At 44.3% G+C, this 142,890-nt stretch overlaps 2 protein-coding genes and 29 non-coding genes across 31 annotated transcripts; 15 read left to right on the forward strand and 16 right to left on the reverse strand.

Moving 5' to 3' along the window:
- Positions 1–6,680: 6,680 nt before the first annotated feature.
- Positions 6,681–6,771, forward strand: trnap-ugg (transfer RNA proline (anticodon UGG)). Its single transcript is given in 2 exon segments — positions 6,681–6,716; positions 6,736–6,771. It is a non-coding gene; the product is annotated as a tRNA-Pro (tRNA).
- A 524-nt stretch (positions 6,772–7,295) lies between these two features.
- On the reverse strand, positions 7,296–7,369 carry trnai-aau (transfer RNA isoleucine (anticodon AAU)). Its single transcript has one exon. It is a non-coding gene; the product is annotated as a tRNA-Ile (tRNA).
- A 1,891-nt stretch (positions 7,370–9,260) lies between these two features.
- Positions 9,261–9,350, forward strand: trnap-ugg (transfer RNA proline (anticodon UGG)). The gene is given in 2 exon segments: positions 9,261–9,296; positions 9,315–9,350. It is a non-coding gene; the product is annotated as a tRNA-Pro (tRNA).
- A 526-nt stretch (positions 9,351–9,876) lies between these two features.
- trnai-aau (transfer RNA isoleucine (anticodon AAU)) lies at positions 9,877–9,950 on the reverse strand. The gene has a single exon. It is a non-coding gene; the product is annotated as a tRNA-Ile (tRNA).
- A 1,875-nt stretch (positions 9,951–11,825) lies between these two features.
- Positions 11,826–11,916, forward strand: trnap-ugg (transfer RNA proline (anticodon UGG)). Its single transcript is given in 2 exon segments — positions 11,826–11,861; positions 11,881–11,916. It is a non-coding gene; the product is annotated as a tRNA-Pro (tRNA).
- A 524-nt stretch (positions 11,917–12,440) lies between these two features.
- On the reverse strand, positions 12,441–12,514 carry trnai-aau (transfer RNA isoleucine (anticodon AAU)). Its single transcript has one exon. It is a non-coding gene; the product is annotated as a tRNA-Ile (tRNA).
- A 1,891-nt stretch (positions 12,515–14,405) lies between these two features.
- Positions 14,406–14,495, forward strand: trnap-ugg (transfer RNA proline (anticodon UGG)). The gene is given in 2 exon segments: positions 14,406–14,441; positions 14,460–14,495. It is a non-coding gene; the product is annotated as a tRNA-Pro (tRNA).
- Positions 14,496–15,021: 526 nt separating this feature from the next.
- Positions 15,022–15,095, reverse strand: trnai-aau (transfer RNA isoleucine (anticodon AAU)). The gene has a single exon. It is a non-coding gene; the product is annotated as a tRNA-Ile (tRNA).
- Positions 15,096–16,970: 1,875 nt separating this feature from the next.
- Positions 16,971–17,060, forward strand: trnap-ugg (transfer RNA proline (anticodon UGG)). Its single transcript is given in 2 exon segments — positions 16,971–17,006; positions 17,025–17,060. It is a non-coding gene; the product is annotated as a tRNA-Pro (tRNA).
- Positions 17,061–17,586: 526 nt separating this feature from the next.
- trnai-aau (transfer RNA isoleucine (anticodon AAU)) lies at positions 17,587–17,660 on the reverse strand. Its single transcript has one exon. It is a non-coding gene; the product is annotated as a tRNA-Ile (tRNA).
- Positions 17,661–19,535: 1,875 nt separating this feature from the next.
- On the forward strand, positions 19,536–19,625 carry trnap-ugg (transfer RNA proline (anticodon UGG)). Its single transcript is given in 2 exon segments — positions 19,536–19,571; positions 19,590–19,625. It is a non-coding gene; the product is annotated as a tRNA-Pro (tRNA).
- A 527-nt stretch (positions 19,626–20,152) lies between these two features.
- trnai-aau (transfer RNA isoleucine (anticodon AAU)) lies at positions 20,153–20,226 on the reverse strand. Its single transcript has one exon. It is a non-coding gene; the product is annotated as a tRNA-Ile (tRNA).
- A 5,215-nt stretch (positions 20,227–25,441) lies between these two features.
- trnap-ugg (transfer RNA proline (anticodon UGG)) lies at positions 25,442–25,531 on the forward strand. Its single transcript is given in 2 exon segments — positions 25,442–25,477; positions 25,496–25,531. It is a non-coding gene; the product is annotated as a tRNA-Pro (tRNA).
- A 526-nt stretch (positions 25,532–26,057) lies between these two features.
- trnai-aau (transfer RNA isoleucine (anticodon AAU)) lies at positions 26,058–26,131 on the reverse strand. The gene has a single exon. It is a non-coding gene; the product is annotated as a tRNA-Ile (tRNA).
- A 4,390-nt stretch (positions 26,132–30,521) lies between these two features.
- Positions 30,522–30,611, forward strand: trnap-ugg (transfer RNA proline (anticodon UGG)). Its single transcript is given in 2 exon segments — positions 30,522–30,557; positions 30,576–30,611. It is a non-coding gene; the product is annotated as a tRNA-Pro (tRNA).
- Positions 30,612–33,084: 2,473 nt separating this feature from the next.
- Positions 33,085–33,174, forward strand: trnap-ugg (transfer RNA proline (anticodon UGG)). Its single transcript is given in 2 exon segments — positions 33,085–33,120; positions 33,139–33,174. It is a non-coding gene; the product is annotated as a tRNA-Pro (tRNA).
- A 526-nt stretch (positions 33,175–33,700) lies between these two features.
- trnai-aau (transfer RNA isoleucine (anticodon AAU)) lies at positions 33,701–33,773 on the reverse strand. Its single transcript has one exon. It is a non-coding gene; the product is annotated as a tRNA-Ile (tRNA).
- Positions 33,774–36,217: 2,444 nt separating this feature from the next.
- On the reverse strand, positions 36,218–36,291 carry trnai-aau (transfer RNA isoleucine (anticodon AAU)). The gene has a single exon. It is a non-coding gene; the product is annotated as a tRNA-Ile (tRNA).
- A 1,874-nt stretch (positions 36,292–38,165) lies between these two features.
- On the forward strand, positions 38,166–38,255 carry trnap-agg (transfer RNA proline (anticodon AGG)). The gene is given in 2 exon segments: positions 38,166–38,201; positions 38,220–38,255. It is a non-coding gene; the product is annotated as a tRNA-Pro (tRNA).
- Positions 38,256–38,782: 527 nt separating this feature from the next.
- On the reverse strand, positions 38,783–38,856 carry trnai-aau (transfer RNA isoleucine (anticodon AAU)). Its single transcript has one exon. It is a non-coding gene; the product is annotated as a tRNA-Ile (tRNA).
- A 2,489-nt stretch (positions 38,857–41,345) lies between these two features.
- trnai-aau (transfer RNA isoleucine (anticodon AAU)) lies at positions 41,346–41,419 on the reverse strand. Its single transcript has one exon. It is a non-coding gene; the product is annotated as a tRNA-Ile (tRNA).
- Positions 41,420–51,492: 10,073 nt separating this feature from the next.
- On the reverse strand, positions 51,493–73,358 carry LOC137335594 (deleted in malignant brain tumors 1 protein-like). Its single transcript, XM_068000903.1, has 4 exons — positions 73,334–73,358; positions 64,283–64,597; positions 59,199–59,513; positions 51,493–51,869 (listed from the first exon to the last, which is right to left on the reverse strand). The coding sequence occupies exons 1-4, from the start codon at positions 73,356–73,358 to the stop codon at positions 51,493–51,495; spliced, it is 1,032 nt and encodes a 343-aa protein (XP_067857004.1).
- Positions 73,359–73,493: 135 nt separating this feature from the next.
- Positions 73,494–94,343, forward strand: LOC137335595 (zinc finger protein 850-like). The gene is made up of 2 exons (XM_068000904.1): positions 73,494–73,524; positions 91,465–94,343. Exons 1-2 carry the CDS (start codon positions 73,494–73,496, stop codon positions 93,549–93,551), a joined length of 2,118 nt encoding a protein of 705 aa, XP_067857005.1. The 3' UTR covers positions 93,552–94,343.
- On the reverse strand, positions 81,455–81,548 carry trnay-gua (transfer RNA tyrosine (anticodon GUA)). Its single transcript has 2 exons — positions 81,512–81,548; positions 81,455–81,490 (listed from the first exon to the last, which is right to left on the reverse strand). It is a non-coding gene; the product is annotated as a tRNA-Tyr (tRNA).
- A 3,739-nt stretch (positions 94,344–98,082) lies between the features above and the next one.
- On the reverse strand, positions 98,083–98,177 carry trnay-gua (transfer RNA tyrosine (anticodon GUA)). Its single transcript has 2 exons — positions 98,141–98,177; positions 98,083–98,118 (listed from the first exon to the last, which is right to left on the reverse strand). It is a non-coding gene; the product is annotated as a tRNA-Tyr (tRNA).
- An 8,108-nt stretch (positions 98,178–106,285) lies between these two features.
- Positions 106,286–106,375, forward strand: trnap-ugg (transfer RNA proline (anticodon UGG)). The gene is given in 2 exon segments: positions 106,286–106,321; positions 106,340–106,375. It is a non-coding gene; the product is annotated as a tRNA-Pro (tRNA).
- A 526-nt stretch (positions 106,376–106,901) lies between these two features.
- trnai-aau (transfer RNA isoleucine (anticodon AAU)) lies at positions 106,902–106,975 on the reverse strand. The gene has a single exon. It is a non-coding gene; the product is annotated as a tRNA-Ile (tRNA).
- A 1,824-nt stretch (positions 106,976–108,799) lies between these two features.
- On the forward strand, positions 108,800–108,889 carry trnap-ugg (transfer RNA proline (anticodon UGG)). The gene is given in 2 exon segments: positions 108,800–108,835; positions 108,854–108,889. It is a non-coding gene; the product is annotated as a tRNA-Pro (tRNA).
- Positions 108,890–111,379: 2,490 nt separating this feature from the next.
- Positions 111,380–111,469, forward strand: trnap-ugg (transfer RNA proline (anticodon UGG)). Its single transcript is given in 2 exon segments — positions 111,380–111,415; positions 111,434–111,469. It is a non-coding gene; the product is annotated as a tRNA-Pro (tRNA).
- A 526-nt stretch (positions 111,470–111,995) lies between these two features.
- Positions 111,996–112,069, reverse strand: trnai-aau (transfer RNA isoleucine (anticodon AAU)). Its single transcript has one exon. It is a non-coding gene; the product is annotated as a tRNA-Ile (tRNA).
- A 1,889-nt stretch (positions 112,070–113,958) lies between these two features.
- Positions 113,959–114,048, forward strand: trnap-agg (transfer RNA proline (anticodon AGG)). The gene is given in 2 exon segments: positions 113,959–113,994; positions 114,013–114,048. It is a non-coding gene; the product is annotated as a tRNA-Pro (tRNA).
- Positions 114,049–142,890: the final 28,842 nt, after the last annotated feature.

Here is a 142,890-nt window from a genome sequence, read left to right on the forward strand (position 1 = left end):
ACATTTTAGAAATTAACACATAACAGACTTATTCGAAAACTAGAAGCACGTGGGATTAAATGACCGGTGTTAACGTGAGCACGTAATAAGCTAAAGGACAGGAGGCAGAGAGTCGTGGTGAACGAATGTTTTTCTGACTGGAGAGAAATATGCAGTGGAATCCCCCAGGGGTCGGTATTAGGACTATTGCTTTTCTTGTTATGTGCACATGACTTGGATGTAGGAATAGGGAGTACCGTTTCGAAGTTTGCGGATGATACAAAACTTGGCAACGGAGAAAATATTGAGGACGATAGCAGCAGACTTCAGGAGGACATGGACAGAATGGTGAAATGGGCAGTCACGTGACAGATTTAACGCCGATCAGTGTGAAGTCATGCACTTTTGGAAGAAGAACATGGAGAGGCAGTATAATCTAAATGGAACAATTTATGGGGGGTTCCAAGAGCAGAGGGACCTGGGGGAGCATATTCACAAAACAGGGCAAGTTGATAAGGTAGTTAAAAAAGCGTATGGGATATTTGGCTTTGTAAATGGGGGCATTCAATTTAAATATAAGGAAGTCACACTAAACCTTTACAAATCACTGGTGAGGCCTCAGCTGGAATGTCTTGTACACTTCTGGGCACCATACTATACGAAGGATGAAAAGGGATTGAAGAGGATTCAGAGCAGGTTGACCTGGATGATACCAGTGATGAGGGACTTCAGTTATGTGGAGAGATTGGAGAAGCTGGGATTATTCTCCTTACAGCAGAGATGGTTAACGGGAGACATAATAGAGATATTCAAAATAATGAGGGGTTTTGAAATAGCAAGTAGGGAGAAACTGTTTCCTCTGGCAAGTGGGTCGGTAACCAGAGGTCATAGATTTAAAATAATTGGCAAAATAACTAGAGAGGAATCTAAGAGATTTTTTTTCACACAGAGGGTTTGTTGAGATCAGGAACGCACTTCCTGAAAGGGTGGTGGAAGCAGATTCCACAGGATCATTCAAAAGGCAATTGGACATGTACTTGAGGAGGACTAATGTGCAGGGTTATGGGGAAAATCTGGGGTGTGGGTCTAATTTGGACAGGCCTTCGAAAAATAACCGGCACAGGTACGATGGCCGAATGGCCTCCTTCCATGCTGTAAGATTGTATGATTCTATGATGACCTTCTGAATCGTTGGAATTGACAATATTCAGTGTTGTGGAGCCAAGAAAATTATAACCATGATATTCTGCTTCTCCATTCCCTTATGAATATCGCAGATTATAATGTCCAGGCGGGGGTGGGACTGAATGGGGGATAGAGTGCGGAGATTTGAATGGAAGCCCAGCAGAATGAATTTGAACTCAACAGCAGGCGGTGAACCTTCTTCTCCAGAGAGGATCGTCATTTCAGTTCAGAAGGAAAAAGGTATCAAGAAAATCGGGTGAAACAGATACGGAATGATCCGGGACTGACAGCACATTCCTTATAAACTGACGCAGACACGGAATGATCCAGGACTGACAGCAAATCCCTTTTAAACAGACACAGACACGGAATGATCCAGGACTTTTTGCACATCCGTTTTTAACAGACACAGACACGGAATGATCCGGGACTTAAAGCACATCCCTTTTAAACTGACACAGACACGGAATGATCCGGGACTTAAAGCACATCCCTTTTAAACTGACACAGACACGGAATGATCCGGGACTTAGAAAACATCCCATTTAAACAGACACAGACACGGAATGATCCGGGACTTACAGCACATCCCTTTTAAACATACACAGACACGGAAAGATTCGGGACTGACAGCACATCCCTTTTAAAACAGACACATTCAGGGAATGATCCGGGACTTACAGCATATCCCTTTCAAACAGACGCAGGCACGGAAAGATCCGGGACTGACAGCACATCCCTTTTAAACGGAAACAGACACGGAATGATCCGGGAATTACAGCACATAGCTTTTAAACAGACAGAGACACGGAATGATCCGGGAATTACAGCACATCCCTTTTAAACAGATGTAAACAATCTTACAACACCAAGTTATAGTCCAACAATTTTATTTGAAAATCACAAGCTTTCGGAGGCTTCCTCCTTCATCAGGTGAATGTCAGGAAATCCTTGAACGTTTCGCATTTATATTCAGAGAACAATACCTGATGATTACAGATAATCTTTCCAACTGCCCGTTGTCAAGGCAAGCAAGGTGTTCAGACAGAGAGGTGTTACATACAGGACCACCGAATATACAAACGGCCAGAACACAAAACAGAGAGAGAGAGGGAGAAACATCCGAAAGGAAGAGAAAGACAGAAAATGACTTGTTGAATTAAAAACAGATAACTTTTTTTTCCGCTGGTGGGGTTACGTGTAGCGTGACATGAACCCAAGATCCCGGTTGAGGCCGTCCTCATGGGTGCGGAACTTGGCTATCAATTTCTGCTCGACGATTTTGCGTTGTCGTGTGTCTCGAAGGCCGCCTGGGAATACGCTTACCCTAAGATCGGTGGCTGAATGCCCTTGACTGCTGAAGTGTTCCCCGACTGGGAGAGATCTCTCCTGTCTGGCAATTGTTGCGCGGTGTCCGTTCATCCGTTGTCGCAGTGCCTGCATGGTCTCGCCAATGTACCATGCTCCGGGGCATCCTTTCCTGCAACGTATGAGGTAGACAACGTTGGCTGAGTCACAGGAGTATGAACCATGTACCTGATGGGTGGTGTCCTCTTGTGTGATGGTGGTATCTGTGTCGATGATCTGGCATGTCTTGCAGAGGTTACCGTGGCAGGGTTGTGTGGTGCCGTGGACGCTGTTCTCCTGAAAGCTGGGTAATTTGCTGCGAACGATGGTCTGTTTGAGGTTGGGTGGCTGTTTAAAGGCGAGTAGTGGAGGTGTGGGGATGGCCATAGCGAGGTGTTCGCCGTCATCGATGACATGTTGAAGGCTGCGGAGAACATGGCGTAGTATCTCTGCTCCGGGGAAGAACTGGACGACGAAGGGTACTCTGTTGGTTGCGTCCCGTGTTAGTCTTTTGAGGAGGTGCATGCGATTTTTCGCTGTGGCCCGTCGGAACTGTCGATCGACGAGTGGAGCGTCATATCCCGTCCTTACGAGGGCGTCTTTCAGCGTCTGTAGGTGTCCATCGCGTTCCTCCTCGTCTGAGCAGACCCTGTGTATTCGCAGGGCCTGTCCATACGGGATGGCCTCTTTGACGTGGTTAGGGTGGAAGCTGGAAAAGTGGAGCATCGTGAAGTTGTGCATGGGCTTGCGGTAGAGTGAGGTGCTGAGGTGCCCGTCTTTGATGGAGATTCGTGTGTCCAAGAAAGAAACTGATTCTGAGGAGTAGTCCATGGTGAGCTTGATGGTGGGATGGAACTTGTTGATGTTATCGTGTAGTCTCTTTAGTGATTCTTCGCCGTGGGTCCACAGTCAGAAAATGTCGTCGATGTATCTAGTGTATAGTGTTGGTTGGAGGTCTTGTGCAGTGAAGAAGTCCTGCTCGAACTTGTGCATGAAAATGTTGGCGTATTGGGGTGCGAATTTGGTCCCCATGGCTGTTCCGTGTGTTTGGGTAAAGAACTGGTTATCGAAGGTGAAGACATTGTGATCCAGGATGAAGCGGATGAGTTGTAGGATGGCGTCTGGAGATTGGCTGTTGTTGGTGTTGAGTATTGATGCTGTCGCAGCGATGCCGTCATCGTGGGGGATACTGGTGTAGAGTGCCGAGACGTCCATCGTGGTGAGAAGTGTTCCTGGTTCAACTGGTCCGTGGGTACTGAGTTTTTGTAGGAAGTCTGTAGTGTCGCGACAGAACTGTGGGTTCCCTGTACGATGGGTTTCAGGATGCCCTCGATGTATCCAGAGAAGTTCTCACACAGGGTTCCGATAGGACGTCTGGGTGTGTTGGCTTTGTGTATCTTTGGGAGGCAGTAGAAGTCTCCCACTCGGGGAGTACGTGGGATGAGAGCGTGTAGGATGCTTTGAAGGTCAGGACCTCTCTGGATACATCGAGGGCATCCTGAAACCCATCGTACAGGGAACCCCCAGCTTCTGTCGCGAAACTACAGACTTCCTACAAAAACTCAGTACCCACAGACCAGTTGAACCAGGAACACTTCTCACCACGATGGACGTCTCGGCACTCTACACCAGTATCCCCCACGATGACGGCATCGCTGCGACAGCATCAATACTCAACACCAACAACAGCCAATCCCCAGACGCCATCCTACAACTCATCCGCTTCATCCTGGATCACAATGTCTTCACCTTCGATAACCAGTTCTTTACCCAAACACACGGAACAGCCATGGGGACCAAATTCGCACCCCAATACGCCAACATTTTCATGCACAAGTTCGAGCAGGACTTCTTCACTGCACAGGACCTCCAACCAACGCAAAACACCAGATACATCGACGACATTTTCTTTCTATGGACCCACGGTGAGGAATCACTGAAGAGACAACACGATAACATCAACAAATTCCATCCCACCATCAAGCTCACCATGGACTACTCCTCAGAATCAGCTTCTTTCTTGGACACACGAATCTCCATTAAAGACGGGCACCTCAGCACCTCACTCTACCGCAAGCCCACGGACAACCTCACGATGCTCCACTTTTCCAGCTTCCACCCTAACCACGTCAAAGAGGCCATCCCCTATGGACAGGCCCTGTGAATACACAGGATCTGCTCAGACGAGGAGCAACGCGATGGACACCGACAGACGCTGAAAGACGCCCTAGTAAGAACGGGATATGACGCTCGACTCATCGATCGACAGTTCCGACGGGCCACAGCGAAAAATCGCATAGACCTCCTCAGAAGACTAACACGGGACGCAACCAACAGAGTATCCTTCGTCGTCCAGTACTTCCCCAGAGCGGAGAAACTACACCATGTTCTCCGCAGCCTTCAACATGTCATCAATGACGACGAACACCTCGCTATGGCCATCCCCACACCTTCACTACTCAGCTTTGAACAGCCGCCCAACCTCAAACAGACCATCGTTCGCAGCAAATTACCCAGCTTTCAGGAGAACAGCGTCCGCGACACTACACAACCCTGCCACGGTAACCTCTGCAAGACATGCCAGATCATTGACACAGATACCACCATCACACGAGAGGACACCACCCACCAGGTGCACGGTTCATACAACATGTGACTCGGCCAACGTTGTCTACCTCATACGTTGCAGGAAAGGATGCCCCAGAGCATGGTACATTGGCGAGACCATGCAGACGCTGCGACAATGGATGAACGGACACCGCGCAACAATCGCCAGACAGGAGGGTTCCCTCCCAGTCGGGGAACACTTTAGCAGTCAAGGACATTCAGCCACCGACCTTCGGGTAAGCGTACTCCAAGGCGGCCTTCGAGACACACGTCAACGCAAAATCGTCGAGCAGAAATTGATAGCCAAGTTCCGCACCCATGGGGACGGCCTCAACCGGGATCTTGGGTTCATGTCACACTACACGTAACCCCACCAGCGAACAAATGTTATCTGTTTTTAATATAATGGGTCATTTGCTGTCTTTCTCTTCCTTCCGGATGTTTCTATGTTTCTGCCTCTCTCTCTCTGTTTTTTTTTCTTTTTTGTTGTTTGTACATTTGGTGGCCCTGTAGGTAACACCTCTCTGTCTGAACACTTCGATTGCCTTGGCAACGGGACCTCCTCAGAAGACTAACACGGGAAGCAACCAACAGAGTACCCTTCGTCGTCCAGTACTTCCCCGGTGCCGAGAAACTACGCCATGTTCTCCGCAGCCTTCAACATGTCATCAATGATGACGAATACCTCGCTATGGCCATCCCCACACCTGCACTAATCGCCTTTAAACAGCCACCCAACCTCAAACAAACCATCGTTCGCAGAAAATTATCCAGCTTTCAGGAGAACAGCGTCCACGACACCACACAACCCTGCCACGGTAACCTCTGCAAGACATGCCAGATCATCGACACAGATACCACCATCACACGAGAGGACACCACCCACCAGGTACATGGTTCTTACTCCTGTGACTCGGCCAACGTTGTCTAATCTCATACGTTGCAGGAAAGGATGCCCCAGAGCATGGTACATTGGCGAGACCATGCAGACACTGCGACAACGGATGAACGGACACCGCGCAACAATCGCCAAACAGGAGGGTTCCCTCCCAGTCGGGGAACACTTCAGCAGTCATGGACATTCATCCACCGACCTTCGGGTAAGCGTACTCCAAGGCGGCCTTCGAGACACACGACAACGCAAAATCGTCCAGCAGAAATTAATAGCCAAGTTCCGCACCCATGAGGACGGCCTCAACCGGGATCTTGGGTTCATGTCACACTACACGTAACCCCACCAGCGAACAAATGTTATCTGTTTTTAATATAACGGGTCATTGACTGTCTTCGTTCTGTCTCTCTCTCTTTTTTTGGGGGGGGGTTGTACATTCAGTGGCCTTTTAGATGACACCTTTCTGTCTGCTCACTGTGATTGCCTTGGCAACGGGCAGGAATCACCAGGCATTGTTCTGTGATTTTCAAATGCGAAGGATTCGAAATTGTCACTTCCACAAATACGAAAAGAAAACGAGATTGGGTGGACAGAAGCGGTTGGAAAGGATAGCCGATCGGCTGAAGACTATGGTGAAATTTTAGACCAGCTGCAGGGCTTTCTAGCAAGCGGCTCGTTGGTCTAGCGGTATGATTCTCGCTTTGGACGTTTTTCTAATTGAATGATGCGAGAGGTCCCGGGTTCAAATCCCGGACGAGCCCTGTTATCTCACTGCTTTTTAGTGAAAAGTCACCAATTGGATTCTGACATCTTTGCAGTTGTTCGAATTGAATTATATTTGAGCTCCAGAGGACAAAGTGCAGAAGTTTCCAAGGCGCAACACACACGGAGCAAATAAAATGTCTCAAGATGATGTGGAGATTGAAGCTGAATGTGAATTTACCCCAATTTAGGCGGTCTCATTGATATTAGATGACGGGATCGAGAACCACATATCCAAGTTTGCCGATGACACAAAGATAGACAGAATTATAAGCAGTTTGGATGGAAGAATGAGATTACAGAGAGATATCACTAGATTAAGTGAATGGGCAAAACTGCGGCAAATGGATTTCAACGTAAGCAAGTTTGAGGCCCTCCACTTTGGACCTCAAAAAGATAGATCAGAAAACATATTAATGGATGTTACTCCAAAAAATTGACCACATGACATTTTGTGTGGATTCGCTTGTTTCTCAAGTCTGCCAAACTTAAAAGTTACCAAAATATTGCAATAGGAACCTTATGGCCCGTACGGGGATCGAACCCGCGACCTTGGCGTTATTAGCACCACGCTCTAACCAACTGAGCTAACCGGCCATGTATACATGTTAGCTTTATGGGCTTACCCGCGTGTTGGGTAGTTTGTGTTTATTTTTACACCATCTGACAGGGTTTTACAACGAATATTGAATAAATCACATCCCTTAAACATTGTTACTTGTTTCTGTATATACTGTCGAGGATGTAGATCAAAATTAACAAACAAAGAGCACTTTAATGTAACAAATTAAATTCCGATCAATATTATTTTACCAACAATGAACAGCCCATCCATAAAACACTGCCCCGTGATAAAACCTGTGGGCAGGACCCTGAGCGACTGTGAAAATGATATCACCGCAACGTGATTCGATCACGCTGCGTTTTGACGTTGTGTCAGATGTCTGTCTGTCTATCTGTCTGTCTGTTTATCCGTCTGATTGGGTCTCTGCCTTATTCTCAGGCCAGTCTTTTTGTTTGCTGGCTGCAGGCCTCGCTCCGCGACTGACTGAACAACGACCTAGCAGTGTGTCCGAATCAATGACTGTGACTGACTGTCTGCCCATTTATGGCCACATTTCTGAGTTCCTGCCATCGCTCTGTGTCGCAGGCCTGTCTCTGTCCCTTAGGATCACAACACACCCACAAGCTTCACGACTGAACGCAGGTTTGGTCAGTCTGTCCTCGCACGTCCTTCGGAAGCTAATGATTTTGAACTGAATTATTTTTCCTGAGTGACTTGTGAAGTTTGGTTCAGTGATATGTTTGCGAAAGAGAACGGAGGAAATAGTTAGTGTGCAACTCGACATTTCTCTACATCGGAATAGAAAACGTGATTGGATGGATAGAAGAGGTCTGAAAGGATGGCCGATCGGCTGTGGGTGGCACCGAATTCTGCAGTGGCTGCAGTGGTTCATTACCGGTAATGAAAATGAGGTAATGTACTACCACAAGCTGCCAGTGAAAATCATTCAATTTCCCAAACTTGACCCACCGAATCAAATGAAGCTGCTGGGAAAGCTACAAGAAAACGCCGGTCAATCGGGCATCGTTTGAAGCAACTGGCAGTTTAAAGTGGCATCGACAGCCATGCAAGTACTGCCATGTGCCGCTGCGATCGCCGAGTGGTTGAAGCGTTAAATTCAAGATCAAATGGAGTTTTCCTTCGCAGGTTTGATTTCTGCTCGCTGAATTATTGTTTAAAGATCCGTTCAATGCTCAAATGAATGAACTGGATCTCATTCACTTCATTTATCTGTCTCAGAGCATGAGAGATACTCGAGCGTGGCCGGCGCTTTTAATTGGGTGCCCAATGTACTCTTGCAAAATGCAAATACACAAGAAAGAATCTTGCCCAATCTGCAACTAAAATTCTGCTACTTTGCAGAACCACCCATTTATAAGCGACTTTATTGACATGAATCTCTCCATCTCTCCTTGTCTCTTGTCCACATGTTGCCCCCTGATGGACTTCTCAGGCTTCCTGGAACGGTAAAGGCTGATCGAACCTGCAACACCAGCAGGGAAAGGTAATGGAAAAAAAAGATTGAGACGGTCGGAAAAGTAAAGGTGCAACCCAGCTGATAAATTCGTAACTCATGTCTCCACATTTTTGCCTCTTCGCCCTCACAGTGAAAGAAAACAGCAATGTGAGTAAAATATACTTATGGTAGCTTGTATACTCTGACGATGCCGAGACAGATGCCAATGCAGCTTCAGATGAACTAATTCTGAAAAGTATTATTTGAAAAAACAAGTCGTACATTGTAAACGAATTTAGTAAAGAAAGGCTAATATTGGTGACTGGAAGTAGGTAGTGTACAACTTGATATTGCTGTATATAGGAATAGAAAACGAGATTGGGTGGACAGAAGCGGTTGGAAAGAACAGCCGATCGGCTGAAGACTATGGTGAAATTTTAGACCGGATGCAGGGCTTTCGAGCAAGCGGCTTGTTGGTCTAGGGGTATGATTCTCGCTTTGGGCGTTTTTCTAATGAAATGTGCGAGAGGTCCCGGGTTCAAATCCCGGACGAGCCCTGTTGTCTCACTGCTTTTTAGTGAAAAGTCACCAATTGGATTCTGACATCTTTGCAGTTGTTCGAATTGAATTATATTTGAGCTCCAGAGGACAAAGTGCAGAAGTTTCCAAGGCGCAACACACACGGAGTAAATAAAATGTCTCAAGATGATGTGGAGATTGAAGCTGAATGTGAATTTACCCCAATTTAGGCGGTCTCATTGATATTAGATGACGGGATCGAGAACCACATATCGAAGTTTGCCGATGACACAAAGATAGACAGAATTATAAGCAGTTTGGATGGAAGAATGAGATTACAGAGAGATATCACTAGATTAAGTGAATGGGCAAAACTGCGGCAAATGGATTTCAACGTAAGCAAGTTTGAGGCCCTCCACTTTGGACCTCAAAAAGATAGATCAGAAAACATATTAATGGATGTTACTCCAAAAAATTGACCACATGACATTTTGTGTGGATTCGCTTGTTTCTCAAGTCTGCCAAACTTTTAAAAGTTACCAAAATATTGCAATAGGAACCTTATGGCCCGTACGGGGATCGAACCCGCGACCTTGGCGTTATTAGCACCACGCTCTAACCAACTGAGCTAACCGGCCATGTATACATGTTAGCTTTATGGGCTTACCCGCGTGTTGGGTAGTTTGTGTTTATTTTTACACCATCTGACAGGGTTTTACAACGAATATTGAATAAATCACATCCCTTAAACATTGTTACTTGTTTCTGTATATACTGTCGAGGATGTAGATCAAAATTAACAAACAAAGAGCACTTTAATGTAACAAATTAAATTCCGATCAATATTATTTTACCAACAATGAACAGCCCATCCATAAAACACTGCCCCGTGATAAAACCTGTGGGCAGGACCCTGAGCTGCTGTGAAAATGATATCACCGCAACGTGATTCGATCACGCTGCGTTTTGACGTTGAGTCAGATGTCTGTCTGTCTATCCGTCTGATTGGGTCTCGGCCTTATTCTCAGGCCAGGCTTTTTGTTTGCTGGCTGCAGGCCTCGCTCCCCGACTGACTGAACAAATACCGGGCCGTGTGTCAGAATCAATGACTGTGACTGACTGTCTGCCCATTTATGGCCACATTTCTGAGTTCCTGCCTTCGCTCTGTGTCGCAGGCCTGTCTCTGTCCCTTAGGATCACAACACACCCACAAGCTTCACGACTGAACGCAGGTTTGGTCAGTCTGTCCTCGCAGGTCCTTCGGAAGCTAATGATTTTGAACTGAACTATTTTTCCTGAGTGACTTGTGAAGCTTTGTTCAGTGATATGTTTGCGAAAGCGAACGGAGGAAATAGTTCGTGTGCAACTCGACATTTCTCTGCATCGGAATAGAAAACGTGATTGGATGGATAGAAGAGGTCTGAAAGGATGGCCGATCGGCTGTGGGTGGCACCGAATTCTGCAGTGGCTGCAGTGGTTCATTACCGGTAATGAAAATGAGGTAATATACCACCACAAGCTGCCGGTGAAAATCATTCAATTTCCCAAACTTGACCCACCGAATCAAATGAAGCTCCTGGGAAAGCTACAAGACAACGCCGGTCTATCGGGCATCGTTTGAAGCAACTGGCAGTTTAAAGTGGCATCTACAGCCATGCAAGTACTGCCATGTGCCGCTGCGATCGCCGAGTGGTTGAAGCGTTAAATTCAAGATCAAATGGAGTTTTCCTTCGCAGGTTTGATTTCTGCTCGCTGAATTATTGTTTAAAGATCCGTTCAATGCTCAAATTAATGAACTGGATCTAACTCACTTCATTTATCTCTCTCAGAGCATGAGAGACACTCGAGCGTGGCCGGCGCTTTTAATTGGGTGCCCAATGTACTCTTGCAAAATTCAAATACACAAGAAAGAATCTTGCCCAATCTGCAACTAAAATTCTGCGACTTTGCAGAACCACCCATTTATAAGCGACTTTATTGACATGAATCTCTCCATCTCTCCTTGTCTCTTGTCCACATGTTACCCCCTGATGGACTTCTCAGGCTTCCTGGAACGGTAAAGGCTGATCGAACCTGCAACACCAGCAGGGAAAGGTAATGGAAAAAAAAGATTGAGACGGTCGGAAAAGTAAAGGTGCAACCCAGCTGATAAATTCGTAACTCATGTCTCCACATTTTTGCCTCTTCGCCCTCACAGTGAAAGAAAACAGCAATGTGAGTAAAATATACTTATGGTAGCTTGTATACTCTGACGATGCCGAGACAGATGCCAATGCAGCTTCAGATGAACTAATTCTGAAAAGTATTATTTGAAAAAACAAGTCGTACATTGTAAACGAATTTAGTAAAGAAAGGCTAATATTGGTGACTGGAAGTAGGTAGTGTACAACTTGATATTGCTGTATATAGGAATAGAAAACGAGATTGGGTGGACAGAAGCGGTTGGAAAGGATAGCCGATCGGCTGAAGACTATGGTGAAATTTTAGACCAGCTGCAGGGCTTTCTAGCAAGCGGCTCGTTGGTCTAGCGGTATGATTCTCGCTTTGGGCGTTTTTCTAATTGAATGATGCGAGAGGTCCCGGGTTCAAATCCCGGACGAGCCCTGTTATCTCACTGCTTTTTAGTGAAAAGTCACCAATTGGATTCTGACATCTTTGCAGTTGTTCGAATTGAATTATATTTGAGCTCCAGAGGACAAAGTGCAGAAGTTTCCAAGGCGCAACACACACGGAGCAAATAAAATGTCTCAAGATGATGTGGAGATTGAAGCTGAATGTGAATTTACCCCAATTTAGGCGGTCTCATTGATATTAGATGACGGGATCGAGAACCACATATCCAAGTTTGCCGATGACACAAAGATAGACAGAATTATAAGCAGTTTGGATGGAAGAATGAGATTACAGAGAGATATCACTAGATTAAGTGAATGGGCAAAACTGCGGCAAATGGATTTCAACGTAAGCAAGTTTGAGGCCCTCCACTTTGGACCTCAAAAAGATAGATCAGAAAACATATTAATGGATGTTACTCCAAAAAATTGACCACATGACATTTTGTGTGGATTCGCTTGTTTCTCAAGTCTGCCAAACTTAAAAGTTACCAAAATATTGCAATAGGAACCTTATGGCCCGTACGGGGATCGAACCCGCGACCTTGGCGTTATTAGCACCACGCTCTAACCAACTGAGCTAACCGGCCATGTATACATGTTAGCTTTATGGGCTTACCCGCGTGTTGGGTAGTTTGTGTTTATTTTTACACCATCTGACAGGGTTTTACAACGAATATTGAATAAATCACATCCCTTAAACATTGTTACTTGTTTCTGTATATACTGTCGAGGATGTAGATCAAAATTAACAAACAAAGAGCACTTTAATGTAACAAATTAAATTCCGATCAATATTATTTTACCAACAATGAACAGCCCATCCATAAAACACTGCCCCGTGATAAAACCTGTGGGCAGGACCCTGAGCGACTGTGAAAATGATATCACCGCAACGTGATTCGATCACGCTGCGTTTTGACGTTGTGTCAGATGTCTGTCTGTCTATCTGTCTGTCTGTTTATCCGTCTGATTGGGTCTCTGCCTTATTCTCAGGCCAGTCTTTTTGTTTGCTGGCTGCAGGCCTCGCTCCGCGACTGACTGAACAACGACCTAGCAGTGTGTCCGAATCAATGACTGTGACTGACTGTCTGCCCATTTATGGCCACATTTCTGAGTTCCTGCCATCGCTCTGTGTCGCAGGCCTGTCTCTGTCCCTTAGGATCACAACACACCCACAAGCTTCACGACTGAACGCAGGTTTGGTCAGTCTGTCCTCGCAGGTCCTTCGGAAGCTAATGATTTTGAACTGAATTATTTTTCCTGAGTGACTTGTGAAGTTTGGTTCAGTGATATGTTTGCGAAAGAGAACGGAGGAAATAGTTAGTGTGCAACTCGACATTTCTCTACATCGGAATAGAAAACGTGATTGGATGGATAGAAGAGGTCTGAAAGGATGGCCGATCGGCTGTGGGTGGCACCGAATTCTGCAGTGGCTGCAGTGGTTCATTACCGGTAATGAAAATGAGGTAATGTACTACCACAAGCTGCCAGTGAAAATCATTCAATTTCCCAAACTTGACCCACCGAATCAAATGAAGCTGCTGGGAAAGCTACAAGAAAACGCCGGTCAATCGGGCATCGTTTGAAGCAACTGGCAGTTTAAAGTGGCATCGACAGCCATGCAAGTACTGCCATGTGCCGCTGCGATCGCCGAGTGGTTGAAGCGTTAAATTCAAGATCAAATGGAGTTTTCCTTCGCAGGTTTGATTTCTGCTCGCTGAATTATTGTTTAAAGATCCGTTCAATGCTCAAATGAATGAACTGGATCTCATTCACTTCATTTATCTCTCTCAGAGCATGAGAGATACTCGAGCGTGGCCGGCGCTTTTAATTGGGTGCCCAATGTACTCTTGCAAAATGCAAATACACAAGAAAGAATCTTGCCCAATCTGCAACTAAAATTCTGCTACTTTGCAGAACCACCCATTTATAAGCGACTTTATTGACATGAATCTCTCCATCTCTCCTTGTCTCTTGTCCACATGTTGCCCCCTGATGGACTTCTCAGGCTTCCTGGAACGGTAAAGGCTGATCGAACCTGCAACACCAGCAGGGAAAGGTAATGGAAAAAAAAGATTGAGACGGTCGGAAAAGTAAAGGTGCAACCCAGCTGATAAATTCGTAACTCATGTCTCCACATTTTTGCCTCTTCGCCCTCACAGTGAAAGAAAACAGCAATGTGAGTAAAATATACTTATGGTAGCTTGTATACTCTGACGATGCCGAGACAGATGCCAATGCAGCTTCAGATGAACTAATTCTGAAAAGTATTATTTGAAAAAACAAGTCGTACATTGTAAACGAATTTAGTAAAGAAAGGCTAATATTGGTGACTGGAAGTAGGTAGTGTACAACTTGATATTGCTGTATATAGGAATAGAAAACGAGATTGGGTGGACAGAAGCGGTTGGAAAGAACAGCCGATCGGCTGAAGACTATGGTGAAATTTTAGACCGGATGCAGGGCTTTCGAGCAAGCGGCTTGTTGGTCTAGGGGTATGATTCTCGCTTTGGGCGTTTTTCTAATGAAATGTGCGAGAGGTCCCGGGTTCAAATCCCGGACGAGCCCTGTTGTCTCACTGCTTTTTAGTGAAAAGTCACCAATTGGATTCTGACATCTTTGCAGTTGTTCGAATTGAATTATATTTGAGCTCCAGAGGACAAAGTGCAGAAGTTTCCAAGGCGCAACACACACGGAGTAAATAAAATGTCTCAAGATGATGTGGAGATTGAAGCTGAATGTGAATTTACCCCAATTTAGGCGGTCTCATTGATATTAGATGACGGGATCGAGAACCACATATCGAAGTTTGCCGATGACACAAAGATAGACAGAATTATAAGCAGTTTGGATGGAAGAATGAGATTACAGAGAGATATCACTAGATTAAGTGAATGGGCAAAACTGCGGCAAATGGATTTCAACGTAAGCAAGTTTGAGGCCCTCCACTTTGGACCTCAAAAAGATAGATCAGAAAACATATTAATGGATGTTACTCCAAAAAATTGACCACATGACATTTTGTGTGGATTCGCTTGTTTCTCAAGTCTGCCAAACTTTTAAAAGTTACCAAAATATTGCAATAGGAACCTTATGGCCCGTACGGGGATCGAACCCGCGACCTTGGCGTTATTAGCACCACGCTCTAACCAACTGAGCTAACCGGCCATGTATACATGTTAGCTTTATGGGCTTACCCGCGTGTTGGGTAGTTTGTGTTTATTTTTACACCATCTGACAGGGTTTTACAACGAATATTGAATAAATCACATCCCTTAAACATTGTTACTTGTTTCTGTATATACTGTCGAGGATGTAGATCAAAATTAACAAACAAAGAGCACTTTAATGTAACAAATTAAATTCCGATCAATATTATTTTACCAACAATGAACAGCCCATCCATAAAACACTGCCCCGTGATAAAACCTGTGGGCAGGACCCTGAGCTGCTGTGAAAATGATATCACCGCAACGTGATTCGATCACGCTGCGTTTTGACGTTGAGTCAGATGTCTGTCTGTCTATCCGTCTGATTGGGTCTCGGCCTTATTCTCAGGCCAGGCTTTTTGTTTGCTGGCTGCAGGCCTCGCTCCCCGACTGACTGAACAAATACCGGGCCGTGTGTCAGAATCAATGACTGTGACTGACTGTCTGCCCATTTATGGCCACATTTCTGAGTTCCTGCCTTCGCTCTGTGTCGCAGGCCTGTCTCTGTCCCTTAGGATCACAACACACCCACAAGCTTCACGACTGAACGCAGGTTTGGTCAGTCTGTCCTCGCAGGTCCTTCGGAAGCTAATGATTTTGAACTGAACTATTTTTCCTGAGTGACTTGTGAAGCTTTGTTCAGTGATATGTTTGCGAAAGCGAACGGAGGAAATAGTTCGTGTGCAACTCGACATTTCTCTGCATCGGAATAGAAAACGTGATTGGATGGATAGAAGAGGTCTGAAAGGATGGCCGATCGGCTGTGGGTGGCACCGAATTCTGCAGTGGCTGCAGTGGTTCATTACCGGTAATGAAAATGAGGTAATATACCACCACAAGCTGCCGGTGAAAATCATTCAATTTCCCAAACTTGACCCACCGAATCAAATGAAGCTCCTGGGAAAGCTACAAGACAACGCCGGTCTATCGGGCATCGTTTGAAGCAACTGGCAGTTTAAAGTGGCATCTACAGCCATGCAAGTACTGCCATGTGCCGCTGCGATCGCCGAGTGGTTGAAGCGTTAAATTCAAGATCAAATGGAGTTTTCCTTCGCAGGTTTGATTTCTGCTCGCTGAATTATTGTTTAAAGATCCGTTCAATGCTCAAATTAATGAACTGGATCTAACTCACTTCATTTATCTCTCTCAGAGCATGAGAGACACTCGAGCGTGGCCGGCGCTTTTAATTGGGTGCCCAATGTACTCTTGCAAAATTCAAATACACAAGAAAGAATCTTGCCCAATCTGCAACTAAAATTCTGCGACTTTGCAGAACCACCCATTTATAAGCGACTTTATTTTGATTAATCTCACTATCTCTCCTTGTCTCTTGTCTCGATGTTGTCCCCTGATGGACTTCTCAGGCTTCCTGGAACGGTAAAGGCTGATCTAACCTGCAACACCAGCAGGGAAAGGTAAAGGAAAAAAAGACTGAGACGGTCGGAAAAGTAAAGGTGCAACCCAGCTGATAAATTCGTAGCTAATGTTTCCACATTTTTGTCTCTTCGCCCTCACAGTGAAAGAAAACAGCAATGTGAGTAAAATATACTTATGACAGCTTGTATACTCTGACGATGCCGAGACAGATGCCAATGTAGCTTCAGATTAACTAATTCTGAAAAGTATTATTTGAAAAAAACAAGTCGTACATTGTAAACGAATTTAGTAAAGAGAGGCTAATATTGGTGACTGGAAATAGGTCGTGTACAACTTGATATTGCTGTATTTTGGAACAGAAAACGAGATTGGGTGGACAGAAGCGGTTGGAAAGGATAGCCGATCGGCTGAAGACAATGGTGAAATTTTAGACCGGCTGCAGGGCTTTCTGGCAAGTGGCTCGTTGGTCTAGTGGTCTGATTTTCGCTTTGGGCGTTTTTCTAATGGAATATGCGAGAGGTCCCGGGTTCAAATCCCGGACGAGCCCTGTTATCTCACTGCTTTTAAGTGAAAAGTCACCAATTGAATTCTGACATCTTTGCAGTTGTTCGAATTGAATTATATTTGAGCTCCAGAGGACAAAGTGCAGAAGTTTCCAAGGCGCAACACACACGGAGTAAATAAAATGTCTCAAGATGATGTGGAGATTGAAGCTGAATGTGAATTTACCCCAATTTCGGCGGTCTCATTGATATTAGATGACGGGATCGAGAACCACATATCCAAGTTTGCCGATGACACAAAGATAGACAGAATTATAAGCAGTGTGGATGGAAGAATGAGATTACAGAGAGATATTACTAGATTAAGTGAATGGGCAAAACTGCGGCAAATGGATTTCAACGTAAGCAAGTTTGAGGCCGTCCACTTTGGACCTCAAAAAGATAGATCAGAAAACATATTAATGGATGTTACTCCAAAAAATTGACCTCATGACATTTTGTGTGGATTCGCTTGTTTCTCAAGTCTGCCAAACTTTTAAAAGTTACCAAAATATTGCAATAGGAACCTTATGGCCCGTACGGGGATCGAACCCGCGACCTTGGCGTTATTAGCACCACGCTCTAACCAACTGAGCTAACCGGCCATGTATACATCTTAGCTTTATGGGCTTACCCGCGTGTTGGGTACTTTGTGTTTATTTTTACACCATCTGACAGGGTTTCACAACGAATATTGAATAAATCACATCCCTTAAACATTGTTACTTGTTTCTGTATATACTGTCGAGGATGTAGATAAAAATTAACAAACAAAGAGCACTTTAATGTAACAAATTAAATTCCGATCAATATTATTTTACCAACAATCAACAGCCCATCCATAAAACACTGCCCCGCTATAAAACCTGTGGGCAGGACCCTGAGCGACTGTGAAAATGATATCACCGCAACGTGATTCGATCACGCTGCGTTTTGACGTTGTGTCAGATGTCTGTCTGTTTATCCGTCTGATTGGGTCTCTCCCTTATTCTCAGGCCAGTCTTTTTGTTTGCTGGCTGCAGGCCTCGCTCCGCGACTGACTGAGCAACGACCTGGCCGTGTATCAGAATCAATGACTGTGACTGACTGTCTGCCCATTTATGGCCACATTTCTGAGTTCCTGCCTTCGCTCTGTGTCGCAGGCCTGTCTCTGTCCCTTAGGATCACAACACACCCACAAGCTTCACGACTGAACGCAGGTTTGGTCAGTCTGTCCTCTCAGGTCCTTCGGAAGCTAATGATTTTGAACTGAATTATTTTTCCTGAGTGACTTGTGAAGTTTGGTTCAGTGATATGTTTGCGAAAGACAACGGAGGAAATAGTTAGTGTGCAACTCGACATTTCTCTACATCGGAATAGAAAACGTGATTGGATGGATAGAAGAGGTCTGAAAGGATGGCCGATCGGCTGTGGGTGGCACCGAATTCTGCAGTGGCTGCAGTGGTTCATTACCGGTAATGAAAATGAGGTAATATACTACCACAAGCTGCCAGTGAAAATCATTCAATTTCCCAAACTTGACCCACCGAATCAAATGAAGCTGCTGGGAAAGCTACAAGACAACGCCGGTCAATCGGGCATCGTTTGAAGCAACTGGCAGTTTAAAGTGGCATCGACAGCCATGCAAGTACTGCCATGTGCCGCTGCGATCGCCGAGTGGTTGAAGCGTTAAATTCAAGATCAAATGGAGTTTTCCTTCGCAGGTTTGATGTCTGCTCGCTGAATTATTGTTTAAAGATCCGTTCAATGCTCAAATGAATGAACTGGATCTCATTCACTTCATTTATCTCTCTCAGAGCATGAGAGATACTCGAGCGTGGCCGGCGCTTTTAATTGGGTGCCCAATGTACTCTTGCAAAATTCAAATACACAAGAAAGAATCTTGCCCAATCTGCAACTAAAATTCTGCTACTTTGCAGAACCACCCATTGATAAGCGACTTTATTTACAAGAATCTCTCTATCTCTCCTTGTCTCTTGTCTCCATGTTGTCCCTTGATGGACTTCTCAGGCTTCCTGGAACGGTAAAGGCTGATCGAACCTGCAACACCAGCAGGGAAAGGTAATGGAAAAAAAAGATTGAGACGGTCGGAAAAGTAAAGGTGCAACCCAGCTGATAAATTCGTAGCTAATGTCTCCACATTTTTGCCTCTTCGCCCTCACAGTGAAAGAAAACAGCAATGTGAGTAAAATATACTTATGGTAGCTTGTATACTCTGACGATGCCGAGACAGATGCCAATGCAGCTTCAGATGAACTAATTCTGAAAAGTATTATTTGAAAAAACAAGTCGTACATTGTAAACGAATTTAGTAAAGAAAGGCTAATATTGGTGACTGGAAATAGGTAGTGTACAACTTGATATTGCTGTATACAGGAATAGAAAACGAGATTGGGTGGACAGAAGCGGTTGGAAAGGACAGCCGATCGGCTGAAGACTATGGTGAAATTTTAGATCGGATGCAGGGCTTTTTAGCAAGCGGCTCGTTGGTCTAGGGGTATGATTCTCGCTTTGGGCGTTTTTCTAATGAAATGTGCGAGAGGTCCCGGGTTCAAATCCCGGACGAGCCCTGTTGTCTCACTGCTTTTTAGTGAAAAGTCACCAATTGGATTCTGACATCTTTGCAGTTGTTCGAATTGAATTATATTTGAGCTCCAGAGGACAAAGTGCAGAAGTTTCCAAGGCGCAACACACACGGAGTAAATAAAATGTCTCAAGATGATGTGGAGATTGAAGCTGAATGCGAATTTACCCCAATTTTGGGCGGTCTCATTGATATTAGATGACGGGATCGAGAACCACATATCCAAGTTTGCCGATGACACAAAGATAGACAGAATTATAAGCAGTGTGGATGGAAGAATGAGATTACAGAGAGATATTACTAGATTAAGTGAATGGGCAAAACTGCGGCAAATGGATTTCAACGTAAGCAAGTTTGAGGCCGTCCACTTTGGACCTCAAAAAGATAGATCAGAAAACATATTAATGGATGTTACTCCAAAAAATTGACCTCATGACATTTTGTGTGGATTCGCTTGTTTCTCAAGTCTGCCAAACTTTTAAAAGTTACCAAAATATTGCAATAGGAACCTTATGGCCCGTACGGGGATCGAACCCGCGACCTTGGCGTTATTAGCACCACGCTCGAACCAACTGAGCTAACCGACCATGTATACATGTTAGCTTTATGGGCTTACCCGCGTGTTGGGTAGTTTGTGTTTATTTTTACACCAGCTGACAGGGTTTTACAACGAATATTGAATAAACCACATCCCTTAAACATTGTTATTTGTTTCTGTATATACTGTCGAGGATGTAGATCAAAATTAAAAAACAAAGAGCACTTTAATGTAACAAATTAAATTCCGATCAATATTATTTTACTAACAATGAACAGCCCATCCATAAAACACTGCCCCGCTATAAAACCTGTGGGCAGGACCCTGAGCTACTGTGAAAATGATATCACCGCAACGTGATTCGATCACGCTGCGTTTTGACGTTGAGTCAGATGTCTGTCTGTCTATCTGTCTGTCTGTTTATCCGTCTGATTGGGTCTCGGCCTTATTCTCAGGCCAGGCTTTTTGTTTGCTGGCTGCAGGCCTCGCTCCCCGACTGACTGAACAAATACCGGGCCGTGTGTCAGAATCAATGACTGTGACTGACTGTCTGCCCATTTATGGCCACATTTCTGAGTTCCTGCCTTCGCTCTGTGTCGCAGGCCTGTCTCTGTCCCTTAGGATCACAACACACCCACAAGCTTCACGACTGAACGCAGGTTTGGTCAGTCTGTCCTCGCAGGTCCTTCGGAAGCTAATGATTTTGAACTGAATTATTTTTCCTGAGTGACTTGTGAAGTTTGGTTCAGTGATATGTTTGCGAAAGAGAACGGAGGAAATAGTTAGTGTGCAACTCGACATTTCTCTACATCGGAATAGAAAACGTGATTGGATGGATAGAAGAGGTCTGAAAGGATGGCCGATCGGCTGTGGGTGGCACCGAATTCTGCAATGGCTGCAGTGGTTAAGAACATAAGAACATAAGAAATTGGAGCAGGAGTAGGCCAATCGGCCCCTCGAGCCTGCTCCGCCATTCAATAAGATCATGGCTGATCTGATCCCAACCACAAATCTAAAGAACACAAGAAGTCGGAGCAGGACCCGGCCACATAGCCCCTGGGCCATCTCCGCCACCCACAGGGCATTGACCGATCCGAACTCAGCTTCATGTCCAATTTCCTGCCCGCTCCCCATAACCCCTAATTCCCTTTACTTCTAGGAAACTGTCTATTTCTGTTTTAAATTTATCTAATGATGTAGCTTCCACAGCTTCCTGGGGCAGCAAATTCCACAGACCTACCACCCTCTGAGTGAAGAAGTTTCTCCTCATCTCAGTTTTGAAAGAGCAGCCCCTTATTCTAAGATTATGCCCCCTAGTTCTAGTTTCACCCATCTTTGGGAACATCCTTACTGCATCCACCCGATCAAGACCCTTCACAATCTTATATGTTTCAATAAGATCGCCTCTCATTCTTCTGAACTCCAATGAGTAGAGTCCCAATCTACTCAACCTCTCCTCATATGTCCGCCCCCTCATCCCCGGGATTAACCGAGTGAACCTTCTTTGTACTGCCTCGAGAGCAAGTATGTCTTTTCTTAAGTATGGAGACCAAAACTGTATGCAGTATTCCAGGTGCGGTCTCACCAATACCTTATATAACTGCAGCAATACCTCCTTGTTTTTATATTCTATCCCCCTAGCAATAAAAGCCAACATTCCGTTGGCTTTCTTGATCACCTGCTGCACCTGCATACCAACGTTTTGATTTTCTTGCACTCGGACCCCCAGATCCCTTTGTACTGCAGTACTTTCCAGTCTCTCGCCATTAAGAAAATAACTTGCTCTCTGATTTTTCCTGCCAAAGTGCATAACCTCACATTTTCCAATATTATATTGCATCTGCCAAATCTCCGCCCACTCACCCAGCCTGTCTATATCCCCTTGCAGGTTTTTTATGTCCTCCTCACTCTCTACTTTCCCTCCCATCTTTGTATCATCTGCAAATTTTGATATGTTGCACTCGGTCCCCTCCTCCAAATCGTTAATATAGATTGTAAAGAGTTGGGGACCCAGCACCGACCCCTGTGGAACACCACTGGTTACTGGTTGCCAGTCCGAAAATGAACCATTTATCCCAACTCTCTGCTTCCTGTTCGATAACCAATCCTCCACCCATGCCAGAATATTACCCCCAATCCCGTGATTTTTTATCTTAAGTAATAATCTTTTATGTGGCACCTTGTCGAATGCCTTCTGGAAGTCTAAATACACTACGTCCACTGGTTCCCCTTTATCCACCCTATACGTTATATCCTCGAAGAACTCAAGCAAATTTGTCAGACATGACTTCCCCTTCATAAAGCCATGCTGACTTTGTCCTATTAAATTATGCTTATCTAAATGTTCCGTTACTGTCTCCTTAATAATAGACTCCAAAATTTTACCCACCACAGATGTTAAGCTAACTGGCCTATAATTTCCAGCCTTCTGCCTACTACCCTTTTTAAATAACGGTGTTACATTAGCAGTTTTCCAATCTGCCGGGACCTCTCCTGAGTCCAGGGAATTTTGGAAAACTATCACCAAAGCATCCACAATCCCTACTGCCACTTCCCTCAAGACCCTAGGATGGAAGCCATCAGGTCCAGGGGATTTATCCGCCTTGAGTCCCATTATTTTACTGAGTACCATCTCTTGAGTGATTTTAATCGTATTTAGCTCCTCCCCCCCGAGAGTCCCCTGTTTGTCCAGTGTTGGGATATTCTTAGTGTCCTCTACTGTAAAGACTGAAACAAAATATTTGTTCAGCATTTTTGCCATCTCCATGTTTCCCACCATTAATTTCCCGGTCTCATCCTCTAAGGGACCGATGTTTGCCTTAGCCACCCTTTTTCTTTTTATATAACTATAGAAACTCTTGCCATCTGTTTTTATATTTTTTGCTAATTTCTTTTCATAATCTAACTTCCCTTTCTTAATGAATCCTTTAGTTACTTTTTGCTGTCTTTTGAAGAATTCCCAATCTTCTATCCTCCCACTAAGTTTGGCTACCTTATATGTCCTTGTTTTTAGTCGGATACTATCCTTGATTTCTTTACTTAGCCACGGGTGGCTGTCATTTCTTTTACACCCTTTTTTCCTCATTGGAATATATTTATTTTGAAAGTTGTAAAATAACTCCCTAAATGAACACCACTGCTCATGTACCGTCTTACCCTTTAATCTATTTTCCCAGTCCACTTTAATCAATTCCGCTCTCATACCATCATAGTCTCCTTTATTCAAGCTCAGTACGCTTGTTTGAGAATCAACCTTCTCACCCTCTAATTGGATATGGAATTCAACCATGTTGTGGTGGCTCGTTCCAAGGGGATCCTTAACTAGGACATTATTAATTAATCCTGACTCATTACACAGGACCAGGTCCAAGGTTGCCTGCCCCCTTGTAGGATCAGTTACATACTGCTCAAGAAATCCATCCCTGATGCACTCAATGAACTCGTCCTCAAGGCTGCTCTGCCCAATTTGATTTGTCCAGTTAATATGATAATTAAAATCCCCCATAATTATGGCTGTTCCCTTATTACATGCCCCGACTATCTCCTGATTAATACTTCTTCCAGCAGAGTTGCAACTATTAGGAGGCCTATATACTACGCCCACTAATGTTTTTTCCCCTTATTATTCCTTATCTCCACCCAAACTGTTTCATTATCTTGATGCTTTGTCCCAATATCATTTCTCTGTATTACAGTGATTCCTTCCTTTATTAACATAGCCACCCCACCTCCCCTTCCTTCCTGCCTGTCCTTCCTGATTGTTAAATACCCTGGCATATTTAATTCCCAGTCGTTGTCACCCTGCAGCCATGTTTCTGTAATGGCCACAAGATCATACCCATACGTAGTTATTTGTGCCGTTAACTCGTCCATTTTGTTACGAATGCTACGTGCATTCAGATAAAGAACTTTCAAATCTGTTTTGTGACGCTTAGTTCCTGCTTTTTCCTTTTTTAACACTTTACCTATTACTCCATACCTTCTGTCCCTTCCTGTTACGCTTTCCTCTCTCTCCCTGCTCAGGTTCCCAACCCCCTGCCACTTTAGTTTAAACCCTCCCCAACAGCACTAGCAAACACTCCTCCGAGGACAGCGGTCCCGGCCCTGCCCAGGTGCAGACCGTCCGGTTTGTACTGGTCCCACCTCCCCCAGAACCGTTTCCAGTGTCCCAGGAATTTGAATCCCTCCCCCTTGCACCATTCCTCTAGCCACGTATTCATTTGAAATATCCTCCTATTTCTACTCTGACTTAATGAAAATGAGGTAATATACTACCACAAGCTGCCGGTGAAAATCATTCAATTTCCCAAACTTGACCCACCGAATCAAATGAAGCTGCTGGGAAAGCTGCAAGACAACGCCGGTCTATCGGGCATCGTTTGAAGCAACTGGCAGTTTAAAGTAGCATCTACAGCCATGTAAGTACTGCCATGTGCCGCTGCGATCGCCGAGTGGTTGAAGCGTTAAATTCAAGATCAAATGGAGTTTTCCTTCGCAGGTTTGATTTCTGCTCGCTGAATTATTGTTTAAAGATCCGTTCAATGCTCAAATAAATGAACTGGATCTAACTCACTTCATTTATCTCTCTCAGAGCATGAGAGATACTCGAGCGTGGCCGGCGCTTTTAATTGGGTGCCCAAGGTACTCTTGCAAAATTGAAATACACAAGAAAGAATCTTGCCCAATCTGCAACTAAAATTCTGCTCCTTTGCAGAACTAAGCGACTTTATTTACATGAATCTCTCCATCTCTCCTTGTCTCTTGTCTCGATGTTGTCCCCTGATGGACTTCTCAGGCTTCCTGGAACGGTAAAGGCTGATCTAACCTGCAACACCAGCAGGGAAAGGTAAAGAAAAAAAAGACTGAGACGGTCGGAAAAGTAAAGGTGCAACCCAGCTGATAAATTCGTAGCTAATGTCTCCACATTTTTGTCTCTTCGCCCTCACAGTGAAAGGAAACAGCAATGTGAGTAAAATATACTTATGGTAGCTTGTACACTCTGACGATGCCGAGACAGATGCCAATGTAGCTTCAGATTAACTAATTCTGAAAAGTATTATTTGAAAAAACAAGTCGTACATTGTAAACGAATTTAGTAAAGAGAGGCTAATATTGGTGACTGGAAATAGGTCGTGTACAACTTGATATTGCTGTATTTTGGAATAGAAAACGAGATTGGGTGGACAGAAGCGGTTGGAAAGGATAGCCGATCGGCTGAAGACTGTGGTGAAATTTTAGACCGGCTGCAGGGCTTTCTAGCAAGCGGCTCGTTGGTCAAGGGGTATGATTCTCGCTTTGGGCGTTTTTCTAATGGAATATGCGAGAGGTCCCGGGTTCAAATCCCGGACGAGCCCTGTTATCTCACTGCTTTTAAGTGAAAAGTCACCAATTGGATTCTGACATCTTTGCAGTTGTTCGAATTGAATTATATTTGAGCTCCAGAGGACAAAGTGCAGAAGTTTCCAAGGCGCAACACACACGGAGTAAATAAAATGTCTCAAGATGATGTGGAGATTGAAGCTGAATGTGAATTTACCCCAATTTAGGCGGTCTCATTGATATTAGATGACGGGATCGAGAACCACATATCCAAGTTTGCCGATGACACAAAGATAGACAGAATTATAAGCAGTGTGGATGGAGGAATGAGATTACAGAGAGATATTACTAGATTAAGTGAATGGGCAAAACTGCGGCAAATGGATTTCAACGAAAGCAAGTTTGAGGCCGTCCACTTTGGACCTCAAAAAGATAGATCAGAAAACAGATTAATGGATGTTACTCCAAAAAATTGACCTCATGACATTTTGTGTGGATTCGCTTGTTTCTCAAGTCTGCCAAACTTTTAAAAGTTACCAAAATATTGCAATAGGAATCTTATGGCCCGTACGGGGATCGAACCCGCGACCTTAGCGTTATTAGCACCACGCTCTAACCAACTGAGCTAACCGGCCATGTATACATCTTAGCTTTATGGGCTTACCCGCGTGTTGGGTAGTTTGTGTTTATTTTTACACCAGCTGACAGGCTTTTACAACGAATATTGAATAAACCACATCCCTTAAACATTGTTACTTGTTTCTGTATATACTGTCGAGGATGTAGATCAAAATTAACAAACAAAGAGCACTTTAATGTAACAAATTAAATTCCGATCAATATTATTTTACTAACAATCAACAGCCCATCCATAAAACACTGCCCCGCTATGAAACCTGTGTGCAGGACCCTGAGCTGCCTGTCTGTCTGTCTGTCTGTCTGTTTATCCGTCTGATTGGGTCTCGGTCGTATTCTCAGGCCAGGCTTTTTGTTTGCTGGCTGCAGGCCTCGCTCCCCGACTGACTGAACAACTACCGGGCCGTGTATCAGAATCAATGACTGTGACTGACTGTCTGCCCATTTATGGCCACATTTCTGAGTTCCTGCCTTCGCTCTGTGTCGCAGGCCTGTCTCTGTCCCTTAGGATCACAACACACCCACAAGCTTCACGACTGAACGCAGGTTTGGTCAGTCTGTCCTCGCAGGTCCTTCGGAAGCTAATGATTTTGAACTGAATTATTTTTCCTGAGTGACTTGTGAAGTTTGGTTCAGTGATATGTTTGCGAAAGAGAACGGAGGAAATAGTTAGTGTGCAACTCGACATTTCTCTACATCGGAATAGAAAACGTGATTGGATGGATAGAAGAGGTCTGAAAGGATGGCCGATCGGCTGTGGGTGGCACCGAATTCTGCAGTGGCTGCAGTGGTTCATTACCGGTAATGAAAATGAGGTAATATACTATCACAAGCTGCCGGTGAAAATCATTCAATTTCCCAAACTTGACCCACCGAATCAAATGAAGCTGCTGGGAAAGCTACAAGACAACGCCGGTCTATCGGGCATCGTTTGAAGCAACTGGCAGTTTAAAGTAGCATCTACAGCCATGTAAGTACTGCCATGTGCCGCTGCGATCGCCGAGTGGTTGAAGCGTTAAATTCAAGATCAAATGGAGTTTTCCTTCGCAGGTTTGATTTCTGCTCGCTGAATTATTGTTTAAAGATCCGTTCAATGCTCAAATAAATTAACTGGATCTAACTCACTTCATTTATCTCTCTCAGAGCATGAGAGATACTCGAGCGTGGCCGGCGCTTTTAATTGGGTGCCCAAGGTACTCTTGCAAAATTCAAAAACACAAGAAAGAATCTTGCCCAATCTGCAACTAAAATTCTGCTACTTTGTAGAACCACCCATTTATAAACGACTTTATTTACATGAATCTCTCTATCTCTCCTTGTCTCTTGTCTCTGTGTTGTCCCCTGATGGACTTCTCAGGCTTCCTGGAACGGTAAAGGCTGATCTAACCTGCAACACCAGCAGGGAAAGGTAAAGGAAAAAAAGACTGAGACGGTCGGAAAAGTAAAGGTGCAACCCAGCTGATAAATTCGTAGCTAATGTCTCCACATTTTTGTCTCTTCGCCCTCACAGTGAAAGAAAACAGCAATGTGAGTAAAATATACTTATGACAGCTTGTCTGCTCTGACGATGCCGAGACAGATGCCAATGTAGCTTCAGATGAACTAATTCTGAAAAGTATTATTTGAAAAAACAAGTCGTACATTGTAAACGAATTTAGTAAAGAAAGGCTAATATTGGTGACTGGAAATAGGTCGTGTACAACTTGATATTGCTGTATTTTGGAATAGAAAACGAGATTGGGTGGACAGAAGCGGTTGGAAAGGATAGCCGATCGACTGAAGACTATGGTGAAATTTTAGACCGGCTGCAGGGCTTTCTGGCAAGTGTCTCGTTGGTCTAGGGGTATGATTCTCGCTTTGGGCGTTTTTCTAATGGAATATGCGAGAGGTCCCGGGTTCAAATCCCGGACGAGCCCTGTTATCTCACTGCTTTTTAGTGAAAAGTCACCAATTGGATTCTGACATCTTTGCAGTTGTTCGAATTGAATGATATTTTAGCTCCAGAGGACAAAGTGCAGAAGTTTCCAAGGCGCAACACACACGGAGTAAATAAAATGTCTCAAGATGATGTGGAGATTGAAGCTGAATGTGAATTTACCCCAATTTAGGCGGTCTCATTGATATTAGATGACGGGATCGAGAACCACATATCCAAGTTTGCCGATGACACGAAGACAGACAGAATTATAAGCAGTGTGGATGGAAGAATGAGATTACAGAGAGATATTACAAGATTAAGTGAATGGGCAAAACTGCGGCAAATGGATTTCAACGTAAGCAAGTTTGAGGTCGTCCACTTTGGACCTCAAAAAGATAGATCAGAAAACATATTATTGGATGTTACTTCAAAAGATGAAGCTCATGACATTTTGTGTGGATTCGCTTGTTTCGAAAGTCTGCCAAACTTTTAAATGTTACCAACGCATTGCAATAGGAACGTTATGGCCCGTACGGGGATCGATCCCGCGACCTTGGCGTTATTAGCACCACGCTCGAAACAACTGAGCTAACCGGTCATGCATGCATCTTAACTTTATTGGCTTACCCGCGTGTTGGATAGTTTGTGTTTATTTTTACACCAGCTGACAGGGTTTTGCAACGAATATTGAATAAACCACATCCCTTAAACATTGCTACTTGTTTCTGTATATACTGTCGAGGATGTAGATCAAAATTAACAAACAAAGAGCACTTTAATGTAACAAATTAAATTCCGATCAATATTATTTTACTAACAATGAACAGCCCATCCATAAAACACTGCCCCGCTATAAAACCTGTGGGCAGGACACTGAGCTGCTGTGAAAATGATATCACCGCAAAGTGATTCGATCACGCTGCGTTTTGACGTTGAGTCAGATGTCTGTCTGTCTATCCGTCTGATTGGGTCTCTGCCTTATTCTCAGGCCAGGCTTTTTGTTTGCTGGCGCAGGCCTCGCTCCCCAACTGACTGAACAACTACCGGGCCGTGTGTCAGAATCAATGACTGTGACTGACTGTCTGCCCATTTATGGCCACATTTCTGAGTTCCTGCCTTCGCTCTGTGTCGCAGGCCTGTCTCTGTCCCTTCGGATCACAACACACCCACAAGCTTCACGACTGAACTCAGGTTTGGTCAGTCTGTCCTCGCAGGTCCTTCGGAAGCTGATGATTTTGAACTGAATTATTTTTCCTGAGTGACTTGTGAAGTTTGGTTCAGTGATATGTTTGCGAAAGAGAACGGAGGAAATAGTTAGTGTGCAACTCGACATTTCTCTACATCGGAATAGAAAACGTGATCGGATGGATAGAAGAGGTCTGAAAGGATGGCCGATCGGCTGTGGGTGGCACCGAATTCTGCAGTGGCTGCAGTGGTTCATTACCGGTAATGAAAATGAGGTAATATACTACCACAAGCTGCCGCTGAAAATCATTCAATTTCCCAAACTTGACCCACCGAATCAAATGAAGCTGCTGGGAAAGCTACAAGACAACGCCGGTCTATCGGGCATCGTTTGAAGCAACTGGCAGTTTAAAGTAGCATCTACAGCCATGTAAGTACTGCCATGTGCCGCTGCGATCGCCGAGTGGTTGAAGCGTTAAATTCAATATCAAATGGAGTTTTCCTTCGCAGGTTTGATTTCTGCTCGCTGAATTATTGTTTAAAGATCCGTTCAATGCTCAAATAAATGAACTGGATCTAACTCACTTCATTTATCTCTCTCAGAGCATGAGAGATACTCGAGCGTGGCCGGCGCTTTTAATTGGGTGCCCAATGTATTCTTGCAAAATTCAAATACACAAGAAAGAATCTTGCCCAATCCGCAACTAAAATTCTGCTACTTTGCAGAACCACCCATTTATAAGCGACTTTATTTACATGAATCTCTCTATCTCTCCTTGTCTCTTGTCTCGATGTTGTCCCCTGATGGACTTCTCAGGCTTCCTGGAACGGTAAAGGCTGATCTAACCTGCAACACCAGCAGGGAAAGGTAAAGGAAAAAAAGACTGAGACGGTCGGAAAAGTAAAGGTGCAACCCAGCTGATAAATTCGTAGCTAATGTCTCCACATTTTTGTCTCTTCGCCCTCACAGTGAAAGAAAACAGCAATGTGGGTAAAATATACTTATGATAGCTTGTATACTCTGACGATGCCGAGACAGGTGCCAATGTAGCTTCAGATTAACTAATTCTGAAAAGTATTATTTGAAAAAACAAGTCGTACATTGTAAACGAATTTAGTAAAGAGAGGCTAATATTGGTGACTGGAAATAGGTCGTGTACAACTTGATATTGCTGTATTTTGGAATCGAAAACGAGATTGGGTGGACAGAAGCGGTTGGAAAGGATAGCCGATCGGCTGAAGACTATGGTGAAATTTTAGACCGGCTGCAGGGCTTTCTAGCAAGCGGCTCGTTGGTCTAGGGGTATGATTCTCGCTTTGGGCGTTTTTCTAATGGAATATGCGAGAGGTCCCGGGTTCCAATCCCGGACGGGCCCTGTTATCTCACTGCTTTTTCGTGAAAAGTCACCAATTGGATTCTGACATCTTTGCAGTTGTTCGAATTGAATTATATTTGAGCTCCAGAGGACAAAGTGCAGAATTTTCCAAGGCGCAACACACACGGAGTAAATAAAATGTCTCAAGATGATGTGGAGATTGAAGCTGAATGTGAATTTACCCCAATTTTGGCGGTCTCATTGATATCAGATGACGGGATCGAGAACCACATATCCAAGTTTGCCGATGACACAAAGATAGACAGATTGATAAGCAGTGTGGATGGAAGAATGAGATTACAGAGAGATATTACTGGATTAAGTGAATGGGCAAAACTGCGGCAAATGGATTTCAACGTAAGCAAGTTTGAGGCCTTCCACTTTGGACCTCAAAAAGATAGATCAGAAAACATATTAATGGATGTTACTCCAAAAAATTGACCTCATGACATTTTGTGTGGATTCGCTTGTTTCGAAAGTCTGCCAAACTTTTAAATGTTACCAACGCATTGCAATAGGAACGTTATGGCCCGTACGGGGATCGATCCCGCGACCTTGGCGTTATTAGCACCACGCTCGAAACAACTGAGCTAACCGGTCATGCATGCATCTTAACTTTATTGGCTTACCCGCGTGTTGGATAGTTTGTGTTTATTTTTACACCAGCTGACAGGGTTTTGCAACGAATATTGAATAAACCACATCCCTTAAACATTGCTACTTGTTTCTGTATATACTGTCGAGGATGTAGATCAAAATTAACAAACAAAGAGCACTTTAATGTAACAAATTAAATTCCGATCAATATTATTTTACTAACAATGAACAGCCCATCCATAAAACACTGCCCCGCTATAAAACCTGTGGGCAGGACACTGAGCTGCTGTGAAAATGATATCACCGCAAAGTGATTCGATCACGCTGCGTTTTGACGTTGAGTCAGATGTCTGTCTGTCTATCCGTCTGATTGGGTCTCTGCCTTATTCTCAGGCCAGGCTTTTTGTTTGCTGGCGCAGGCCTCGCTCCCCAACTGACTGAACAACTACCGGGCCGTGTGTCAGAATCAATGACTGTGACTGACTGTCTGCCCATTTATGGCCACATTTCTGAGTTCCTGCCTTCGCTCTGTGTCGCAGGCCTGTCTCTGTCCCTTCGGATCACAACACACCCACAAGCTTCACGACTGAACTCAGGTTTGGTCAGTCTGTCCTCGCAGGTCCTTCGGAAGCTGATGATTTTGAACTGAATTATTTTTCCTGAGTGACTTGTGAAGTTTGGTTCAGTGATATGTTTGCGAAAGAGAACGGAGGAAATAGTTAGTGTGCAACTCGACATTTCTCTACATCGGAATAGAAAACGTGATCGGATGGATAGAAGAGGTCTGAAAGGATGGCCGATCGGCTGTGGGTGGCACCGAATTCTGCAGTGGCTGCAGTGGTTCATTACCGGTAATGAAAATGAGGTAATATACTACCACAAGCTGCCGGTGAAAATCATTCAATTTCCCAAACTTGACCCACCGAATCAAATGAAGCTGCTGGGAAAGCTACAAGACAACGCCGGTCTATCGGGCATCGTTTGAAGCAACTGGCAGTTTAAAGTAGCATCTACAGCCATGTAAGTACTGCCATGTGCCGCTGCGATCGCCGAGTGGTTGAAGCGTTAAATTCAAGATCAAATGGAGTTTTCCTTCGCAGGTTTGATTTCTGCTCGCTGAATTATTGTTTAAAGATCCGTTCAATGCTCAAATAAATGAACTGGATCTAACTCACTTCATTTATCTCTCTCAGAGCATGAGAGATACTCGAGCGTGGCCGGCGCTTTTAATTGGGTGCCCAATGTATTCTTGCAAAATTCAAATACACAAGAAAGAATCTTGCCCAATCCGCAACTAAAATTCTGCTACTTTGCAGAACCACCCATTTATAAGCGACTTTATTTACATGAATCTCTCTATCTCTCCTTGTCTCTTGTCTCGATGTTGTCCCCTGATGGACTTCTCAGGCTTCCTGGAACGGTAAAGGCTGATCTAACCTGCAACACCAGCAGGGAAAGGTAAAGGAAAAAAAGACTGAGACGGTCGGAAAAGTAAAGGTGCAACCCAGCTGATAAATTCGTAGCTAATGTCTCCACATTTTTGTCTCTTCGCCCTCACAGTGAAAGAAAACAGCAATGTGGGTAAAATATACTTATGATAGCTTGTATACTCTGACGATGCCGAGACAGGTGCCAATGTAGCTTCAGATTAACTAATTCTGAAAAGTATTATTTGAAAAAACAAGTCGTACATTGTAAACGAATTTAGTAAAGAGAGGCTAATATTGGTGACTGGAAATAGGTCGTGTACAACTTGATATTGCTGTATTTTGGAATCGAAAACGAGATTGGGTGGACAGAAGCGGTTGGAAAGGATAGCCGATCGGCTGAAGACTATGGTGAAATTTTAGACCGGCTGCAGGGCTTTCTAGCAAGCGGCTCGTTGGTCTAGGGGTATGATTCTCGCTTTGGGCGTTTTTCTAATGGAATATGCGAGAGGTCCCGGGTTCCAATCCCGGACGGGCCCTGTTATCTCACTGCTTTTTCGTGAAAAGTCACCAATTGGATTCTGACATCTTTGCAGTTGTTCGAATTGAATTATATTTGAGCTCCAGAGGACAAAGTGCAGAATTTTCCAAGGCGCAACACACACGGAGTAAATAAAATGTCTCAAGATGATGTGGAGATTGAAGCTGAATGTGAATTTACCCCAATTTTGGCGGTCTCATTGATATCAGATGACGGGATCGAGAACCACATATCCAAGTTTGCCGATGACACAAAGATAGACAGATTGATAAGCAGTGTGGATGGAAGAATGAGATTACAGAGAGATATTACTGGATTAAGTGAATGGGCAAAAGTGCGGCAAATGGATTTCAACGTAAGCAAGTTTGAGGCCTTCCACTTTGGACCTCAAAAAGATAGATCAGAAAACATATTAATGGATGTTACTCCAAAAAATTGACCTCATGACATTTTGTGTGGATTCGCTTGTTTCTCAAGTCTGCCAAACTTTTAAAAGTTACCAAAATATTGCAATAGGAACCTTATGGCCCGTAGGGGATCGAACCCGCGACCTTGGCGTTATTAGCACCACGCTCAAACCAACTGAGCTAACCGGCCATGTAGACATCTTAGCTTTATGGGCTTACCCGCGTGTTGGGTAGTTTGTGTTTATTTTTACACCAGCTGACAGGGTTTTACAACGAATATTGAATAAACCACATCCCTTAAACATTGTTACTTGTTTCTGTATATACTGTCGAGGATGTAGATCAAAATTAACAAACAAAGAGCACTTTAATGTAACAAATTAAATTCCGATCAATATTATTTTACTAACAATCAACAGCCCATCCATAAAACACTGCCCCGCTATAAAACCTGTGGGCAGGACCCTGAGCTGCCTGTCTATCTGTCTGTCTGTCTGTTTATCCGTCTGATTGGGTCTCGGCCGTATTCTCAGGCCAGGCTTTTTGTTTGCTGGCTGCAGGCCTCGCTCCCCGACTGACTGAACAACTACCGGGCCGTGCGTCAGAATCAATGACTGTGACTGACTGTCTGCCCATTTATGGCCACATTTCTGAGTTCCTGCCTTCGCTCTGTGTCGCAGGCCTGTCTCTGTCCCTTAGGATCACAACACACTCACAAGCTTCACGACTGAACGCAGGTTTGGTCAGTCTGTCCTCGCAGGTCCTTCGGAAGCTAATGATTTTGAACTGAATTATTTTTCCTGAGTGACTTGTGAAGTTAGGTTCAGTGATATGTTTGCGAAAGAGAACGGAGGAAATAGTTAGTGTGCAACTCGACATTTCTCTACATCGGAATACAAAACTTGATTGGATGGATAGAAGAGGTCTGAAAGGATGGCCGATCGGCTGTGGGTGGCTCCGAATTCTGCAGTGGCTGCAGTGGTTCATTACCGGTAATGAAAATGAGGTAATATACGACCACAAGCTGCCGGTGCAAATCGTTCAATTTCCCAAACTTGACCCACCGAATCAAATGAAGTTCCTGGGAAAGCTACAAGACAACGCCGGTCTGTCGGGCATCGTTTGAAGCAACTGGCAGTTTAAAGTGGCATCTACAGCCATGCATGTACTGCCATGTGCCGCTGCAATCGCCGAGTGGTTGAAGCGTTAAATTCAAGATCAAATGGAGTTTTCCTTCGCAGGTTTGATTTCTGCTCGCTGAATTATTGTTTAAAGATCCGTTCAATGCTCAAATGAATGAACTGGATCTAATTCACTTCATTTATCTCTCTCAGAGCATGAGAGATACTCGAGCGTGGCCGGCGCTTTTAATTGGGTGCCCAATGTACTCTTGCAAAATTCAAATACACAAGAAAGAATCTTGCCCAATCTGCAACTAAAATTCTGCTACTTTGCAGAACCACCCATTTATAAACGACTTTATTTACATGAATATCTCTATCTCTCCTTGTCTCTTGTCTACATGTTGCCCCCTGATGGACTTCTCAGGCTTCCTGGAACGGTAAAGGCTGATCTCACCTGCAACACCAGCAGGGAAAGGTAAAGGAAAAAAAGACTGAGACGGTCGGAAAAGTAAAGGTGCAACCCAGCTGATAAATTCGTAGCTAATGTCTCCACATTTTTGTCTCTTCGCCCTCACAGTGAAAGAAAACAGCAATGTGAGTAAAATATACTTATGGTAGCTTGTATACTCTGACGATGCCGAGGCAGATGCCAATGTAGCTTCAGATTAACTAATTCTGAAAAGTATTATTTGAAAAAACAAGTCGTACATTGTAAACAAATTTAGTAAAGAGAGGCTAATATTGGTGACTGGAAATAGGTAGTGCACAACTTGATATTGCTATGTGTAGGAATCGAAAACGAGATTGGGTGGACAGAAGCGGTTGGAAAGGATAGCCGATCGGCTGAAGACTGTGGTGAAATTTTAGACCGGCTGCAGGGCTTTCTAGCAAGCGGCTCGTTGGTCTCGGGGTATGATTCTCGCTTAGGGCGTTTTTTTAATAGAATATGCTAGAGGACCCGGGTTCAAATCCCGGACGAGCCCTGTTATCTCACTGCTTTTTAGTGAAAAGTCACCAATTGGATTCTGACATCTTTGCAGTTGTTCGAATTGAATTATATTTGAGCTCCAGAGGACAAAGTGCAGAAGTTTCCAAGGCGCAACACACACGGAGTAAAAAAAAATGTCTCAAGATGATGTGGAGATTGAAGCTGAATGTGAATTTACCCCAATTTCGGCGGTCTCATTGATATTAGATGACGGGATCGAGAACCACATATCCAAGTTTGCCGATGACACGAAGATAGACAGAATTATAAGCAGTGTGGATGGAAGAATGAGATTACAGAGAGATATTACGAGATTAAGTGAATGGGCAAAACTGCGGCAAATGGATTTCAACGTAAGCAAGTTTGAGGTCGCCCACTTTGGACCTCAAAAAGATAGATCAGAAAACATATTATTGGATGTTACTTCAAAAGATTAAGCTCATGACATTTTGTGTGGATTCGCTTGTTTCGAAAGTCTGCCAAACTTTTAAATGTTACCAACGCATTGCAATAGGAACGTTATGGCCCGTACGGGGATCGATCCCGCGACCTTGGCGTTATTAGCACCACGCTCTAAACAACTGAGCTAACCGGTCATGCATGCATCTTAACTTTATTGGCTTACCCGCGTGTTGGATAGTTTGTGTTTATTTTTACACCAGCTGACAGGGTTTTGCAACGAATATTGAATAAACCACATCCCTTAAACATTGCTACTTGTTTCTGTATATACTGTCGAGGATGTAGATCAAAATTAACAAACAAAGAGCACTTTAATGTAACAAATTAAATTCCGATCAATATTATTTTACTAACAATGAACAGCCCATCCATAAAACACTGCCCCGCTATAAAACCTGTGGGCAGGACACTGAGCTGCTGTGAAAATGATATCACCGCAAAGTGATTCGATCACGCTGCGTTTTGACGTTGAGTCAGATGTCTGTCTGTCTATCCGTCTGATTGGGTCTCTGCCTTATTCTCAGGCCAGGCTTTTTGTTTGCTGGCTGCAGGCCTCGCTCCCCGACTGACTGAACAACTACCGGGCCGTGTGTCAGAATCAATGACTGTGACTGACTGTCTGCCCATTTATGGCCACATTTCTGAGTTCCTGCCTTCGCTCTGTGTCGCAGGCCTGTCTCTGTCCCTTCGGATCACAACACAGCCACAAGCTTCACGACTGAACTCAGGTTTGGTCAGTCTGTCCTCGCAGGTCCTTCGGAAGCTGATGATTTTGAACTGAATTATTTTTCCTGAGTGACTTGTGAAGTTTGGTTCAGTGATATGTTTGCGAAAGAGAACGGAGGAAATAGTTAGTGTGCAACTCGACATTTCTCTACATCGGAATAGAAAACGTGATCGGATGGATAGAAGAGGTCTGAAAGGATGGCCGATCGGCTGTGGGTGGCACCGAATTCTGCAGTGGCTGCAGTGGTTCATTACCGGTAATGAAAATGAGGTAATATACTACCACAAGCTGCCGGTGAAAATCATTCAATTTCCCAAACTTGACCCACCGAATCAAATGAAGCTGCTGGGAAAGCTACAAGACAACGCCGGTCTATCGGGCATCGTTTGAAGCAACTGGCAGTTTAAAGTAGCATCTACAGCCATGTAAGTACTGCCATGTGCCGCTGCGATCGCCGAGAGGTTGAAGCGTTAAATTCAAGATCAAATGGAATTTTCCTTCGCAGGTTTGATTTCTGCTCGCTGAATTATTGTTTAAAGATCCGTTCAATGCTCAAATGAATGAACTGGATCTAATTCACTTCATTTATCTCTCTCAGAGCATGAGAGATACTCGAGCGTGGCCGGCGCTTTTAATTGGGTGCCCAATGTACTCTTGCAAAATTCAAATACACAAGAAAGAATCTTGCCCAATCTGTAACTAAAATTCTGCTACTTTGCAGAACCACCCATTGAAAAGCGACTTTATTTCCATGAATCTCTCTATCTCTCCTTGTCTCTTGTCTCGATGTTGTCCCCTGATGGACTTCTCAGGCTTCCTGGAACGGTAAAGGCTGATCTCACCTGCAACACCAGCAGGGAAAGGTAAAGGAAAAAAAGACTGAGACGGTCGGAAAAGTAAAGGTGCAACCCAGCTGATAAATTCGTAGCTAATGTCTCCACATTTTTGTCTCTTCGCCCTCACAGTGAAAGAAAACAGCAATGTGAGTAAAATATACTTATGGTAGCTTGTATACTCTGACGATGCCGAGGCAGATGCCAATGTAGCTTCAGATTAACTAATTCTGAAAAGTATTATTTGAAAAAACAAGTCGTACATTGTAAACAAATTTAGTAAAGAGAGGCTAATATTGGTGACTGGAAATAGGTAGTGCACAACTTGATATTGCTATGTGTAGGAATCGAAAACGAGATTGGGTGGACAGAAGCGGTTGGAAAGGATAGCCGATCGGCTGAAGACTGTGGTGAAATTTTAGACCGGCTGCAGGGCTTTCTAGCAAGCGGCTCGTTGGTCTAGGGGTATGATTCTGGCTTAGGGCGTTTTTTTAATAGAATATGCTAGAGGACCCGGGTTCAAATCCCGGACGAGCCCTGTTATCTCACTGCTTTTTAGTGAAAAGTCACCAATTGGATTCTGACATCTTTGCAGTTGTTCGAATTGAATTATATTTGAGCTCCAGAGGACAAAGTGCAGAAGTTTCCAAGGCGCAACACACACGGAGTAAAAAAAAATGTCTCAAGATGATGTGGAGATTGAAGCTGAATGTGAATTTACCCCAATTTCGGCGGTCTCATTGATATTAGATGACGGGATCGAGAACCACATATCCAAGTTTGCCGATGACACGAAGATAGACAGAATTATAAGCAGTGTGGATGGAAGAATGAGATTACAGAGAGATATTACGAGATTAAGTGAATGGGCAAAACTGCGGCAAATGGATTTCAACGTAAGCAAGTTTGAGGTCGCCCACTTTGGACCTCAAAAAGATAGATCAGAAAACATATTATTGGATGTTACTTCAAAAGATTGAGCTCATGACATTTTGTGTGGATTCGCTTGTTTCGAAAGTCTGCCAAACTTTTAAATGTTACCAACGCATTGCAATAGGAACGTTATGGCCCGTACGGGGATCGATCCCGCGACCTTGGCGTTATTAGCACCACGCTCTAAACAACTGAGCTAACCGGTCATGCATGCATCTTAACTTTATTGGCTTACCCGCGTGTTGGATAGTTTGTGTTTATTTTTACACCAGCTGACAGGGTTTTGCAACGAATATTGAATAAACCACATCCCTTAAACATTGCTACTTGTTTCTGTATATACTGTCGAGGATGTAGATCAAAATTAACAAACAAAGAGCACTTTAATGTAACAAATTAAATTCCGATCAATATTATTTTACTAACAATGAACAGCCCATCCATAAAACACTGCCCCGCTATAAAACCTGTGGGCAGGACACTGAGCTGCTGTGAAAATGATATCACCGCAAAGTGATTCGATCACGCTGCGTTTTGACGTTGAGTCAGATGTCTGTCTGTCTATCCGTCTGATTGGGTCTCTGCCTTATTCTCAGGCCAGGCTTTTTGTTTGCTGGCTGCAGGCCTCGCTCCCCGACTGACTGAACAACTACCGGGCCGTGTGTCAGAATCAATGACTGTGACTGACTGTCTGCCCATTTATGGCCACATTTCTGAGTTCCTGCCTTCGCTCTGTGTCGCAGGCCTGTCTCTGTCCCTTCGGATCACAACACAGCCACAAGCTTCACGACTGAACTCAGGTTTGGTCAGTCTGTCCTCGCAGGTCCTTCGGAAGCTGATGATTTTGAACTGAATTATTTTTCCTGAGTGACTTGTGAAGTTTGGTTCAGTGATATGTTTGCGAAAGAGAACGGAGGAAATAGTTAGTGTGCAACTCGACATTTCTCTACATCGGAATAGAAAACGTGATCGGATGGATAGAAGAGGTCTGAAAGGATGGCCGATCGGCTGTGGGTGGCACCGAATTCTGCAGTGGCTGCAGTGGTTCATTACCGGTAATGAAAATGAGGTAATATACTACCACAAGCTGCCGGTGAAAATCATTCAATTTCCCAAACTTGACCCACCGAATCAAATGAAGCTGCTGGGAAAGCTACAAGACAACGCCGGTCTATCGGGCATCGTTTGAAGCAACTGGCAGTTTAAAGTAGCATCTACAGCCATGTAAGTACTGCCATGTGCCGCTGCGATCGCCGAGAGGTTGAAGCGTTAAATTCAAGATCAAATGGAATTTTCCTTCGCAGGTTTGATTTCTGCTCGCTGAATTATTGTTTAAAGATCCGTTCAATGCTCAAATGAATGAACTGGATCTAATTCACTTCATTTATCTCTCTCAGAGCATGAGAGATACTCGAGCGTGGCCGGCGCTTTTAATTGGGTGCCCAATGTACTCTTGCAAAATTCAAATACACAAGAAAGAATCTTGCCCAATCTGTAACTAAAATTCTGCTACTTTGCAGAACCACCCATTGAAAAGCGACTTTATTTCCATGAATCTCTCTATCTCTCCTTGTCTCTTGTCTCGATGTTGTCCCCTGATGGACTTCTCAGGCTTCCTGGAACGGTAAAGGCTGATCTCACCTGCAACACCAGCAGGGAAAGGTAAAGGAAAAAAAGACTGAGACGGTCGGAAAAGTAAAGGTGCAACCCAGCTGATAAATTCGTAGCTAATGTCTCCACATTTTTGTCTCTTCGCCCTCACAGTGAAAGAAAACAGCAATGTGAGTAAAATATACTTATGGTAGCTTGTACACTCTGACGATGCCGAGACAGATGCCAATGCAGCTTCAGATTAACGAATTCTGAAAAGTATTATTTGAAAAAACAAGTCGTACATTGTAAACGAATTTAGTAAAGAGAGGCTAATATTGGTGACTGGAAATAGGTCGTGTACAACTTGATATTGCTATGTGTAGGAATCGAAAACGAGATTGGGTGGACAGAAGCGGTTGGAAAGGATAGCCGATCGGCTGAAGACCATGGTGAAATTTTAGACCGGTTGCAGGAATTTCTGGCAAGCGGCTCGTTGGTCTAGGGTTATGATTCTCCCTTAGGGCGTTTTGCTAATGGAATATGCTAGAGGACCCGGGTTCAAATCCCGGACGAGCCCTGTTATCTCACTGCTTTTTAGTGAAAAGTCACCAATTGGATTCTGACATCTTTGCAGTTGTTCGAATTGAATTATATTTGAGCTCCAGAGGACAAAGTGCAGAAGTTTCCAAGGCGCAACACACACGGAGTAAAAAAAAATGTCTCAAGATGATGTGGAGATTGAAGCTGAATGTGAATTTACCCCAATTTCGGCGGTCTCATTGATATTAGATGACGGGATCGAGAACCACATATCCAAGTTTGCCGATGACACAAAGAGATAGAATTATAAGCAGTGTGGATGGAAGAATGAGATTACAGAGATACATTACTAGATTAAGTGAATGGGCAAAACTGCGGCAAATGGATTTCAACGTAAGCAAGTTTGAGGCCGTCCACTTTGGACCTCAAAAAGATAGATCAGAAAACATATTAATGGATGTTACTTCAAGAGATTGACCTGATTACAATTTGTGTGGATTCGCTTGTTTCCAAAGTCTGCCAAACTTTTAAAAGTTACCAAAATATTGCAATAGGAACTTTATTGCCTGTACGGAGATCGAACCCGCGACCTTGGCGTTATTAGCACCACGCTCTCACCAACTGAGCTAACCGGCTGTGTATGCATCTTAACTTTATGGGCTTACCCGCGTGTTGGGTAGTTTGTGTTTATTTTTACACCAGCTGACAGGGTTTTGCAACGAATATTGAATAAACCACATCCCTTAAACATTGTTACTTGTTTCTGTATATACTGTCGAGGATGTAGATCAAAATTAACAAACAAAGAGCACTTTAATGTAACAAATTAAATTCCGATCAATATTATTTTACTAACAATGAACAGCCCATCGATAAAACACTGCCCCGCTATAAAACCTGTGGGCAGGACACTGAGTAACTGTGAAAATGATATCACCGCAACGTGATTCGATCACGCTGCGTTTTGACGTTGAGTCAGATGTCTGTCTGTCTGTCGGTCTGATTGGGTCTCTGCCTTATTCTCAGGCCAGGCTTTTTGTTTGCTGGCTGCAGGCCTCGCTCCCCGACTGACTGAACAACTACCGCGCCGTGTGTCAGAATCAATGACTGTGACTGTCTGTCTGCCCATTTATGGCCACATTTCTGAGTTCCTGCCTTCGCTCTGTGTCGCAGGCCTGTCTCTGTCCCTCAGGATCACAACACACCCACAAGCTTCACGACTGAACGCAGTTTTGGTAAGTCTGTCCTCGCACGTCCTTCGGAAGCTAATGATTTTGAACTGAATTATTTTTCCTGAGTGACTTGTGAAGTTTTGTTCAGTGATATGTTTGCGAAAGAGAACGGAGGAAATAGTTAGTGTGCAACTCGACATTTCTCTACATCGGAATAGAAAACGTGATTGGATGGATCGTAGTGGTCTGAAAGGATGGCCGATCGGCTGTGGGTGGCTCCGAATTCTGCAGTGGCTGCAGTGGTTCATTACCGGTAATGAAAATGAGGTAATATACTACCACAAGCTGCCGGTTCAAATCATTCAATTTCCCAAACTTGACCCACCGAATCAAATGAAGCTCCTGGGAAAGCTACAAGACAACGCCGGTCTATCGGGCATCGTTTGAAGCAACAGGCAGTTTAAAGTGGCATCTACAGCCATGCAAGTACTGCCATGTGCCGCTGCGATCGCCGAGTGGTTGAAGCGTTAAATTCAAGATCAAATGGAGTTTTCCTTCGCAGGTTTGATTTCTGCTCGCTGAATTATTGTTTAAAGATCCGTTCAATGCTCAAATGAATGAACTGGATCTAATTCACTTCATTTATCTCTCTCAGAGCATGAGAGATACTCGAGCGTGGCCGGCGCTTTTAATTGGGTGCCCAATGTACTCTTGCAAAATTCAAATACACAAGAAAGAATCTTGCCCAATCTGCAACTAAATATTCTGCTACTTTGCAGAACCACCCATTTGTACTCGACTTTATTTACATGAATCTCTCTATCTCTCCTTGTCTCTTGTCTCTATGTCGTGCCCTGATGGACTTCTCAGGCTTCCTGGACCGGTAAAGGCTGATCCGGTCACGTGAACTCATATCGGGATTTTCGGGGCCCCCCCGCTGGAAACCCGCAGGAAACCCGACCCTAAAATCGAGCCCATGATGTCTGTCCATTGACTTTCTGCCAGTTAGAAATTTAACAGAAATGAAAGGCAGGAACAGATGTTTAATGACCAATGGATTTTGCTGAACACCATTTATTCTTTGAATTATCGGTAACTTTTTTCCTGAAACCCCACACTCGGCCGCAAGAATAACTTGTGTGAGCTGGGCATTTGACTCAGTCTCATTTTTTTTTTCTGTGACGGTACTGGTGGACATTTCCCAAGAAGCAGAATCCAAATTGAGGAATATTTCATTTTGAAACCGATGTCCCTCTTTGGTTCCATGAGGGTTTCAGAGAAACTGGAATATTTGTTTGTTGGTGATTCTGCTGGAACCGCAATAGTCTGATTAAAAATGTAACTAAAACGGATGATGCCGATACTAAAGCAATGGTGAGGACAGCAACTTTCCTTATTAATGGCAAAACACCGCAGTTCTCAGTCTGTTACATCAGATATTTTTAATACTCTTCATTAACAATATTTGAGTAAAAACAACAACATAAAACGATACAAAGTTCATCAGCTGATAAAACTATTCAATTCAAAATATATTTTTTCCGCAGAATTACATCAGTTAAACAAATTCCCCATGTTTGTTTATAGAAGAGAGACATTAAATCTATTTATTTTACAACAATAACTTGCTTTTTAAATGGCGCCTTTAAGGTAGAAAAAAATCCCAAGGCGCTTCAAAGAGAATGTGAAATAAAAGCCAGACAGAGTGAAGGAGAGGAGGAGGAGGCATGAGTCGCTGTTTGATCAAAGAGCCGGGTATAACTCGGGCCGAGGGAAATTGATCCTCGGGGGAGTGGAGCGGGGCGATTCTAGAATGTGGGTGCTCGCCGGCTGAAGGCCGAGGCGCTGATGGCAGATTGAACGGAGGGAGAGTTAGAAGAGATCCGAGCCAGAGGGCGGGGAGAGTTGGGTGTGTGGGGTTGTTAGGCTGGAGGAAGTTACATAGATGGAGACGGGCGAGTCAGAGTGCGGGGAGAGTTGGGTGTCTGGGGTTGTCAGGCTGCAGGAGGTTACAGAGAAGAAGGTGATAAACCTGTTAAAAATAAAAGGGACCCTTCCCTTATTGAACAGAGATATAAAGTAAAAAGCAAAGAAGTTATGGTAAACTTATATAAATCACTGGTGAGGCCTCAGCTGGAGTATTGTGTCTCATTCTGGGCATCACATTTGAGGAAGGATGTGAAGGCCTTGGAGAGGGTGCAGAGGAGATTTCCTGGAATGGTACATGGGATGAGGGAATTCAGATATGTGGAGAGACTGGGGAAGCTGGGATTGTTCTCCTTGGAACGAAGTTAAGGGGAGACTTGATAGAGGTCCTCAGAATAGTTCAGGGTTTGATAGGGAGTAAATCCGGAAAAACCGTTTCCACTGGCAGGAGAGTCGCTCACCAAAGGACACACACTTAAGATAATTATCAACAGAACCAGAGAGGAGATGAGGAGACATGTTTTTTTTTACACAGGGAGTTGTTACTGGTCTGGACTGCTCTGCCTGAAAGGGTGGTGGAAGCGGATTCAATAGTTGCTTTCAAAAGGGAATTGTATGTATTGGAGTGATTCGGTTGGCTGCATTCTCGCCTCTGATTTAGAAGTGTGTGGGTTCATTTCCACTCCAGAGAATTGAGCACAATATCTAGGCTGACATTCCCAGATCAGTACTGAGGGAATGCTGGACTGTCAGAGGTGCGGTCTTTTTTATGAGATGTTAAACCGACACCCCATCTGCCCTCTCGGGTGGACGTGAAAGATCTCATGGCACTATTTCGAAGAAGAGCAGGGGAGTTATCCCTGGTGTCCTGGCCAATATTTATCCCTCAATCCACATCACGAAAAGAGATAATCTCATCAGTATCATATTACTGTTTGTGGGATCTTGCTGTGCACATATTGGCTGCCGCATTTCCTATATTACAACATTGACTCAAATTCAGAAGTATTTCATTGGTTGTAAAGTGCTTTGGGGCGTCCGGAGGTTGAGTAAGACGCTATATAAATGCAAGTCTTTTTTTCTTTTTGTATATTTGAAAAGGAAACAATTGCAGGGCAATGGGGAAAGAGCGGGGGAGTGGGACTAATTGGACAGCTCTTTGAAAGAGTCGGCACAGGCACGATGGGCCGAATGGCCACTTTCTGCGCTATAAGATTCTATAGATTGAGAAGGCAAATTTCATGGAGGGATTTTAGCAGAAAATAAAGCTGTCTTTGCAACGGACATGAGCTAACATCTAAAATACCCACGGCTGTGGAGACAGTCAGTCGAGATTCGTCCATGATCGAGCCGAATACTTCAGGACTTGGGGTGATAAATTATCAAACATCCCGTTGAAATATTTCAACCAAAATTCTGCCACGAGAAGAAAGAAAACATGTTGGTAAATGAAGTCAATTAACTCATTCCCACTCTGCAAAGGGACTAAATACAGCCAGTGTCCATCAGGTTTTATTTTAAATTGATGCGTGTCACAATCTCTGGGACATTTGCAATTTAAGAATTTAAGACCATTTTAGATAGTTGATAACGTTTATGAAATTGAAAATCAAACTGTATGCATAAAGAGGCAATTGGACGAAAGACTGAGGAAAGCTTTCCAATTGTGGATGGCCGGTCAGGAGCTCTCACCTCACCGTTAAAAACTGTCCACTAATAACGTCAATTCAATCTGGGTTACGGCCGGTGCCGACCTTGCCCGGGTTTCTTTCCCGCATTCCTTTTGAAAGGAAATTCTCCTGCTTGTTTACGAATCCCTCGACTATGCGGACCATCTACCTCTGCAACCTGCTCCACCACAGACACCAACTCACGCGCTCCACGTCTCTGACTATGGTCTGCTGTGTATCACCCCACCCCACTCCCGCCACCATCAATGATGACCTTTCACAAATCACCCATCTGCATTCAGTATTTGTTTTATTATTTCTCGGGATGTGGGATGTCACTGGCAAAGCCTGAGTTTATTGCCAATCCCTAGTTGTCCTGAGATGGTGACGGTAGGCCTTTGTATTTCTCCACCCGAATGCACAGACGTGGAAATATCCCTCCTCACTCCTAGGCATCAAGCTCCATGTTGGAGCACATCCTCGGTCTGGACCCCAAGTGTTTCCCAGATTCCGAGCAGCATTTCCAAACCTCACCTTATGAAAACCCCTGAGAGCGCTGTACAAGTGGACACTGACGCTTCTGTTGGCAGGACATGGACTCCTTTCCATTGTGTGTCTCAGTGATGGTATCAGCTGCTCATTCATCAAATATAATACGGTTTACAGTCAGAGCTCTTATTCGGCCACAAAAACCTTACATTAGTACAACCTCAACAGAACCTCCCCATTGCCCCAGCCTGATATTTTCTCATTCCCACACTCATCCTTCAAGAAAGTTACCCGTTTAGTGCCAATTGAAGCTGCATTTTGCTGTGAACCAGTGCTCACTGGGTTGAATCTGGAACTGGGACTGACATTGTCTGAATTCACTTGCAGCTCGCACTCGAGGGGGCTTCCATTCCAACATTCAGGGCTGAACTTTAACCCGGAGGTGAAATGTCCCTGTCGATCCCTCACTACCACCGACCCCCATGTTTAGCGTTTTTTTTCAACCGAAGAACCTTCTCAACATCGCGCTGTTTGTTAAGCGAGTCCGGTGACCTGGCCTCAGCTCATCTTCTGGCAACAATGTGCAGCAGTTGATGTCCCTCTGACCTAACTTTGTCCCATGAACCCCAGGCCCAGTGCCTTTTGCTCCATTGTCTCAGCGTAAGAATTGGGTCTATATTATTCTTTTGATTGGTTTGGAAAATCCTTCTGTCAAATTCGAAAAATAGAGAGATAGAGAAATAGATGTAGAAAGATAGAGAGAGAGATATGGAGGTCGAGAGATGAAGAGCGAGATTGAGAGAGATGATAATAGAGATATAGAGATGATGATAGAGAGACGATAAAAAGCGATAAATATATATATATATATATATATATATAAATAGATAAATAGACAGACAGAGTCAGACAGAGAGAGGGAGGGAGGGAAAACAGAGACTGAGATTGCTGCATGTGGAAAGCCAGAAAGATAATTTGCACTTTCCTCCCCAACTTCTTTAGTAATAGAATGTTTCTGGTCAGTGATCTGTCAATAAACAGACCAATGGACACTCGGTCGATTACTAAGAACTAACTCTCTGGGCCGCTCTGCTGAATTGAACTCACAGTCTGTGGCGGGGTGATCCGCGGTCTTTCTGAGTGTGAGACGAAAGCCTTTGTCCAGCACGGAATCACGATCTGGGCTGCTCGGGGTCACGTCCTCAACATCGTCACAACTTCCCGGAACTGGCGCTGGAAGGAAATGATTGTTGGGAGTCAGAGCAGGAGTTTTAAAAGGTAATTCACAAAAAAAAACAGAAACCCCTCGTTACTCAGTCATCAAACCACAGGGAACAGTTTGGGCCCATCTACAATATGGAATAATCCTCAGTCATTAAACACATCAAACCACAGGGAGCAGTTTGGGGCCATCTACAATATGGAACAATCCTCAGTCCTAGAAAAGAGAAGGCTAACGGGTGATCGATAGAATGGTTACAGCACAGGAGGCCATTCGGCCTATCGAGCCAGTGCAGGTTAAAGCGTTTGGAGCTGCTGGAATAGAATGCGGGACCTCACACACGGTGAGCTCCATCCACACTGATCGAGGTCTTTAAGATTATGAAAGGCTTTGATAGGGTAGAAGTAAAGAAAATATTTCCACTTGTGGGAGAGACCAAAACTAGAGGCCATAAATATAAAATAGTGGCTCGTAAATCCAATAGGGAATTCAGGAGAAACCTCTTCACCAACATGTAACCGTAGGCGTTAATTATTGCCGCAGGTATTGGCGAACACATTGAAATTGCTTTCTCTGCTATTTTAACTCTGAGTTTGATTTATTTCTTTAAACTGGACGTATTTCGTTGTCATGATAGCAGGTAATTGAGTGTGGTGTGACAGGGTTAAGTGTTCGTCGGTTTAATCACCAACAGCAATTTCCGAGCTTTTTCGGGCAATAGGCATGAGTCATCCAATGGGATCTTTCAACGCAAATTGCAAAACAATTGTACGAATGGCGATTAATGATTGGCATTGGGCTGGTGCAATTGTACAGAAATGTGATTACAAATAAAGGAATGAGTCGGCAGCCTCCGAGCCCAGGGGTGAACTTACCAGGACCCTCTGCGCTGGGGGTCTGGTCATTCAATGGGCCAGAATCAATATCATCGTATTCCTGTTTACTGAGGTGCTCTCTGGTCTTATCTATAAAAGGAAATGTTCATTTTAGTGGAGAACAGCGGTGGAGGCGCAAGGCGGTCTTTTCCAGACCATTTAAACAGAGTTTTCCTAAATTAATGACGCACACGTCCTGACAAGTATTCAAGGGAACCCATCGGGTGGAGCTCCTGGATTCCTGATTGACATCACGGCTATTATTACAATCTGATGGCAAAACAATCACCATCACCGGTTTAGGGATCTGGTTGCGTGAGAAACTGTTTTAATTATTCCGGGTTCTTTGTCACCCTGAGTGGATCATTTTGTCGATGTTTCAAGCAGTGGCTGGTGCTTAATTATCATATTCACAAAATATTACACAGAATCTGAGTAATTACACACCGACTGTCACATTTACAAGATAATACACAGATCGAAGTATTTACAAACCGAATGTCACTCCAACAAAATATTACTCAGACCTGAGTATATAATGAGCAGGTTTATAATGTGTATAAGAAAGCGTATGGGATATTTGGCTTTGTGAATAGAGGTATCGTATAAAAACAAGGAAGTCATGTTAAACCTTTAGAAATCACTGGTTAAGCCTCAGCTGGGGTATTGTATACAATTCTGGGCACCACAGATTAGAAAGGATGTAAAGGCCTTGGTGAGGGTACAGAGGAGGTTTATCAGGATGATATCAGGGATGAGGGACTTTAGATATGTGAAGATATTGGAGAAGCTGGGATTGTTTTCCTTAGAGCAGAGAAGGTTAAGGGGAGAACTAATAAAGATATTCAAAATTAAGAGGGGTTTTGATCGAGCAAGTCGGGAGAAACTGTTTCCTTTGGCAAGTGGGTCGGTAAACAGAGGTCACAGATTTAAAATAATTGGCAAAAGAACTAGAGAGGAAATGAGGAGAAATTGTTTCACTCAGATCTGGAACGCACTACCTGAAAGGGCGGTGGAATCAGATTCCATAGGAACTTTTAAAGGTAAATAGGTATGTACTTGAAGGGGACTAATTCACAGGGTTATGGGAAAAAGCTGGGGTGTGGGACTAAATTGGACAGCTCTTTCAAAGAGCCGGTACAGGCACGATGGGCCAAATGGTCTCCTTCTGTGTTGTAAAATTCTATGATCTGAGTAATTACACACCGAAAGGCATATTTACAAAATATTACACAGATCTGAGTAATTAGATGCGGAATGTAACAGTCACAAACTATTACACCGTTCTGGGTATTACATACCTTCAGGATTCTGCGAGTTCTGGTCGGTTTGAGATAAACTTGTACTGGTATAATATTCCAGATCAATCTCTCCGCTATTAGATCGATAAACTGTCAAACCAAATGAGAACGGTGAAGAACATTTAATGTAAATTAAGGCTGTTAAATTCTTTCAAATACACAAACGCTGTCCTAAAGAAATCTTGTCAACTGTTCAGATCGCCAGCAGATACCATCATTAGTTAGCATGATACCAGAATACAAAGACAAACATACATTTACAGGCTTCACGCCTCAGAGCCTTTGCAATAAGTGTGATCATATTTATTGTATGGACTCTTAAACCGCAGTGCTCTCAGTGACCCCACCTGTGGGAGCAACACGGAGCATCATTGCCCTCTGCGGCAAGGAGAGTGTGATAAACTGCACAGTGACTGCTCAGAGTACATCGACACAATCTTCTGAATGAGAGTAGGGAAAAACACTCAGAAAAAGCTTCAGAATTAGAAACTAGGAGGACTGGGAAAAGACAGGAAAGGGAGAAATATAGAAATCCCATCAAACATGAAGCTGACAACAGTTAATAATCTAAACAATCAGACAGCACCATGTTCACCGTGAAAGGAGGTGTCCTGTGAACAGGGCCGAATATCACGGGACTGGTCCCAAATACATTCACTGCAGCGGAGTTTTATTGGGGGGAAGCGACACCTGGACAGACAGAACATGTCATGGGGTGGGACTCACACGATCCTCTTCCAGCTGTAATGTCATCGATTTCTTGATAAATTGGTTCATCCGGTCTGGAAATCGTATAACGGAAGCTGCGCTTTTTCACTGTTTAGGAGTAAAACAGATATATTTAATTTATTAGATTCCGGACTCCTCCCTACTGCTATCTCCGAGGAACAGAACAAAACCAACGAATAAACGACCCCTGTCTTGTTCCATTCAAAATCCCCAAAAGAGAATGAATTTTCAAGTATGAGAAGGTGACTGAGTCACAACTGGGATCGAGCATTATAGCGAGCAATTTACAGCCCCTTAACACACACAGAAAACTGCTGATCACCGAGGGTCAATGATTAAAGTTACCTCTTCTTGACGATTGTCTCTGTTGTTGTACAGTCAGTGCAATCAGCACAAAAACCAACAGGGTTCCCAGCATGATGGAAACGGCAACGGGCGTGGATATTATTACACCAGGGATCAGCACATCTGTAACTAAAACAGACACGAGGAAAATAATCCGACCAAAGCAGCGATTTCTCCATTGACAAGACTCAAATCGAACGAAGGTCGAGAGTTAATGCTGGATTTTTAGTAAAGGAGCAGAAAAATATCGCAGTGAAGAGGAATTTTGAGATTGGGTCACAGCAGGAAGTTCTTATAACAAGAACAAGGATTGAAGAGGAGACAAACTGGCTGTGGGTCAGTTGATTTGTTGCATGTCACGATTGAAGGGGCAGTAACTATGGTCAAAACTTAATGAATTTAAATTGGGATCAAGCATGAATGAAAGATAATAATATATATTTGTATTTATTGTTTGCCCTATCACTTCGAAACGTTTGAATACACTTGACACAATGAATCTCGACTTGAACTGCCGTGACTGTCGGCAGAGAGACAAACGATAGACGGAGTGACAGAGCAGGGCCAATGAGGAGTTTGATTAAGACAAACAGAGCGACTTATTGTGGGAACAGCGACAAGTCTGCTCCAATGAAACAACACTTCCAGAATGGGGGAAATTCGCACACTTTAATTGAGGCTGTTTGTAGGAAGAGAATAAACTGGAGAATTGGTTTGCTACAGGAGACAGGGGTAAGGGGATATGGTTCAATCATAGAATGTTTGAAGCAACAAACAGTCTCATCTTATCAGTAAACAGAGTGACTACTGATCCGGATCAATCAATATTCACAAATTAAAGAACAACATGAACTTCTATTGAAAAGTACATGTCGTTTTTTTGCAGTTTTAGGGGGAGATGGCAAAGCCGAATATTCAATATCAGTTAAAAGGAAATCATCATTTTACATTCTCGCTTTTAAAATACATAACAAGAGATTTCATCTGAAGCACGGAAATGAATAAATGAAGGCGTCCATTGATTGAATAAACATGTTCCTGCTCCTACCAGAACACATCACACTGGCGACTTTGTGAGCACAGACCCGCTGAGCCCATGTTGATGACCGACAGTCCCACAGGAAGAGTTCGCTTCCCTTGCACTGGACTCTGCTCAGCAATACAGGGCCCTCGCCTTTCCCATACACGGGCTCCCCGGAATCCGAAAGGGCGGAGCCGCAATCGAGCTGCCGGCACACCACACGGGCCTCTCGCCTATCCCAGGAATCGTCACACACCGTCCCCCATGTGTTATTGAACATGATCTCAACTCTTCCCGAACAGTTAGTCCTTCCTCCAACTAACCGTAATTGTTGTCCTGAATAAAGTAACAAATCAACAGGAAGTTCAGTTATTTTATGACTCATTAACGAAATCCCAAGTAAAGACCATATTATTTGAAAAGGAAACTACCTGGTAAATGGTCACTTGTGTGGTCAGGTGTCCCAGTAAAAGAATGGAAACTGTCGCTCCTCGTTAACGATTGATTTCTTGCAGTACAAGACACATGCGCCAATGATGCACTGTCATTAAGATATCCATGAATGGTACTTGCACTGAGTAAACACGGACTGTTACCTGAGCAAACCACACCGGCATCCTCTCTGTGCTTACAGTCATGCTGACCCCATGGTGTGGAGAGACATTGCCATAAGAAGGACTCGTCTGAACGGCATTCAACGTTATCCAGCCAAATGGGCCCAGTGCCTTCTCCAAAATGGGCTGTTCTCATGGGCTAAGTATCTGTTCAGCCAACATCAACGCATTGAACGTATGCTTCTATTCATGGTTCTCCTCCCAAATGCCTTCCCCAAATTCATACTAAATTAATTCTGCCACATATTTGACCATTCTGCAAACGTGTTTGTGTCCGCCTGAAACATTTTACTGTTAACCAGATCCCTTACTGTTTTTGTTTTATCGTCAGCCAATCTCAGTATTGTGCTCCCTTTTTCCAAGTCCAAATCATCCATGTAGCAGAAATAAAAGTGGAGCATTAATGAACTCGCGGAGTACGACTTCCAAATCTCACACTTGTCTACATTGTAATCAATTTGGCTCAGTTTTGCCCATCCACTTAACCTATTAATATCTCTCTGTAATTTTAAGCTTCAATCTACACTTCTTACAATGCTGCCTATCTTCGTGTCATCGGCAAACTTGGATCTGTGACTCTCCATCCCGTCATCTAATTCGTTAATAAATACAGTGAATAGTTGAGGCCCCAACACAGATCCCTTTGGGACACCACTAGTCACATCTTGCCAATTTGAGTATCTGTCCATTATCCCTACTCTCTGCCTTCTGCCGCTCAGTCAACTTCCTAACCAGGTCAATAATTTGCCCTCAATTCCATGAGCTTCAACTATGGCTAAAAGTCTTTTATGAGGGATTTTATCGAATGCCTTCTTGAAGTCCATATAGACATCATCAATAGACATTCTCCTGTCTACTACTTTAGTCACATCTTCAAAAAATTCTATCAGTTTCATCAGGCATGACCTACCCTTTACAAATCCATGACGTTTCTCTCTGATCAACTGAAAGTTTTCAAGGAGTTCAGTGAATCTCTCCTTAATTTTAGATTCTAGTAATTTCCCAACAGATGTTAGGCTAACTGTTCGAGAATTCCTTGGTTTCCATCTCTCACTTTTCTTAAAGAGCGGAGTGAGATGTGCAATTGTCCAATCTAAAGGAACGGTTCATAAATTGACAGAACTTTGGAAGATTGTAGTTCGGGCTTCAGCAATGTTCTCACGTACTTCCTTCAAAATCCTGGGATGAAAATCATATGGCCTGGAGATTTGTCACTCTTTAGTGCCATTATTTTCTTCATTACTGTTAATTTGCTTACATTAATTATGGTAGCGCCCGGCCCTGATTCAAAATTAGTTTCCTTGGGGTGTCTGGCATGCTATCCTCTTCCTCTGCTGTAAATACTGATGCAGAATAATTATTTAACATGTCCACTGTTTCCTTATTTTCATTTACAATCACCCTCAATCATCTATGATGAAGACAATACAATCCTAGTATATGCAATCTGTCCTCATAATTTAACCATTTGCCCTGCACAAATCTGAAGGCCAATGTATCCTTCCTGAACTGTGATGTTAAAAACTGAAAACATTGCTCCAGATGTGGTCCAACAAGGCTCGATGCAATTGAAGCATCACTTCCTCCCCTTTGTATTTCATCCTCCTTGAGATAAAGGTCAACATCCCATTAGCCTTTTGACGACCACTTGTCCCTGTGCACTAGCTTTTCGTGATTTGTGACTGGAAATCTAAACCTCTTTGCTTCTCCACAGTTTCTGGTCTCTTTCCATTTAGACAATGTTAAAATTTGTCCTTGAGATTCAAAGCGGATGGTCTCACACTCCCCTTCATTAAACGCCATCTTCCATAGTTTTGCCAACTCCTTCATTCTGCCTATGTCCCTTTGTAACTTCCTCCTCCCATCATAGTAATACATGACCATCGACAAAGCTCACTCTGTGAAACACACCTGGGCTCTCTGCACTGCCATCCTGCCATGTCTGAGTTACTAAATTAAAACATGTGCCTAGAGTTTGACTGAACTTTCTCCAGCACCAAACTCCCAGAGAAGTGAAGTTCGACTCAATCTACATTCTCCTCTCTATTCCTGTCTCGTCTCTCGTGTTCGAGAAATCTACAAAAACAATCCAAGCACAAATACAGAATACATATGTCGAAATGTACGCTTTTGATATTTTTTTACCTGATTACCACTGAGACACCAGTCCATTGAAAATAATGGGTGGTTCTCGAAAGACCCCATCTGCTTCTGTTATTTCATCCAATGGGTGGCGCTGTTACCTCACAAGCAATGTGTCTGGAAAGCTGGTGATCCTTGTTTGGCCGCAGGGTGGCGCTTTAACCTCTTTCAGACTGTCAGTGAAATGGCAGCTAAAAAAACTATTCCACCCACGAACCGAGATCAACGCCGGGGTAGATGTCCTTGCAGCGGATAATACATCACAGGCAAACTGTTTTCTTTGTGTAATCTTTCCATAACCCCAAACGTTCTCATTATCCTTAAAAAGCTCAAACATTTTGCCAAACAAGTGGTACATCGCCCTTGGTGATGCCTGCTGTAGTGGAGAGTCTGCTCCACATTTAGTGGAAAAATCTCTCCTATTCTTGCTTATTGTTTGTTCATTTTCTCCCATATCGGCTTACATTCTGTGCTAAATAACCAGTTTGCATGGAAACGAATGAACACTGGACCTACATTCTCTATTTCTCAGATCACCAATAACGGTGGTTTATGTCTCCTGAAATGTCACCATTCACTCTCCTGAACAGAGCACGCCTACATCCTCGCTGTCAGTCAGACTCTGATTCAATGTGAATGAGCTGCAGTCCCGGAGCTGCGACTCGTTTCAAATACAATGGACATCATTCACCCACACAGGCCCTTCACCCTCTCCGTACTTTGAAGAGTGTTATGCGGATATCGCACAGCCGCAGCCGAGCTGTCTGCAGACCACGTTGGCATCATTTAAATCCCAGAGATTATCCCGCACTCGCCCCCAGCTGCCGTTGTAGTATATCTCCACTCGCCCGTCACAGCGGCTTCACCCATTGATCAGTCTCGGCTGCCAATCTTCATCTGAAGAAGAATAAATTAATAACAGCGGATAACCTGAAACTCCCAGTTAGACAGGCGGGCTGTGCGCACATCCTTTCTGCCGTCGCCTGATCTCGGTGAAGAGATTCTCGAGAAATACCAAGCAGATACCAGCCGCTACTCCGGAGATTGGGACATAAATCAGAGGGCGACCGACCCAGACCGGCTGTGGTTGAAGTGCTGCGATCGATGGCAGGAGCTCGGTCAGAAAATGACTCCTGGCCACTGGCACTTTGCCTCATCCAATATATAGAGGCCGGGTTCAGCGAGTGCTCACATGATCATAACAGATATTTCAACGGTGAGTTCAACAAAGCAGAAAAACAATTTTACTCTCGCATCGAGGGACATTAATCTGTTCAAACAAAGGGACCAGCAAACTAATTATTAATTTCAGCAACGTATGCAAGTCAATTATAGGAAATAGCGGGCTGTGATAAACATAAGGGGCCCGATTTTACCAGGGGTGCGGGTTCTCGGCGGGTAGGCCAGCTGGCGCGTTGAAAACGCGCCCGGTGAAATTAGTGGGTTGCCCGCGCGATCGTAGCAGGAAACACACTAATTGGAGCGAATTACCTGCTCCTCCGGGTTCCCCGATGCCAATCTCCGACTCGGGCGGGCTGCGCATGCGCAGTAAGATCTGTCAGCTGGAGGCGCTCTATTTAAAGGGGCAGTCCTCCAGTGACAGATGCTGCCACAAACAGCAAAAATTACAGCATGGAGCAGCCCAGGGGGAAGGCTGCTCCCAGTTTAATAATGCCTCACCCCAGGTATCATTAGATGGGGTGAGGAGGATGGGGAGGAAAGAGATCTTCCCCCCGGCGGCCGGGAGGAAGCGGCCCACCTCTGCCACCAAGAAAGACTGGCTCGAGGTGGCAGAGGGGGTCACCTGCGCCACCAACATATTGCCCACCTGCATACAGTGCAGGAGGCGCTCCAATGACCTCAGTAGGTCAGCCACAGTGAGAACACGTAGTCTTTCCCCTACACTCCGCCTGCCACAACACTGCCCACACCCCATATCTCCATCGGCACGGCCAACACTACTCTGTCACATGACCCCTCATACCCACTCAAACCTCATCCTCATCTTACCTGCACCTACTCAGCTCGCGAGTACTCACCCCGCCACTACCACGCAACCCAATCCTCATACAATCTCATGGCTCTAATCCATACTCACCCTCTCGTGCATCTCTCTCACGGCCAGCCTCAATCAACCTGCCACCACCTGTGCTGCAGCCACAGGGCATGCATCACATATGTGCAGTAGGCAGCGTAAGGCAAACGTGTCGTGAGCATGAAGGGGATGCACAAGGGTGTTTGAGGGATTGTCATGGTTCTTACTTCTATTGAATTAAAGAACAACTCACATCACACATTATATTGGCACCACTACTGCCATGTCTTCGCGAATCCTGTCCGGTTTGTGAAATAATGCCCGCTCTTGGGTATCCCTATGAGGACCCACCACTGATGCCACCCAGTGTGTCACTGCAGAGTGGGTGTAGGTGTATTTGCAGGGCTCTTCTGCGCAGACGACTGAGAGACATCGGGGATGTCCCCGGTTGCAGCCTGGAAGGCTGTGGAGCAGAAGTTCGGGAGGGCAGTGGTGACTTTGACAGCGACAGGTAGGAAGATGGTGCAAGGGCCAGCCAGGTGCAGCTCGGCATGAAAGAGGCTGCAGATGTCCACGGCTACATGTCGAGTGACTCTGAGCGTCAGTGTGCACTGCTGCTCAGAGAGGTACAGGAGGCTGAGCCTCGGTCTGTGGAACGTGTGGCGAGGGTAGTGCCCTCTGCAACGCATCTCTCCCTGCGGTAGCCCTCCGTCCTGCTGTACAGGTGGATGTGTCACAGCACTCTGTTGTGGAGCTCCACGTGTCAGAGGTGGACGGCGTGGATGGCGAGGCTAGTGAGGCTGGTGATGCTGTTCGCCCTCCGAGGATGTCATGACTGCAGCTACGGCGGCCCCCATCCGCAAGATGTACATCTGAGGAGGTCCGCAAGGTAGGTACATGTCTCCGGACCCCGGGATAAGTGTGCAGGTTGGTGACTTCGACCATCAGGAGGAGGGTGGTGGTGGCCAAACTTTGTCCGAAGTGACAGAGCGGCCTCCTGCAATGGCCGAGAGTCTCCCCCCCCCCCCACCTGTCAAATTGACCTTTACAGCTGCCACAGGCTGACGGCTGCTGCACGTCTATTTCAACTGGGACTGTTTCCCCCAGTGTGTGAAACAGTCCCATGTTTATCCAAAATCACACACAGTCCCTTAATCAGGTCAGTTAATGACCTGAACAACCAAAGTAAATACACTCAAGTGGCATCCCGCTGGCTTTAATTGCCTGCGGGATTCCCACCAGCGGGGGCTGCGCACGCACCCCCGCACGTCATCGGGGAACCCGGAAGTGGGCGGGATCCAGGCGCGATCCGGTCACGCTGCATGATTTTGGGATTTTCTCGGCCCCCCCGCCGAGAACGCACCCGGTAGCGGGTGCTAAAATCGGGCCCAAGGAGAGGACGAGAGGGTCCATTCACTCAACATTACATTGTTCTCCATATAACACATACTGAAACGTGCATACCAGGTATAAACTCATCTCGAAACATTTATCTGCTGCCGAATTAACGCCAAGGGTTTCCAGGAAAAAGCACATCCCATCATTGCAATGAATTTTATGATGATTGATATATTTAAGCCGGTAACATTTGTAACGGTTTAAATACTATCACAGCATTTGCGTTCGATGTCAATAGTTCCCGTGAGCTGTTTGTAGGAATTTACATAGAGTTACTTAAAATTTAACAGCACAGAAACAGGCCATTCGGCCCACCGGATCTACGCTGATATTTATGCTTCGCACGAGCTTCCCCTCACCTTACTTCACGTCACCCGATGAACATATCCTTCTATTCCTTTCTCCCTCGTGTACTTATCTAGCTTCCCCTTAAATGCATCTGTGCCTTTCGCCTCAACCACTCCATGTGGTAGCGAAATCCACATTTTAACCAAACTCTGGGTAAAGACGTTTCTCCCGAATTCCATATTGGATTTATTAGTGATTACCTTATATTTATGGCCCCTAGTTTTATACTCCCCGCAAGTGGAAACAACTTCTTTACGTCTACCCGATCGAACCGCTTCATATTTTTAAAGACCTCGATCAGGTCACCTCTCAATCTTCTCCAGGTAAAAGAGCCCCAGCCTGTCCAGTCTTTCCTAATCGTTGTACCCACTCAGTTCTGATACCATCCTTGTGAATCTTTTTTGCATTTTCTCCAGTGCTTCTATAGTATTTTTGTAATATGGAGACCAGAACTGTGCGCAGGACTATGAGTGTGGTCTAAGCCAGGTCACAATTAAGTTTCACATAACATCTCTGATTTTGAATTCGATTCCTCTGGAAATGAAATCCAGTGCTTTGTTTGCACTTTTTATGGTTTTGTTGGCCTGCCTTTCTACTTATAATGATTTGTGAATCTGTACCCACAAGCCCCTTTGTACCTTCACCCCTTTTAGACTGTTATTTTCCAAGGAGTACGGTGGCCTACTTATTCCTTCTGCCAACATGCATCACCTCACACTTATCTATATTGAAATTAATTTGACATTTAAACACTCATTCTGCAAGTTTCTTAATGTCTTGTATTTTGTTGTATTCTTCCTCAGTATAAACTATACCCCCCAATTTAGTGTCATCCGCAGTGGATTCTGAATAATGCGGTGGATTCACACGAGGAGAATAAACAGTAAGGCGAGCCATTTATTTATGAAACATGTGCTGGAGTGAAACCCTTTTGTCTGATGTAGTTTAATAATGAACCAATCTACTGACCAACCATTGGGGACACGTCCATTGCTGAATGAAAACATGAGATTTTCATCAGTAAAACTGGTGGATCAGTGAATGGTAGAAATAGATTCACTGATGTGAGACTTTTCTCGAGGGTAGAACAGTTGGTGTATTTCAGTTCAATGGACTGTGAGGACTCACCCGAGCAGATGACACTGGCGTGTTTTCCATGTGAGCAGTTAAACTGTTCCCAGGATGAAACTGGACAATCCCACAATCGGGACTCGTTCCCTCTGCACTTGTAGTTCTCCTTCCACACTGGGCCGGTTCCCTCCCCAAAGTGAGCTTCTCCCGGGGTTACGATTACTGTCCCGCACTGAAGGTGCTCACAGACCACACCGGCGTCTTCTAAACCAAAGTAAATATCACACACCGTCCCCCACTGGTCTCCGTGTAGCACTTCCACCCGGCCAGAGCATCGGCTGCTCCCAGATACCAGTCTGAGCTCTCTGTGATCTAAATAATAATAATAATTATTATTATCATATTAATAAATATTAATAACCATGCAATGATTATAGGTACCATGAATATACTTTAAGTTGGTTTCACATTTCATCTGGTTGCAGGTCAACAAAACCAAATGTTATTACTAGTCTCGCCATTCGAACTACCATTACAATTACTACTTCCATGACTGCTACTACCATTACGACTACCACTACTATTGCTAGTACTAGCATTATACTAATACTGCTACTATTACTACTGCTATTACTACCATTGCTAATATTAATACTGCCATTATTACACCTGCTAGCACTAGCATTAGTACGACTGGTGTTCCTACTATTACTACTACTACTGCTACTACTAGTGTTGCGGCGACTACCACTACAACTCCTCCTACTGTTACTAAGACACCTACTACTGCTACCATTACTATTTCCACTACCCTATATGTATGTAAACGTGCTTCCTGATTTCACTCCTGAATGCCCTCGCTCTAACTTTAAGATTGTGCCCCTTTTTCTGGATCCCCACATCAGCCGAAATGTTTTCCCTATATCTACTCATCAAATCATGTTATCATTTTAAACACCTCAATTAGATAACTACTCAACATTCGAAGCTCAAAGAAATACAGACCAAATTTATGGAACCTGTCCTCATAATTTAACACTTTTAGCCCCAGTCGCATGTTAGTGAATCTGCGCTGCAAGGAAAATCTATACTTCCTGATGTGTAGTGCCCATGACTGATCGCTGTTCTCCAGATGGGTTCTGACCAAGACTCTGTACAGTGAAGCACAACTTTCTATTCCAGCCCTCTTGATATAAAGATCGACATTTCATTGGCCGTTTTGATTACTTTTTGTAATTCTGCACTAACTTTTAGTGATGTCTGCGCCTGGGCACCCAAACCCATTTGCTCCTCCACAGTTCCTAATCTCTCAGCATTAAGGAAATATTCTGATTTCTCTTTCTTGTATCCAAAGTATATGCCCACATTGAACTCCACCTGCCACAGACTCGCCCATTCACTTGATCTGTTTGTGTCCCGTTGTAACTTTCTTATTCCATCTACACAACTTACTGTGTCTCCTAACATAATGTCATTCGCAAACTAGGTCATACAACTCTCTATTCCTTCATCCAAGTCAGTACTAAATATGGTGAAAAGCTGAGGCCCCAGTACAGACCCGTGCTGAACACCACTTTCCACATCCTGCCAATCAGAGTTATTCCATTTATCCCTACTCCCTGTGTCCTCCCTCCCACAAACCAATTACCAACCCATGTTACAGGATCACCTTCAATCCCGTGAACTTGTATTTTTGTTAATAATTTCTTGTGTGGAACTTTATCTCATGTTTTCTGGAATTCCATATAGACAACATCCAAAGACATGCCCCTGCCCTCCTTGTTAGGACCTCCTCAAAAATTCAACTCCGCGTGACCTGAAACTTCCCCAGGGTACAGCGAGCCAAATACCCCATAATGGTGGTCACCATTCCCAATGCTCATCCCTGGCCTCTCTATCACCCTTGGATCTATACCGTCCAGTCTTGGGCACTTGTTAGTTTTGAGCTCATTCGCTTTTCTGGACGCTCAAAGTTATTTTTGCCGAAATGGTTCATTGTAACGATTTTGTTACTGAAAAAAAACGAGCCGCCAATTCGCTTCGCCTGGTTTGAGAATTGAACAGGGTTGTAAAATGGGCCCCCGGTTCTCATCGCCCGATTCGCATCACCCGATTCGCATTGCACGGTTTGCCGGGTGGGGAGGTCAACATTTAGTGTAGCATCTATTTTATAATCACCAATTATTTTCATGTTGTAGCGCCTTCTTTGCCATCTTCATGTTAACGTTTTCAACTCAGTTCACAGTATTACGTTTTGCAGCTCTGCTCTGCTCAATTCCATGTCACTGTTAATCTCTCTGACCACCAATTGACCATGACTTGAAATTACTTTAGATTCCACTTTGCAGAATTGTTGGAGGCGAAATTGATCTTGCAAAAACCGGGCGAGTCGGGCAAAGCGGGCAATACGAGTCGGGCAAAGCGGACAATGCGAATCGGGCAAAGCGGGCAATGCGAATCGGGCAAAGCGGGCAATGCGAATCGGGCAAAGCGGGCAATGCGAATCGGGCAATGCGAATCGGGCAAATCGGGCAATGCCAACCGGGCGATCCGAATTGGGGGCCCATTTTACAACTCTGTTCGATTCTCAAACCAGGCGATGCAAATCGGCGGATCATTTTACTCACTGATTAATTTTATTTTCGGTTGACTTCACTGGTAAACCGAATCGGTCAGAGTATAAATCGGGCCATTGATTCACTATCGCCTGTGTTGGGACCGCCCGAGACCAATTTCCACCCATTCTTCTTCTATAATTCACTCCCAAATAATCGGTTGCTCTATTTAACATCATGATTGTTGAAGGTTATATTTTATTCTGATCCTAGGTTTGCGTTTACGCTGTATGATCAGCATAAATTACCAGTGGCTGCAGATATAGTGGATGCATTGGTTTTGATCTTCCAAAATTCCCTAGATTCTAGAACGGTCGCCAGTGGATTGGAAGGTAGCAAATGTAACACCGCTATTGAAGAAAGGAGGGAGAGAGAAAACAGGGAACTACAAGCCAGTTAGCTTGACATCCGTAATCAGGAAAATGCTGGAATCCATTATTAAGGAAGTGGTAACAGGGCACTTAGAAAATCATAATATGATTAGGCAGAGTCAACATGGTTTTATGAAAGGCAAATCGCGTAACAAATTTACTAGAGGACTTTGAGGATGTAACTAGCAGGGTAGATAAAGGGGAACCAGTGGATGCAGTATATTTGGATTTCCAAAAGACATTCAATAACGTGCCACATATAAGGTTGTCACATAAAACAAGAGCTCATGGAGTTGGGGGTATTCTATTAGCATGGATAGAGGATTGGTTAATGGACAGAAAACAAAGAATATGGATAAATGCGTCAATTTCACGTTGGCAGGCGGTAACTAGTGAGGTGCTGTAGAATCAGTGCTTAGGCCTCAACTATTTACAATTTATATTAATGACTTAGATGAAGGGACTGAATGTATTCTATCCCAGTTTGCTGACGATACAAAGTTAAGTGGGAAAGTTGTGAGGAGAATGCAAGGAGTCTGCATAGGAATGTAGACAGGTTAAGTGAGTGGGCAAGAAGGTGGCAGATGGAGTATAATGTGAGGAAATGTGAGGTTATTCACTTTGGTAGGAACAATAGAAAAACAGAATATTTTTTAAAAGGTGAGAAACGATTAAATGTTTGTCTTCAGAATGATCTGGGTGTCCTCGTACAAAAAACATAAAGTTAACATGCAGGTACAGCAAGCAATTAGGAAAACAAATGTCATGTTGAATTTATTGCAAGGTCGTTGGAGTACAAGAGTAAGGAAGTCTTGCTACAGTTGTATAGGTCTTTGGCGAGACCTCACCTTGAATATTGTGTGCAGTTTGGGTCTCCTTTCCTAATTAAGGATATACTTGACTTAGGTTCAACGAAGGTTCACTAGATTAATTCCTGGGATGAGAGGCCTGTCCTATGAGGAGAGATTGAGTAAAATGGGCCTCTACTCTCTCGAGATAAGAAGAATGAGAGGTGATCTCTTTGAAACATATAAGATTCTGAGGGGGCTTGACAGGGTAGAGGCTGAGAGATTGTTTCTCCTGGATGGAGAGTCTAGAACTGGGGGGCATAGTTTCAGGATAAGGTGTCGGCCATTTAAAACTGAGATGAGGAAGAATTTCTTCACTAAGAGGGTTGTGAATCTTTGGAATTCTCTGCTGAGTCATTGAATATATTCAATTCTAGGCACTGCACTTTAGGAAGAATGGGAAGGCCTTAGTGAGAGTGCAGAAAAGATTTCCTAGAATCGTTCTCGGGGTGGAGGACTTCAGTTATGTGGATAGACTGCAGAAGCTGTGGTGGTTCTCCTTAGAGCAGAGAAGGTTGAGATGAGATTTGATAGAAGTGTTCAAAATGACGCTGGTTTACATAAAGTAAAAAAAAGAGACACTGTTCCCATTGGCGGAAGGGTCGACAACCAGTGGACACAGGTTTAATGTGATTGGCAAAAGAACCAAAGGCGACGTGAGGAAAAACTTTTTTACCCAGTGAGTGGTTATGATCTGGAATGCGCTGCCTGAAATGAAGGTGGATGCAGATTCAAACGAGTGTTTCAAAGTGGAATTACATACATTTTTGAAGGGAAAATAATTGCAGGGCTGCGGGGGAAAGAGCGGGAGAATGGGACTAACTGGATTGCCCTCACAAAGAGCCGGCACAGGATCGATGGGCCGATGGGCCTCTTTCTGTGCTGTAACCATTCTATGACTGTATCTCACATCAGGCGACGAGCGCAGGGGCACAGCCGGGCTCACGGCGCTTGTCCAATAGCGGCTGGTGGGTTTAGAATGGAGAGTTGGATTGAGATTGGGACATTTCCAGCGGTTCGGATCATTCACCGCGGCTCTGGATCAAATCTCAATGGGAACTTGCTCTGTCTGCTTTGTAAATGTGCCGCGTATCAGGTATTTACTGCTCCCAGTGGGGGGTGTTTATTAAATATAATTATAGTGATATTATAACACAAACAGTGATCCTAATATTAATAATAATCTGAGAATACTGGAATTATCATCTCACTTTCCGGGTACGGACAGTCCCGAATTATTTTACTCTCGCTTTTCCCGGAAACCGTCAGACCCGGCGGGAGATGAGAGACAGCAGGAAGATTTTTACCTGAGCAGATGACGCCGGCATCAGTGGAGTGTGGCCAGGAGCGGTGACGCCATGAAGCTGAAACACAGTCCCGCAGAGCGGCCTCGGTCCCGCCGCACCGAACACCATACGTCACAATGCGTCCGGACCCTTTCCCAAAGTGAGCCCCGCCCGGTGCGGACAGCGCGGCCCCGCAGCCCAGCTCCCGACACACGACAGCGGCGTCCGGCTGGTCCCAGAGATTATGATCCACAGTCCCCCACTGTCCTTTGTAGAGAATCTCCACTGTCCCAGCGCACGGACTGCCCCCATTCACCAGTCTCAGCTTCACAGTCTCTGTAATATATCAGGAACAACATCAAGCGGTTACAGTGTATTAAACTCCCAGTCTCCCAGTGCACGGACTGCCCCCATTCACCAGTCTCAGCTTCACAGTCTCTGTAAAATATCAGGAACAACATCAAGCGGTTACAATGTATTAAACTCCCAGTCTCCCAGTGTACGGACTGTCCCCATTCACCACTCCGCCAGTCTGTAAAATATCAGAAATAACATCAAACGGTTACAGTGTATTAAACCCCCAGTCTCCCAGCGCACGGACTGTCCCCATTCACCAGTCTCACAGTCTCTATAAAATATCAGAAATAACATCAAGCGGTTACAGTGTATTAAACTCCCAGTCTCCCAGCGCACGGACTGTCCCCATTCACCAGTCTCACAGTCTGTAAAATATCAGAAATAACATCAAGCGGTTACAGTGTATTAAACTCCCAGTCTCCCAGCGCACGGACTGTCCCCATTCACCAGTCCCACATTCTGTCAGCATCAAGCGGTTACAGTGTATTAAACCCCCAGTCTCCCAGCGCACGGACTGTCCCCATTCACAGAATCACAGTCTGTCAGCATCAAGCGGTTACAGTGTATTAAACCCCAGTCACCGGGAGATTCCCAGCCCCAGAGCGGCACCCGCGGGGCGGATGGGCGATTGGCTCAGAATGCACTTCAGTCTGAAGATGTCAACAGATGGGCGTGGTTTCAATGATCAGCTGTCCTTCATGCTCAGAATTGATTGGCCAATCATAATGACAGCCGAGCTCCGGTAAGGATTGGAAGATACATTTCCCCCGCAGCCAATGGAGAAGGATGCGGGGCTGGATGGTCATGTGATCTCCATGGGACAGGTTGCATCGTGTTGCACTGAAACTACAGCACAGAAGCAGGCCATTCGGCCCAGCGGGTCTATGCCGGTATTAATGCTCCACGCGAGCCTCTTCCCTCCCTACTTCATCTCACCCTATCAGCATATACTTCTGTTCCTTCCTCCCTCATGTTTTTTTTTAAATCTAGCTTCCCCTTAAATGCATTGATTCTATTTGCCTCAACAGAGAATCTGAAATAAAGGGCGATTACCTGACCGGTCAGCCTGACTTTTCCCAGGTCTCCCTGAAATAAGACATTGAGAATTGGAGTTCGCTCGGGCAAGAAATTAATGAAAATATCAGAAAGAAAAGTTACAAATACAAGAATTTGTGAGGTAAAAATTCCTGTCACTTTTTGTAAGAAACGATACCGGGGTCTGTGATTTCATCTGTTCTTCATTTTTATAAAACCGGAAATGCAATCTGTACAACATTCTAACATTTGTAACAATTGTGTCAACAATTTATCAAGTAAATTAGTATACACACACACACACATACACAAAGGCACACACGCACACATTACCACACAGAAACACTCACAGGAACAATACACGAAGACACACATATACACAGACTCATACACGAAGACACAGACACATACACACTCACATACTAACATATATATAAACCCCCAGCACTGTCAACTGGGTACACTATTTCTGACCCATCTTCAAACTGAACAAGACACATTAACCCGACTCCTTTGTTTTGTGTCTGACACTCAATGTTCGATCCATTCTGCTCCGTCTCATGCTGTACCTGACACTTATTTTACATTCCTTCTTGAAATCCACATACACTGTACATACTTCATTTTCCTTGTCTATATAAGCTGTACAATTAATGATATCTCCAAAGGCTCCATTAAATTTGCTAAAAAATATCTGCCTTTAGTAATCCACTTGTGGCCACTTTAATTATTTCAGGTATCTCTCACTGGTCACCGATTTCAACTCCAATTATCGTAGAGGGAGGGGATAAGGTCAGAAATATTGTGCGTTATTTAACACTGTGCAATAATTGCTCTGGTCGATGTGTAACACATGGAGAATACTTCCGCTCATCGTTATGTGTACCGAGATCTTACGTTGTCCTCGGGATGTGGGCAATGTGGGATCTGCCCCATTTATTCCCTGTGTGTAGATGTTCTGAAAAGGCGGTGGTGATGGGCCCGTTCCTTGTGGCGACGGTGCTCTGGCCATTTATTACCCGTTTTTAGGTGCCCTGAGAAGGTGGTGGTGATGGGCCCGCTCCTTGTGGCGACGGTGCTCTGACCACTTATCACCCGTGTGTAGGTGTCGTGAGAAGGTGGTGGTAATGGCCCGCTCCTTGTGGTGACGGTGCTCTGACCAATTATTACACGTGTGTAGTTGTCCTGAGAAGGTGGTGGTGATGGGCCCGCTCCTTGTGGTGACGTTGCTCTGACCAATTATTACCCGTGTGTAGTTGTCCTGAGAAGGTGGTGGTAATGGCCCGCTCCTTGTGCCGAATTTGCTCTGACCACTTATCACCCGTATGTAGGTGTCCTAAGAAGGCGGTGGTGATGGGCCCGCTCCTTGTGGTGACGGTGCTCTGACCATTTATCACCCGTATGTAGGTGTCCTGAGAAGGCGGTGGTGATGGGCCCGCTCCTTGTGGTGACGGTGCTCTGACCACTTATTACCCGTGTGTAGTTGTCCTGAGAAGGCGGTGGTGATGGGCCCGCTCCTTGTGGTGAAATAGCATCATAGAAATATAGGAACAGGAGTAGGCCATTTAGCCCCTCAAGCTTGTTCCGCCATTCAATGAGATCATAACTGATCTGTCATCTGACTCCATATACCCGCCTTAGCCCCATATCCCTTAATAGATTTGGTTAACAAAAATCTATCAATCTCAGATTTGAATTTTACATTTGAACTAGCATCAACTGCCGCTTGTGGAAGAGAGTTCCAAACTTTTACTACCCATTGGGCCCGATTTTAGCACCTGCTACCAGGTGCGTACTCGGCAGGGGGGGGGGGCCCGAAAATCCCGAAATCCCGGAGCGGGACCCGATCGCGCCTCGATCCCGCCCACTTCCGTGTTCCGCGCTGACGTGCGGGGGTGCGTGCGCAGCCCCCGCTGGTGGGATTCCCGCAGGCAATTAAAGCCAGCGGGATGCCACTTGAGTGTATTTACTTTGGTTGTTCAGGTCATTAACTGACCTGATTAAGGGACTGTGTGTGATTTTCGATAAACATGGGACTGTTTCACACACTGGGGGAACGTGTTGCAGCCGTCAGCCTGTGGCAGCTGCCAAGGTCCATTTGACAGGTAGGGGGGGGGAGAGCCTCAGCCATTGCAGGAGGCCGCTCTGTCACTTGGGACAAAGTGTGGCCTCCACCACCCCCCTCCGGACGGTCAAAGTCACCAACCTGCACACACACCCCGGGGTCCGGAGACATGTGCCTACCTTGCGGACCCCCTCAGATGTACATATTGCGGATGGGGGCCGCCGTAGCTGCAGTCATGACCCCCTCGGAGGGCGAACAGCATCACCAGCCTCGCCATCCACGTCGTCCACCTCTGACACGTAGAGCTCAACAACAGAGTGCTGTGACACATCCACCTGTACAGCAGGAGTGAGGGCTACCGCAGAGAGAGACGCGTCGCAGAGGGCACTACCCTCGCCACAGGGTCCACAGACCGAGGCGCAGCTCCTCGGACCTCTCCGAGCAGCAGTGCACACGGAAGCGCAGATTCACTCGACACGTAGTCGTGGAGATCTGCAGGCTCCTTCATGCCGAGCTGCTCCTGGCTGGCCCCAGCACCATCTGCTTACCTGTCGCTGCCAAAGTCACCACTGCCCTCCACAACTTCTCCTCCGCATCCTTCCAGGGTGCAGCCGGGTACACCGCCGATGTCTCTCAGTCGTCTGCACGGAAGAGCCCTGCAAATACACCTGCACCTACTCTGCAGTAACACAATGGGTGGCATCAGTGGTGGGTCCTCATAGTGATACCCAGGAGCGGGCATTATTGGACACAACAGACAGGATTCGCGGAGACATGGCAGTGGTGGTGCCAATATAATGTGTGATGTTTGTTGCTCTGAAATCCAATATAGGTAACACCCATGGCAAACCCTCAGACACCCTTGTGCATCCCCTTCATGCTCACGACACGTTTGCCGTACGCTGCCTACTGCACATATGCGATGCATGCCCTGTGGCTGCAGCACAGGTGGTGGCAGGTTGAGTGAGGCTGGCCGTGAGAGAGATGCACGAGAGGGTGAGTATGGGATAGAGCCATGAGATTCTGTGAGGATTGGGTTGCGTGTTAGTGGTGCGTGAGTACTGGCGAGGTGAGTAGGTGCAGGTAAGATGAGGATGGGGTTTGAGTGGGTATGAGGGTTGATGTGACAGAGTAGTGTTGGCGGTGCCGAAGGAGATGTGGGGTGGGGGCAGTGTTGTGGCAGACGGAGTGTAGGGGAAAGACTACGTGTTCTCACTGTGGCTGACCTACTGAGGTCATTGGAGCGCCTCCTGCACTGTATGCAGGTGGGCGATATGTTGGTGGTGCAGGTGACCCCCTCTGCCACCTCGAGCCAGGCCTTCTTGGTGACAGAGGCAGGCCGCTTCCTCCTGCCCGCCGGGTGGAAGATCTCTGTCCTCCCCCTCCTCCTCACCCCATCTGATGATACCTGGGATGAGGCATCATTAAACTGGGAGCAGCCTTCCCCCTGGGCTGCTCCATGCTGTAATTTGTTCCATTGGTTGCAGCATCTCTCAGTGGAGGACTGCCCCTTTAACTAGAGAGCATCCAGCTGACAGATCGTACTGCGCATGCGCAGCCCGCCCGACGCGCAGACCAGCAGCGCGGACCCCGGAGGAGCAGGTAATTGGCTCCAATTAGTGGATTGCCTGCTAAGATCGCGCGGGAAACCCACTAATTTCACCGGGCGCAGAGGCCACGCACCCGAAACCCAACCCGCCGGAAACCCGCAGGCCTGCTAAAATCAGGCCCCATGTGTTTAATTTATTATATAAATAATTCAATAGTTCAATTTATTAAATAATCAATTGTTTAATTTATTATATAAAGAATTAGTGTTTATTTATTGTATAAATAAATCAGTGTTTAATTCATAATATAAATAATTCAATAGTTTAAGTCATTATATAAATAATCCATTGTTTAATTTATTATATAAAGAATTCAATCGTTTAGTTGACTTTTTTATATAATAAATGAAACAATTGTTTCTTCATATAATAAATTTTACATGTGTATTATTTGTATAATGAATTAAGCTATTGAATTATTTATATAATAAATTAAACACTTGAATTATTTATATAATAAATTAAACAATTCATTATAAATTGAACTATTGGATTATTTATATAATAAATTAGACACATGAATTATTATACAATAAATTAAGCTGCTGAATTATTTATATAATAAATTTAACACTTGAATTGTTTATATAATGAATTAATCTATTGAATTATTTATATAATATAAACTATTGAATTATTTATACAATTAAATAGTTGAACTAATTATGTATTAAATTAAACAATTATTGATATAATAAATTAAACAATTGATTATTTATATAATGAATTAAACTATTGAATTATTTATATTATATTTTAAACAATTGATTTTTTACATAATAAATTAAACACTTGAATTATTTATATAATGGAATCACTTGAAGTATTATATAATGGAAAAACCTGAATTATTTATATAATAATTTAAACACTTGAATTATGTATATAATAAATGAAACAATTGTTTCTTCATATAATAAATTTAACACTTGTATTATTTATGTAATAAGTTCAACTGTTGAATTATTTGTATAATAAATGAAACACTTGAATTATTTATACAATAAATGAAACAATTGTTTCTTTCTTTAATAAATTTAACACTTGAATTATTTATAGAATGAATTAAGCTGTTGAATTATTTATATAATAAATTAAACAATTGAATTATTTAGATAATGAAATAATCAATTCTATTATTTATATAATAAATTAAACAATTGACTTTTTACATAGTAAATTAACTTGAATTATTTATATAATGAATTAAGCTATTGGATTATTTAAATAATAAATTGGACACATGAATTATTTTATCAAATTAAACTATTGAATTATTTATATAATAAATTAAACACTTCAATGATTTATATAATAAATTAAACAATTCAATTACTTATACAGTAAATTAAACTATTGTGTTATTTGTATAATAATTTGAACACTTGACTTCTTTGTATAATAAATTTTAAAAATGATTATTTATATAATAAATAGAACACTTGAATTATTCATATAATAAATGAAACACTTGAATAATTTATATCATAAATTAAACAATTCAATTATCTATATAATGAACTAAACTACTGAATTATTCATGTAATGAATTAAGCTATTGAATTATTTATACAATAAACTACAGCCTTGATTATTTATACAATAAATTAATCAATCGAATTACTTCGATAATTTAAACTATTGAATTATCTTTATAATAAATGAAACATTTGAAATATTTATATAATAAATTAAATGCTTGAATAATTTATATAATAAATTAAACAATTTTATAAATGAAACAATTCACATTATATAATAAATTAAACAATTGATTATATACTGAATTGAACTATTGAATTATTTATATAATAAATTAAGCACTTGAACTATTTATATAATAAATTAAACACTGGTCTTCTTTATATAATAAATTAAACAATTGATTATTGATATAATAAATAACCTATTGAATTCTTCATAAAATAAATTAAATAATGGATTACTAATATGATAAAATAAACACTTGAATCTTTGTATTACAAATTAAACACTTGAATTGTTTATAAAATGGAAGCACTTGAATTATTTATATAATAAATTATACCTTTGAATTAATTATATAATTTAAACACTTGACGTCTTTATATAATAATTTTAACACTTGAATCATTTACATAATAAATTAAACACTTGTTAATTCATATAATAAATTAAACTATTGAATTATTCAGATAATCAAATAATCAATTCAATTATTTACATAATAAATTTAACACTTGATTTTTTTATATAATAAATGAAACACTTGAATTATTTACATAATAAATGAAACATTTGAATTATTTACATAATAAATGAAACACTTGAATGATTTATATACTAAAATAAACAATTGTTTCTTTATATAATAAATGTAATACTTGTATTATTTATGTAACATATTAAGCTGTAGAATTATTTTTGATAAACTAAACACTTCAATAATTTATATAGTAAATTAAACACTTCAATTATTTATACAGTAAACTAAACTATTGAGTTATTTCTCTAATAAATTAAGCACTTGACTTCTTTAGATAATAAATTAAACAATAAAGTTAGATAATAAATTAAACACTTGTTTATTTGTATAATAATTTCATCAATTGAATTATTTAGATGATTAATTTATTATAAAAATAATTCAATAGTTTAATTTAACAACTGAAGTAGTTATGTAAGAAATTAAACAATTGATTATTTATATTATGAATTAAACTATTGAATTATTTATATAATAAACAAAACTTTAAATTATTTATTTAACAAATTAAACGAGTGAATTATTTAGATAATAAATTAAACACTTGAAATGTTGAAATAATAAAGTAAACAATTGAACTATTTTTGTAATAAATTATACACTTGACTGTTTCATATAATAAATTAAACACTTGTTTATTTGTATAATAAATTCACCAATTGAATTATTTATATAATAAATTAAACAACTGAACTATTTATATCGTGAATTATACACTTGAATTATTTATATAATTAAACTACTGAATTATGTATCCAATATATTAATCAATTGAATTGTTTATATAATAAATTAAACAATTCAATTATTTACACAAAAAATTAAACAGTTTATTAATTATATAATATATTAAACTATTGAATTATTTATATAAAATTAAACACTTGAATAATTTATATGATGAATTAAACTATTGAATTATTTAGATAATAAATTTAGCTGTTGAATGTTTTATCTAATAAATTAAACTCTTGGTTATTTCCATAATAAATTAATCAATCGAATAATTTAAACTATTGAATTCTCTTTATAATAAATGAAACATTTGAATTATTCATATCATAAATTAAACACTTGAATTGTTAGTATAATAAATTAAACAATTGAATTATTTATATCATAAATTAAACAATTATTATATTTATATAATGAATTAAACTATTGAGTTATTTATATAATTAAACACTTGAATTATTTATACAATAAAAGAACAATTTAATTTAGATAATAAATTAAACTTGTGAATTATTTAATGAATTAAACAATTAAATTGTTTATCTAATAAATTATTAATATTATAAATTAAACAATTCGTTGATTTATATAATAAATTAAACTATTTAATTATTTATATAATCAATTAAACTATTGAATTCTTTATATAATAAATTAAACAATGGATTATTTATATAATGAATTAAACTATTGAATTATACATGTAATAAATTAAACACTTGAATAATTTATATAATAAATTAAATAATTCAATTATTTATATAGTAAATTAAACTATTGAACTATTTATATAATATATTAAATTTTTGAACTATTGATTACCTGCTGCACCTCCATGTTGACTTTTTGTGTTTCATGTACGAGGACACCCAGATCCCTCTGTACCGCAGCATTTTGTAGTATTTCCCCTTTCAAATAATAATTTGTTTTTTTATTTTTCCTCCCCAAAGTGGATGACTTCACATTTTCCCACATTATATTCCATCTGCCAATTTTTTGCCCATTCCTTTAAATTGTTAACATACCTTCACAGACACTTTGTATCCTCATCGCAACTTGCTTTTCCACCGATCTTTGTATCATCAGCAAATTTGCCACAAGATACTCTGTTCCTTCATCCGAGGTCCAAACGCGATCTCTCTGCATCCAATGTCTTTGCTTTTATGCCAGATTTTAAGAACATCAATGGCGGCTGTACCACCCAGCATGCAGCGCGGTAAAGATTGTGCCCTATCGGAATCAGTGGAGCACAGTGCGCAGGCGCAGTCTGACTCATTATGGGCAGTGAGTCCTGAGCATGCGCGGTCAGTCGAGGCTGCGGGAGGAGTGCGTTCGGTGCAGGTGAGAGGATCGGAGCAAGAGGATCAATAAACCCCGGGGCCCGGGTCCGGGCTCAGGCCCAGGCTCAGGCTTCACAAACCCCGAGTGCGGCCCCAGACCCGAATATAAAACAGTGAACATTATCCCCCCTCACTACCCGCCGGTTTCCGGTTTCTCCCGTTTCGCTCCGGACCAACTCTCAACAAAAGGCCGCGGCCCCGCGCATGCGCGGTGTAAACTGGGACTTCTCAGGGAGCGTCTGTAAATGAAGGATAAATGGTGATCGGTCAGGGAGTGTCTATAAATGAAGGAGAAATGGTGATCGGTCAGGGAATGTCTGTAAATGAGGAGAAATGGTGATCGGTCAGGGAGTGTCTATAAATGAAGGAGAAATGGTGATCGGTCAGGGAGTGTCTATAAATGAAGGAGAAATGGTGATCGGTCAGGGAATGTCTGTAAATGAGGAGAAATGGTGATCGGTCAGGGAGCGTCTGTAAATGAAGGGGAAATGGTGATCGGCCAGGGAGCGTCTGTAAATGAAGGAGCAATGGTGATCGGTCAGGGAGTGTCTGTAAATGAAGGAGAAATGGTGATCGGTCAGAGGGTGTCTGTAAATGAAGGAGAAATGGTGATCGGTCAGGGAGTGTCTGCAAATGAAGGAGAAATGGTGATCGGTCAGAGGGTGTCTGTAAATGAAGGAGAAATGGTGATCGGTCAGGGAGTGTCTGCAAATGAAGGAGAAATGGTGATTGGTGAACGAGCGTCTGTAAATGAAGGAGAAATGGTGATCAGTCAGGGAGCGTCTGTAAATGAAAGATAAATGGTGATTGGTCAACGAGCATTTGTAAATGAAGGAGAAATGGTGATCAGTCAGGGAGCGTATGTAAATGAAGAAGAAATGGTGATCGGTCAGTGAGCGTCTGTAAATGAAAGATAAATGGTGATTGGTCAAGGAGCATTTGTAAATGAAGGAGAAATGGTGATCAGTCAGGGAGCGTCTGTAAATGAAGGAGAAATGGTATTCGGTCAGTGAGCGTCTGGAAATGAAGGAGAAATGGTGACCGGTCAGGGAATGTCTGTAAATGAAGGAGAAATGGTATTCGGTCAGTGAGCGTCTGGAAATGAAGGAGAAATGGTGATCGGTCAGGGCGCGTCTGTAAATGAAAGATAAATGGTGATTGGTCAACGAGCGTTTGTAAATGAAGGAGAAATGGTGATCTCTATATCTTCAGTCATCCAGGGAGCTCTAGCTTTGGATGCCATTCCTTTCCTCCTCGTGGGAATCTGTCTACTCTCAACCCAAACCCACTCCTCCTTGAAGGCCTCCCATTGTTCAATTACTGTTTTGTTGCCAATTTTTGACACCAATTCACCTGGACAAGATCCCTTTTTAACTCACTGGAATTAGCCCTCCTCCAGTTAAGAATTTTCACATTTGACTGTCCCCTGTCCTTTTCCATCATTGTTCGAAACCGAATGAGATTATGATCATTGCTGCCCCATTGAAATATGCTCCACCTGCCCCAATTCATTCTCCACACCGAGCCCACTGCTGTACTCACATTCACTCTCTCACATTCACTCTCTCACATTCACTCTCTCACATTCACCCTCTCACATTCACTCTCTCACATTCACTCTCTCACATTCACTCTCTCACATTCTCTCACATGCATTCTCTCACATTCACTCTCTCACATTCTCTCACATGCATTCACTCACATGCACTCTCTCACAATCACTCTCACATGCACTCACATTCATTCTCTCACACTCACTCTCACACATTCACTGTCACATTCAGTCTCGCGCTCGCTCACATTCACTCTCTCACTCTCACGCTCTCACATTCACTCTCTCACATTCATTCTCACCCTTTCACTCATGGTTTAGGGCCACTGAAAGATGATGCGATGGGTTTGGATTTCAGCACAGGGAGGTGGAAGAGTGTGTGGGACGGGGATTTACAGCTTTGAGGAATAAGAAAGGAAAGAATGTTCCATAGAAAGTCGAGTTATCTGAACTGAATTTCTATCCTGTATTTACAGTGATGACTTTTGTAAACTCCTTTTACAGGGTATTAGAAGGGGAGGATGTGCAGACAGGAAACTCAAACCAAAGACCACGTCAAGATCTGACAGAGTCACTCGATTCATCAGGACTTGAATATCATCGGCCTTTGAATGTGGAAGAAGAAATGTTTGTCTGTTCTATCTCTGGGAGAAGATTTCAAACATCAGTGTGAGTGGAAAAGCACCGAGACACACACACCCGAGTGAGAGTGTTCCAGTGCACTGACTGTGGAAAGAGCTTTAACCAGTTACATAGCCTGAAAAAACATCAGACCATTCACAGTGGGGAGAAACCGTACACGTGTTCTGTGTGTGGACGAGGCTTCAACTGATCATCCGACCTGGAGAGACACAAGGACACCCGGACCACGGAGAAACCGTGGAAATGTGGGGACTGTGGGAAGGGATTCAATTACCCGTCACTGCTGGAAACTCATCGACGCAGTCACACTGAGGAGAGGCCGTTCTCCTGCTCTGTGTGTGGGAAGGGATTCACTGGTTCATCTACCCTGCTGACACACCAGCGAGTTCACACTAGGGAGAGTCCATTCACCTGCTCTGTGTGTAAGAAGAGATTCACTCAGTCATCACACCTTCTGTCACACCAGCGAGTTCACTCTGATGAGAGACCTTTTAAATGTTCTGACTGTGAGAAGAGCTTTAAAAGCAAAAGGAATCTGCTGACACACCAACACACTCACACTGGGGAGAGGCCGTTCACCTGCTCCGTGTGCGGGAAGGGATTCACTCGTTCATCCATCCTGCTGACACACCAGCGAGTTCACACTGGGGAGAGGCCGTTCTCCTGCTCAGTGTGTAAGAAGAGATTCACTCAGTCATCCCACCTGCTGCAACAACAGCAAGTTCACACTGATGAGAGACCTTTTAAATGTTCTGACTGTGGGAAGAGATTTAAAATCAGAAACGAACTACTGAGACACCATCGCACTCACACTGGGGAGAGGCCATTCACCTGTTCCGTGTGTGAGAAGAGATTTACTCGGTCATCCAACCTTCTGTCACACCAGCGAGTTCACTCCGATGAGAGACCTTTAAATGTTCTGACTTTGGGAAGAGATTTAAAAGCAAAATTGATCTGCTGACACACCAGCGCACTCACACTGGGGAGAGGCCGTTCACATGTTCCTTCTGTGGGAAGAGATTTACTCGGTCATCCACCCTGCTGAGACACCAGCGAGTTCACACTGATGAGAGACCTTTAAATGTTCTGACTTTGGGAAGAGATTTAAAATCAGAAACGAACTGTTGAGACATCGATGCACTCACACTGGGGAGAGACTGTTCACCTGCTCCGAGTGTGGGAGGAAATTCACTCGGTCACCCCACCTTCTGAAACATTAACTTGTTCACACTATTGAGTGACCTTTTAATTCACTGACTGTGAGAAGAGCTTTAAAAGCAGAAATGAACTGCTGACACATCAACTCACGCCCATTGGGGAGAGACTGTTCACCTGCTCCGTGTGTGGGAAGGGATTCACTCAGTCATCAGACGTGCTGAGACACCAGCGAGTTCACATATGACTGCAGGGGTCGGATTCTGCTGTTAATCCCTTCCAGGACTGAACCATGTTCATTCTGACAGTTGGGGTTTGTTTCTGCTGATGTTAATAACCCCTATAACTGGGCTGGAGTTTAATATTCTGGATATCTGTTAAATAAATCAGATTTGTTTTAAACACCTTGTTGTAGATTTTAGTCTTTCCCACCTGAGTGTTTAGCATCACCTGACTGGAGCTCAGAAAGGTCAATCTGGGGGGAGGATCGTCCGGGGGGAGCAGAACTTCAGCCTGGACACAGTCCTTCAGGGCCACACTGAGAGGGGCAAACGGCACTTTGGTCTTTCTCATCTCTCTTCACTGACAGCAAGGTGGCCGTGAGGCATCCAGTCTAAAAATGACTGTGGTAATTATTCTATGAAGATTTAACCTGTTTGTGTGACCGTCCTGAGTCTACCATTTAAGGCAGGCGTTAACTCATTTAAAATAAACCCGTTAAAAATAAATGAGTTAAAGTCTGCATTAAAATAGCAGAGGGAGGAGTTCACAGGAGCCTGTTAACTGCTGGTACAATTATACAACAGTCATTCGATCTCCAGATAAAGAAGGACCTGCAGTGTGTTTCCAGAATTCATGGTTTTATTGATGTGTGCGTGTTAGACACCAGGATCACTAAAAATACACGACCAGGACCATCCACAGGGTGGGGGTGATCCCGACAGTTACTCTGGGATCACTCCCACTGCGGAACTCCACCACTGACCCTGCTGAAGGTTGCAGGCTCAGGGAGTGGGGCCTCCAGGAGTGGACTGTAAGATAGCTGACAAATATATGCTGAGGTACCAGAGGAATCCTTACTAAGGAACCGTCTGGGGTTTTACCTGTCAGTGTGGGTCTCGGGGTGAATGATTCCTGACTCCCCGAACTGTCTTACATTTAACCCAGATCGGATCAGGATGAATTCAGTTTACAGGAAAATTGGGACAAATATCACCCACAATCGAGGGAGACAAAAGCAGCCATTAGAGAAGCTCAGAGATCTTTGGAAAAGAAGATGGTGCACAATTGTGGGAATAATAGCAAATGTCTTTTCAGCTACGTCAGGAGTCAGAAGACCATTAAAGATGGTTTAGGGCCACTCAAAGACAGTTCAGGACAGATTCCCGGGCTATGGCAGAGCTGTTAAATGACTATTTCTCATCAGCCTACACTCCTGTGGATGATGCTCAGATTCCAGCTGTGGGATGTGCTGTCAACAATAACATCATAAATATTAAAATAGAAAGGGATGTCACTTTGGATAAAATATGAACTCTCAAAATGCATTGTGCTCCAGGTCCACATAATATTAACCCACGGGTGTTTAAAGAGATGGGACGGGTGCTCTGTGAGCCCCTTGCCTGTATCTTCAACAGCTGAATAGAGTCAGGGATTGTTCCCTGAGATTGGAAGGTAGCTCACGTAGTTCCCATTTTCATTAAAGGGGACAAATCAGAGCCGGGGTAGGACAAGCCCATCAGTGTGACCTCGATCAGAGGGAAGATGCTTGAAGGGATCCTAAGAGATGCTGTTTATCATCACGGGGAAAGAGAAGGGGCCATTAGAGATACTCAACACGGCTTCTGGGAAAGAAGGTCGTGTCTCACAAACTTGCTTGAGTTTTTTGAAGAAGTTGCTGGGTCAGTGGATGAGGGTAATCCGGTTCACATTGTCTATCTCAGGGGTGTCAAACTCATTTCCTATGGTGAACCTGACCCGATATCCTGGCACTTGGCCTGGGCCACATTCAGCAAAAGTTATTAAACTGGAAATAGATGAAGATGAACTATATTGTTACTTACGTACATTTAGTTGTTGTTTACTGCTACTGCTGCTCCCGATACCTGGCGCCTCCTGGCTTGAACTATTGCACCAACATTTGGAGTAAATGACTGGGCTGAGGCCTGTCTTGGATAAAAACATGAGGACCACTTGTCATTCCAGAACTGTGTGCCCCAAACACTAACCGTGGAAGTGAATTCCACAGACTGACTACTCCCTATGTAAAGAAGTTTCTCTTGACTACTGCTCTAAAACAGATAGCAGGGGTTAATTGTAGCTACTCACACTGTATAAGGTGGAAAGTGATGTTCCACAAGGATTGGTTCTGGGACCACTGTTCACAATTCACATAAACAATTTGGACTCGGGAATCGGAAGTACAATTTCAAAATTTACAGATGGCACCAGATTGGCGGGGTGGGGTGGAGTTTAGATAATATTGATGAAGATTGCGACCAAATACATAATACATTAATAAACTTGCAAAATGTGTGTTTAATGCAGATGACAGTGAAGTGGAGCATTTTGGTAGCAAGAATTTGGAAATTGTGCCCTGTATACCCAAGTCCAAGTCATTAATGTATATCAAGAAAAGCAGTGGTCCCAGCACCGACCCCTGGGGAACACCACTGTACACCTCCCTCCATTACGAAAAACAACCGTTCACCACGACACTCTGCTGTTATTTAACCAATTCTGTATCAATGCTGCTGCTGCCCCCTTTATTCCATGGGCTTCAATCTTGATGACAAGTTCATTATGCGGCACTTTATCTAACGCCTTTTGGAAGTCCATACACACCACATCAACTGCATTGCCCTCATCGACCCTCTCTGTTACCTCATCAAAAAACTGTGTCAAGTTAGTTAAACACGATTTGCCTTTAACAAATCCGTGCTGGCTTTCCCTAATCCTTGTCCAAGTGACTGCTAATTCTATCCCGGATTATCGTTGCTGGAACTTTCCCCACCACCGAGGTTAAACTGACTGGTCTGTATTTGCTGGATTTTTTCTTTCACCCTTTCTTGAACAGGGGTGTAACATCTGCAATTCTCCAGTCCTCTGGCATCAACCCCATATCTAAGGATGTTTGGAAGATTATGGCCAGTACCTCTGCAATTTCCACCGTTACTTCCCTCAGCAACGTTGGATGCATCCCATCCGGACCAGGTGACGTTTCTACTTTAAGTTCAGCCAGCCTTTCCAGTACCTCCTCTTTATGAATGTTTAGCCAATCCAGTATCTCTGCAACATCTTCCTTTACTGACATTCTGGCAGCATCTTCTTCCTTGGGAAAGACAGATGCAAAGTATTTATTTAGTACCTCTGCCATGCCCACTGCCTCTCACTGCTACTAATTCGTTATAATCTGGGCCAATGGTGCAATGGATAACGCATTAGGTTCGATTCCCACCTGGCTTGGTTTTTATATGCAAAATTTTATGACATTCAATACCTTGCCAGCTGTCCTACTTGCTGGTGCTGCCTGGCTCCATACCTGCTAAATGCCTTCTCAGTGCAGCAAGCAGTGCATCAGTGTCATAATCTGAAGGTCTTGAATTCATTCTTCAGAGAAGGCATCAAGGATTACGAAGCTTTTTTCCCATCTCTCACCTCATCTTTCCATTTTTGCCGCATAGCAAAATCAAGAACTTTTGCTTACGGCAGCACATCAAAAGATTTGCTGCCCCTTGACCTCTCTGTACCCAAACACACGGCCAAGTTTAGGAAGTACATGGGCTCATGTCTCGCTGACAACACTCTTGTTTCTGTACAATTGCCCCTTGACAAACGGTGAGTGGAGAATATAATCAACGATCCCGCTACTTCTCACATGCCAAGTGAGCGCTCCACCAGTTGAGCTAATTCCTCGTTTGCTGTTTGTAAATCGCCCTTCATCAGTTCCCGCCTCACACTCGCCTCCAAGCTGCTCCACGACCAGCAGAGAAATCTTGCCTTGGGTTGCCGCTCCCTGAATATATTAAATACTTTGCTCCAATCGGCGGTATCGAGCATCAGCAAGTGAGGAACAGCAGAACGGGAAGCCACAGTAATCATGAGTGATGCTGAGAAGAGCCCGAGCCTGCGGAAGGAAGACGAGGTCACCGGAAAGCAACAGCCGCCCGAGCTTGAGGGAGCAGCGTGAACCCTGTCTGACTGACTGATCGAAGACCTTTTTGCCTGAAATTGAGGGCGATTTGAAGTGTTGCTGCTCAAAGGCACTCCCTGCTGGTGAGCAGAGGGAAATGCTCGAGTGAAACAGCCGTGCTTGGGCAGAAACAGAAAGCTTTTCGGTTCGAGAAAGGGAAAGTGGTGTCCTGTGACTCAGTGGCAACATGTTAATCTGTGAGCTGCCTGCAAAGTTGATCGAGCGACCTTGAGGTAATTGCTGCTTATTCCAAAAGCACACTCACTCCTTCGAGCTGGAATTGAACCAGCGACCTAAGGATGACTTTACTTTGGTAAATTCACTACAGTCCTCCGCTCTACCAGCTGAGCTATCGAAGGGAAGCGATAGAAAGGACTGTCTTTGGTGATTGTTCACCGTGCGCCTGTTGACATGTTCAGACTCGTGGAGTCCGGTGCTGATCGAAGACTTCTTTTGCCTGAAAGCGAGTGCTGAGTGTTTTGAAGTATTGCTGCTCAAAAGCACTCCCTGCTGGTGAGCAGAGGCAAAACAGCCTTGTTTGGGCAGACACAGAAAGTTTTACGGTTTGTGAAAGGAAAAGAGGCGTCCTGTGCCTTCATGGCAACATGTTAATCTGTAAGGTGCCTGTAAAGTTAAGAGAGCGACCTTGAACTAATTGCTGCTTATTGCAAAAGCACGCGTACTCCTTCAGCAGGAATTGAACAAATGACATAAGGATGACTTTATCTTATTTTCCGCGACAGTCTTGTCGCTCGACCAGCTGAGGTATCGAAGGGAAGCGGCAAAAATGTTTCACTTTGGTGATTGTTCACCGTGCACCTTTGACACACCCGGACTCGTGGATTCCAGTGCTCATGACTGAGGCTGACTCAGTACCTGCTCATACCGCAGTGCTGTGGGAGTGTGAGCTGCTCCGTGTTCTCCACAGCCTGGGCCAGTGACGCAGTGAATAATGTGACTGATTATTGATCTGGAAATTGTGGGTTCAAGTTTACGGAGGGTGTAAAGTGGAAGGCCTGGCCTGGAGAGCATTGGAATAGTCGAGTCTAGAGGTAAACAAAGGCACGGATGAGGGTTTCAGCAGCAGAACTTCATTCTGGCAGTTGGGATTTGTTTCTGATGATGTTAATAACCGCTATAACTGGGCTGAAATTCAATATTCTGGATAAATGTCAAATAAATCAATTTTGTTTCAAACGGAAAGGTTCAATTACTTGCTGTATTCAAGATAAGAGACTAATTGATGTCCTAATTACCGATTATAATGTCTTTTCTCCTTTCTCACTGTAAATTATTTCAGTTCTCATACCTTCAATTACTCTCATGGCCAAGTCCCAGTTCCCCGGTCCTTCCCGAGTGCCTCTCCCAGCCTTGGGATCCAGGGAAGGTATCAGTAATGTACCCGGGATCACCAAACACAAAACCCAGTCTGTGAATCACTTTCAGCTACTGGACTTATCGTGTGTCCCACAGCATCTCTCTCACCTTCGATGTGTGAATCGAGCATCAGGTCTGGGAATCTCGTCTTCAATTTAAATCCACTCAGCAAATGTATTTAACAAAATACAAACAATAAATACATCACGGCTCAATAATCCAGCACTAAATTCAAAGTAGTAAGTCTGTTATCAAACTCCTTGAGTGGACAGAATAAAGAAAAATCCCAACTCTCAGATCCCCTCGAATCCTTTGCAAATACCTCACAAATCTTGACAATAATCAACAAGTCTAATTTAATGTTGACCTTTATCTTGAGTGGGGTTGGAATACAGAAGTGATGCTTCAGTTGTAAAGAACCTTGGTCAGAACTCACCTGGAGAACTGGGCACCGAACCGAGAGAGAGATAAATCGGCCTTGGGAAAGATACAGTGCAGATTCACCAGGATGATGCCGGGGTTAAAAGGATTAAATTGTGAGGACGGGTTGCATAAGCTTGGTTTTTATTGCAATGAGTTTAAAACATTGAGATGTGATCTCATCGAGATGTTTAAAATAATAAAGGGCTTAAATAAGGTAGATACAGAGAAATGATTTAATCTGGAGGAGGAATCCAGAACAAGAGTGCATAAGAAATAGTAGTAGGAGTGGGCCATACGGCCCCTCGAGCATGCCGTGCCATTCAGTAAGTACATGGCTGATCTTCTACCTTAACTCCACTTTCCTGCCTGATTCCTTGATTCCCTCGGTGTCCAAAAATCTCTCGATCTCATTCTTGAATATACTCAACGACTGAGCATCCACAGCACTCTGGGGTAGAGAATTCTAAGGATTCACAACCCTCTGATGAAAGAATTTTTTCCTCATCTCAGTCCTAAATGGCCGATCCCTTATCCTGAGACTATGCCCCCTAGTTCTAGACTTTCCAGCCAGTGGAAACAGCCTCTCAGCATCGACCCTGTCAAGCCCTCGAAGAGTGTTAGATGTTTCAATGAGATCATCTCGCATTCTTCTAAACTCCACAGAATATAGGGCCATTCTGCTCAATCTCTCCTCATACAACAACCCTCTCATCCCAGGAATCAATCTAGTGAATCTTCGTTACACCCCCTCGAATCAAGTATATCCTTCCTCAGGTAAGGAGACCAAAACTGTACACAGTACACCAGGTGTGGTCTCACCAAAGCCTAAAATAATTGCAGCAAGACTTCCTTACTCTTATTCTCCAACCCACTTAAAATAAAGGCCAACATATTATTTGCTTTCCTATTTGTTTGCTGTACCTGCACATTAACTTTCTGTGATCTGTGTACAAGGACACCCAAATCCCTCTGAACACCAACATTTCTTAAACTCTCACCTTTTAAAAAATATTCTGCTTTTCTATTCCTACCAAAGTGAATAATTTCCACATTTCCCCACATTGTACTCCATCTGCCACTTTCTTGATAATCGTAAAATTAGAGCTCGGTCATTTAAGAGCAAAATAAGGTGGCAATTTTTCACACAAACGGTAGTGGAAATTACAAACTCACTTCCACGAAAGGCTGTGGATGCTGGGGTTCGATTGAAATTTTCAATATTGAGATCGATTGATTTGTGTTGTGTGAGGGTTGCAAGTGATATGGAGCAAAGGCAAGTAAATGGAGTTGTGACACAGATTAGTCGTGATCCAATTGAACGGAGGAGTAGGCTTCAGGGGCTGAATGGCTAATTCCAGTTCCTGAACCCAGTCGATGACACCAATCACCTCCAGTCTGATAAAAAAAACACCACAGTCACTGACACCAATTTCACCCTGTCTGATTTCAACCAATTCCACAGTCACTGATACCAATCTCCTCCTGTCTGATCTAAACCAATCCCACAGTCACTGACACCAATCTCCTCCTGCCTGATATAAACCAGTCCCACCGTCACTGTCATCAATCCCCTCCACTCTGATATAATCCAACCCCACAGTCACTGATACCAATCTCCTCCTGTCTGATCTAAACCAACCCCACAGTCACTGATACCAATCTCCTCCTGCCTGATATAAACCAGTCCCACCGTCACTGTCATCAATCCCCTCCACTCTGATATAATCCAACCCCACCGTCACTGATACCAATCTCCTCCTGTCTGATCTAAACCAACCCGATACTTACTGACATCCATCTCACTGAATGGTGAAACAGGCTCGAGGGGCTGAATGGCCTACTCCAGTTCCTAATGTTCCGATGCCACACTGAAGTTGCTAACATTCCTCTTCACAGTTCTTAATGCTCCCTATCCTGGTGTTGTCAGGAAATGTTGATCTTATGCCCTTGTACCTAAGCCCAGGTCATTTCTCTGTATTGAGAAGAGCAATGGTCCCAACACTGCCCCTGGGGGACACCACTGTTTACATCCCCACAGTCTGAAAAACATCCATTAACCACCACTCTGCCCTTTCTCCAACTTCCCATCCACACTGACCCACTCCCTTTAATACCGTGAGCTTGAATCTGATCAACAAGCCTCCTGTCCGGCATCTTCTCAAACACTTTTTAACAATCCATCTTCACAACCTCCATTGCATTTTATCCCCACACTGTGTTATTCCCTCCAATAATCCCTGCTGTCTGTCCTGAATTAATCCATTTCATTCCCAATGTTGAAATCTTTGCTCCACCCACTCGGTTCCATCGGTTTTTCTCCACAACACAAAGGGCCAGTTTTCCCCAAGAGTTTCACACCAATCAGCTTTCAAAATGAGGCAGAGTTTCAGCCAATGAGGGAGATCCGGGCTCAGCCCCGCCCACTCGGTGCCGCAAGTCCCGCCCCTCACCCACTCCCATTGGTTGGAGGACCAACCGCCCGCTCGGTCCTCCAGTCCCTCTCCGCTCTTCCTATTGGTCCGGAGCTCCCGTCAATCACCCGGGCAGTGTGAGCTGAGCATGCGCGGCGGGCGGGGAGTGAGGCCGAGATCGTGTCCGCAACAGGTGAGAGATGGGCGGGGGGAGCGGGTTAATAAACCCCGGGGGAGGGGGCGGGGGCTTCACAAACCCCGAGTGCGGCCCCGGGCCCGAATATCAAACAGTGAACATTCTCCTCTCTCTCTCTACACTCCGGGGGCTCCGGTTTAGATCAGACCCGAAACTCGACAAACGGCCCGCGGCCTCCGAGCATGCGCAGTGTCAGCGTCAAACCTCGTGACTCATCGAATCAGGGAGCGTCTGTAAATGAAGGAGAAATGGTGATCGGTCAGGGAGCGTCTGTAAATGAAGGAGAAATGGTGATCGGTCAGGGAGCGTCGGTAAATGAAGGAGAAATGGTGATCGGTCAGGGAGCGTCGGTAAATCAAGGAGAAATGGTGATCGGTCAGGGAGCGTCTGTAAATGAATGAGAAATGGTGATCGGTCAGGGAGCGTCTGTAAATGAAGGAGAAAAGGTGATCGGTCAGGGAGCGTCTGTAAATGAAGGAGAAATGATGATCGGTCAGGGAGCGTCTGTAAATGAAGGAGAAATGGTGATCGGTCAGGGAGCGTCTGCAAATGAAGGAGGAACAGTGATCGGTCAGGGAGTGTGTGTAAATGAAGGAGAAATAGTGATTGGTCAGGGAGCGTCTGTAAATGAAGCAGGAGTATTGATCGGTCAGGGAGAGTCTATTAATGAAGCAGAAATGGGGATGAGGCAGGCAGTCTGTAAATGAAGGAGAAATGGTGACGGGTCAGGAAGTGTCTGTAAATGAAGGAGAAATGGTGATCGGGCAGGAGCATCTTCAAAATAGAGAGTAAATGATGACAGATCAGGGAGCGTCTGTAAATGAAAGATAAATGGTGAAGGTCGGGGGAGTCTGTGGATGAATGAGAAATGGTGATCGGTCAGGGAGCGTCTGAAGATGAAGGAGAAATGGTGAAGGTCAGGGAGCATCTGAAGATGAAGCAGAAATGGTGATCGGTCAGGGAGCATGTGTAAATGAAAGAGAAATGGCAAATGTCAGGGCGAGTCTGTAAATGAGGAAGAAAATGTGACAGCTCATAAGAACATAAGAAATAGGAGCAGGAGTAGGCCGTACGCCCCATTGAGCCTGCTCTGTATTCAATAAGATCAAGGCTGATCTTTGACCTCAACTCCACTTTCCTGCCCAATCCCCATGTCCCTTGATTCCCTTAGAGTCCAAAAATCTATCAATCTCAGCCTTGCATATACTCAACAACTGTGCATCCACAGCCCTCTGAGGTAGAGAATTCCAAAGATTTACAACCCTCCCAGTGATGAAATTCCTCCTCATCTCAGTCTTAAATGGCCGACCCCTTATCCTGAGACAATGCTCCTACTTTGACACTCTCCAGCCAGGGGAAACTTCCTCTCAGTATCTACCCTCTCAAGCCCTCTCAGAATCTTACAAGTTTCAATGAGATCACCTCTCATTCTTAGAACCATAGAAATGATACAGCACAGAAGGAGGCTATTCGGCCCATTGTGTCCGCGCTGGCTCGAAGAACAACCAGGCGCCCATTCTAATCCCACCTTCCAGCACCCGGTCCGTAGCCCTGCAGCTTACAGCACTTTAGGTGCAGGTCCAGGTACTTTTTAAAAGAGTTGAGGGTCCCTGCCTCCACCACCAATTCGGGCAGTGAATTCCATACACCCACCACCCTCTGGGTAAAAAGGTTTTTCCTCGTGTCCCCTCCAATCCTTCCACCAATCAGCTTAAATCTATTTTGTTTAGTTCTTGATCTCTCTGCTACGGGAAACAGGTACTTCCTGTCTACTCAATCCAGTCCCCTCATAATTTTGTAAACCTCAATCAAGTCACCACTCAGCCTCCTCTGCTCCAAGGAAAACAACCCCTGCCTATCCAATCTCTCCTCGTAGCTGCAATTTTCAAGCCCTGGCAACATTCTTGTAAATCTTCTCTGCACTCTCTCCAGAGCAATTACGTCCTTCCTGTAATGTGGTGACCAGAACTGTGCACACAATACTCCAGCTGTGGCCTTACCAGCATTTTATACAGTTCATACGGTCATTACATCCGTGCTTTTGTATTCTATACCTCGGCTAATAACGGAGAGCATTTCGTATGCCTTCTTCACAACCTTATCTACCTGTACTGCCACCTTCAGGGACCTGTGCACATGCACTCCATGGTCTCTCACTTCCTCCACCCCTCTCAATATATTCCCGTTTACTGCATATTCCTTTTTACTGTTTGCCCTCCCGAAGTGCATTGCCTCACACTTCTCCGGGTTGAACTCCATTTGCCACTTCTCCGCCCACTCCACCAACCCATTGATACCTTCTTGGAGTCCACAGCTACCCTCTTCACTATCAATTACACAGCCAATTTTTGTGTCATCTGCACATTTGCCAATCATGCTCCTGACATTCAAGTCCAAATCATTAAGATATACCACGAACAGCAGGGACCCAACACTGAGCCCTATGGCACACCACTGGAAACAGATTTCCATTCGCAAAGATATCCATCGACTTTTACCCTTTCTTTCCTCTTACTGAGCCAATTTTGGATCTAATTCACCACCTTTCCCTGTATCCCATGGGCTTTTACCTTTCTGACCAGTCTGCCATGTGGGACCTTGTCAAATGCCTTACTACAATCCATGGAGACAACATCCAACAGCACTACCCTCATCAATCCTCCTCGTCACTTCCTCAAATAATTTAATCAGATTTGGAAGGCATGACCTTCCCTGAACAAATCCATGCTGACTATCCCTGATTAAACCATGCCTTTCCAAGCGACAGTTTATCCTATCTCTCAGTTTTGATTCTAATAGTTTGCCCACCACCGAGGTAAGACTGACCGGCCTATAATTGTTCGGTCTTTCCCTTGTACCCTTTTTAAACAATGGCCTTCCATTTGCAGTCTTCCGGTACCTCCCCTGTATCCAGTGAGGATTGGAAAATGATCCTCAGAGCATCCGCTATTTCCTCCCTGGCTTCCTCTAATAGCCCAGGAAACAATCCATTCAGCCCTGGTGACTTATCAACTTTCAAGGATTCCAGTCCCTCTGGTACTTCCTCTCTCGTTATGTTTACCTTATCCAATATTTCACAGCTGTCCTCTTTAACTACTACGTCCGGATCATCCCCTTCCTTTGTGAATACGGAGAAAAAATATTCATTTAAAACCCTACCCACATGTTCTGCTTCTACACACAAGTTAGCCTTATCATCCCTGATAGATCCCACATTTTCCTGAGCTATCCTCTTGTTCTTAATGTACTGATAAAATATCGAACATTCTTCTGAACTCCAGAGAGTATAGGCGCATTCTACTCAATCTCTCCTCATAGGACAACTGTCTCATCCCAGGAATCAATCGAGTGAACCTTCGCTGCATATACCCTTCCTTAGATAAGGAGAGACCAACTGTACACAGTATTCCAGGTGTGGTCTCACCAAAGCCCTGCACAATTGCAACAAGACTTCCTTATTCTTCTGCTCCAACCCCCTTGCAATAAATTCCAACATTCCAGTTGCCTTCCGAATTTCTTGCTGTACCTGCATGTTATCTTTCAGTGTTTCTTGTACGAGGACACCCAAATCTCTCTGAACATCAACATTTAATAGTTTCTCACCATTTAAAAAATTCTGTTTTTCTATTCTTCCTACCAAAGTGAATAACCTCACATTTCCCCACATTATACTCTACCTACCACCTTCTTGCCCACTCACTTAACCTGTCTATATCCCTTTGCAGACTCTTTGTGTCCACCTCACAGCTTACTTTCACCTAGCTTTATATCATCAGCAAACTTGGATACTTTACACTCGGTCCCATCATCGAAGTCAATGATATATATTGTAAATAGCTGAGGCCCAAGCACTGATCCTTGCGGCACCCCACGAGTTACACGTCTCGGTCATTAATACATATCAAAAAGAGTCATGGTCCTAATACCATCCCCTGCGGAACACCACTGTATACTTCCTTCCAGTCTGTGAAACAACGGTTCACCACTGCTCTCTGCATTCTGTCTCTCCGCCAATTTTGTATCCATGCTGCCATGGGCTTCAATTTTACCAACAGGTCCATTCGGTGGTACTTTACCAAATGCCTTTTAAATGTCCGTTTACACAACATCGAGTGCACTACCCTCATCAACACTCTCCGTTATTTCATTGAAGAACTCAATCAAATTAGTCAGACACAATTTTACTTTTAACAAATCTATATTGACTGTCATTTATTAACCCACGTTCTTCCAAGTGAGAATTAATTTTGTCCCGGATTCTAGTCTCTAGAAGTTTCCCACCACCGACGTTAGGCTGACTGGCCTGTAATTGCCGGGTTTATCCCTCTCCCACATTTATGAACAGGGGTGTAACACTTGCAATCCTCCAGTCCTCAGACACCACTCCCATATCCAAGGAGGATTGGAAGATTGTGGTCAGAGCCTCCGCTATCTACACCCTTACTTCCCTCAGTAATCTCGGAGGCATCCCATCTGGACCGAAAGACTTTTTTTTACTTTGAGCCAATCTTTTAAGTACCTCCTCTTTATCTATTTTTATCGTCTCCAATATCACTACGACCTCCTCCTTTACTGCTACAATGGCAGAATCCTCTTCTCTGGTGAAGACGGATGTAAAGTACTCATTTAGTGCCTCAGCCATGCCCTCTGCCTCCACAAGAAGATCTCCTTTTTTGTCCCTAATCGACCCCACCCTTCCTTTGACTCCCCTTTTACTATTTGTATGTTTAAAAAAGACTTTTGGATTCCCTTTTATGTTAACCACCAATCTATTCTCATACTCTCTCTTTGCACCTCTTATTCCCTTTTTCAGATCTCCTCTGTACTTTCTTTGTTCAGCCTGGTTCACTACTGTATTATGAACCTTACATTCGTCATAAACCTCCTTTTTCTGTTTCATTTTAATCTCTATCTCTTTAGTCATCCAGGGAGCTCTAGCTTTGAATGCCCTTCCTTTCTCCCCCGTGGGGATCTGTCTGCTCTGTACCTGAACCAACTCCTCCTTCAAGGCCTCCCATTGTTCAATTACTGTTCTGCCTGGATTTTTGATTCCAATCCATCTGGACAAGTTCCCTTTTTAATTCACTGGAATTCGCCCTCCTCCAGTTAAGTATTTTCATATTTGACTGTCCCCTGTCCTTTTCCGTAACTATTCTAAACCTAATGAGATTATGATCACTGCTGCCCCACTGAAACATGCTCCACCTGCCCCACTTCATTCTACACACCGAGCCCACTGCTGTACTCACATTCACTCTCTAACGCACTCTCACATTCACTCTCTCACATTCACTCTCTAACGCACTCTCACATTCACTCTCTCACATTCACTTTCTCACTCTCTCACATTCACTCTCTCACGTTAACTCATGGTTTAGGGCCACTGAAAGATGATGGGTTAGGTTTGGATTTCAGCACAGGGAGGAGGGAGAGTGTGTGGGACGGGGATTTACAGCTTTGGGGAACAAGAGATGAAAGAATGTTCCGTAGAAACTAGAATTGTGTGTTCTGAATTTCGATCGTGTATTTACAGTGATGACTTTTGTAAAATCTTTTTGCAGGGTATTGGAATGGGAGGATTTGCAGACAGGAAACTCAAACCAAAGATCATGTCAAGATCTGACAGAGTCACTCGATTCATCAGGACTTGAATATCATCGGCCTTTGAATATAGAAGGAGAAATGTTTGTTTGTTCTGTCTGTGGGAGAAGATTTCAAACACCCGAGTGAGAGTGTTCCAATGCACTGACTGTGGAAAGAGCTTTAACCAGTGAAACAGCCTGAAAAAACACTGCACCATTCACAGCGGGGAGAAACCGTACACGTGTTCTGTGTGTGGACGAGGCTTCAACTGATCGTCCAACCTGGAGAGACACAAGGACACCCGGACCACGGAGAAACCATGGGAATGTGGGGACTGTGGGAAGGGATTCAATTACCCTTCAGAGCTGGAAACTCATCGACGCAGTCACACTGGGGAGAGGCCGTTCACCTGCTCCACGTGTGGGAAGGGATTCGTTCAGTCATACGGCCTCCTGATACACCAGCGATTTCACACTGGGGAGAGGCCGTTCACCTGTTCCGTGTGTGGGAAGAGATTCACTGATTCATCCTCCCTGCTGACACACCAGCGAGTTCACTCTGGTAAGAGACCTTTTAAATGTTCTGACTGTGGGAAGAGGTTTAAAAGCAAAAGTAATCTGCGGACACACCAACGTACTCACACTGGGGAGAGGCCGTTCACCTGTTCCGTGTGCGGGAAGAGATTCACTGATTCATCCTCCCTGCTGATACACCAGCGAGTTCACTCTGATGAGAGACCTTTTAAATGTTCTAACTGTGGGAAGAGCTTTAAAAGGACAAATGATCTGCTGGTACACCAGCGCACTCACACTGGGGAGAGGCCGTTCACCTGCTCTGTGTGTGGGAAGGGATTCACTCAGTCATCCCACCTTCTGAAACACCAACGCACTCACACTGGGGAGAGGTCGTTTACCTGCTCTCTGTGTGGGAAGGGATTCGCTCGGTCATCCACCCTGCTGACACACCAGCGAGTTCACTCTGTTGAGAGACCTTTTAAGTGCTCTGACTGTGAGAAGAGATTTAAAAGCAGAAACGATATGCTGTCACACCAACGAGTTCACACTGGGGAGAGGCCGTACTGCTGCTTTGTGTGTGGGAAGAGATTCACTCAGTCATCCAACCTTCTCACACACCAACGAGGTCACACTGGGGAGAGGCCGTTCTCCTGCTCCGTGTGTAAGAAGAGATTCACTCAGTCATCCAGCCTTCTGTCACACCAGCGAGTTCACTCTGATGAGAGACCTTTTAAATGTTCTGACTGTGAGAAGAGATTTAAAAGCAAAAGTAATCTGCTGACACACCAACGCATTCACACTGGGGAGAGGCCGTTCACCTCCTCTGTGTGCGGGAAGGGATTCACTGATTCATCTGAACTGCTGTCACACCAGCGAGTTCACACTGATGAGAGACCTTTTGAATGTTCTGACTGTGGGAAGAGGTTTAAAAGCAAAAGGAATCTGCTGACACACCAACGCACTCACACTGGGTTGAAACCGATCACCCGCTCTCAGCATAAGAAGAGATTCACTCGGTCATCTCACCTTCTGTCACACCAGCGAGTTCACTCCAATGAGAGACCTTTTAAATGTTCTGACTGTGGGAAAAGCTTTAAAAGCAGAAACGAACTGTGGAGACACCAGCGCACTCACACTGGGGAGAGGCCGTTCACCCGCTCTCAGCATAAGAAGAGATTCACTCGGTCATCCCACCTTCTGTCACACCAGCGAGTTCACACTGGGGAGAGGCCGTTCACTTGCTCCGTGCGTAAGAAGAGATTCACTCGATCATCCCACCTTCTGTCATACCAGCGAGTTCACACTGATAAGACACCTTTTAAATGTTCTGACTGTGGGAAGAGGTTTAAAAGCAAAATTAATCTGCTAACACACCAACGTACTCACACTGGGGAGAGGCCGTTCATCTGCTTCGTGTGTAAGAAGAGATTTACTCGGTCATCCCACCTTCTGTCACACCAGCGGGTTCACACTGATGAGAGACCTTTTAAATGTCCTGACTGTGAGAAAAGCTTTAAAAGCAGAAACGAACTGTGGAGACACCAACGCACTCACACTGGGGAGAGACCGTTCACCTGCTCCGTGTGTAAGAAGAGATTCACTCGGTCATCTCACCTTCTGTCACACCAGCGAGTTCACTCTGATGAGAGACCTTTTAAATGTTCTGACTGTGAAAAGAGGTTTAAAAGCAGAAACGAACTGCTGAGACACCAACGCACTCACACTGGGGAGAGGCCGTTCATCTGCTCCGTGTGTAAGAAGAGATTCACTCGGTCATCTCACCTTCTGACACATCAACGTACTCACCCTCATGTTCTGACTGCGAGAAGTGTTTTAAAAGCACAAATGATCTGCTGAAACACCAACACACTGACACTGGGGAGAGACTGTTCACCTGCTCTGTGTGTGGGAAGGGATTCACTAATTCATCCCACCTTCTGAAACATCAACTTGTTCACACTATTGAGTGACCTTTTAATTCACTGACTGTGAGAAGAGCTTTAAAAGCAGAAATGAACTGCTGACACATCAACTCACGCCCATTGGAGAGAGACTGTTCACCTGCTCCGTGTGTGGGAAGGGATTCACTCAGTCATCACACGTGCTGAGACACCAGCGAGTTCACATATGACTGCAGGGGTTGGATTCTGCTGTTAATCCCATCCAGGACTGACCCATGTTCATTCTGACAGTTGGGGTTTGTTTCTGCTGATGTCAATAACCCCTATAACTGGGCTGGAGTTTAATATTCTGGATATCTGTTAAATAAATCAGCTTTATTTTAAACCCTTGTTGTAGATTTTGGTCTTTCCCACCTGAGTGTTTAGCATCACCTGACTGGAGCTCAGAAAGGACAATCTGGGGGGAGGATCGTCCGGTGGGAACAGAACTTCAGCCTGGACACAGTCCTTCAGGGCCACACTGAGAGGGGCAAACGGCACTTTGGTCTTTCTCGTCTCCCTTCTCTGACAGCAAAGTCACTGCGGCGTCCAGTCCAAAAATGACTGTGGTAATTATTCTATGGAGATTTCAACTGTTTGAGTGACAGTCCTGAGTCTACCATTTAAGGCAGGCGTTAACGCATTTAAAATAAACCCGTTAAAAATAAATGATTTGAAGTCTGTATTAAAATAGCAGAGGGAGGAGTTCACAGCAGCCTGTTAACTGCTGGTACAATTATACAACAGTCATTCAATCTCCAGATAAAGAAGGACCTGCAGTGTGTTTCCAGAATTCATGGTTTTATTGATGTGTGCGTGTTAGACACCAGGATCACTAAAAATACACGACCCTAACCATCCACAGGGTGGGGGCGATCCCGACAGTTACTCTGGGATCACTCCCACTGCGGAACTCCACCACTGACCCTGCTGAAGGTTGCAGGCTCAGGGAGTGGGGCCTCCAGGAGTGGACTGTAAGATAGCTGACAAATATATGCTGAGGTACCAGAGGAATCCTGACTAAGGAACCATCTGGGGTTTTACCTGTCAGTGTGGGTCTCTGGGTGAATGATTCCTGACTCCCTGAACTGTCTTACATTTAACCCAGATCGGATCAGGATGAATTCAGTTTACAGGAGAATTGGGACAAATATCACCCACAATCGAGGGAGACACAAGCAGCCTTTAGAGAAGCTCAGAGATCTTTGAAAAGAAGATGGTGCCCAATTGTAGGAATAATAGCAAACGTCTTTCCAGCTACGTCAGGATTCAGAAGACCATTAAAGATGGTTTAGGGCCACTGAGAGACAGTTCAGGACAGATTACCAGGCTATGGCAGAGTTGTTAAATGACTATTTCACATCAGTCTACACTCCTGTGGATGATGCTCAGATTCCAGCTGTGGGATGTGCTGTCAACAATAACATCATAAATATTAAAATAGAAAGGGATGTCATCTTGGATAAAATACGGAATCTCCAAATAGTTTCTGCTCCAGGTCCAGATGATATCCACCCCCGGGTGTTTAAAGAGATGGGACGGGTGCTCTTTGAGCACATTGCCTGTATCTTCAACAGCTCAATAGAGTCAGGGATTGTCCCCTGAGATTGGAAGGTAGCTCACGTAGTTCCCATTTTCATTAAAGGGGACAAATCAGAGCCAGGGAAAGACAGGCCCATCAGTGTGACATCGATCTGAGGGAAGATGCTTGAAGGGATCCTAAGAGATGCTGTTTATGATCACGGGGAAAGAGAAGGGGCCATTAGAGATACTCAACACGGCTTCTGGGAAAGAAAATGGTGTCTCACAAACTTGCTTGAGTTTTTTGAAGAAGTTGCTGGGTTAGTGGATGAGGGTAATCCGGTTCACATTGTCTATCTCAGGGGTGTCAAACTCATTTCCTATGGTGAACCTGACCTGATATCATGACACTTGGCCTGGACCACATTCAGCACAAGTTATTAAACTGGAAATAGATGAAAATGAACTCTATTGTTACTTCCATACATTAAGATGTTGTTTACTGCTACTGCTGCTCCCGATACCTGGTGCCTCTGAGCTTGAACTATTGCACCAACATTTGGAGTAAATGACTGGGCTGAGGCCTGTCTTGGATAAAAACATGAGGACCACTTGTCATTACAGAACTGTGTGACCCAAACACTCACCGTGGAAGTGAATTCCACAGACTGACAACTCCCGATCTAAAGAAGTTTCTCTTGACTACTGCTCTAAAACAGATAGCAGGGGTTAATTGTAGCGACACACACTGTATAAGGTAGAAAGTGATGTTCCACAAGGATTGGTTCTGGGACCACTGTTCACAATTCACATAAACGATTTGGACTCTGAATCAGAAGTACAATTTCAAAATTTACAGATGACACCAGATTGGCGGGTGGGGTGGAGTTTAGATAATATTAATGAAGATTGCGACCAAATACATAATACATTAATAAACTTGTAAAATGGGTGTATAATTGGCCAATGAATTTTAATGCAGATGTTAGTGAAGTGGAGCATTTTGGTCGCAAGAATTTGGAAATTGTGCCCTGTATACCCAAGTCCAAGTCATTAATGTATATCAAGAAAAGCAGTGGTCCCAGCACCGACCCCTGGGGAACAACACTGTACATCTCCCTCCATTCCGAAAAACAACCGTTCACCACTACACTCTGTTTCCTGTTATTTAGCCAATTCTGTATCCATGCTGGTACTGCCCCCTTTTATTCCATGGACTTCAATCTTGATGACAAACCCATTGTGAGGCACTTTATCTGACGCCTTTTGGAAGTCCATACACACCACATTAGCTGCATTTCCCTCATCTACTCTCTGTTACCTCATCAAAAAACTGTATCAATTTAATTAAACACGATTTACCTTCAACAAATCCGTGCTGGCTTTCTCTAATCCTTGTCCAAGTGACTGCTAATTCTCTCCCGGATTATCGTTGCTGGAACTTTCCCCACTACCGAGGTTAAACTAACTGGTCTGTTGATGCTGGGTTTTATCTTTCACCCTTTCTTGAACAAGGGTGTAACATTTGCAATTCTCCAGTCATCTGGCATCACCCCCTTATCCATGGATGTTTGGAAGATTATGGCCAGTACCTCTGCAATTTCCACCGTTACTTCCCTCACTAACCGAGGATGCATCCCATCCGGACCAGGTGACGTTTCTACTTTAACTACAGCCAGCCTTTCAAGTACCTCCTCTTTATGAATTTTTAGCCAATCCAGTATCTCAACTACATCTTCCTTTACTGACATTCTGGCAGCATCTTCTTCCTTGGTGAAGACAGATGGAAAGTATTTATTTAGTACCTCTGCCATGCTCACTGCCTCACAATGCTACTTCCTCACTATAATTGAGACTAGTGGTGCAATGGATAACGCATATGATTATGGATTAGAAAACAAGAGGTTCGATTCCTACTTGGTTTGGGAATTTTTTTGCAAACTGTACATTATTTTATTGCTTTCAATACCTTGCAAACTGTCCAACTTGGTGGTGCTGCCTGGCTCCAGACCTGGTAAGTGCCTTCTTAGTGCAGCAAGCAGTGCATCAGTGTCATAATCTGAAGGTCCTGAATTCAAACTTCAGAGAAGGCATCAGGGATTACAAAGCTTTTTTTCCATCTCTCACCTCATCTTTCCATCTTTGGTGCAGAGCAAAATCAAGAACTTTTGCTGAATGCAGCCCATCAAAAGATGTTCTGCCCCTTGACCTCTCTGTACTCAAACACACAGTAAAGTTTAGGAAGTACATGGGCTATGGACTCGCTGACAACACTCTTCTTTCTGTATAATTGCATCAAGACAAACGGTGAGTGGAGAATATAATCAACGATCCCGCTTCTTCTCACATGCCAAGTGACCGCTCTGCCAGTTGAGCTAATTCCTCGTTTGCTGTTTGTAAATCGTCCTTCACAGTTCCCGCCTCGCACTCGCCTCCAAGCTGCTCCACGACCAGCAGAGAAATCTTGCCTTGCATTGCCGCTCCTTGAATATATTAAATACTTTGCTCCAATCGGCGGTATCGAGCATCAGCAAGTGAGGAACAGCAGAACGGGAAGCCACAGTAATCATGAATGATGCTGAGAAGAGCCCGAGCCTTCGGAAGGAAGACGAGGTCACCGGAAAGCAACAGCCGCCCGAGCTTGAGGGAGCAGCGTGAGCCCTGACTGACTGACTGATCGAAGACCTTTTTTGCCTGAAATTGAGGGCGATTTGAAGTGTTGCTGCTCAAAGGCACTCCCTGCTGGTGAGCAGAGGGAAAAGCTCGAGTGAAACAGCCATGCTCGGGCAGAAACAGAAAGCTTTAAGGTTTGAGAAAGGAAAAGTGGTGTCCTGTGACTCAGTGGCAACATGTTAATCTGGGAGGTGCCTGTCAAGTTCAGAGAACGACCTTGAGGTAATTGCTGCTTATTCCAAAAGCACACTCACTCCTTCGAGCCGGAATTGAACCAGCGACCTAAGGATGACTTTACTTTGGTTTAATTCACTACAGTCCTCCGCTCTACCAGCTGAGCTATCGAAGGGAAGTGATAGAAAGGATTGTCTTTGGTGATTGTTCACCGTGCGCCTGTTGACATGTTCAGACTCGTGGAGTCCGGTGCTGATCGAAGACTTCTTTTGCCTGAAAGCGAGAGCTGAGTGTTTTGAAGTATTGTTGCTCAAAAGCACTCCCTGCTGGTGAGCAGAGGCAAAACAGCCTTGTTTGGGCAGACACAGAAAGTTCTGAAGTTTGTGAAAGGAAAAGAGGCGTCCTGTGCCTTCATGGCAACATGTTAATCTGTAAGTTGTGTGTAAAATTAAGAGAGTGACCTTGAACTAATTGCTGCTTATTGCAAAAGCACACGTACTCCATCAAGCCGGAATTCAACAAATGACATAAGGATGACTTTGTCTTATTTTCCGCGACAGTCTTGTCGCTCGACCAGCTGAGGTATGGAAGGGAAGCGGCAAAAATATTTCACTTTGGTGATTGTTCACCGTGCACCTTTGACACACCCGGACTCGTGGATTCCAGTGCTCATGACTGAGGCTGACTCGGTACCTGCTCATACCACAGCGCTGTGGGAGTGTGAGCTGCTCCGTGTTCTCCACAGTCTGGGCCAGTGACACAATGAATAATGTGACTGATTATTGATCTGGAGATTGTGGGTTCAAATTTACGGAGGGTGTAAAGTGGAAGGCCGGGACAGCAAAGCATTGGAATGGTCGAATCTAGAGGTAAACAAAGGCATGGATGAGGGTTTCAGCAGCAGAACTTCATTCTGGAAGTTTGGATTTGGTTCTGCTGATGTTAATAACCACTATAACTGGGCTGAAATTCAATATTGTGGATCTATGTCAAATAAATCAACTTTGTTTCAAACAGAATGGTTCAATTACTTGCTGAAATCAAGATAAGAGACTAATTGATGTCCTAACTACCGATAATTCTGCATTTTTTCCTTTCTCACTTCAGATTATTTCAGTTCTCATATCTTCAATTACTCTCATGGCCAAGTCCCAATTCCCCGGTCCTTCCCGAGTGCCTCTCCCAGCCTTGGGATCCAGGGAAGGTATCGGTAATGTACCCGGGATCACTAAACACAAAACCCAGTCTGTGAATCACTTTCAGCTACTGGACTTATCGTGTGTCCCACAGCTTCTCTCTCACCTTCGATGTGTGAATCGAGCATCAGGCCTGGAAATCTCGTCTTCAATTTAAATACACTCAGCAAATGTATTTAACAAAATACAAACAAGTAAACACATCACAGCTCAATAATCCAGCAGTAAATTCAAAGGAGTAAGTCTGTTATCAAACTCCTCGAGTGGACAGAATAAAGAAAAATCCCAACTCGAAGATCCCCTCGAATCCTTTGCAAATACCTTACAAATCTTGACAATAATCAACAAGTCTAATTTAATGTTGACCTTTATTTTGAGTGGGGTTGGAATACAGAAGTGATGCTTCAGTTGTAAAGAACCTTGGTCAGACCCCACCTGGAGAACTGGGCACCGAACCTAAGGAGAGACAAATCGGCCTTGAGAAAGATACAGTGCAGATTCACCAGAATGATGCCGGGGTTAAAAGGATTAAATTATGAGGACGGGTTGCTGAAACTTGGTTTTTATTCCATTGAATTCAGAACATTGAGATGTGATCTCATCGAGATGTTTAAAATAATAAAGGGATTCAATAAGGTAGATACAGAGAAATGATTTCTTCTGGAGGAGGAATCCAGAACAAGAGGGCATAAGAAATACGAGTCGGAGTGGGCCATACGGCCCCTCGAGCCTGCTCTGCCAAACAGTCAGTGCATGGCTGATCTTCTACCTTAACTCCACTTTCCTGCCCGATTCCTTGATTCCCTCGGGGTCCAAAAATCTCTCCATCTCATTCTTGAATATACTCAACAACTGAGCATTCACAGCCCTCTGCGGTAGAGAATTCCAACGTTTCATCACCGTCTGAGTGAAGAAATCTTTCCTCATCTCAGTCCTAATTGGCTGATCCCTTATCCTGAGACGATGCCCCCTAGTTCTAGACTCTCCAGCCAGGGGAAACAGCCTCTCAGCATCGACCCTGTCAAGCCCTCTGAGAATTTTAGACGTTTCAATCAGATCACCTCTCATTCTTCCAAACTCCAGAGAATATACGGCAATTCTACTCAATCTCTCCTCATACAACAACCCTCTCATCCCAGGAATCAATCCAGTGAACCTTTGTTGCACCCCCTCGAATCAAATATATCCTTCCTCAGGTACGGAGACCAAAACTGTACACAGTACTCCAGGTGTGGTCTCACCAAAGCCCTATACAATTGCAGCAAGACTTCCTTACTCTTATTCCTCAATGCACTTACAATAAAGGCCAACATACTATTTGCTTTCCTAATTGTTTGCTGTACCTGCATATTAGCTTTTAGAAAATATTCTGCTTTTCTATTCTTCCCACCAAAGTGAATAATTTCCAAATTTCCCCACATTGTACTCCATCTGCCACCTTCTTGATAATCTTAAAATTAGAGCTAGGTCATTTAAGAGCAAAACAAAGTGGAAATTGCAAACTCACTTCCCCAAAAGGCTGTGGATGCTGGGGCTCGATTGAAACTTTCAAAATTGAGATTGATAGATTTGTGTTGTTTGAGGGTTGCAAGGGATATGGAACAAAGGCGAGTAAATGGAGTTGTGGTACAGATTAGTCCTGATCCAACTGAATGGTGGAGTTGGCTTCAGGGGCTAAATGGCGAATTCCTGTTCCTGAACCCAGTCACTGACACCAATCACCTCCATTCTGAAAAAAACACCACAGTCACTGACATTAATCTTAACCTGTCTGATACAAACCAACCCCCATACTCACTGACACCCATCTCACTGAATGGTGGAACAGGCTTGAGGGGCTGAATGGCCTACTCCTGTTCCTAATGTTCCTATATCACACTTAAGTTGCTAACATTCCTCTTCACAGTTCTTAATGCTCCCTATCTTGGTGTCCTCAGGAAATGTTGATCTTATGCCCTTGTACCTAAGCCCAGGTCATTGCTCTGTGTTGAGAAGACCAATGGTCCCAACACTGCCCCTGGGGGACACCACCGTTTACATCCCCACAGTCTGAAAAACATCCATTAACCACTACTCTGCCCTTTATCCAACTTCCCATCCACACTGACCCACTCCCTTTAATACCGTGAGCTTTAATCTTATCAACAAGCCTCCTGTCCGGCATCTTCTCAAACACTTTTTAACAATCCATCTTCACAACATCCATTGCATTTTATCCCTACACTGTGTTATTTCCTCCAATAATCCCTGCTGTCTGTCCTGAATTAATCCATTTTAGAACAAAAGTTGAAATCTTTGCTCCACCCACACGGTTCCATCTGTTTAAAGCCACAACAGAAAGGGCCAGTTTTCCCCTCGAGTTTGACATCAATCAGGTTTAAAAATGATGTGGAGATGCCGGTTATGGACTGGGGTTGACAATTTGTAAACAATTTTACAACACCAAGTTATAGTCCAACAATTTTATTTCATAATCACAAGCTTTCGGAGGCGTCCTCCTTCCTCAGGTGAATGTGGAAATGAAATCCTCGGACATTTCGCATTTCTAAATCAGAGAACAATACCTGGTGATTACAGATCGTCTTTCCAACTGCCCGTTGCCAAGGCAATCAAAGTGTTCCGACAGAGAGGTGTTACCTACAGGGACACCGAATATACAAACAACCAAAAAGAAGAAAAAAACAGAGAGAGAGAGGCAGAAACATAGAAACATCCGGAAGGAAGAGAAAGACAGCAAATGACCCGTTATATTAAAAACAGATAACTTTTGTTCGCTGGTGGGGTTACGTGTAGCGTGACATGAACCCAAGATCCCAGTTGAGGCCGTCCTCATGGGTGCGGAACTTGGCTATCAATTTCTGCTCGACGATTTTGCGTTGTCGTGTGTCTTGAAGGCCGCCTTCGAGTACGCTTACCCGAAGGTCGGTGGCTGAATGTCCTTGACTGCTGAAGTGTTCACCGACTGGGAGGGAACCCTCCTGTCTGGCGATTGTTGCACGGTGTCTGTTCATCCGTTGTCACAGCGTCTGCATGGTCTCGCCAATGTACCAGGCTCTGGGGCATCCTTTCCTGCAACGTATGAGGTAGACAACGTTGGGCGAGTCACAGGAGTATGAACCATGCACCTGGTGGGTGGTGTCCTCTCGTGTGATGGTGGTATCTGTGTCGATGATCTGGCATGTCTTGCAGAGGTTACCGTGGCAGGCTGTTCTCCTGAAAGCTGGGTAATTTGCTGCGAACGATGGTCTGTTTGAGGTTGGGTTGCTGTTTAAAGGCGAGTAGTGGAGTTGTGGGGATGGCCATAGCGAGGTGTTCGTCGTCATTGATGACATGTTGAAGGCTGCGGCGAACATGGCGTAGTTTCTCCGCTCCGGGGAAGGACTGGACGACGAAGGGTACTCTGTTGGTTGCATCCCGTGTTAGTCTTCTGAGGAGGTCGACGCGATTTTTCGCTGTGGCCCGTCGGAACTGTTGATCGATGAGTCGAGCATCATATTCCGTTCTTACTAGGGCGTCTTTCAGCGTCTGTAGTTGTCCATCGCGTTCCTCCTCGTCTGAGCAGACCCTGTGTATTCGCAGGGCCTGTCCATAGGGGATGGCCTCTTTGACATGGTTAGGGTGGAAGCTGGAAAGGTGGAGCATCGTGAGGCTGTCCGTGGGCTTGCGGTAGAGTGAGGTGCTGAGGTGCCCGTCTTTAATGGAGATTCGTGTGTCCAAGAAAGAAGCTGATTCTGAGGAGTAGTCCATGGTGAGCTTGATGGTGGGATGGAATTTGTTGATGTTATCGTGTAGTCTCTTCAGTGATTCTTCGCCGTGGGTCCATAGAAAGAAAATGTCGTCGATGTATCTGGTGTATAGTGTTGGTTGGAGGTCCTGTGCAGTGAAGAAGTCCTGCTCGAACTTGTGCATGAAAATGTTGGCGTATTGGGGTGCGAATTTGGTCCCCATGGCTGTTCCGTGTGTTTGGGTAAAGAACTGGTTATCGAAGGTGAAGACATTGTTATCCAGGATGAAGCGGATGAGTTGTAGGATGGCGTCTGGGGATTGGCTGTTGTTGGTGTTGAGTATTGATGCTGTCGCAGCGATGCCGTCATCGTGGGGGATACTGGTGTATAGTGCCGAGACGTCCATCGTGGTGAGAAGTGTTCCTGGTTCAACTGGTCTGTGGGTACTGAGTTTTTGTAGGAAGTCTGTAGTGTCGCGACAGAACTGTGGGTTCCCTGTACGATGGGTTTCAAGATGCCCTCGATGTATCCAGAGAAGTTCTCACACAGGGATCCGATAGGACGTCCGGGTGTGTTGGCTTTGTGTATCTTTGGGAGGCAGTAGAAGTCTCCCACTCTGGGAGTACGTGGGATGAGAGCGTGCAGGATGCTTTGAAGGTCAGGACCTCTCTGGATACATTGAGGGCATCCTGAAACCCATCGTACAGGGAACCCCCAGCTTCTGTCGCGAAACTACAGACTTCCTACAAAAACTCAGTACCCACGGACCTGTTGAACCAGGAACACTTCTCACCACGATGGACGTCTCGACACTCTACACCAGTATCCCCCACGATGACGGCATCGCTGCGACAGCATCAATACTCAACACCAACAACAGCCAATCCCCAGACGCCATCCTACAACTCATCCGCTTCATCCTGGATCACAATGTCTTCACCTTCGATAACCAGTTCTTTCCCCAAACACACGGAACAGCCATGGGGACCAAATCCGCACCCCAATACGCCAACATTTTCATGCACAAGTTCGAGCAGGACTTCTTCACTGCACAGGACCTCCAACCAACACTATACACCAGATACATCGACGACATTTTCTTTCTATGGACCCACGGTGAGGAATCACTGAAGAGACTACACGATAACATCAACAAATTCCATCCCACCATCAAGCTCACCATGGACTACTCCTCAGAATCAGCTTCTTTCTTGGACACACGAATCTCCATTAAAGACGGGCACCTCAGCACCTCACTCTACCGCAAGCCCACGGACAACCTCACGATGCTCCACTTTTCCAGCTTCCACCCTAACCACGTCAAAGAGGCCATCCCCTATGGACAGGCCCTGCGAATACACAGGGTCTGCTCAGACGAGGAGGAACGCGATGGACACCTACAGACGCTGAAAGACGCCCTAGTAAGAACGGGATATGACGCTCGACTCATCGATCGACAGTTCCGACGGGCCACAGCGAAAAATTGCATAGACCTCCTCAGAAGACTAACACGGGACGCAACCAACAGAGTACCCTTTGTCGTCCAGTACTTCCCCGGAGCGGAGAAACTACGCCATGTTCTCTGCAGCCTTCAACATGTCATCAATGAGGACAAACACCTCACTATGGCCATCCCCACACCTCCACTACTCGCCTTTAAACAGCCACCCAACCTCAAACAGACCATCGTTCGCAGCAAATTACCCAGCTTTCAGGAGAACAGCGTCCGCGACACCACACAACCCTGCCACGGTAACCTCTGCAAGACATGCCAGATCATCGACACAGATACCACCATCACACGAGAGGACACCACCCACCAGGTGCACGGTTCATACAACCTGTGACTCGGCCAACGTTGTCTACCTCATACGTTGCAGGAAAGGATGCCCCAGAGCATGGTACATTGGCGAGACCATGCAGACGCTGCGATAATGGATGAACGGACACTGCACAACAATCGCCAGACAGGAGGGTTCCCTCCCAGCCGGGGAACATTTTAGCAGTCAAGGACATTCAGCCACCAACCTTCGGGTAAGCGTACTCCAAGGCGGCCTTCGAGACACACGACAACGCAAAATCGTCGAGCAGAAATTGATAGCCAAGTTCCGCACCGATGGGGACGGCCTCAACCGGGATCTTGGGTTCATGTCACACTACACGTAACCCCACCAGCGAACAAATGTTATCTGTTTTTAATATAACGGGTCATTTGCTGTCTTTCTCTTCCTTCCGGATGTTTCTATGTTTCTGCCTCTCTCTCTCTGTTTTTTTTTTTTTGTTGTTGTTTGTACATTTGGTGGCCCTGTAGGTAACACCTCTCTGTCTGAACACTTTGATTGCCTTGGCAACGGGACCTCCTCAGAAGACTAACACGGGAAGCAACCAACAGAGTACCCTTCGTCGTCCAATACTTCCCCGGTGCCGAGAAACTACGCCATGTTCTCCGCAGCCTTCAACATGTCATCAATGATGACGAATACCTCGCTATGGCCATCCCCACACCTCCACTAATCGCCTTTAAACAGCCACCCAACCTCAAACAAACCATCGTTCGCAGAAAATTATCCAGCTTTCAAGAGAACAGCGTCCACGACACCACACAACACTGCCACGGTAACCTCTGCAAGACATGCCAGATCATCGACACAGATACCACCATCACACGAGAGGACACCACTCACCAGGTGCACGGTTCATACTCCTGTGACTCGGCCAACGTTGTCTAACCTCATACATTGCAGGAAAGGATGCCCCAGAGCATGGTACATTGGCGAGACCATGCAGACGCTGCGACAACGGATGAACGGACACCGCGCAACAATCGCCAAACAGGAGGGTTCTCTCCCTGTCGGGGAACACTTCAGCAGTCATGGACATTCAGCCACCGACCTTCGGGTAAGCGTACTCCAAGGCGGCCTTCGAGACACACGACAACGCAAAATCGTCCAGCAGAAATTAATAGCCAAGTTCCGCACCCATGAGGACGGCCTCAACCGGGATCTTGGGTTCATGTCACACTACACGTAACCCCACCAGCGAACAAATGTTATCTGTTTTTAATATAACGGGTCATTGACTGTCTTCGTTCTGTCTCTCTCTCTTTTTTTGGGGGGGGGGGTTGTACATTCAGTGGCCTTTTAGATGACACCTTTCTGTCTGCTCACTGTGATTGCCTTGGCAACGGGCAGGAATCACCAGGCATTGTTCTGTGATTTTAAAATGCGAAGGATTCGAAATTGTCACTTCCACAAATAGGAATCGAAAACGAGATTGGGTGGACAGAAGCGGTTGGAAAGGATAGCCGATCGGCTGAAGACTATGGTGAAATTTTAGACCGGCTGCATGGCTTTCTAGCAAGCGGCTCGTTGGTCTAGGGGTATGATTCTCGCTTTGGGCGTTTTTCTAATGGAATATGCGAGAGGTCCCGGGTTCAAATCCCGGACAAGCCCTGTTATCTCACTGCTTTTTAGTGAAAAGTCACCAATTGGATTCTGACATCTTTGCAGTTGTTCGAATTGAATTATATTTGAGCTCCAGAGGACAAAGTGCAGAAGTTTCCAAGGCGCAACACACACGGAGTAAATAAAATGTCTCAAGATGATGTGGAGATTGAAGCTGAATGTGAATTTACCCCAATTTAGGCGGTCTCATTGATATTAGATGACGGGATCGAGAACCACATATCCAAGTTTGCCGATGACACAAAGATAGACAGAATTATAAGCAGTGTGGATGGAAGAATGAGATTACAGAGAGATATTACTAGATTAAGTGAATGGGCAAAACTGCGGCAAATGGATTTCAACGTAAGCACGTTTGAGGCCGTCCACTTTGGACCTCAAAAAGATAGATCAGAAAACATATTAATGGATGTTGCTCCAAAAAATTGACCTCATGACATTTTGTGTGGAGTCGCTTGTTTCTCAAGTCTGCCAAACTTTTAAAAGTTACCAAAATATTGCAATAGGAACCTTATGGCCCGTACAGGGATCGAACCCGCGACCTTGGCGTTATTAGCACCACGCTCTAACCAACTGAGCTAACCGGCCATGTATACATCTTAGCTTTATGGGCTTACCCGCGTGTTGGGTAGTTTGTGTTTATTTTTACACCAGCTGACAGGGTTTTACAACGAATATTGAATAAACCACATCCCTTAAACATTGTTACTTGTTTCTGTATATACTGTCGAGGATGTTGATCAAAATTAACAAACAATGAGCACTTTAATGTAACAAATTAAATTCCGATCAATATTATTTTACTAACAATGAACAGCCCATCCATAAAACACTGCCCCGCTATAAAACCTGTGGGCAGGACCCTGAGCTGTCTGTCTGTCTATCTGTCTGTTTATCGGTCTGATTGGGTCTCGGCCTTATTCTCAGGCCAGGCTTTTTGTTTGCTGGCTGCAGGCCTCGCTCCCCGACTGACTGAACAACTACCGGGCCGTGTGTCAGAATCAATGACTGTGACTGACTGTCTGCCCATTTATGGCCACATTTCTGAGTTCCTGCCATCGCTCTGTGTCGCAGGCCTGTCTCTGTCCCTTAGGATCACAACACACCCACAAGCTTCACGACTGAACGCAGGTTTGGTCAGTCTGTCCTCGCAGGTCCTTCGGAAGCTAATGATTTTGAACTGAATTATTTTTCCTGAGTGACTTGTGAAGTTTGGTTCAGTGATATGTTTGCGAAAGAGAACGGAGGAAATAGTTAGTGTGCAACTCGACATTTCTCTACATCGGAATAGAAAACGTGATTGGATGGATAGAAGAGGTCTGAAAGGATGGCCGATCGGCTGTGGGTGGCACCGAATTCTGCAGTGGCTGCAGTGGTTCATTACCGGTAATGAAAATGAGGTAATATACTACCACAAGCTGCCGGTGAAAATCATTCAATTTCCCAAACTTGACCCACCGAATCAAATGAAGCTCCTGGGAAAGCTACAAGACAACGCCGGTCTATCGGGCATCGTTTGAAGCAACTGGCAGTTTAAAGTGGCATCTACAGCCATGCAAGTACTGCCATGTGCCGCTGCGATCGCCGAGTGGTTGAAGCGTTAAATTCAAGATCAAATGGAGTTTTCCTTCGCAGGTTTGATTTCTGCTCGCTGAATTATTGTTTAAAGATCCGTTCAATGCTCAAATGAATGAACTGGATCTAACTCACTTCATTTATCTCTCTCAGAGCATGAGAGATGCTCGAGCGTGGCCGGCGCTTTTAATTGGGTGCCCAACGTACTCTTGCAAAATTCAAATACACAAGAAATAATCTTGCCCAATCTGCAACTAAAATTCTGCTACTTTGCAGAACCACCCATTTATAAGCGACTTTATTCAGATGAATCTCACTATCTCTCCTTGTCTCTTGTCTCGATGTTGTCCCCTGATGGACTTCTCAGGCTTCCTGGAACGGTAAAGGCTGATCTAACCTGCAACACCAGCAGGGAAAGGTAAAGGAAAAAAAAGACTGAGACGGTCGGAAAAGTAAAGGTGCAACCCAGCTGATAAATTCGTAGCTAATGTCTCCACATTTTTGTCTCTTCGCCCTCACAGTGAAAGGAAACAGCAATGTGAGTAAAATATGCTTATGGTAGCTTGTATACTCTGACGATGCCGAGACAGATGCCAATGTAGCTTCAGATTAACTAATTCTGAAAAGTATTATTTGAAAAAACAAGTCGTACATTGTAAACGAATTTAGTAAAGAGAGGCTAATATTGGTGACTGGAAATAGGTCGTGTACAACTTGATATTGCTGTATTTTGGAACAGAAAACGAGATTGGGTGGACAGAAGCGGTTGGAAAGGATAGCCGATCGGCTGAAGACTATGGTGAAATTTTAGACCGGCTGCAGGGCTTTCTAGCAAGCGGCTCGTTGGTCTAGGGGTATGATTCTCGCTTTGGGCGTTTTTCTAATGGAATATGCGAGAGGTCCCGGGTTCAAATCCCGGACGAGCCCTGTTATCTCACTGCTTTTTAGTGAAAAGTCACCAATTGGATTCTGACATCTTTGCAGTTGTTCGAATTGAATTATATTTGAGCTCCAGAGGACAAAGTGCAGAAGTTTCCAAGGCGCAACACACACGGAGCAAATAAAATGTCTCAAGATGATGTGGAGATTGAAGCTGAATATGAATTTACCCCAATTTAGGCGGTCTCATTGATATTAGATGACGGGATCGAGAACCACATATCCAAGTTTGCCGATGACACAAAGATGGACAGAATTATAAGCAGTTTGGATGGAAGAATGAGATTACAGAGAGATATCACTAGATTAAGTGCATGGGCAAAACTGCGGCAAATGGATTTCAACGTAAGCAAGTTTGAGGCTGTCCACTTTGGACCTCAAAATGATAGATCAGAAAACATATTAATGGATGTTACTCCAAAAAATTTACCTCATGACATTTTGTGTGGATTCGGTTGTTTCGAAAGTCTGCTAAACTTTTAAAAGTTACAAAAATATTGCAATAGGAACCTTATGGCCCGTACGGGGATCGATCCCGCGACTTTGGCGTTATTATCAGCAAGCTCTAACCAACTGAGCTAACCGGCCATGTATACATTTTAGCTTTATGGGCTTACCCACGTGTTGGGCAGTTTGTGTTTATTTTTACAGCGGCTGACAGGGTTTTTGGACGAATGTTGATGACACCACATCCCTTGAACATTGTTACTTGTTTCTGTACACATTGTCGAGGATGTAGATCAAAATTAACAAACAAAGAGCACTTTAATGTAACAAATTAAATTCCGATCAATATTATTTTACGAACAATGAACAGCCCATCCATAAAACACTGCCCCGCTATAAAACCTGTGGGCAGGACCCTGAGCGACTGTGAAAATGATATCACCGCAACGTGATTCGATCACGCTGCGTTTTGACGTTGAGTCAGATGTCTGTCTGTCTATATGTCTGTCTGTTTATCCGTCTGATTGGGTCTCTGCCTTATTCTCAGGCCAGGCTTTTTGTTTGCTGGCTGCAGGCCTCGCTCCCCGACTGACTGAACAACTACCGGGCCGTGTGTCAGAATCAATGACTGTGACTGACTGTCTGCCCATTTATGGCCACATTTCTGAGTTCCTGCCATCGCTCTGTGTCGCAGGCCTGTCTCTGTCCCTTCGGATCACAACACACCCACAAGCTTCACGACTGAACGCAGGTTTGGTCAGTCTGTCCTCGCAGGTCCTTCGGAAGCTAATGATTTTGAACTGAATTATTTTTCCTCAGTGACTTGTGAAGCTTTGTTCAGTGATATGTTTGCGAAAGAGAACGGAGGAAACAGTTAGTGTGCAACTCGACATTTCTCTACATCGGAATAGAAAACATGATTGGATGGATAGAAGAGGTCTGAAAGGATGGCCGATCGGCTGTGGGTGGCACCGAATTCTGCAGTGGCTGCAGTGGTTCATTACCGGTAATGAAAATGAGGTAATATACTACCACAAGCTGCCGCTGAAAATCATTCAATTTCCCAAACTTGACCCACCGAATCAAATGAAGCTCCTGGGAAAGCTACAAGACAACGCCGGTCTATCGGGCATCGTTTGAAGCAACTGGCAGTTTAAAGTGGCATCTACAGCCATGTAAGTACTGCCATGTGCCGCTGCGATCGCCGAGTGGTTGAAGCGTTAAATTCAAGATCAAATGGAGTTTTCCTTCGCAGGTTTGATTTCTGCTCGCTGAATTATTGTTTAAAGATCCGTTCAATGCTCAAATGAATGAACTGGATGTAACTCACTTCATTTATCTCTCTCAGAGCATGAGAGATACTCGAGCGTGGCCGGCGCTTTTAATTGGGTGCCCAATGTACTCTTGCAAAATTCAAATACACAAGAAAGAATCTTGCCCAATCTGCAACTAAAATTCTGCTACTTTGCAGAACCACCCATTTATAAGCGACTTTATTCAGATGAATCTCACTATCTCTCCTTGTCTCTTGTCTCGATGTTGTCCCCTGATGGACTTCTCAGGCTTCCTGGAACGGTAAAGGCTGATCGAACCTGCAACACCAGCAGGGAAAGGTAAAGGAAAAAAAAGATTGAGACGGTCGGAAAAGTAAAGGTGCAACCCAGCTGATAAATTCGTAGCTAATGTCTCCACATTTTTGTCTCTTCGCCCTCACAGTGAAAGGAAACAGCAATGTGAGTAAAATATACTTATGGTAGCTTGTATACTCTGACCATGCCGAGACAGATGCCAATGTAGCTTCAGATTAACTATTTCTGAAAAGTATTATTTGAGAAACAAGTCGTACATTGTAAACGAATTTAGTAAAGAGAGGCTAATATTGGTGACTGGAAATAGGTAGTGTACAACTTGATATTGCTGCAAATAGGAATAGAAAACGAGATTGGGTGGACAGAAGCGGTTGGAAAGGATCGCCGATCGGCTGAAGACTATGGTGAAATTTTAGACCGGCTGCAGGGCATTTTCGCAAGCGGCTCGTTGGTCTAGGGGTATGATTCTCGCTTTGGGCGTTTTTCTAATGGAATATGCGAGAGGTCCCGGGTTCAAATCCCGGACGAGCCCTGTTATCTCACTGCTTTTTAGTGAAAAGTCACCAATTGGATTCTGACATCTTTGCAGTTGTTCGAATTGAATTATATTTGAGCTCCAGAGGACAAAGTGCAGAAGTTTCCAAGGCGCAACACACACGGAGCAAATAAAATGTCTCAAGATGATGTGGAGATTGAAGCTGAATGTGAATTTACCCCAATTTAGGCGGTCTCATTGATATTAGATGACGGGATCGAGAACCACATATCCAAGTTTGCCGATGACACAAAGATAGACAGAATTATAAGCAGTTTGGATGGAAGAATGAGATTACAGAGAGATATCACTAGATTAAGTGCATGGGCAAAACTGCGGCAAATGGATTTCAACGTAAGCAAGTTTGAGGCCGTCCACTTTGGACCTCAAAAAGATAGATCAGAAAACATATTAATGGATGTCACTCCAAAAAATTGACCACATGACATTTTGTGTGGATTCGCTTGTTTCTCAAGTCTGCCAAACTTTTAAAAGTTACCAAAATATTGCAATAGGAACCTTATGGCCCGTACGGGGATCGAACCCGGGACCTTGGCGTTATTAGCACCACGCTCTAACCAACTGAGCTAACCGGCCATGTATACATCTTAGCTTTATGGACTTACCCGCGTGTTGAGTAGTTTGTGTTTATTTTTACACCGTCTGACAGGGTTTTGCAACGAATATTGAATAAATCACATCCCTTAAACATTGTTACTTATTTCTGTATATACTGTCGAGGATGTAGATCAAAATTAACAAACAAAGAGCACTTTAATGTAACAAATTAAATTCCGATCAATAGTATTTTACTAACAATGAACAGCCCATCCATAAAACACTGCCCCGCTATAAAACCTGTGGGCAGGACCCTGAGCTGCTGTGAAAATGATATCACCGCAACGTGATTCGATCACGCTGCGTTTTGACGTTGAGTCAGATGTCTGTCTGTCTATCTGTCTGTCTGTCTATCCGTCTGATTGGGTCTCTGCCTTATTCTCAGGCCAGGCTTTTTGTTTGCTGGCTGCAGGCCTCGCTCCCCGACTGACTGAACAACTGCCGGGCCGTGTGTCAGAATCAATGACTGTGACTGACTGTCTGCCCATTTATGGCCACATTTCTGAGTTCCTGCCATCGCTCTGTGTCGCAGGCCTGTCTCTGTCCCTTAGGATCACAACACACCCACAAGCTTCACGACTGAATGCAGGTTTGGTCAGTCTGTCCTCGCAGGTCCTTCGGAAGCTAATGATTTTGAACTGAATTATTTTTCCTGAGTGACTTGTGAAGTTTTGTTCAGTGATCTGTTTGCGAAAGAGAACGGAGGAAATATTTAGCGTGCAACTCGACATTTCTCTCCATCGGAATAGAAAACGTGATTGGATGGATAGAGGAGGTCTGAAAGGATGGCCGATCGGCTGTGGGTGGCACCGAATTCTGCAGTGGCTGCAGTGGTTCATTACCGGTAATGAAAATGAGGTAATATACTACCACAAGCTGCCGGTGAAAATCATTCAATTTCCCAAACTTGACCCACCGAATCAAATGAAGCTCCTGGGAAAGCTACAAGACAACGCCGGTCCATCGGGCATCGTTTGAAGCAACTGGCAGTTTAAAGTGGCATCTACAGCCATGCAAGTACTGCCATGTGCCGCTGCAATCGCCGAGTGGTTGAAGCGTTAAATTCAAGATCAAATGGAGTTTTCCTTCGCAGGTTTGATTTCTGCTCGCTGAATTATTGTTTAAAGATCCGTTCAATGCTCAAATGAATGAACTGGATCTAACTCACTTCATTTATCTCTCTAAGAGCATGAGAGATCCTCGAGCGTGGCCGGCGCTTTTAATTGGGTGCCCAATGTACTCTTGCAAAATTCAAATACACAAGAAAGAATCTTGCCCAATCTGCAACTAAAATTCTGCTACTTTGCAGAACCACCCATTTATAAGCGACTTTATATACATGAATCTCTCTGTCTCTCCTTGTCTCTTGTCTCCATGTTGTCCCCTGATGGACTTCTCAGGCTTCCTGGAACGGTAATGGCTGATCGAACCTGCAACACCAGCAGGGAAAGGTGAAGGAAAAAAAGACTGAGACGGTCGGAAAAGTAAAGGTGCAACCCAGCTGATAAATTCGTAGCTAATGTCTCCATATTTTTGTCTCTTCGCCCTCACAGTGAAAGAAAACAGCAATGTGAGTAAAATATACTTATGGGAGCTTGTATACTCTGACGATGCCGAGACAGATGCCAATGTAGCTTCAGATTTACTAATTCTGAAAAGTATTATTTGAAAAAACAAGTCGTACATTGTAAACGAATTATTAACGAGAGGCTAATATTGGTGACTGGAAATAGGTAGTGTACAACTTGATATTGCTGTATATAGGAATAGAAAACGAGATTGGGTGGACAGAAGCGGTTGGAAAGGATTGCCGATCGGCTGAAGACTATGGTGAAATTTTAGACCGGCTGCAGAGCTTTCTAGCAAGCGGCTCGTTGGTCTAGGGGTATGATTCTCGCTTAGGGCGTTTTTCTAATAGAATATGCGAGAGGTCCCGGGTTCAAGTCCCGGACGAGCCCTGTTATCTCACTGCTTTTCAGTGAAAAGTCAACAATTGGATTCTGACATCTTTGCAGTTGTTCGAATTGAATTTTTTTTGAGCTCCAGAGGACAAAGTGCAGAAGTTTCCAAGGCGCAACACACACGGAGTAAATAAAATGTCTCAAGATGATGTGGAGATTGAAGCTGAATGTGAATTTACCCCAATTTAGGCGGTCTCATTGATATTAGATGACGGGATCGAGAACCACACATCCAAGTTTGCCGATGACACAAAGATGGACAGAATTATAAGCAGTGTGGATGGAAGAATGAGATTACAGAGAGATATTACTAGATTAAGTGAATGGGCAAAACTGCGGCAAATGGATTTCAACGTAAGCAAGTTTGAGTCCGTCCACTTTGGACCTCAAAAAGTTAGATCAGAAAACATATGAATGGATGTTACTTCAAAAGATTGACCTCATGACATTTTGTGTGGATTCGCTTGTTTCGAAAGTCTGCCAAACTTTTAAAAGTTACCAAAATATTGCAATGGGAACCTTACGGCCAGTCCGTGGATCGAACTCGCGACCTTGGCGTTATTAGCACCACGCTCTAACCAACTCAGCTAACCGGCTATGTATACATCTTAGCTTTATGGGCTTTCTCACTTGTTGGGTAGTTTGTGTTTATTTTTACACCGGCTGACAGGGCTTTTGAACGAATATTGAATAAGCCACATGCCTTAAACATTTTTACTTGTTTCTGCATACATTGTCGAGGATGTAAATCAAAATTGACAAACAAAGAGCACTTTAATATAACAAATTAAATTCTGATAAAATATTATTTTACGAACAATGAACAGCCGATCCAGACAACACTGCCCCGCGATAAAACCTGTGAAAATGATATCACCCCAACGTGATTCGATCACGCTGCGTTTTGACGTTGAGTCAGATGTCTGTCTGTCAATCTGTCTGTCTGTTTATCCGTCTGATTGGGTCTCTGTCTTATTCTCAGGCTTTTTGTTTGCTGGCTGCAGGCCTCGCTCCCCGACTGACTGAACAACGACCGGGCTGTGTGTCGGAATCAATGACTGTGACTGACTGTCTGCCCACAAAGAGCCCTGAATGGCCACATTTCTGAGTTCCTGCCTTCGCCCTTTGTCACAGGCCTGTCTCTCTCCCTTCGGGTGAGAACACACCCACAAGCTTCACGACTGAACGCAGGTTTGGTCAGCCTGTCCTCGCAGGTCCTTCGGAAGCTAATGATGTTGAACTGAATTATTTTTCCTGGGTGACTTGTGAAGTTTTGTTCAGTGATATGTTTGCGAAAGAGAACGGAGGTCATAATTAGTGTGCAACTCGACATTTCTCTTCATCGGAATAGAAAACGTGATTGGATGGATCGAAGAGATCTTAAAGGATAACCGATCGGCTGCGGCTGGTATTTAATTGTGCAGTGGCTGCAGTGGTTTATTACCGGTGGTTTGTTACCGGTGGCTTGTTCGGCTTGGGGTCTGATTCTCGCTTTGGAATATTTGACGATTGATTCTGAGCGAGGTCCAGTTTTTCAATGTTGTTTGAAGCTCAAATAAATGTGAACCAGATTAAACCAACCACATTTCTCTCCTTCAAACAGATACTTCAGCGGACGAGTGTCCAATAGTCTCTTACAAGACATTTGAAGGAATCTCTCCCGAGCTCCATGTTAAATTCTTGCTCGTTCGCAGAACTTGATATCTGTTTCGATACTTTAATCTGTCTCTTGACTCTCTGTGTTTTCACCTCATGGACTTCTCAGGCTTTATTAAACGGCCAAGGATGATTGAATCTGCAGAGAAGTGTAAAGATAGGAAGGCGGAGACGGTAGGAGAAGTAATGTTGCAACCCAGCTGATGAATTCATAACTAATGTCCACTAATGTCTCTTCGCCCTCACAGTGAAAAAAATCAGCAATTTGAGTACAGTATACTTTTGGTAGAGCGTATAATCGGCAGATGTTGAGACAGACACCAATCGAACTGTTGTCGTGGCGATGAAAGCGCCCAATGCTAAACACTAGATCACAAGGTAACGCTGAACATTCTTTGCTGCGAACAAGCTGACCAACGCGGCCTTTCCCACTTGTCATTTTCGGGCCAGGCAAGCTGCTCGCACAAAACAGCATTTTCTATTCGAACGACGATCGGGACAAAAGGTGATGTTCAGGCAATGACAGCACCAAGTGCAAGTAGCCATATACACGAAATAGAAAGTGAGGTGATATACTACCACAAGCTGCCGGTGAAAATCATTCAATTTCCCAAAATTGACGCACCGAATCAAATGTAGCTCCTGGGAAAGCTGCAAGACAACGCAGGTCTATCGGGCATCGTTTGAAGCAACTGGCAGTTTAAAGTGGCATCTCCTGCTGCTTCTGTGGGGAGTGAGAGAGAGAGAGAGAGAGACTGTCGGTATCTGCGTACAGTTTGATTTTGTACAGAACTGCAGAGAGAAACAGCAAATATACCGGGGCTGTGAGATATGGTATCTTATTCATATTTAACTACAAGAATATCCGGAATCAAATGCTGAAAGAAATGGAGAGATCAGAGGCCTGAGAATAAACACAGAGCTGAATGAATCACGAAAGAGTGAAAGAGAAATAAATGTCATCAGTTCCACAGTGTCTGGTGCGGAATGTTGAGAACTCCCCGGTGGGCTGGTGGTTTGAATTCGGTGTTTTCACCGCCACGTGGTTCGATTCCCAGTCAGGGAATGAACGTTATACAAGAATTAAGAACCTATTGAATTAACTGCATGAAGCAAATTAATCGCAGTTCGTCGTTGCATCATTGTTTGAATCAGCATTAATCAACAGGTAACTTTTGATATCAGACTGAAGGAGATACTGACATGGTGATCAAGAGACAGTCAAAACTTTAATAAGATTTTTGCTCTTTGCATGTGATGAATTTTTAACATTTTACACATTGTCAGTCATAAAGTAATACAAAAAAATTCAGAAGCCTTTAAACCGAGTAAGAGTCGAACCTATAATGTTTTAAATCTATTAGAAGATACGTTATTTACTGCACCACTGGCTCAGATTGCAGAAAGTAAGCAGCAGCTCACACTCTCACAGCGCTGCGAGATGAACAGGTCCAGAGTCAGCCTCGGTCATGAGCACGGGACACCACGAGTCTGAGAGCATCAAAAGGCGCTCACTAAACAATTACCAAAGAGAGGTACGTTTTTTTTTGGCCTCCGACAGCTTTGCTGGTCGAACAGAACACTTCAAAGGAGTAGATCTTTACGATCGTTGGTTCAATTCCGTCTCACAGGAGCGATCAAGCAGCAATTAGCTTAAGGCCACCCTCGGAAGTTTACAGCTTAAAATTTTGGCGCTGTGGAACAGGACGCCTCTTTTCCTTTCTCAAATCTTAAGGCTTTCTGTGTCTGCTCGAACACGGCTGTTTTGCTGGAGCATTTGCCTCTCCTCACCAGAAGGGAGCGCCTTCGAGCTGCAACACGTCAAACCGCACTCACTTTCATGCAAAAAATCTTTTCCCAGTCAGTCAGACAGACAGACTTTCCCTGCTTCCGAAAGCTCGCGGCGACTGTTTCTTTCCGGTAACCTGGTCTGTCTTCCACAGGCTCGGGCTCTTCTCAGCATCATTCATGATTAGTGTGGTTTTCCGTTCTGCTGTTGTTCACTTGCTGATACTTGATACCGTCGATTGTAGCAAAGTAATTAATGTATTCAGTGAGCTGGCCAACCCAAGGCAAGATTTCTCTGCTGGTCGTGGAGGTGCTTGGAGGCGAGTGCGAAGCAGCTGCTGTGAAGGACAATCCGTTCTTATATTTCTTGCTGGTTTACTTAAAAATAAAACTGCCGTGGTCGGATATCGGGTTGATTTTCTGGAAGGATTAAATCAACAGCTCAGAAAAATCAACCAAAGCCAAAGGAACAAAAAAATCTCGGTAATTGTAAAGGATTAAATGCCGGAATTCAGAATCCAACCCACGCCTCCAGGAGAGGTGGAGACCTAAAAGCAACGCCTGAGACCGGCTCGGCTGTCCAAACTCCGAAACTGTGATTTACTGACCCTGATTTGCCCAATGAGGCGCCAAGAAAGTTTCACGTGGTCCGGTTTTCGGTGGATGCTGTTGGAAGGCAAAAGGATCCCGCATTGGTCAGAAATCAAACCTTTCAGGTGGTGAGCGAGAATTCGCCCCCTGAACCACCAATACGTACATCATCAGTAAATGCATGTGTCCTTTTGGAATCTTATCTGAAAGAACATGCAGTCGGACAGAGCTCCTGTGATAACCCAACTCAGTCTGACCGAGAGCCATGCAAGAACTGCCATGTGCCGCTGTGATCGCCGAGTGGTTGAAGCAATAAATTAAAGATCAAATGGAGTTTTCCTTCGCAGGTTCGAATTCTGGTGGCTAAATTATTATTGAAAGATCCGTTCAATGCTCAAATGAATGAACTAGATCTGATTGACTTCATTTCCCTCTCTCAGACCATGAGAGATACTCCAGCGTAGCTGGCGTTTTTAATTGGGTGCCCAATGTAAGCTTGCAAAATTCAAATACACAAGAAAGAATCTTGCCCAATCTGCAACTAAAATTCTGCTACTTTGCAGAACCACCCATTTATACTCTACTTTATTTACATGTATCTCTCTATCTCTCCCTGTCTCTTGTCTCTTTGTTTTGTCCGCTGATGGAATTCTCAGGCTTCCTGGAACGGTAAAGGCTGATCTAACCTGCAACACCAGCAGCGAAAGGTAAAGGAAAAAAAGACTGAGACGGTCGGAAAAGTAAAGGTGCAACCCAGCTGATAAATTCGTAGCTAATGTCTCCACATTTGTGTCTCTTCGCCCTCACAGCGATAGAAAACAGCAATTTGAGTAAAGTATACCTCTGGTAGCTTGTATACTCTGACGATGCCGAGACAGATGCCAATGTCGCTTCAGATTAACTAATTCTGAAAAGTATTATTTGATAAAACAATTCGTACATTGGAAACGAATTTAGTAAAGAGAGGCTAATATTGGTGACTGGAAATAGTTAGTATACTATTTGATATTGCTGTACATCGGAATCGAAAACGAGATTGGATGGACAGGAGCGGTTTGAAAGGATGGCAGATCGGCTGAAGAGGGTGGTGAAATTTTAAACTGGCTGCACGGCCTTGCACCCAGTGGCTCGTTGGGCTATGGATATGATTCTCGCTTTGGGCGTTTCATTAATTGAATATGCGAGAGGTCCCGGGTTCAAATTCCGGACGATTCCTGTTATATCAATGTTTTTAGTGAAAAGTCACCAATTGGATTCTGACATCTTTGCAGTTGTTCGAATTGAATTATATTTGAGCTCCAGAGGACAAAGTGCAGAAGTTTCCAAGGCGCAACACACACGGAGTAAATAAAATGTCTCAAGATGATGTGGAGATTGAAGCTGAATGTGAATTTACCCCAATTTAGGCGGTCTCATTGATATTAGATGACGGGATCGAGAACCACATATCCAAGTTTGCTAATGACACAAAGATAGACAGAATCGGAAGCAGTGTAGATGGATGAATGAGATTTCAGAGAGATATTACTAGATTAAGTGAATGGGCAAAACCTGTGGCAAATGGATTTCAATGGAAGGACGTGTGAGGCCGTCCACTTTGGACCCAAAAAGTTTAGATCAGAATACTTTTGAAATGGTGAATTACTCGAAACTGTTGAGGTTCAAAGGGACTTAGGGGTCTATGTACATCCATCATTAAAATATCATGGACAGGTACATAAAATTATCAAAAAGGCTAATGGAATGTTGCCCCTTATATCTAGAGGGCTAGAATACAAGGGGGTAAAAGTCATGCTGCAGCTATATGAAGCTTCTGGTTAGACCAAACCTGGAGTACTGTGATCAATTCTGGGCACCGCACCTTAGGAAGGATATATCGGCCTTCGAAAGAGTGAAGCATAGATTTACTAGAATGATACCTGGATTCCAAGCGTTAAATTACGAGGAGAGATTTTTCAAACTAGGGTTGCATTCCCTGGAATTCAGAAGATTAAGGGATGATTTGATCGAAGTTTCAAGATATTAAGGGGAACAGAAGGGGTAGATAGAGATGAACTATTTCTGCTGGTTGGGAGTCAAGGATTAGGAAACATCGCCTAAAAATTAGAGCCAGGACTTTCAGGAGAAAAGTTAAAAAACACTTCTACACGCAAAGGTTGGTAGAAGTATGGAACACAGTTCTGCAAACGGCAGTTGATGCGAGATCAATTGTAAATTTTAAATCTGAGATTGACAAGTTTTTGCGAACCAAAGGTATGAAGAGATATGGGGCTAAGGTGGGTTTTTGGAGTTAGGTCACAGGTCAGCCATTTTTTTGAATATTCATGGGATGTGGGCGTCTCTGGCAAGGCCAGCATTTATTGTCCATCTCCAATTGCATTTGAGAAGGTGGTGGTGAGTCGCCATCTTGAGCCGCTGCAGTAAGTGCGGTGAAGGTTCTCACACAATGCTCTTAAATTGGGAATTCCAGGATTTTTACCCAGTGACGATGAAGGAACGGCAATATATTTCCAAGTCGGCATGGTGTGTGACTTGGAGATGAACGTGCAGGCGGTGTTGTTCCCATGTACATGCTGCCCTTGTCCTTCTAGGTGGTAGAGGTCGTGGGTTTGGGAGGCGCCGTTGAAGAAGCCTTGACGAGTTGCTGCAGTGCATCTGGAGGATGGTATACACTGGAGCAGCGGGGCGACGGTGGTGAAGGTAGTGAATGTTTAGTGTGGTGGATGGGGTGCCAATCAAGCGGGCTGCTTTGTCTTGGATGGTATCGAGCTTCTTGAGTGTTGTTGGAGCTGCATCCATCCAGGCAAGTAGAGAGCATTCCATCACACTTCTGACTTGTGCTTTGTTGATGATGGAAAGGCTTTGGGGAGTGAAGAGGTGATTCACTCGCCGCAGAATACCCAGCCTCTAACCTGCTCTTGTAGCCACAGTACTTATATGGCTGGTCCAGTTAAGTTTCTGATCAATTATGACCCCCAGGATGTTGATGTGAGGGATTGTGCGATGGTAATGCCGTTGAAAGTCAAAGGGAGGTGGTTAGAAAGTCTCTTGCCTGGCACTTGTCTGGCACGAATGTTACTTGCCACTTATCAGCCCAAGCCTGCATTTTATCCAAGTCTTGCTGCATGCGTGCACGGACTGCTTCATTATCTGAGGGGTTGCGAATCAAATTAAACATTAGCAGCAGCGAACACCCCGATTTCTGACCTTATGATGGAGGGAAGGTCATTGAAGAAGCAGCTGAAGATGGTTGGGCCTAGGACACTGTCCTGAGGAACTCCTGCAGCAATGTCCTGGGGCTGAGATGATTGGACTCCAACAACCACTACCGTCTTCCTTTGTGCTAGGTATGACTCCAGACACTGGAGAGTTTTCTCCTTAATTCGCATTGACTTCAATTTTAATAGGGCTTCTTGATGTCACATGCTGCCATGATGTCAAGGGCAGTCACTCTCACCTCACCTCTGGAATTCAGCTCTTTTGTCCATGTTTGGACTAAGGCTGTCATAAGATCTCGAGCCTATTTGTCCTGGTGGAACCCAAACTGAGCATCGATTAATAGGTTATTGGTGGGTTCGTGCCGCTTGATAGCACTGTCGACGACACCTTCCATCACTTTGCTATTGATGGAGAGCAGACTGATGGTGCGGCAATTGGCCAGATTCGATTTGTCCTGCTTTTTGTGGACTGAATGGCGGAACAGGCTCGTTGGGCGAAATGGCCGACTCCTGTTCCCGTGTTCCTCATTGGTGCAGAATGCAAAACGATCCTGCATTAGCCAGGTATCAAACCCGGGTCGCATAATCAGCAGGCGACAATTCAACCCCAATACCACCAATCCTCACTTGGCTATTTGCTGCATGTGTCCATTTGGAATCCTGTTTAAAAACACATGCAGTCTGGCGGAGGTCCTGTGACAACCCGACGCAGACTGGCCTGCAGCTGTGCAAGAACTGCTGTGTGCATCTGCGATGGCCCAGTGTTTGAAGAGTTAGACTCATACCCCACTGGAATTTTATTGCACCGGTTTAAATTCTACTCGGTTAGTTACTGTTCAACGATCTGTTCAATGTCCAAATGAATAAACTGGAACTAATTGACCGCATTTACCTTTTTCAAAGCAGGAGAGGCATTCCACCGTGGCGGGCGCCCATTGTTCTCCAGCAAGATTTCAAGACACGAGAAGGAATATCTCCCAATCAGTATCTTGAATTCTGCTAGTTTGCAGAACCTGGCATTTATACTCTTTGGTTATTTGCATGCATCTCTGTATCTGTCACTGACTCTGTCTCTTGTCTCTCGGTTTCGTTCCCTTTTAGAATTCTCAGGCTTCCAGGAATGTGAAAGCTGATCTAACCGGCAACACCAGCAGGCTGAGATGTTAGGAATGGTAAAGTTACAACCCAGCTGATGAATTCATAGCCAATGTCTCCACATTTATGGAGCTTCAGAGCAATTCATTCTGCAATGTGTTTCATTATAATACAAGTCGTACATTCAAAACGAATTTGTTGAAGAGAGGATAATATTGTTGACTTGAAATAATTGGTGTTGAATCTGATCTCGCTGTACATCATATATTGTAGAAGAAAGCGAGAATGGATGTCCATGGTGTTCTGAAAGGATGGCTGATCGGCTGCGTGGCAGCGAAATTTTACAGTGGCTGCACGGCTCTGTTGCCAGTTGGTCTTTGGATCTGATTCTCGCTCAGGGAGTTTCACTGGTTCAAATCCTGGAGCTCTTATCCACTTTCACTTGATTTCCCACGAAAGCCGAAATAAAGTTTCACTCTCTTCGGTCCTCCATAAATCCTGCTGTCGCAGCCTCTCTCACTCCGGGAGCTGGGGAATAACGGAAAACAGGTGGGTTTGTTGTCCATCTGGAATGCGGTTTTGAACTGGTGTTTTTCGCCATGACAGCGCTGCAGGAGCCTTTAATGATCACTCACAAATCAGCTGAACACGGTCGGAATGTGCAAACCATATTGCTTTTCCGAAATAAAGGAGTGACGTTCATTGTGAAAACACGGTAGCAGTCTGGTCTCGCTCACTGCACAGATATCAATATCTGAATGAACCAGCTCTACGGCAACCATTGAGTCCTCCCTTCGGACCTTGTCTGTGAAGAAGAATTCTGAGTTCCGTACAGCCAATCTCGGATTTTTAAATATTTGTCATGTGCCTGCTATCGGACCGTAGGGTCAATGGTGGAATATCAGCCGTGCTCGGCTGGCAATTTTGACCGTGCATTTTCTTGCAGACTAAACACACATTGGAAACCTGGCGCTGTGAGGCAATGCATCCTGAGGGAGAGGTTATCCTGGGCGGGCTTAAACCAGCAACCTTGCAAATAAAAGCCGAACGCGCTAACCGATTACACCACAGAGACACTATGTGCTTTATACTAAACCATTAATTCACCGCGCGAAAGCTTGAGTTTGCAGCGACCAATACAGCAGCTGTCTACAATCGGTTTACTTTTCTAAAATAAAAGGTGTACAGCTTGCACGAGTGAAGATCTGTGCTGTATTATTTCTGAGCATCAAACCCACTTTGCCCCATAAATACCTGTATGTTTGAAGGCTCAGCTCTTGGTGGTAGAGAGGATTGGTTTTTTGAGCTGTTATTTGACCAGGCTCCATTTCAGTAATATTCCCGTTACCAGAAAATTAGATGAGATGAAACGAGCAGGTCTAACCTGCCGTTCTGTAACACTACACGGCATCTACAAAGTTGCCTCTTTGCACTTACAGTGAAGCGGAGGGCAGTTTTCACCCTTAAACCAGCAAGTTAGGTGACACGGTAAATAGTGTAGATTGGAGCAGAAAGCAGCAAAGGGCCATTGATGATTAAATGAGAGGCTAAAACTGTGACAGATGGAGTCCAATGTGGGGAAGTGTGATATAATCCACTGAGAAACTGAGAAAGATCAGAGTATTTTCTAAATGGAGAGAAGTTAGGAACTGTCGAGGAGCGGAGAAATTCAGGGGTCCAACTCCAGAAATCATTGCGTCAACTGAGTTTTTTACTGATCTTCTGGCTGCCAGCTGGTGTTTTCGAGAGAATGGTTTCACTTTTGTGCTGCGGGTTCGATTCTCGGTCAAGGAAATAATTTTAACAAACCAATTATGAACATTACGAATTTAATACACGAAAGCGATGTTTCTCTGTGAAAGATGAATAATTGTAATCGTCATTAATGAAACGATAAATTTCTGCTGCAGACCGGTGCAAATACTGACATGCTTAACAAGTGACAGCGAAACTTTGTGCTTTGCATGTTACGAACTTTCATCGGTTCTCATTTCCCAGACAGTAATTTAAGAGTCTGTTTAAAATGTTCAGTGTTTATGACACCAGGACTGTGATAGAGCCGTTGTTAAATTGAACAGGAACAAACAATTGGCGGCGCATTTTCAAAGGTGAAGCTCAGCCCTGGATGGCCATCAGGAGTAACTTCCCAAATAACTTTTCCGCCTGGGATCTAACCGGGGACTTTTCGCATGTGAGGCGAACGTGACGACCGCTAAACTAGGGAAACCTTTGCTCAGTTCATAGCACTGTGTCGCTTCTCCGTTAGACAACATCACTTCTGTCCCACACTAAACGCCGCCAATCATCTTCCGCTTTCCTTCACAAACATCTCAATGATCAAAACTTCACAAGTTACACAGGAAAAAATCTTCCAAATTTCAAAATCATTAAACTCCAGAAGGAACTAAGATGTTAATTCATGGGATTTAGGCGTCGCTGGCAAGGCCAGCATTTATTGCCCATCCATAATTGCCCTTGAGAATGTGGTGGTGAGCCGACTTCTTGAACCGCTGCAGTCGGTGTGGTGAAGGTTCTCCCACAATGCTGTTAGATTGGGAGTTCCAGGATTTTGACCCAGCGACGATGAATGAATGACGAATGACACCATTCCAAGTCGGGATGGTGTGTGACTTGGAGGTGAACGTGCTCTTCCCATGTGTCTGCAGCCGTTGTCATTCTAGGTGTTGGAGGTCGCAGGCTTGGGAGGTGCTGTCGAAGAAGCCTTGGCGAGTTGGTGCAGTGCATCTTGTGGATGGTACACACTGCAGCAGATTAAAGTTGCGTTCAGTCAAAGTCGGTGTGTGAATGTTGTGTGTGTATTGTCATCCTGAGAGACAGAGACAGGATTGTGACACAGAGCGAATACATGAACTCAGAAATGTGGCCATTCAGGTCCATAAAAAGGCAGACAGTCAAAGTCGTTCATTCCGACACACAATCCGGTACTTGGTCATTCAGTCGGGGAGTGAGGCCTGCAGCCAGCAATCAAAAAGCCTGAGAATAAGGCAGAGACGCATTCAGACGGATATACAGGTAGACACGCAGATAGACAGACAGGCAGGCAGAGAAGCAGACCGTATCCTTTGCCTTGTATCCTGATTTGTCAGTAATAATTTTAAACAGCTTCTGGATCCGTCCCTTCCTTTAATCCTGTGCAGCAGCAGTGACAATAACTTTGTGGATTTGAGGGTTGAGCAGCAAAAAGTGTTACTAATGGGAGTCGTGGGACTGAGAAATGCTTAAACAGCCGGCACCCTGTAAAACAGAGCGCCAAGTATCGGTTTAAATAAAGTCCTGAACTGACAGAGGGGAGGGAAGATGAGGATTGAATTAAATCCCAATTCACTGAATCTAAACAAGGTTTAAATAAGTGAATCTTTCAGGAGTTGTATTCCTGAGCCTGTGTGTGAGCTGAAACTGGATCGGTCCCGTTCAGTAAAAGAGACCGACAGGCGGATCCCAGACAGGGCTCAGGCCGGGACCGGGCAGCGGCTGGATGAGAGAGCGGGGCTCCTGCGCTGTTGCTGCGACTGCTTCCGCCTCTGTGAGTCCCTGCGGCGGCCGGTACTGATTTCCCTCTTATGGATCCGGCTCCAAGAGTTCGTTGTGAACCTCGTGGCGCAACAGTAGCGCGTCTGATTCCAAATCCAAAAAATGCGTGTTCGAATTATGTTGGGAATTTTGCATTTTCGCAACGTTTCAGTGTCACTCTGTTTTATCGCGGGACAGTCTTTCAGGGATGGTCCATTCACTGTATGTAAAATAATATTTATCATAGAATGAACACACCACAGAAGGAGGCCATTCGACCCATCAATTCCTTACCTGCCTTTTGTAAGAACAATCCCATTGGTCCCATTAGAGTCATAGAGTCATAGAGTTATACAGCACGGATAGAGGCCCTTCGGCCCATCGTGTCTGCGCCGGCCATCAGCCCTGTCTACTCATTACCCGTCCCTTTCCCCCTGTCCCTGCATTTTCCTCTTCAAGTATTTATCAAATTCCTTTTTGAAAGCCACGATTGAATCTGCTTCCATCACCTTTTTCAGGCAGCGCATTCCAGATCATAACTATTCGCTGCTTAAAAAAGATTTTCCTCATGTCGCCTTTGGTTCTTTTGCCAATCACCTCAAATGTGTGTCCTCTGATTCTCGACACTTCCGCCAATGGGAACAGCTTCTCTTTATTAACTTAATCTGAACCCTTCATGACTTTGAACACTTCTATCAAATCTCCTCTGAACCTTCTCTGCTCGACGGAGAATAACCCCAGCACGGCGTAAATGAGGTCAATTAGCTCCAATTTATTTATTTGGGCATTAAACAAAACGTGACAGACTGGCAAGGCGTTGTGCGAACGGAGCTCACTGCTTGAACACAATAAATCCAATCGCTGCGTGGGCGCTGGGTTCAAATCCTACCACTGATAGAATTTCTGGCAATGTTCATTTTGACCTGTTCGCAGAAAACCCGATTGCAGTGCGATGGAGCAGAGGATGTGAAAGAAGCTGAAAGTGGAAGTGCAGATATTAGTTTCATCACAGTGACTGGACACGTTTCCACAAGTAAGGGCCTCTCACCTTAATATTCTTTCCAGCAGAAGGGGACAGGTGATCGGAGTGACCGGGCTCTCGCGGCGCAATCGGTCAGTGCGGGGTCCTGACATGACAGCACAGGATCGGGAACTACCGAGGTTGTTAATTCGAGTCTCACCGAGATCAAGCAATCATTTTGCTTGTGAACATTTCGATCGGAGTTAAAGGTACAATTGGTGTGTTCCAAAATGCATCTATTCATTTGTATTGCCACGTGGTTCCTCCGGACTACGCTGTTGCAATAGCAGATGAGATGTTCAGTATTACTTGTTTGTCGGAGGGAGGCTGCGGTTTTGGAGACGCAAACTACGATTTTGATTCATCGACAAATCGTGGGATTTAACTAGAGCTTTAAATCAGCGCCTTAGACCGCTCAGCCAGGATACTTTCCATCCGATACTTCTAGAGCTAGTTTTACAGGAACAGAATGACGACAAGCAAGAATTCTACCCCTCAAGCACCAATGCTCGCACGGCAGCAGGATGAATGTGTCCAGTTAAAAACCTGTCTGAAGGAACATGCAGTCTGACAGAACCGGAAGTCCAGCAGATTGACTTTCGGTCTGAGATGATGTTGAGTCTCCTCCTTGAGAGTGTTTCTCCAATCCAGCTCAGAATGGATTTAGAATCATAAATTCTGGTTTGACTGGAGCCACTTGTGTAAGATGAAGTGCAGGGAGCAGTTTCCCGTCCTTGACGGACATTAATGATCCTGTTGCGGTTTTGCTGCAAAATTTCACTTCCCAGCTCCCGAAACTAAAATTCAACTCTAGTGGGACTCGAATCCACAACCTTTGAATATCGCTTCCAATCATTAAGTAGAAGTCCAACACGCTATCCATTGCGCCACAGAGTCCGTTAGGCAGTGCGATCGAAAGCGGGGATCCTGTGCTGTGGTTGAGGCGGTCAGGCTGCTCCTGCTTCCGCCTTTCACATTCCGAGAGCCGCGGCGGCAGTCTGCACGGATCACCCTCCAATGGATCTGGTTCCAGCCGCTTGTTGTGGGCCTGGTGCAAGAACAGTCGCGTCTGACTCCAAATCAGAAGGCTGCGTGTTTTGAACCAGGTTGAAATCACAGCATTTTCACCGTGGCTCAGGGTCCTGTCGATCGATTTTAGATCGGGACAGTGTTTTAGTGATGGGATGTTCAGTGTTTGTGCAACAATATCAAAATTAAGTTTGATACATCAATGAGCTTTTTTTCTGTTTCTTTCGATTTACACCCTCTCCAGTTTTATGTAGAAACAGTTAACAATGTTTAAGTGATGTGGTGTGCAGTGTTTGTGGAATCAGTGTGATTAAATTTGATACTTTCATCTGTTCCTTCTCTAACCCAGACTCTGATCATTAGATTTGTAGCTTCACCCTGTTTAAAATAGGTTACTCAGTGATATAAATAAATCAGTTACAACCCCGAAACCGCAGCGGGTATATTTGTTCCAATGCTTTGTTATGATCTCTATTTCCATTGAAATTTTCAATCAGCAAATCCCAACGGGTGTTTTGGGTTTGACAAACTAATTTTTTACTTGTCTGATTCCTGGAAATGATCCAGTGGGGATTTCCTTACCCGTACAGATATAGAAATAAATACATTCCATCATTTCACAAATGACAGCTGTGTAAATAAATATATCGCGATATCCAACATGGAAAAGCAGCTCTTCATGTTCTTAAACAAATTTCCTCATTTTATTTTATTAATCCACTTACGTTTCAATGTAGAACATATATTCAGAGCATCTCTCTAAACTTAAAGAATGGTAAAACAATTGCAGGTTTTACAAACACATAACATGCGATCGTATATGTAAGGTTCAGGCTGACTTTGTGAAATTTTTATTCTAATTGTCTTTATGATGGTGCGAAAAATATTTCTAGATGTCCGTCCCCAACTTAACAGAGAAACTAAGATGAAAACCAAAAGGATTTTTCAAAAACTATTTGGAGCGATTTGATCGGTTCCCCTTCTCCTTTCTTTAATTGTTACCTTTTGATAATTGTTGATCTTGATCCGTTTGCTGCATTTTTTCCAGTCATTTATGGTGAATTTTCTATCCGTTAACGTTCTTAAATATTTGATTTGTTTGTTCCCTACCTCTTGACTTGTGATTTGTCGACCTTCAGGTAAAAATCTGAAACAGAAATGTGTTTATATTCAGGCGTGACTCTGAAGTGTGAGACCGAGAGGTGATGCCGGATGTGTGACCGAGAGAACAACTGCTGGAGGCAGAACTGTCTCCTTACATACCCCGTGTGGCATTGCTCATGGTAGGTCTGATGACAATGTTTTATATTGACTGAACGGCTATGTATATAACGCAGAACGGATTTTACTGCTGGTTTAACTCCACAAACTTTAATCACCATAAATGACCAAAGTCTCAGATCAGTAAGAATTGAATTACTGTTGGTGAGGGGAGTTTGCACATTGGAAGGAGTTTATACAATTACAGCTCCAGGTAAACCTGCAAACCTCCCTCGCCTGTAGGTAACGTCACTATGAGATGTCCAGCTTTCTTTGCGCTTCTGGACTTCTGAAGTGTGATTGAACCTTCCCAAAAGTTTCCTATAATTAGTGAGTAAGGAAGGTATCAGTGAAAATGTGAGATATAAACGTGGATATTTCACTGGGTACCATGGGAACCTGATACACTGCTCATTCTAGTTATTTGTCCAGCAGGAAACTGAAATCATTCTCTTCAACTGTACTCGCCCGAATGAAAAGGAAACAAACAAAACTGCTCAGTTCTTTGTTTTAGCTTCTTCTGCTGGTTTACGTTCACTCACCGAGAAAGTGACAGAGAGAGAGACTGAGAGATTGGATTGGCTTTTTCACTTTGTAATCGATTATACTTTGTACTTATTGTAAGAGACGGTTCCATCCCAATTGTCATGTGCCTGATATTCTCATTAATACTATGATGTGTTCAAAATGAGTTTCTGCTAATTTTACAAAAGCTGAACAGCGAAACTGCTCTGAAACGAGTATCGCTTCGCAACTTTTAATGGAGATGGGTTACTGGTTGTAACTAAATTAGTTTGAAAAATCAGCCCTCTGGAACAGTATCCTCGAAACGTGTTTCGGACACATTGTATGAGAGGTCCGTCTGTACAATGAAAGAGCACTTCCGCACTGCAGTTCTGGAATCCTTTCCTTGTTGACTCCGAAACTAATACAAATATTATTTTGTGAAAGATCATTTTGTTGTTGAACTCACAAATTGGGTAAATATCACATCGGAGGCTTAAGACAATAAAGGACCCGATGAAACAGGCACTTTGAGCAGCGAAGCCACGGAGCCAAATCAAGCTGCAAAATCACCATCTCCTCTCACTGATACCTGTCAGATACTCGCCACTGTGAGTTGGAGTTTGAGGCCGTTTGGTTCATTTCGATTTCGCTTGCACATTTCGCTGGTTTTATCTGTCAACCTGTCGGTTGATTCTGAATGAAAAGTGAAATAAAATACATCAACTCCCATGACTTGGGCCAGTGGCGCAATGGATAACGCGTCTGACACTGGGGAACGAAGAATCAAATTTCCTGATAAGATATTGTTTATGGTGAAGCAGGAAAGAAAACATTCCATCTTGAAAGATTCAGGTTCAATTACAAAAAGAAACTGTGACCACAACGTTTTCCAACAAGCCGCCTTTTAGTTTGATGTCAGACACACGAACATTGCAGCACGAGGTGGAGGCACCGCGCTGATGACCTTCAGGTGTATCCGGGCCGTTCAGACACTTCGTGTGACACAAGAGCTTTCCAATCCCCGCTCGCTCCTGGACGCCGAGACGTTCGTTGAAAGCAGCATTCACCGACAGGACCGCTATTCCGCTCCCTTTGCCGGTCTGCAGGAAATCCGATGCTGAAAATACAAAATAAGACGGACAGTATCTGGAAAACAGTTAAACTTTCAGTGTTCAGACTTTGGTGAGAACTCTCAACAGGACTTTGGATACATATAAACTGGGTGTGGAGTAGGAGTGCGCTGTTCTTTTATAAACTATGGGTGTGTATATATGAGTGTGATGTTTATATATGAACTGTGGGGAGTATATATAAGTGCGATGTTTATATATGAACTGTAGGTGCGTATATATAAGTGCGATGTTTTTCGATCAACTATGAGTGTGTATATATGAGTGCGATGTTTATATATGAACTGTGGGGAGTGTATATAAGTGCGATGTTTATATATGAACTGGGTGTATATATATGAGTGCGACATTTTTATATGAACTATGAGTGTATATATATGAGTGCGATATTTATATATTAACGGTGGGTGATTATATCTGAGTGCGATGTTCATATATGAACTCTGGGTGTGTATATATGAGTGTGATGTTCATACATGAAGTGCGGAATGACCGGGAGGGGCAATTCCCCCTGGGGTTATATGTTCTTCCAACATAAGGACACAAAGATCAATTAACAGTGGGGTGGAAATAGCTCAGTTGGGAGGGCGTTTTACTAAAGATCTAAAGATCTCGGGTTTCGGCAGTTTGAGTTATTTAATTTCTGCTTCTTTGAATCCTAGAATGGTCACAGCGCGGAAGGAGGCCATTCGGCCCATCGAGTCCATGCCGGAACTCTGCAAGAGCAATCCAGCTCGTCACACTCCCCCGCAGTTTACCCGTAGCCCTGCATTTTTTGCCTTCAAGTACTTATCCAATTCCCTTTTGAAAGCCACGATTGAATCTGCCTCCAGCATTCACTCAGGCAGTGAATTCCAGATCTTAACCACTCGCTGTGTAAAAGCGTTTTTCCTCATGTCGACTTTCATTCTTTTGCAATCACCATAAATCTTTGTCCTCTGGTTCTTGACCCTTCCGCCCATGGGAGCAGTTTCTCTCTATCTACTCTGTCCAGATCCTTCGTGATTTTAAATACATCGATTAAATCTCCTCTCAAAGTTCTCTGCTCTAAGGACAACAACCCCAGCTTCTCCAGTCTATCCACGTAACTGAAGTCCTACATCCCTGGAACAATTCTAATAAATGTTTTCTTCACCCTCTCTAAGGCCTTCACACCCGTCCCAAAGTGCGGTGCCGAGAACTGGACACAACACTGCAGTTGTGGCCGAACCAGTGTTTTATAAAAGCTCATCGTAACTTCCTTGTTTTTGTTCTCTTTGCCTCAATTTGTAAAGCACAGGATCCCATAAGCTTTTTTTAACCGTTTTCCCAATCTGCCCTGCCACCTTTAAAGATTTGTTCACAAATACCCCCAGATTTCTCGGTTCCTGCAGCTCCTTTAGAATTAAGCCCTTGAGTTGAAGTCGCCTCTCCTCGTTTTTCCTACTAAAATGTATCGCTTCGCTTTTCTCTGCGTTAAATTTGACCTGCCATGTGTTCGCCCATTCCACCAACCTGTCTTTGTCCTATCACTATCCTCTTCACTGTTCATTACACTTCCAAGCTTTGTGTCATCGGCACATTTTGAAGTTGTGCACTGTACACCAAAGCCCAATTCATTAATATATATCAAGAAAAGCAGTGGTCCGAGTACCGACCCGTGAGGAACACGACTGTACACCTCCCTCCAGTCTGATCAACAACCGTTCACCACTGATCTCTGTTTCCTGTCACTTAGCCAATTTCGTACTGCCACTGCCCCTTTTATTCCATGGGCTTCAACTTTGATGACAAGCCTATTATGCAACACTTTATCAAACGCCTTTTGGTAGTCCAGATATACCATGTCAACCACATTGCCCTCATCGAATCTCTCTTACCTCAACAAAAAACTCAATCAAGTTAGTTAAACACGATTTGCCTTCAACAAATCCGTGCTGGCTTTCCTTAATTAATCCACACTTGTCCATTGGATATTAACTTTGTCTCGGATTATCGTTTCTAAAAGTTTCCCCTTCACCGAGGTTAAACTTACTGGCCTGTAGTTCCTGGATTTATCCATACAAAACTTTTTGAACAAGGGTGTAATATATGCAATTCTCCATTCCTCTGGCACCACCCCCGTATTGGGTGGTTGGAAGATTATGGCCAATACCTCCACAATTTCCACTCCTAATTACCTCAGCAAACTAGGATGCATCCCATCCGGACCAGCTGACTGATCTACTTTAAATACAGCTGGCCTTCCTAATAGCTCCTCTTTATTAATTTATATCCCATCTCGTATCTCAACTACTTCTTTTATTGTAACTTGGGAGCATCTTCTTCCTTGGTAAAGACAAATGCAACATACTCATTTTGTACCACAGCCATGCCCTTTGCCTCCATGCGTAGCTCTCCTTTTTGGTCCCTAATCGGTCCCACCCCTCCTCTTCCTACCCGTTTACTGTTCATGTGACAAAAGAAGACTTTTGGATGCCCTTTTATGTTAACCACCAGTCTATACTCATAATCTCTCCATGCCCCTTTTTTTCCCTTTTCACTTCCCATCTGAACTCTTTACATTCAGCCCGGTTCTCACTTGTATTATCAACCTGACATCTGTCCGACACCTCTTTCTTTCTGTTTCACCTTACTCTCTATCTCTTTCATCATCCAGGGAGTTCTGGCTTTATTTGCCCTACTTTCCCCCACACGTGGGAATGTACCTAGACTGTACCTGAACCATCACTTCTTTAATGGCCGCCCATTGTTCAATTACAGTTTTCCATGTCAATCTTTGATTCCAATTTACCCTGGCCAGATGCGTTCTCAACCCATTGAAATTGGCCCTCCACAATTAACTAATTTTACTCTAGATTGCTCCTTGTTCTTTTCCATAAACCTTATGGATTCTAAACCTTATGATACTATGATCGCTGTTCCCGAAACGTTCCCCCACTGACATTTGCTCCACTTGGCCCACCTCATTCCCCAGAATCAGATTTGGATCGATTCTTGCGTTTATTTACAGTGAAATTTTATATCCGCCACTGGAGGATTGGGGATAGAACAGAAAGGAATCAAGTTTGGGAAAAGTTCGATCATATTCCTTTCGCTTTTATTTATCTATTGCCCTCTGCCTTTTTCTCTTGGTTTTGTCTCCCCCGGTTCCAGGTGACCATTTGATTTGATGCATTTGTCCGAAACTGTTGCCTTTTCCAGATCTCGGTGCGGTCAGACCCGTTCTGTCTGTCTGTTATTGCTTCTGGCCATTAATGGGAACAGGCCCCGAGTTAAACGTTTATCTGCAAACCAGAGGAAGACAAATAAAAAGAAAGATCTGTTTTTTCCGCCCCGGGGGCAAAGATGCAATCGGTGTTAACCAGAAAAATTCCCTTGACTCGGAGTGTGGATTCGCTTGTAAATGTTGGATTTTAAGAGTTGCAAAAAACGGAAACAAATCCAGTGAGCTTCTGATGGCCCGTACGGGGATCAAACCCGCGATTCGGAGTGAGCTAACGACCCTTTCTAATACTCCGTTATTGATTTGAATTATATTTTGTACCTGTACGCTCGTTGGCAGTGGTTTATGTACATGAACCCTTAAATTTGTCCACTCCTCCACAATTCCTAGCTTCTCGCCATTTAGAAAATACTCTGATCTATCTTTCTTCGGACAAAAGTGGATGCCCTCGCACTTTCCCACATTGAACGCTATTTGCCGCAGTTTGCCCACTCTCTTAATCTACCAACGTCACTTTTCAACTTCCTGCTTCCATCAACATTACTTATTGTGTCACAGGAAAGCTGCGTGTTCAAATCACGCGGGGCTAACAGTTGCTTTTAGAGCTGATCGGATTCTGGATGTTCCAGAATGAATGTTTTATTTGCTCATTCTAAATATACAGAACCTTGCTCTAAGGTCTGTCTCCCGAGTTCCCCAGTTTCAGGAAGGTGTCTCTTTCTGCCCTCGACTTTTACATAGAGTGTACAGCGCCGACACAGGCCATTCGGCCCAACTTGTCAATGCTGGCGTTTATGCACCACACGAGCCTCCTCTCACCCTTCCACATCTAACCCGATCAGCATATCTTTCTATTCCTTTCTCCTTCGTGTGCTTAACTAGTTTCCCTTTAAATGTATCTATGCTATTTGCCTCAACTACTGTTTGTGCTAGCGTGCTCCACATTCCAACCACACCCTTGGTAAAGAAGTTTATCCTGAATTCCCCATTGGATTTATTAGTGACTATCTTATACTTATGACCACTAGTTTTGGACACACCCACAAGGCAAGTGGAAAGATTTTATCTACGTCTGCCCCATCAAACCCTTTCATTATTTTCATAACTTCTATCAGGTCACACCTCGGCCTTCTCTTTTCTAGAGAAAAGAGCCTTAACCTGTTCAGCCTTTCCTGATAAGTATATCCTCTCAGTTCTGGTATCATCATTGTGAATCTTATTGCACCTTCCCCAATGTCCCTATATCCTTCTTATAATATGGAGATCAGAACTGTGCCCAGTACTCCAAATGTTGTCTAAACTAGGATCTCTACTAGTTTAATATAACATCTCTGCTTTTCAATTCTATCCCTTTAGAAATGAACCCCGGTGCTTAGTTTGCTTTCTCATAGCCTTATTAACCTGTGTCGTGACTTTTAATGATTTGTCTATCTGTACCCATAGATCCCTTTGCTCCTCTCCTCCATTTAGACTCTTATTATCCAGCAGTATGTGGCCTACTTATTCTTCCTAACAAAATGCACCCCCTCACACTTATCTATATTGAAATTAATCTGCCATTTACACGCCCATTCTGTAAGTTTACTAATGTCTTCCTGTATTTTTCGCATTTTGCGTTTGTATTAACTATAGCTCCCAATTAGATGTCGTCCGCAAATTTTGAAATTGTCCTTCCGATTTCCGTGTCAAAATCATTAATGTAAATTTTGAACAACAGTGGTCCCAGCACCGATAAATTGTGAACATTGGTCCCAGCACCGAAAAATTGTGAACAACAGTGGTCCCAGCACCGATAAATTGTGAACAACAGTGGTCCCAGGGCTTTTGACCTTGAACCGCGGTTGAAACTTTTGCATAAAATGAAAAGAAGTCACCAAATCGCCCCGCGTGAATCTCAAACGCTTTGGGAAGAAGTTCAGTGCAAACAATCAGGAATTTAAAGGCACCTCAGTGACCTGCACTTGCTTTGAATGAGTTTTGTTCGCCATTACATTCGATCGTGAAACTGCTGTCGGCTTTCATCTCACTGAAGCAGAGAGTGGCCGCTTTGTATCTGTCAGCGTGTAAGTGACGAGGTTGGGCTAAGCACGGGTCTTATCCAATTTTTGAAATATCACCAAGCGCCGGGGAAATGAAACTTAGAGTCGGACTGTCCTGTAAGTGATGAGTTGAAGGGAATATCGATCCAAGCAGATCTGAACAGCGCGATCTGCAGTCTCACAGGAGTTCCAAATCCACCGTTCAGCCACTCGGCAATCACAAATTTTAACTGAACTTTACTCTGGCCCGGAGTCACCCGCTGAAATCCAGTCTTTCTCGGGTACATTTTTTTCTGAACATCTTAACCACTGGTTTAAAAGAGAAAACTGCCGTCCGTTTCACTGTAAGTGCAAGAGACAACATTGTAGACACCGTGTCGTGTCACAGACCGGCTCGTTGGACCTGCTCATTTCATCTCATCTCATTTTCAGCAAACCTGAATATTACTGAAATAGAGGATGGTGAATCACAGCTCGTAAAATCAATGCTGTCTATCACTGGGTGACTGAGTCTTCCAACATACAGACATTTGGGGGCAAGGGGCGTTTGAAGTTCAGAAATAAGACAGCTTTGATTTTCACTCGTGCAAACTGCACACCCTTTATTTTGGAAAAGTAAACTGATGGTAAGACAGCTGTTACATTGGTCACTACAAGCTGAAGCTTTCGCTCGGTGAATTAATGGTTCAGTGCGCAAGACGTCGTGTTTCTGCAGCGCAATTGGTTCCTGTTAATTAATAATAGTTGGTGGTTGAATTCCACTCACAGAGGGTGACTGTTACCTTAACATTCATTGTCTCGCATTGCCGGGTTTCTAAAGTGCTGCTACCAGCTGAGCACGGCTGATATTCCAACATTTCGCCTGCGGTCGGAGCAGGAACACGAACAATCAATAAAAAACCGAGATTGGCTTCAAGGAAATCAGAATTCTTCTTGACAGACCAGGTCCGAAGAGAAGACTCACTGTTTGCCGGAGGGCTGTCTCGCTGTGACGTGGATATTTCTGCAGTGAGCGAGATGTAAACTGTTTCCCATTTTTCCGCAATGAATGTCACTCCCCTGACTTTGGAAAAGTAAAATGGTATTCACATTCCGACAGGTTTCAGTTGATTTGTGAGGGATCATTAAAGGATCCTGCAGCGCTGCCGCCGTTAACAACAGCAGTTCTAAGCCGCATTTCAGACGCAGCAACAATCCCATCAGTTGTTCGCTGTTCCCCAGCTCCCGGAGTCCGTGAGACCGTGACAACAGCGCCATTCAGGCCCTCTGTCCGGCTCTGCTCTCTCCAATCACCGGCTGCCAACGGAAAGCAGCGAATACAGTCTCAGACCGAGCATTACTGCCCTTCCCTGGGAAACTGGATACCACGGCCCGACCAAGCCTTCACAGACACCGAGCACAGGTAGAGGAAGCTCCGGGAAGTTTATATCCTGATCACTTGGCCTTCCAGCAGGATTGACCGAGAACCAAAGTGAGTGAAACTGTCATTAGGCCTCATTGAGAAAATCTGGGTCAGTAAATCACAGCTGTTGGAGTCAGGATGAGCCAGCGGTCTGAGGCGCTGTATTCAGATCGCAATTTCCCCTCGTGGTGTGGTTTCGAATTCTCACATTCAGTCCTTCACATGTCGGATTTTTTTTGTTCCTTCTGCTGGAGGTGATTTTTCGGCGCACTTGATTTGCTGCTTCCAGAAAACCAACCCGACATCCGTCCCCGGCAGGTTTATTTTTATTTGTTGTAAGAATGTGTCGTGTTTGGGGTCGGCAGAACACGGCCCGTGGAATCAATCCATTGTGGCATTGACCAGTTGTTCCAATACCTTAGTCACTCGCCTCATCTGGCGAAATGGGAATCCAAATGTGGCTAATTGCAATTGCGATTATTAAATAAGAATGAGTAATGGACACAGACGTTGGGCCTGTGATCTCAATACTCATATTCGCATGACGTATGCATGTGGACTTTAAACGTTTTGTGTGTTTTTGATAAAATGGTGAAAAGCAGAGTGTGCGGGTGTTTTTGCTCGTTGTGAGTGCTTTACTTCCTTGGTTACTGAATGGTGGGAGATGTTTGCTATGAAATATACACATGTGAAGTACTGTATATTGTTTGTGTGTCAGATGTTTTCTACTAAAATTCGTTCATGCGCCAAAAACGATGTCACCATAGCCACGCCTGCGGCTCGTCAGCAATTTCTCCTGGACAACACTGCATGGAGGCATAGAGCATGGACGAGTGGATTGAGCCCGGACATTGATATTCCAAGATTGTCCGGGTGGGTTTCGATTTTCGTCGCTCACAAACGTTCCATTGACACGGAGTGATTGGCGGCTGCTGTTGCATAATATCACAGTCAAGCAAACGCACACACACTTTGTATGTACACATTTGTGGTTGTGCAATAGTGGGGGGCAATAGTTCATGTACTTTAATTGAGGCGGCACGAGTTGAGGTTGTATGATAAAGTGAAGCATTCGTCGCCCTTCTGTGTAATTGAGGTGAGGAATTGAGGTGCATCAGATTCCTTGAATCATAAACATGGAACACTTTTAACCAAGTCCGAAAGTCACGACTGTAAAATGGGAACGGATGACAATTCAACTCAGGCAAAACACAAAAAAACTTATTAAAGTTTATACTGTCACTTGGTCACCAAGGTGGAAAACCGATAACGTTGATAATTGCTCAGGTATGTCCTCTACAGAAAAAGCAGGAAAAATCCAATCCAGTCAATTACCGCTCCATCAGTCTCCTCTCAATCATCAGCAAAGTGATGCAAGGAGTCGTCGGCAGTGCTATCAAGCAACACGTACTCACCAACAACCTGCTCACCGAAGCTCAGTTTGGGTTCCGCCAGGACCACTGGGCTCCAGACCTCATTACAGCCTTGGTCCAAACATGGACAAAAGAGCTGAATTCCAGAGGTGAGGTGAGAGTGACTGCCCTGGACATCAAGACAGCATTGACCGAGTCTAGCATCATGGAGCCTTAGGAAAGTTGAAGTCAATGGGAATCAGGGGGAAACTCTCCAGTGACTGGAGTCATACCCAGCACAAAGGAAGATGGTATGGTTGTTGGAGGCCAATCATCTCAGTCCCAGGACATTGCTGGAAGAGATCCTCAGGAAACTGTCCTTGTCTCAACCATCTTCAGCTGCTTCATCAATGACCTTCTCTCCATCCTAAGGTCAGGAGTGAGGACGTTTACTGATGATTACACAGTTTTCAGTTCCATTCGCAACCCCTCAGATAATGAAGCAGTCCGTGCCTGCATGCAGCAAGACCTGGGCAACATTCAGACTTGGGCTCATAAGTGGCAAGTAACATTCAACAGCCAGGCAATGATCATATCCAAAAAGATAGAGTCGAACCACCTCCGCTTAATATTTAACGGCAACACCATCGCCGAATCCCCCATCATCAACATCCTGGGGGCACGATTGACCATAGACTTAACTAGCTTTGCACGGTAACATAGTGGTTATGTTACTAAATTAATAATACAAGCAGCCTGCACTAATTTATCCAAAAATATGCGTTCAAATCTCGCTACGGCAAGTGGGAAATTTAAATTCAATTCAATACAATCGGGAATTTAAAAAAACTGTAATCAGTAAAGACGACCATGAAACTTCTGGATTGTCGCAAAAACCCATCTGGTTCAGTAATGCCCTTTTGGGAAGGAAAGCTGCCGTCCTTACCCGGTTTGGCCGATATGTGACTCCAGACCCACAGCAATGTGCTTGATTCTCTATTGCCCTCTGAAATGGCCCAGGAAGCCACTCAGTTGCACAATCTCACCAAAAAAAAATCATAATAAGAATAAAACCGGAAGGAACACTCGGCACCGGAGACGACAAAGGCAAACCAAGCCCTTGTTCATCCTCCAAAGGCCTCCTCACTGACATCTGGGGACATGCGCAAAAATTGGGAGAGCTGTCCCACAGACGAGTGAAGCAACAGCCTGACATAGACATACTCACAGAATCGGACCTTTCAGCCAAGGTCCCAAACTCTTCCATCATACATCTCTGGGTATGCTCTGTCCCATCGACAGGGCAGATCGACCGGAGGTGGCGGTACAGTGATCAACAGTTAGGAGGGAGCCCTCAACATTGACGCCGAACCGCATGAAATCTCATGACATCAGGTAAAACATGGGCAGGGAAACCTCCTGCTGATTACCACCTAACGTCCTCCCTTAGCTGATGAATCAGTCCTCTTCCATGTTGGGAAGCACTGAGGGTGGAAAGGGCACAGAATGTACTATGGTGGGGGACTTCAATGTCTATCACCAAGAGAGGCTCGGTAGCACCACTACTGAACGAGCTGGCTGAGTCCTGAAGGCCTTAGCTGTCAGACTCGGCATGCGGCAGGTGGTGAGTGAACCAAGAGGTGGGAAAAACCTGCTTGACCTCGTCTCTCACCAATCTTCTTGTCGCAGATGTATCTGTCGATGACAGCATTGGTAGGAGTGACCACCGCACAGCCCTCGTGGACACGAATTCCCGTCTTCACAATGACGACAACATCCAACGTGTTTTGTGGCACTACCACCGTGCTAAATGGGAAAGGTTCAGAACAGATCTGGCAGCTCAAAACTAGGCATTCATGAGGTGCGGTGGGCCATCAGCAGCAGCAGAATTGTATTCCAGCACAATCTGTAACCTCATGGCCCGGCATATTCCCCACTCGAACATTACCAACAAGCCAGGGGATCAACCCTGGTTCAATGAGGAGTGTAGAAGAGCATGCCAGGAACAGCACCAGGCTTACCTAAAAATGAGGTGCCATCCTGGTGAAGCTACAACACAGGACTACATGCATGCTAAACAGCAGAAGCAACATGCTATCGACAGAGCTAAGCGATTCCACAACCAACGGATCAGATCAAAGCTCTGCAGTCCTGCCACATCCAGTCGTGAATGGTGGTGGACAATTAAACAACTAACGGGAGGAGGAGGCTCTGCAAACATCCCCATCCTCAATGATGGCGGAGTCCAGCACGTGAGTGCAAAAGACAAGCCTGAAGCTTTTGCAACCATCTTCAGCCAGAAGTGCTGAGTGGATGATTCATCTCGGCCTCCTCCCAATATCCCCACCATCACGGAAGCAGGTCTTCAGCCAATTCGATTCACTCCACGTGATCTGAAGAAACGGCTGAATGCACTGGATACAGCAAAGGCTATGGGCGCCGACAACATCTCGGCTGTCGTGCTGAAGATTTGTGCTCCAGAACTAGCCGCGCCTCTAGCCAAGCTGTTCCAGTGCAGCTACAACACTGGCATCTATCCAACAATGTGGAAAATTGCCCAGGTATGTCCTGTCCACAATAAGCAGGACAAATCCAATCAGGCCAAATACGCTCCATCAGTCGACTCTCAATCACCAGCAAAGCGATGGAAGGTGTCGACGACAGTGCTATCAAGAGGCACTTACTTACCAATAACCTGCTCACCGATGCTCAGTTTGGGTTCCGCCAGGACAACTCGGCTTCAGACCTCATTTCAGCCTTGGTTCAAACATGGACAAAAGAGCTGAATTCCAGAGGTGAGGTGAGAGTGACTGCCTTTAATATCAAGGCAGCATTTCACCGAGTGTGGCACCAAGGAGCCCGACTAAATTGAAGTCAATGGGAATCAGGGGAAATCTATCCACTGGCTAGAGTCATACCTAGCAAAAAGGAAGATGGTAGTGGTTGTTGGAGGCCAATCATCTCAGCCGCAGGGCATTGCTGCAGGAGTTCCTCAAGGCAGTGTCCTCGGTTCAACCAACTTCAGCTGCTTCATCAATGACCTTCCTTCCATCATAAGGTCAGAAATGGGGATGTTCGCTGATGATTGCACAGTGTTCAGTTCCATTCGCAACCCTCAAATAATGAAGCAGCCCGAGCCCGCATGCAGCCAGACCTGGACAATATCCAGGCTTGGGCTGATAAGTAGCAAGCAGCATTCCCACCAGGCAAGTTCGAGACAATGACCATCTCCAACAAGAGAGAGTCTAATCACCTCCCCTTGACATTCAACGGCATTACCATGGCTGAATCCCCCACCATCAAAATCCTGGGGGTCACCATTGAACAGAAACTTAACTGCACCAGCCGCATAAATATTGTGGCAGCAAGAGCAGGTCAGAGGCTGTGAATTCTGCGGCGAGTGACTCACCAAAGCCTTTCCACCATCTACAAGGCGCAAGTCAGGAGTGTGATGGAATACTCTCCACTTGCCTGGATGAGTGCAGCTCCAACAACACTCAAGAAGCTCGACACCATCCAGGACAAAGCAGCCCGCTTGAATGGCACTCCATTCACTACCTTAAACATTCACTCCCTCCACGACCAGCGCACCGTGGCTGCAGTGTGTACCATCTATAAGATGCAATGTAGCAGTGCTATTCGCCAAGGCTTCTTCGACAGCACCACCCAAACCCGCGACCTCTACCACGTAGAAGGACAAGAGCAGCAGGCACATGGGAACAACATTCCCCTCCAAGTCACACATCATCCTCACTTGGAAATATATCGCCGTTCCTTCATCATCACTTGGTCGCAATCCTGGAACTCCCTATCAAACAGCACTGTTGGAGAACCTTCAGCACACGGACTTCAGCGGCTCACCACCACCTTCTCAAGGGCAATTAAGGATGGGCAATAAATGCTGGCATTGTCAGCGACACCCCCATCCGATGAAATCATAGATTTCGGAGAAAGGTTGCAGCAAGGAAGGAGACCCTTCGGCTCAATGCAACAGCAATCCAGCTGGTCCCACTTC

The sequence above is a fragment of the Heptranchias perlo genome, chromosome 20, assembly GCF_035084215.1.
Source record: "Heptranchias perlo isolate sHepPer1 chromosome 20, sHepPer1.hap1, whole genome shotgun sequence".
NCBI classification, from domain to species: Eukaryota; Metazoa; Chordata; class Chondrichthyes; order Hexanchiformes; family Hexanchidae; genus Heptranchias; species Heptranchias perlo.

Excerpts from the sequence above, each read along its gene's own strand:
- LOC137335594 (XM_068000903.1), bottom strand. The coding sequence starts at position 73,358 with ATGAGGATACAAAGTGTCTGTGAAG. Across the intron at positions 64,598-73,333 it reads GATACAAAGTGTCTGTGAAG|AGACTGTGAAGCTGAGACTG; the intron begins GTATGTTAACAA and ends GATATATTACAG. Across the intron at positions 51,870-59,198 it reads CGCCAGTGTCATCTGCTCGG|GACAACAATTACGGTTAGTT; the intron begins GTGAGTCCTCAC and ends TACTTTATTCAG.
- LOC137335595 (XM_068000904.1), top strand. The coding sequence starts at position 73,494 with ATGGCGGCTGTACCACCCAGCATGCAGCGCG. Across the intron at positions 73,525-91,464 it reads ACCACCCAGCATGCAGCGCG|AGAGACACAAGGACACCCGG; the intron begins GTAAAGATTGTG and ends CGTCCAACCTGG.